Here is a 144,179-nt window from a genome sequence, read left to right on the forward strand (position 1 = left end):
CAGAGAGGGCTGAGTGATAGACCAACACTAAGTTTTTTTGTTGTTGTTTTCTATAGCTATCTAAGATATTTCGCAAAGTTAGAGCCAGAAATATAATCCAAACTTCACTAATTTCACTATCTTAGTATTATTTGTTTTTATTTAGTTAGTTATAAATATATCCTGACTGGAAAACCAAAGTTATTTATTTTCCTAACTTTTTAGTATTTTTTTTTAATTCACAAAGATTTTATTAAGTACAGAAACCCTTTACAATATGGCTCCCACGTAGCTGTGATCTACTACACATCGATCACCTTCGCATACTCTATAGATCAGACTGGATTTCTTCCTAGTCCCCATATCTAATATTCCACTTCTGCTTTCTGTGCCTTTTGATAGACTTCCTCATCTGTCTAGATTGTTCTCCTTCATCATCTTGGTCTTTTAGAAGATCTTAATGACTTCCCTGTATCATTTGACATTGTTGACCACATTTGACATTGTTGACCACCTTCTCCTTTAACCCAATAATTTCCCTTTGGCTGGGATCTGACCTTAAGGTGAGTGCCCTATTACAAAAGAATCAAACAGGGATCTGAGTGTAGCTGAGCAAAGTTAAAAAGGGGCATTGACCCTGTAATTATGTAATTTTCTAAGTCAATATACAACCTGCAGAGATCCTTATCTATGGTTTGATAGTTCCAATTTCTACCTTAGTCTGATGTCACCAGAATACTCCACCAACTCCAGTTGTTTCTAGGATAAAATACAAACTTCTCTGTTTAGTTTTTTAAAAGCCTCATGTATCTTTTCAGCATTACTGGACCTCCATCTAGTTGGGGAAGATTGGAGGGAGAGAAAATACAAAAATCAGATTAAAATCTAAGAATGATTACAAATTCATTGTGAAGAAGGATTGGTTCATTCTTTATCCTTGTATCTTCAAAGCTTAGCACGGTGCCTGGTGTATCATAGAAGCTTAATAAGTATTTGTTGATTGATTGCTTGGTTGGTACACAGTTCAGTTTTAAATAATAGCACTACGGGGTCAGCTAGGTGGTGCAGTGGATAGACACCAGCCCTGACGTCAGGAGAATCTGAGTTCAAATGTAGTCTCAGACACTTAACATTTCCTAGCTGTGTGACCCTGGGCAAGTCACTTAACCTCAATTGCCTCAGCAATAAACAAATAAGTAATGGCACTACTTTTTGCTGATTCCTTAGGGTGGAACACAAAGAAGAGTTTTCCTAAACACAGTCCCAGGAGCATTTGAAACATCATGATATTATCATCACTTTATTATTTCAAAGCACATTTTTAAAAATTAAATTTATTTTTAAATGAAGAAATAAAGTGATTCTACCATGCATTTCCAAACCACTTTCACTAGCTTCCGCCTGATTCAATGCAATTCAACGAATACATATTAACCACCCAACTATGTGCACACACTAATTTCCAGGGACAAGTAAAACCTGACTTGGTACCTACCTGTGGACTCAAATCCCTATCATTCATTAGGCTCTCTGTTATTTCTTGTAAAGCAATTGCTGCCCTGGTCATCCTGTCCTGACTGGAAGCTATGACTCTAATTGGGTACTTTGGAGCCTTCATCCTCCCCCTTAATCATCTTATCATGTTTCCTCAGTCTCATTCTTGCCACAAATCCCACCAGAAAAGGAAGTAAAAAAATTCCACCCAAAGTTGTCTGAATCAAGTTCATGAGATGCTCCAGTAGTGCTGTCTAATCAAGTTAACTGACAGCACCTAAATTACTTCTCAATTGTTCCTTCCACCCTGGCTCCTTTGCACAGCTGCCTTGGTGCTAATTTTTCTTCATGTCTGGAATTCTCTTCCCACTGCACCTGCCGATTTTGCTTTCCCTGGTTTCCAATTCCATCTAGGCAGAAGACCCTTTCTTTTCCCTCAGCTGTCTTCCTCTCTGAGATTATCTTCCATCTCTTCTGTACATATATAAGGTATACTGCCCTTCCAAGTTCCTTTTTATAATGAATAATCTAATTTCAAAAGGAACAGAAAAAGTTCTTTGTATGAAAGAAAAGACATTCTAATTGATGAAATTTCATCATCTAAATGATGAAAGGTATTGCTGAAATATCTCCTTGATAGTGATTCATATTTTAAATCACAACAAAAAGAAGTCTCCAATTTTCAGTTTGGTTTTTAAACTTCCAGAGTAATATGCTATCATACTTAATATTAACAGGAATGATGGTTGTGTTGATTGTGATCGTGGGAATAGTGATACATGTGTTCATTGTTAAAGGAACATGTTTATTAAAGGAAATTAATTTCATTTGGCTTGTCATGATCTAACATAACTATTGTGCTTCAGCAATAAGAATAATGTCACCAGGATATCTAAATGTTCTTTTTGGATTAGGGACCAGAAGATTAAAGACACCATCCAGAATCTTACTCCTTTGCTTAGCATAGTGCCTTGTACATAGCAGGTGTTTAATAAATGTTTATTGATTGACTAAACTTACCTACTTAAAAATGAAATCTACTTACTGGGGACTCAATTTCAATGGAACATTTAATAAGTTGCTTATGGTTTTATTTTTAATTTATTTTTAATTTTTAAATGCAGCCTTTTACATACTCGAGGGTTTTTTCAGATGTCTTTACAAGAAAAATAGAAATATATGTAAAAGATGTATACAAATTATTGAAAGAATCTAATTTCTTTCATCCTGCTTTTTGAAAATACTGAATCCATAATTCCTAAATTTATGAAGAACTGTCTCATTGGTATGGATCAAATAATAAAATAACTATGATTTATATAGTGTCTTGAAGTTTTTCATAGCACTTTTTATATATTATCTCATTTAATCCACACAGCAATGGTATTTAACAGGTGTTATTATTCCTGTCTGACAGATGTGGAAACTGAAGCAGACAGAAATTAAGGCACTGGATGGGGATAGACAGCTAGCAAATATCTGAGGTCTGATTTAAACTCATATTTTCTTTTCAGCACTATCCAATGAATAACCATGGGGTCAAAGGAGGAACAAATTTTGGTTCCCTCACTGAAATATCATTTCTCAGATTATTGCCTTCTATATAAAATTCTGGATCTGCTTAGATAGCTAATATCAAAATTAAAGCAATAGAAACATTTTATAAAATATATAAAATATCTAAATATCTAAATTCTGAAATCAGAGCTGGCAACTTGACATATGGGAACAATTACTAAAATTGTTCCCATATGTCAAGTTGCCAGCTCTGATTTCAGAATTATTCATCTCAGGTCAATATTATTAATTCCATATATAGAGAATACTATAAGTGATTACATTTAAATACTGTACCTTACTTTTTTTTTTAACTGGAGACATTAATTTTGTTCTTTCCTGACTAAAATGAAGATAATGAGTGAATAAATGATATTCTTTCCTCAAAGGAGTTTAAACAATCTAGGAGCTCTATTTTCCTTTTTTCTCTTTCCCTTCACCTCAACAACCAGAGGGTTCTAAATCTAACAATGTGACTAAGAGGAATGATAACTGGCTGGTCAAAGAAGGACCATTTTCTATAATCTCACCCTTATCAAGGACTGCCAGGTACAACATGCAGCAGATAGTTGCTTCTTAATATAAAAAACATATTATTGACTCAAGCAACATTATTGGTTAAGTGTGTGTGTGTGTGTGTGTGTGTGTGTGTGTGTGTGTGTGTGTGATAACATAACTTACAGTATAACTAGATGGAGACAGCTCTAGACCTGTGTTTTTATTGGTTTAGAGAATTTTCTTGGTGGAAACGTCTTTTCCATGAACTGCCTGAAACTTAAGATCTTTGTTGTCAGGAGCACTGAGAAATTAAGTGGCTTGCCAGAGTTAGGGAGCTAGTATGTATCAGATATAGAACATGAATCCAGTTCTTTCTAATTTCAAGAACAATCCTTTACCATTATGCAAAAATTCTTCATCATAGCTATAATGTAGAAAAATGGCAATGTAAAGATGAGCATAAATGAAAGAGCTTACACAAGACAGCCTAAATCTCTTCACCAAGAGCTTAGGAAACTTGATCTGCTGAAAACTAACATGGGGATAAAAGGACTGAAAAAAAGTATAATGATAACCTTTTAAACTGAAGTTTAAGAACTAGCTAATTTCACAGAATACATCTAATTAAAGATTTGTGTGTATTTAAATAAGAATCCTATTCTTGCTATGTGCATACACATATCTTTATGTATACATGTATATCAAGGAAGATATTATATTTTTCTTACAAATTTTTTTAAAGAAAAAACAAATTTCATAAGTTTTAGGGATTTTTAGGCCCTAAACTCAATGTTTCTTATGCTTATGAGATGATATTGACCTGGAAGAAGTTTAAAAATTCCTTTAATTATATATGTGTGTGTGTGTACATGTGTGTATATATATATATATATATGTACATATATATATATATATATATATATATATTCAATGACTCTAATATATCTGTACAGAGCAATTAAATAATGTGCACACACCATGACTCAAAAGTCTTAGTATAGTTTTAAGCTTTAATACAGGACTATAAAATCTATAAACTTACCCCCCAAAAGCATGATTTGAAAGTTGAATTATTTAAACTTTCACACAGTTTTATGAATTTTATCAAAACTTTATTATTTTCAGTTCCTCTGATTGAGGATGACAAACACAGAAGAAAGTCTGCCATGCCCTTTGATAAGTTGAAATCAAGGCTATAACATTAGCTTTTCAAAAAATGTCAATTATGCATTAAAACCTCATTCTCTGGATGTTCTTAAGGGTAGGATTATAAATGCTATCTTTTCAATCATTGAGCAGCTGCTGATCAAAGTTTTTACAAAGTTTGAAAACTAGAATAATATATAGCACAAGATGAAATAAACTTAATATGTGTATATACATACTTAAATAAAAATGTATAGTGTAGCAAAAGTATTAGTGCAGTTCCAAGTTTAAAAACTTCAAAAACTTGAAAGCTATAAACTTCCACAAAACATTTACAAAATAATTATGTGAAATTTGAAAATAGTTATATATTTTATTAAATTTCAAAATAATCAAAATTATTTCTTTTTACAATGTTATAGTATAACTTTCTCTTATTCTGATCACTTCTCTCTATCAGTTCATTCAAATCATACTTCCTCTAAAACTGTCCCTTTCATCATTTATTATGGCACAAAAATAATTCTTATTGGACCTTTTGCACTGACCTCATTCAGATAGAGAAAAAAATTCCATAGCACATGCCTCTGTGTGTATATATAAATTTATTTTTAAAGCAAAGATGTTTGGCTTATTTTACTTTTTTTTTTTTGGATTATTTGCTACCTTTACAAAGGCAATAAATGCAACAATCTATGAAAATAGATAATTTCTTTACACTGTTGACATTCACTTGAGATCCATGACTTTAAGCCAAAATCTCAAAGACAGAAACTTTATAGAGAAAGCATAATCAATACATATAGGTAGCTTGGGGTGAATATGTCCCAAATATAACTCTGCATTTCATGTTACAGGTCACTTTTCTCTTAGACACCAGTTTTGGCTTCAATCCAATCACGAAAAGCAGTCACTCGAGTATAAACACCTGGCTTATTTGGTTCTGCACATTCATCACCCCAGCTCACTATGCCATAAAGATACCAGATGTCTCTAGAATTTAAGCTGACCAAAGGTCCACCAGAGTCACCCTAGGGAAAAAGTGGGAGAACCAGAATTAGTAACTTAGTTTACAGAAAGGGAATTTGTCAGGAAATTTCTATCACAATTCAATTTCAAAATCATTTAGTGTGTCTCATCTCATCACAAGATACCTTAACTTTGACACTTATTGACGAAGGTTGGAGGAGGAATTTGTTTCTTCTTTTAAAAAGTTATTATAAGAGATGGGTTGGAAAATGATGTGGGAAATTATATATATAAATGAAATGCTTTGAAATGCTTTAAAAGAATATCATTGGGGGCAGCTAGGTGGCGCAGTGGATAGAGCACCAGTCCTGAAGTCAGGAGGACCTGAGTTCAAATGTAGCCTCAGACATTTAACACTTCCTAGCTGTGTGATCCTGGGTAAGTCATTTGACTCTGATTGCCTCAGGGAAAAAAAAATCTTTGCATGATTGGAAAGGGAAGAACCTATCTTTCTCTAAGATTTGTGCCAAGGCAGAAAGTGCAAATGCAGAAAAATGGCAATATGAAGATGAACATAAATGAAAGAGCTTACACAAGACAGCCTAAATCTCTTCACCAAGAGCTTAGGAAACTTGATCTGCTGAAAACTAACATGGGGATAAAAGGACTGAAAAAAGTAAAGAATTTTGGAAACAGCTTGCAGGAGAAAAAAATTCTTGCAGTGCTCAAGATTAATCAAAGTATTGCCAAGTAGAGATGAAGGCCAAATAAAATCAGTTTGAATTCATTGCAAGTCAGTATAGTATTTTCTCCCTCTAACAGCACTCAATAACCCAAAAAATTGGAGCAGAGAAAGCAACAAGATGGTGAGAGTGGTCTACCATTGGGTGTTTGCACAGTGAGCTTGACAGCATTAAGATAGATTTTGGAGCTTTACACCAATAGAAAGGGCAGCCACAGTGGCAGACTCTGGGGTCAAGGTCTGAAAGGAATTTTCTGAAGCCAGAATTGGCTCTAGTAAAGTGAGAGAGTTTGAGAAATAGTAGTTCTAGGTAAAGAAAGTTGTGATCAGAGGAAGACAACATGGAATTTTAAATCTTCAAAGTTGTCTTATTCCATAATAATGATTAAAGGTCCAGACCTAAGAGAATATTTAGGTTTCCAAATGAGTTTTAAGAGAGTATAGAATATCTTTCTGGTTCCAATTCAATATATGGAGACTTGGTGAGCTTGCTCCATTTACATATAATGAAATGCTCCTTCCCTCTCTTCCCCAAAATTATTTTTATATTATTTTTTGTACAGACACTGATATGCAATAGATTAATGAGAGATTTTCAAATAATTATGCAAACTCAAGAGTGCACTAGATATCTACTCCTGCCAGTTAGAAAATATCTATGGTCTCTAATGGTAGCAAATAAAAATACTTTAGTTTACCTGGCAAGCATCTTTTCCTCCTTGCAAAAAACCAGCACATATCATTCCAGAAGTAATAGCATTGTTGTAAATTTGTGGCTCATTGCATGTCTTAGTGTCTATGATATCCACTTGTACTTGCTGAAGGATGTTTACACTTCTACCTAAAGTCAAGGGAAGGGTAAAATGATATTAATATTTAAAGGTACACTTATCAAAAAACATATATTTAGATGCATGTCCTGTATAATTATAGATCAGTGATTCTTAGGTTCCATATACATATTTTCCAGAATAAGACAATGTATAAAAGAAGACAAAGCCATAAATTTCCAATTTAATCTAAATTAAATAACTGGATGCCTAAGAAAATACTCTCTTTTTAAGTAAGCCCATCAGGACAATGCAATTGCAAAAGAATATGTGTTGGTCATATTGTGTTGCCACATGATATCATAAGAAAATACAGTTATAATACTATTTTCTCCCATTTTAAACTTAATCACTGGTAAAAAGTTTATAATTTGCAAAATAAAGTTGAAATAGGCTCATGATTTAGACATAAAGGGTGATACTATAAGCAAATTAAGAAAGCAAGGCATTATTTATCTGTCAGGTCTTTGGTAAAGGGAGGAATTTATGAGCAAACAAAAAAGGAGAACATTGAGAAATGCAAATTGGATAATTTTGATTATAAACAATTTAACTGGTTTTGCACAAACAAAACAATGCAACCAAGATTAGAAGAGAAGAAAAAAGCTAGAAAACAATTTTTAAAACCAGTGTTTCTGATAAAGGCATCCAGTTAAGTATCTGACTTCAGGAAGTCACCCAGTTAAGAATCTGAGACGAAATTTGAACTGGCAGTTTTCCTGTCACCATGAGCAGTAAGTACTCTATGCACTGTGTCACATAAATAAACATATCAGAGTTTTTTTTAATTAATATTTTGATGCCCTCTGATAAGAAATTATTTTGTATGTTTTTCATAAATAATTTCCTGTGCACATGTTGTCCCTTTTCTCTTCCCAAAGAATATGAGCTTTTTGTGTCTCCTTCCATCTCTTCCTACTTTGTCCTGTCTATTATTAAGAGGTTGCTCTTCTTTTGGCCAAATTTACACTTTACTAAGGGGAAAAAGTCAAGTTTAAGTTCAAAGGAAGTATGTAAGCAACGTGTGATAACAAATATGAGTAGAAGGTATCAATTTCATTTAGCTGAATGCTAGAAGACTTTGAAGAAGACATGGAGCCTAAGCCACAGAACTGCAGTGAAGTTGATCTTTTTCTTAGCAAGAGTTCCCTTGATCCCTTAATAGTGATCACTCAGTCTTTGCTTGAAAGATTTTAGTGAAGAGAACCTGATCTCCAGAGAGAACCCAACCTCTAGATAGCTTTTAATTGTTAGGAAGTTTTTCCTAAACTTCAGTTTCTGTACCATCTACCCATTGCTCCTAGTTCTTTCCTCTGAGATCAAGCAGAATATCTAAACCTCTCTTATTACCTGAGTACCTGAAGATACCTGCCAAATACTTCCTAAGTCTCTTCTATAATAAAATTCTCAATTCTCCAACTAAGAAAAAAAGAGAACTCCATCAAGTAGAAATATGAAGGTCAGTCCATGAGAAACTTTTTCTGCAATGTAGAGTGCTTAAAAGGAAATAGAAAATCAAAAAAACTAGAAAGATTGGTTAAAGTCAGACTGAACAAGATCTTAAAGATCAGTCTGAAGAGTCTACATTACATCCCCTGAACCTTTTTGAGCAAGGAAATGGCATTGTGAGACTTATCTATTTAGATTGTTTAAATCAACAGTGTAGAGAGCTAGGTGACACAGGGAATGGAGTTCTGGGCCTGGATTCAGGAAAAGCCGAGTTTAGATCTAACCTCAGACACTTGCTAGTTGTGTGATTTGTGAGTACACAAATACATGATAGCTGGATGATTTCAATATCAAGGGTAATTCCAAGTATGGGAATTCCCCTTTCCAATGCAGATTACAGTCTATCAGGAACTTAGTAGAGATGGCCAAAGAAATTATCCAAAACACATGGAGGTAAAGTTTTTTTACCTCCATGTGTTAAAGTTTTTTTAACCAGGATTTTCTAGCTAGCTAGTGACTTCCTAACTCCAAGCACAACATTCAATCCAACACTCAGTATGAATCAAACATAGTTTACTGCTCTTTGATAAATATCCACTGAATGAATGTTTACTACAACAACATGATAGTATAGTAATGGAAAAGTTTAGGCTATTCATTCTTAATTATCCAACTCATTACCAAGCCTGATTTTAGCCCAATCCACCAGTTGAACAGCAAAGTATGGCATCAAGTGTGATCAACAAGTCTTATTATTATTATACCAAAGTGCTATGGTACAGTATTTAAGCTAGGGATACAAATAAAGTCCCTGTCTTTAAAGAGCTTGCATTGTAACTGAGAAGACAATATGCGAACAACTTATACCCATACATGTGTATGTAAATATAAGTATATATGTATAAATATATCTCTATATCTATATGTGTGTATATAGAATAAATGGGAGGTAATCTCAGAGACAATTAAATTAGATTAAAGACCAATGAAAAGTTTTTGAGTTGGAAGATAAGAGTGTAGCATGGAAAGAACAGAGAGATGGATATTGTCATTGGATCATCAAGTACATAGAAAGGAATAAAAGATTTAAAAAAAAAACTTTAATAGAAGGAATGGGCAAGTTTGTAAAGGGCTTTGAAAGTCAAACAGAAATTTCATATTTGCTCCATTATTTTCAGCTCTTTCTGCGACTTAAACTATCAGGTCTACTATTACACATTTAGTTTCTGTTCAAGTGCTCACCATCATTTTTCAGTGCTCCAAATCCTGTGACATATGCTGGAGTACCTGGCTTGATTTTATCAGAGGCATCTGGGAGGCACACTCGATGAATAGCACTTGTGTAAGGTACAGGACTAGAAAGCTGTACAACAGCAATGTCATATTCATGGGATGGATACTTGTAGTTTTCGTGAACAATAATCCTCTTGAACTTTCGCTTCTCTTTGGAGGGATTTATTCTTATACCAAAAGAAGCAGTCCATCTTGCGGGATCCTTATAACTGAAAAAGAGAATGAAAAGCACTTTCCATGAACTGCCACTACTTTATAAAAGCACATTTCACTTCAAAGGTGTTCAAATAACTCATTCTTTTGTGCAAGTTTTTAATTTCAGCAAACAAAAACACTTTTTTTCAGCCCACATTGGTTTGGGAGAGATTGGGGAAATAGAAGATGATTATAGTCTGTAGGACGTAATTCCAACAATGTGCTTCCCAGAACTTCATTCTCTCTTTACCTGAAATAACCAGGATCCTTTCATCTCCATATAACCCAATGTGGCATCAGAAACATATGGGCAGAGTACACAATGTATATGCAAAAAGAGAGAAATTGATTGTTTCTGCCTTTAACCCTGTTTTCTAATATAAACTCCTTGCAGGCAGGGATAATTTTGCTGTTTGTAACTTCATTATTCACCTGGCATATAGTGAGCATTTAACAAATTCTCATTCATTCATTTATAAGTTAGGCAGTCTGACTATGCTCAAAAATAGTCGATCCTTGACATTTCATTGAGATATCTTTAGGAATTACATATTTCACAAAATGCATCGGGATAACCCGTTTTATGCACTGCAACACAACCAAACTGCACTTTTTTGAGTTGGAGCTTATTTAACTTTTCCTCACCATGTCAAGAATTCATGACAGCATCAATAGACATTTTATTAAAGAAAATTGATGCTATCATGAATCCTTGAAATAAGTATGGTAATTAGGTTTTTTGCATGCAGATTAAAATCCTTCCATGCCATTGGATATGGTCTTCCCATGTTGTATCCTCTTCAAATGATAAGTCTTTCTGTACTTAGCTAATTAGGCTGGTTCTTAAATAATATGCACACAGTCTATCCCTAGTTCCATAACCCAGAAAATCATCAGAATTGTAATAACAGAGCCAATGCTATGTAATAGCATAGAAGGAGGGAAGAGGAAAGGCAGAGGGAAAAGGAGAGAGAAAAAGGGAGTAGAGAGTAGGAAGGAAGGAAAAATAAAATACTATTGAAAACTAAAAAAAAAGGTCCCCAAAACTCCTAATTTCAATTAACAAGCTACTGACAAATTGTCATCCATGAATTTGTATCAAATCCATTTTTATTTCCATTCTGTATTCCCTCTTTAAATAAAGAAGTCCTTTTGAAAAATGTATCTACTGATTTTTCTTGTGATAATTGTGAAAATATATATAGAAGAATTTCACATATTTAACATATATTGGATTACTTGCCATCCAGGGGAGGGGGTGTGGGGAAGGAAAGAAGGAAAAAAAGTCTGGAACATCAGGTTTTGCAAGGGTGAATGTTGAAAACTATCTTGGTATATATTTTGAAAATAAAAAGCTTTTATTTTAAAAAAATGCATCTAACTTTAATTCATTGTCTTCAAAATGATCTCTCTCCTTTTCTCAGAATCCAAACCACACTCCTTTCTCACTCACTCCCCTTTCGAGGGGAGCCCCTGGACTTACTTTCTGAAGCAATGAGCAGCACTGACAAGCCATGTGGAGTTGATCAAGGTCGCCCCACAACGATGAACTCCATTATACTGTAAAGTGGCCTGCCAGGGCCATGCACCTTCTTCATGTACTTCTTGTCCCCCAACTATCCTGTTGCTTTCACTCATCCGTGTCCCACAGCCTGTCACAAAGAGAAGAGATTCTTAGTTTTTCTTCATTTTTGAATGTGGTCATTTTACTTCTTCATGTGCTACTACCTAGGAATTTGTTTTGGTTTTGTTCTTTTGTTGTTTTGTATTGGAGAGGCAGGAAAGGTTAAAATTTGTTTGCTTCCCACATACACTACCCCTGTAGATATAGCATTATATAGATAGTATTATAAAGCAGTCGATATACCCATCTGTTAAAAGAACTTGCCCATACTCCCCATCTCCCTGATTCTATACCTACAATGACAAAAAAGGAAGAACATCTTTTAGACAAAGTGTGTCAATGTACTATAATCTCTCATCTATTAAATACGGTTTCTCGGGCAGCTAGGTGGTGCATCAGCCCTGAAATCAGGAGCACCTGAGTTCAAATCTGGTCTCAGACACTTAACTCTTCCTAGCTATGTGACCCTGGGCAAGTCACTTAACCTCAATTGCTTCAGCCAAAAAAAAAAAAAAATACAGTTTCTGAGCACTGAACTAAAATATGTGATTATTGAAATAGGAGAGCTATAGATCTAGAATTTTAGAATAATTCAAGGATTTCTTCAAGGCTTTCAAACACTCCATTAAAAGCATTTATAAAAGCACCAGCTTTGGGAGTATGGGATTATCATAGCAGGGGACTGTGTATTTGTTGGGGCAAGGGGGACCCAGTGTTAAGGATCATGAGCAAGTGTGAAGGGGTAGGTCAATTTTCCAAAAAACCCCACAGCTATAAATCATAACACACTTAAAAGAATTGCAAATCAGCCTTTACTGACCAAGATATTGCTTGTGAATTGAAAATGAAATAAATCAGAGGGAAGAGGGAAGAGGAGAGAAGTCAGAGAATGCAACTGCCTCTCAGTCTCCATGTCTCATTATAATCCTGTCACATGAAGAGATCTATTCTGCTGCTCAGAATTAGATCCCCCGCAGCCACTCGCAGATGGCTCCCATAACAAATGGTACCCAAGTGAGGTATAAGAAACATAAGAAACAAAGAAGCAGCAGCTCTCGAGAGCTGTTCCTAAGTAGGATCCTCCCAGGAGAGTTCCTTCAGTAACCCAGAAGGAAAGAAAGGGAGAAGAGACTGGGTAAGACTTTTTCAATCAGGCTAATTAAAATGGGCCAATACATAAAAGAGCCTAACCAAGAGACTGGTGAGGGACTTATGAAAAATGCCTACTCTCACTATAATTGTACTTCTCTGTTTGTCAAAAAGTTTGCCTCCATTATGGATTGTTATGATGTTAGAGCAAATTACATCTCACAAGATTCAACACCTGCTATAGCATCTCACCCTGCAACCATGAAGAGAAATAGGATGGAAAAGACTTTGATAGTGCTGTTTGTATTAATCAGCATGAGGACTCAGATAACAGCCCCTGCACAAATTTACTGACCATGCTGTTGGGGGGAAAATAAGTGTGTTCCCAGAAAACAAAAAACGGGGAATTGTTAAAGACCACACCTAAGTGTAAATTTTCCGAAAGCCCCGACAACTGTGAATCATAACACCATGAAGAAATTACAAATCAGCTTTTACTGATGCAAATATTGCTTGTGAATTGGGAATGAAATAAATCAGAGTCAAGAGGAAAGAGGAGAGAGGTTAGAGAACGCAACTTCTTCTCAGTCTCCTTGTATCATTTATAATCCTCTCACATGAAGGGATCCATTCTGCTGGTCAGAATTAGATCCCCAGCAGCCACTAGCAGGTTGCTCCCATAACAGCCCAGCAATAGAACAAGAATATTATTTCATAGCCCCACTGTTAAATCACTTTTAGGAAATAGCTATAATAGTATATAATAGGACTTCCTGTTTAATAGTTTATTTAACTCTCCTACCTCCTAGGAATTGTAAGGCATAATGTTTGCTACTGACATAGGAGCTAAATTCTTAACTGGGAATGTGGCATAGTGGCTAGAGAGCTAGGATTTAAGTCCCACCTTGGGCACTTGCTACCTATGTAATATGGTAAAATTGTTTAATCTTTCAGTCCTTTTGGAAACTCTCTGAAAGTCTAAATTATAGAGATGGTACTATTCTGCATCTCCCACAGAAATGATAAATGGATCTCCCTCCTTTATACCAATGAAATTATAGGTCCAATCCCTATTTCTAGCAGTAATTAGACCTGATGCTATATTCTCTCCAAAGATACTCCTAAAAATAGCTCTTTAGAAGAAAAAAAAAAAAAAAATACAACCCACACAGTTGAGTGAAGATGTCAAATCCAGCATTCATTGCAAATTCTATAGACTCACAATAATCGTGGAGATAATAATTAATTGGAATGGAAATCATATCAGCTAGCCCCATCATAGTCTGAATTATTATAATAAGTAAAGTCACTCTATGATGTCAACACATTGCTTCGATGCCCTCCCACAAGGATGTAGTTCTTTCTAGTGACACTATGCTCCAAAATCAAATTGCTTCTGATAACTCACAAGAAGTACAATAAATCAGAGCAACTACCATTCTGTATCCAAGCTAACTTCCCAAAGCTAGACCTAATTCAAAAAGAGAAATATATGTCTTTACACTTTGTTTTATGTTAAGACAATTCCATTGCTTTATTTTAATAAATAACTTGAACTTACAGTTACTCAGATAGTTGTCCTTTTCTGTCTTGTTGATATCTGAAATACACAGAGACATAGAACAAGATGAGCTCAGCGCATATCAAACTTCCAGTGTACCACATTTAGTCACTCTGGGTTTACTTGGAAATTCAGACTACCTAATAGGCTTCCCATTGCAAATCAAATGCCAAGGGATAAAAATTACCTGGATTCTGTTATACAGAAAACAACTGTGTGTTTTGCATAAACTTCATTAAATTAAATTAACTGCTTCTAAAACTACTTATATAAGAATTGAAAAAATAGAATTGTATATCAACCAATCAACTAGAATATATTTACCTACTACATGCCAAACACTGTGCAACTATATAATTGCATACAAAGAATGAAACAATCTCTATCTGTAAGGACTTTACCTCCTAATGGGGGAGACAACACTTCTATATAGCACACACATATATAATAAATAATAACATAAATAATAAATATAATATAAGTAAAAAATAAATATAATCAATAAATGAAGAGCTCAAAAAATATCACACACATATATATAAAGCACACATACATATGTAAAGCACATATTTATATATGAAGCACACATATATATATATATAAAGTACACACATATATAAATATAAAGAATAAATGTAAGGTGAATAAATGCAAGTATATAAAAAGTAGACAAATCCATAGTAGTATGGGAAGAAGGGCACTAGCAGGTGTGGAAATTAAGAAAGGCTTCATGCAGAAGATGGTACCTGAGCTACATTTTAAAGGGAGAGATACTGAAGCAGAAGTGAGAAAAGAAACCAGGCACATGAAATGGCCAGTATGAAGGCATGGAGCTAAGCAGAGACTGCCTTGGGTGAAGAGCAGAAAAGGCCAGTGTGGCCGAATTCCCCAATGTGAAAGTGGGAGTAATATTTAGAGAGTCTGGAAAGGTAGGTTGGAGCCAGGTTGCATGGAGCTTTAAAAGCTAAACAAAGGAGTTTTTAGTTTATCCTAGAAGCATCAGAAGCACTAGATTTAGTTGAGCAAGAGAGTCACTTCTATAGAATTACACTTAAGGAAAAATTACTTAGGCAACAGTGTGTAGGGTAGGCTGGAGCAGACAGAGCCTTGAGACAGAGAGAGCAATTAGAAGATTGTTGCAAGAATACAAGTGAGAGATGATGAGAGCCTGAATGAAGGTGGCAGCTGTGTGAGTGGAAGGGAGTGTTTATGCAAAAACTGTTGTGAAGCTAACATATTACAGTATAATCTTATAATACTCTTCTCTACAGGGAAACTGAAATAAGAGCTCCTCAAAATGTCTTCAATGTTATTTCATAACTACTATTTTTTTTTAATAACTGCTGATTTCTTGACTGAGAAACTACAAATCAGAAAAGCTTAAAACTAAATTTCTAATAGCCACTACCAAATGTTCATACAGAAATCAAAGGGTAAAGTATACCTGGAATTATCATGTAAGTTAAGTATAAAATTGACAGGAAACAATTGGTAAAGGCATACTGCTGGCTCATGGACTAATTTACATTTTTAAGAAACCTCAGCTGGATGGAGCAGGATTCATATGTACTAGTTAAAAGCTACAACTTGACACTTTAATTCAGGAACATGGCTTCTTTCTAAAATTACTGTATCTAACCTGTAGCTGGGATGATCTAGCCACAGGGTCTAAGTATCATTTCAGAGGAAGGAATGGTAAGTAGGCATCTTGCTCCCTTATTCTTGGTCCCAGTGGATTTTCAACATTCCTAAAATATGCTGGCTCAAGGTCCCCATGGGAGGAAGGAATAAGTCCCTGCTTTAGAAAGAGAAGGTAGGGAAAATCTGTGGGAAATCTTACAAATTCTTTTAAGTTAATTACCTCTTAATCTCTGTAACTATAACACAAATTCCCCTATTCTGTTTTAGACCTTGGGGAGATCTAGAATGAAAGAACAAAGCCCATATTTCTCTAGATTCCTGGAATTTGGATTTAGGAAATCAGCCTATTATGGGCCTCCAGTCACCAGTAACATCAATAAGATAAGGACTTAGAAACTCAAGCTCCCTTCTCATGATCATAAGGAAATGATGAATAGTGACATTTTCTGAACAGGAACTCAGACTCAGGTGAAGAATACTCCTTTTTTTTGTTGCAAGATTTGATTAAAAGCACATTTTATTTTCTTGAAAATGGGCCTGTCCTACAAAACCACAACCTGAAGTCATAAAAATGTCTGATATAATAACATGAATTCTCAAGAAAAATATCCACATCTACAGGTTCCTTCTGACCAAAGGCATAAATATTGACTCAATCCTTACCAGAATTGCTATTTAAATTACTTTGCTATCTATATACTTCATCCAGTTCTAGTGAAGATCAAATGAAATAATATGGATAGAATACTTTGTAAACTGGAAGATAATCTCTCAATGTGAACTGTTATTGTGAGAGGCAGCATGACATAACATAGTACTATGGAAAAAAAGCATTAGAGAACCTGTATTCTAAATATTTATCATCTGTTTGACACTGGGCAAGTGAATGTCCCCTCGGGCTCAGTTTCCTTACCTATAAAAGAAGCAGGGGATGATTAAAGGGTCTACAAGTCTATAAGGTTCCTTCTAGACATAAATTCCATGACATTATCTAATATGAGAAACCCACATTTGTTTAGAGAATTTAATTCTCTATGACATTCATCAGAACTTTATAATGATGCTCATCTGACAAATTCAACATTTCACACAAAGGAATAAATTATTTCCCCAAACTGCACATTAATTGCAACATAAAACTACAAGCAGTTTTAGAATGTTCAGTCCAAACTTACCTGTCTTCTAGATGAAAAAACTGAGGCCCCAGAAAGTTGAAATGACTTTCCCAAGCCACATGACTACTTAATGTCAGAACTAGGTTTAGAAACATTATTTCCTGTCTTCCTGGAAGTTCTGTTTCTACTACAATGTAACCAAAAAAAAAAAAAAAAAAAAAAAAAAAGTAACTTCCTCAATTGGATCTTTCCTTAATTCAAAATCATTTCCGATCCATCACATTTAAATAAAATCAATTAAAACATTGTAAGTACCTTCAGGAAAGAGACTCTTTTTTGTTTTTATTTGTATTTCTAGTGCTTACCCAAGTACCTGATGCATAGGGATGAATGTTGACAAACTTCCAGATTAGGATCAGGGGAGCTTGACATTTTAGTACTACGTTACATATATAGACATGCAAACAAATGAGAAGGGAAAGGAAATAAGGGAGGGACAGACAGAAAGACAGAAAGACAGAGACAGACACACACCCAAGAGAGACAGAGATAGGGACATAAAGAAGAAGGAAGAGAGAAAGAAAGGGGAGGAATGTATGGAGAGCTAGCTTGGAAACCAGGAAGGCATGCATTTAAATTCTGTCTCTGAGATCCACTGGCTGTGTGTCCCTAAGTAGATCATTTAACATCTCAGAGATCTTGATAACTTTTGTTGTAAAGAATTTGAAAGAAGATAGTGACCTGCATTGTAGAGGAAACTTTCTTACCAAGGGGCTTCTATTTTAATAAAGTCATGGGTTTATTCCCTTCCCTATCCATATATGTGTATATGTATATGTGTTTATATGTGTGTGTGTGTGTATGTGTGTGTGTGTGTGTGTGTGTGTGTGTGTGTGTGTAAGAACTTACATTTGAGAATTTACTCATTTATTTGAGAAGGGAGGTGGATAGGATGAAGTACTTTTCATGCACTATAACCTCAGAAGAACCTCGAGAGAAAAGAGAATCATATTAAGGAGATTCCCTTGTTTTATTTCCAGTCATCGATGGATGATGGACAAGAAAAATCTTGCCCAGGGTCATGAGAAGGATACTCTGCTAGATGCTTTTGTCTTTGGAAGCTGAAAAACAGCACTGAGCCCAATGCTCTTTCATTTATTTATTTTAGCCCTATGCTATTTTAGAAGTATGGGGGTACTGTGCAGTCTCATTTTAGAAGCTGGTGACTCTACAAGAAGAGGACAGGAGGAAAAAGGAAAGGAGAGGACAGGAAAGGAGAAAAGAAAGAAGAGGAGGAAGCAGGAGGAAAGGAGAAGGAGGAGGGGAGAAGGGAGAGGAAAGAAGAAAACAGGGGAAAGGAAGGGAGAGGAAAATGCCCCAAACCCATATAAATACTGCTCTGTGCAAGAAAGGTAAATTGCAGAAAATGGGAAAACTTGCTTGTAAGCTCAACTGATGAAGGGTCTACTTTGGGGGGCCCAGTTGCGTGTTGGAGTTTCTCTTGTAGCACACGTTGAATTATTTTTTTTATGGATTCAGGACTCTGTGTAGAGGGGAATCTAAAAATCATCAGCATGTGGGCCACCACTCCAGGGTCCTGGGGACTATGCAATACACAAAACAAAGCAAAACAAGCATAAGACAAAAAATTCGGAAAACAAATAAAGGCTGTAATAATATGAACAGCTTATATTTATGCTGCATTCTACAGTTACACTATAGCGTATATTATTTGTTTTTTTAGCCCTCATAGCAATCCTATGAAACATACAATCCAAATGTAATTTTCAGGTAAAGAAACTGAAGCACCTGGAGGAACAAAAAGATCTTCCCAAAGTTATATGGCTAGTAAATATGAAGTTCCAGTAGAAATCCAAGTCTGCTCTCAAGGCCACTGCTCTTTCCACCCCAAGATGCTATTGGCTTTTGTTGCCTCCTCCTTTTGTTTCCTTATTTGTTTGACTAATAAGATAAGTGTTAGGTTATTATTTGAATCAATAGAAAGGCAATTTATAGGATCACAGATTTTGAGCTGGAGGAGATTAACTAACCCAACACCTTCATTTTCTTAAGGAGATACTAAAGGATTTCCAGGAAAATGAAATGATTTTCCCCAAAGTCTTCCAGGTAGTAAGCATCGGAACCAGATTTTAATCTAGCTCCTCTGACTCCAAAGTTAATGCTCTGGAGAGAATCAGGATTTAGATAGGAATTGAAGGAAGCCAAGAAGTGAAGATGAAGGAGGAGAGCTTTCCACCACATTCCATTAACTCTCATATTTCGCTTCACTCATAATAATAATAAAATAAAATAATAATAAAAAAAATCTGCCGTGACCACAGAATGTACCTCTGACAACAGCCATCCATAAAATAAATGCATGATATTGGAGTTAGAGGGTATGAAGGACATATAAAAGCACAATACCACTATTATAAAAAATATTCCAACACAAACACATGCTAATGACTATGTCAACATCAATCTTCATATGCAAAGGAAAATACTTTATATCCACATACCTGAACTTAATAACCTGGGACTTGATGAATTCTCTCCTTAAACTGGATTGATAAAATGCATTTTTAACCTGTTTCAGAAACATTCAAAATGTCAATAAGAGGGCACTGACATACATATCACATCACAGAGAATTCACTGGATCATTCCAAACAAGGTTTGCACATTTCCTTCTTCTCTGAACCTGCCTTGGGAATAATTGGATATAGAATAATGCTAGAGCAAGGATTGCTTATGTTTTGTGTTTCATATACCCCTTTGGTTGTCTGGGGAAATCAATGGATGCCTTCTTAAAATAATGTCTCAAAATGTTTGAAATTACAAAGGAAACCAATTGTATAGAAAAATATTTTGTTTGGGAAGCCCACAGACTCCAAGTGGAGAACCCCTGCTCTAAAAGAAGAAAGAGAAGGAATGGATTCATACTACCATGCTAGAGAGAGAGAGAAGGGAAAAACCACATTCAAAGATGATAGAAGTTTTGGCAGCTTCAGATATTGAAACATTGGCAGCCACAATTTCAGATGCTGCCTGATAAACAACAATTATAGCCTTGGGAATTAATTATCTTAGGGTATCTTTACACAGCCCCATCTCTTAAAATTCATTTTTATTTTTTGCTTTTCTGGGCTTTTTAAAATTTATTTTATTTTTAATTTTAGGAATAAAACAAGCATTTCCATATCATATAATAAAAAGTATAAAAAATAAAAAATAAAAAAAATCAGTATAATAAAAAGATAATTGCACATGAAAAAAATCAAATCTATTATGTATAATCTAATATTCCTTTTAAATATTTAATGCAAATTTCATTTTAAAGGGTTTTTTTTTTCCCTTCCCTCTGCCCCATCCCTTCTTAAATAAAGTCAATGCAGAGAAATATCCCAGCTCCTCAGTAACTTTAGATGTTTAGGTTTGATCATCTCATTATTCTTCCTGGACCCTCAGTGTCTGTTAAGAGAAAATATCCAACAAAGCTAATGGGAATTTAGAAAATGAGAAAGATAGATGACATAGCTGTCCGAAACTAGGAAGGTCTTCTGTCTTGTGTCCCACTGTCTTGTGTCTTGGTGAGACCAGATATGGAATACCGAGTTCAGTTCTAAGTATCACTTTTTAGAGAGAATATTGATAAATGAAAAAGCATTCAGAAACAGGCAACCAGGATGGTGAAAGGCATTGGGTTCATGTCACATGAAAACAACTGGAAAAATCTTGGGAGGAACATGGAGACTTAAAGGGAGCCTGATGGCTGTCCTTCCAGTATTTGAAGCACTGCCGTGTGGAAGAAGATCATGTTCTCCATGATCCAACTGGATAGAAGTAGATGAAGAAAAACTTCCTAACAAAGCTGTCCAAAATTAGAATAGAGTTCTGTGAAAAGTAGAGGTCTTCAAATAAAGGCTGAATAACCACTTATGAAGAATATTGTAGAGACAGTTCTCCTTTAGCTATGGGTCAAAGTCAATGGCCTCTGTGGGGACTTCCAACTCTGAAATTCTATGATTTTATGGCTGCCTATAGGACAAAGTATAAAATCCTTATCCTGACATTTAAGATTTAATTTTGTCTTTGCAGGTTAACCTTCCTTCATGCTGTCTCTATTCTGATCCAACTTGAATTTATTATTGTTCTGATTATACCCTATGTTGGCTTACCTCATATATTTCTTTAGGCCTTCTTCCCTGGCTAGAAATACATCCTTCATGTTTTTACCTATTAAAATCCTATTATTACTTTTTTTTCAAGGCTTACCTTGGGTGTAACTATAAAGCTTTTCTCACACCAAGTTATTTTTAGTCTGACCTAAATAACATTACTCTGCCTACGATCCCACTTCCACCTCTTTCTCTAAGAAATATAATCAAATCACTTCTGGAAAGAGTGTGTTAATGGAATGCTTCATTGTTTCTTTCACCACATTTGTGACTTCCAGGCCATGACTCTTCTCCAGCCCATCATTTCCTTTTGTAAAATTTCCCTCACTAAAATGTAAGCTTCTCTAAGGCTAAGACTTTTATATTTCATCCCCAGGATTAAACCAGAGCTGGACACATACTTAATAAGTGCTTAATAAATAATATTTATCCATTTATTTGTTCTCTCCAAACTTTCCCTTTGACTATATATCTTTTTTGCTCCACTGTATTCTACCTTATAGCTACTTAATTGTATATGTTTTTATCCCCTTATTAAACCACAATAAAATTTGTAATTGATCAATTAATTATATTTCCCTAATGAATTGAGGACAGAAACTGTCTTTTTTTTTTTTAACCTTTGTATCACCAACACCTCTCCCAGTCCTTTTCAGAAACTGAATAAATGTTGCTTTTTTCTAATGAATTGAAGATGAATTTATATTTGTCTTGTTCTTAAATTCTAATTATTTCATACTACTGATGAATAGTGGAAATAATTTGTTTTTTGCTAACTCTCTACCATTGGAAATTGGCTTCAAGATTTCACACTTGTTGAACTTAATTGAACCTGAAAGTTGGGTTCTATAATTATGAGAAAAAAAGCAATTTAGCAGATAGTACATCCTCCAAGAAAAGCCTTTTTGCCCCCTCCAAATTATTTTAATGGATACTAAGATATTCCTATCTCTATTTAACCTAAATTCAATTTGGATCTGATAGAATATCAAGACTTCCAACATTTTTATGATTGACATAGAAAGCAAAAACACTATCATTTCTTTTACCAATTAAGTTCCCAATCCACTGTGAACTCAGAAGCACACAGGATCGATTTTTACCTTTCTTGTTTGTTTTGTGAGGCAATGAGGTTAAGTGACTTGTTCAGGGTCATATATGTAGGAAGTATTAAGTACGTGAGGCCAGATTTGAACTCAAATCCTTCTAACTCCAGTCCATACTTTATCCACTACATCATCTAGCTGCACCATTTTTGCCTTTCTTTGTAACTCTAGTGTTTAGTCCTTCAGGTTTACAGTCTAGGTCTCATTCTTGATTCTTTGTTATCTTCTCACCTCCAACAGGGTGCTGAGGCTTGTCATTTTCATTTTTGCACTATTTCTCAAATAGGTTCCTTTCTTTTCCTTAAAACTGCCATCACTCTAGTGCAGACTCTCATCATCTCATCTGGATGATTGCCATAGCTTGCTGACCAATCTGTGTGCCTCACTTCTTTTCAGTCACTAAAATGATTTTCTAAAGCACAGGTCTGACCATACCAACATCCCACTCAATAAACGACAGTGGCTCCCTATTGCCTCCAGAATTAAATACAAAGTTTTTCATAACCTAACTCTCCTCCTACCTTTCCAATTTTCTTACATCTTAATACTCATTATGTATTCTTCCATTCAGTAGCAATAGCCTCCTGATATTCCAAAAATAAGATACTCCATTTCTCAAGTCTGAGCATTTTCTCTGTCTGTCCCCTCATGCCTAGTATGCTTTCTCTCCTCATCTCTGCCTACTGGTTCCCATTATTTTATTTTTGTTTTTAGCTTTTAGCACCTTCTATGCACTATATACTGTCAAAAGCAGCAGTTTAGTGAATAGAGGGTGCAAGCTATCGAGGAGATAAAAAGTTCTTGGCATTTCCTCAGAGCTCCTTCAGGTGTTGCATGGAGTTCATAAAAGCCATCGTGAGCACCTTTCTGCCAGGAACAAATCCTGCTTATACTTGGCTATGTGATACCTTTGCTAGAAGTTAAATATGTGAGGTTTTATTCTTTCCTCCCCCATGAAAAATTCTACTTATTCCACAGTGTATCAGTCAAGGGCAAAGCTCCCCCAGTTTAGTATGGTGATAGCCAGAAGTCATTAGACTCTGAGGTTCCATTCTGTACTCTTCAATTTCCACTTGTTTTAGAGTTCTTTATCCCTCATCCCTATGGATATGCTTCTTGCTATTGAAGGAACATCTATATCATTGCTTAGAACAGCCACTAGAAGGAGCCAGATAGCAATCAACTCACAGGAGATTTATAGTTCTATTAGGATCTATTCCAGGAAAACAAAACCTATTTTTCAACATTTCATTGTGTTAAGTCATGTCTGACTGTGATCCCATTCTGGGGTTTTCTTGGCAAAGATACTGGAGTGGTTTGCTATTTCCTTTTCCAGCTCATTTTGCAATGAGCAATTAAATTTAGCAAATAAGAAGGTTAAGTAATTTATCAATGGTCTCACAACTAGCGAGTGTCTGAGGATGGATTTGAACTCATGAAAATGAGTCTTCCTGATTCCAAGCCCAGTATTCTATTTAGCAAAATACCTATCTGCCCTTTCCTGTGGTATACTGAATAATAAGCTATGCCGTAATAGAATTACTCATAAGATACGTATAACCATAACTCTCTACAATTATTGGAAGTACTCCCATAAAATTAGGAACTGCCAATTATTATTTTAGAATATTTTGAGGATAAAGCTTTTTACCAAAAAGGGTTCACCTTAGTAACTTTGTATCCATGCTCTGGCATACCACTGCTACCAGCCTTCCTCCTGCCAGGCTTACAAAATAATGGTTCATACTTTTCAAGCAGTTAATAAAGTATGTTCCTCCCAACAACTCTGGGAGATGGAAACATTCTCCTCCTCATGTTTCCAATTAAGAAAACTTGAGTAATTTGCTTTGGTCCTAAAAGCAATAAATGTCAACACTACAACTCAAAAACACACTATGCAGCCATGATTGCCTCTGTCCCTAACGATTCTACTGTAGAAAGAAAAAGTTGGCAGAGCAACATGGAAAGAATGTCAGCTGACTTGTGTTTGCATCTTTGTTCTGCTACTTATTGGCTATCCTTGCACAAGTCACATAAACTCTTACAGTCCCCAGTTCTCCTCCAGAAAAATGAGAGGGTTAAGCTATCCTGTTGCAAAGGCCCTTTTTAACTCTAAATCTCTGATTTTATGAAAGTCATTCTGAAAGTAAAATGGAAATGTAGAACTCAAAGGATTGGACCATACTTATGCTTTAAAGCTTGCAAAGTATTTTACAAAATCTGATTTATTTTCACACCAACTTTGGGAATTATGATCCTACTCTACAGATGAAAATAATGGAGACAGATAGCAGGTAAGATTTATTCAGGGTCATACAGCTAGCAAGTACCTGATTTTAATGCAGTTCTTCCTGATTCCAGGTCCAGCACTCTATCCACTGGACTATTTAGCTGTCCTATAGAAGTAATTTCTATAGGTCTTCTATTCTGCTACTGTTTTCTAGAATCTGTTATTCTCTTCAAAACTCTGCTTAAGGGGCCACTAGGTGGCGCAGTGGATAGAGCACCAGCCTTGAAGTCAGGAGGACCCGAGTTCAAATCTGCTCTCAGACACTTAACACTCCCTAGCTGTGTGACCCTGGGCAAGTCACTTAACCCCAGCCTCAGGAAAAAAAAAAAAAAAAAAAAAAAAAAAACTCTGCTTAAGTATTGACACTTTCTTAAGCATTTCTTGGCTTCCCACCCTGACCTCACCCTGTTAATGATCTCAACAAATCCCACACCCAAAAAATTTACCTTGTGTGATTTGTACTGTGTGTGCCCATGTATGTATTTATAATTATATAGCTTTATTTACATTTTATTTAAATAAAAATTTAAAATTTTAAATAAAAATATAAATAAAGATATGCATATATATGTATGTATGTATATATATATATTTTTGGGGGGGGGCTGAGGCAATTGGGGTCAAGTGACTTGCTCAGGATCATACAGCTAGGAAGTGTTAAGTGTTAACTCAGGTCCTCCTGACTTCGGGGCTGGTGCTCTATCCACTGCGCCACCTAGCTGCCATATTCAGATATTTTCATTTATATGTGTGCTGTGTCTTCTCCCCTTTCCCACAATAGAATGTAAGCTCTTTGTGAGAAGAAACCATTCCATTTTGCCATTAGATCAATATTGCCTCTGTATAGTACCAAGCACATAGCAATTTAATAAATGCACGCTGATTGGGTGACTGAACTTAAGTTGACATCAACTTAGAACTAAAAGAGATCAGAGTGGTCATTTCGAGAGCCAGAACTCTGGAGAAGCATACTAGAAACAAGGTGTTAACTCAGAGGAATTGATAAGACAATCGTTATCTAATTTCACAAGGTGATTAATAGTTCCCTAGTTCAGTACATGTACTTAGTACTTAATGTAGTTCTACAAGATTCACACCTACGATGATGTAATTATAAGAGAGTATGTAAGAGCCAACAAGAACTGGAGGAGAGACATTCACTTCATCTCCCACCACTGTGGTGGCTGGCCTGTCCTCCGGCTTCCCCCACTGAGAGCAAGGCCTGTCTGAAGGGCCTCCAGAAAGCTAGCCCAGCTCCAGGGGAAGGAGACAGTGAAGAATTTGAACTTTATCCCTGGCCATTCTCATGGTGATTACTCTGCTGAAACAAAGGCTGGTCCAAAGACCTCCAGAAAGCTAAACCAGAACATTACAATCTAGTGTAACACCCCAATTTACAGATCAAGAAACTGAAACCCAGAGATTTTAAGTGACCTGCTCAAAATCACATGGTTAGTAAACATTAGAGTTAGGATTCAAGTCCAGGCTTTCTGCCTCCATATATATTCTTGAATCTTGAATTTTAATCAACTGTTTGCCTGAACATTCTGAAACTTGAGAGTTCTGTCTCAATATGGGAGAGACATTCAGAAAGTTCGGAATGAAGAAATAAATTTTACTGTCAAAATCACATTTTAATATCCCTTAGCTATGCAGCCCAGTTGGGCATTATCCCCCATTAATGGCAAAGAAAGGAAGAGAATAGTGAAATGGCCAATCATTTCAGCCTTGCCAGAGAGAACTCAGTCCAGATGGCTTATCGGTATTAATTGTATTACTATAAATCAAAGTGAATCAAAGCAACACAGGGAGAAGAAGATTCTGACTTACCATTGATTCTATCCTCTGACTCATTTCTGTGAAGTTTGTGGTAGCTTCTTTATCAAACTCATGGTAGTATTTGTCACTGGTGAATGACAAGGTACTATAGTAATTGTAGGGCTTTCGGGTATCTGCAAGGAGGAAAGAGATTGTTATGAGATTCAGTAATATAAAGACATAGAAAATGCCACTGGATTCTTAAGGTGAGTCTGTAAACACACTGATGTAACTGTTTACAAGTTACTCAATTCATTTCTGAAGAGGCTACATCAAAGCCAAGCTGAGACCACAGACAACAAACAATGGCTTCCCAATGGTCGCTACACCTTTATGTTTCATGGGTCGATTGCCTCAATATACCAGTAAAGAACAAATTTTCTTTCCTTCCTCAAAGTATTTGCATACACCCAATTTTATTATTTTAACTCCCTCTCCCTGATTGCCTGTCTGTCTCATTAGATCATAAATTTAGAGCTGAAAAGGGCCCTAGATATTATTAAGTCCCTCATTTTACAGAGGAGAAAACTGATATGCTTATCCTGAATTATATGGCTAGTAAGTTCTTGAAGCAGGATGCTAATCCAGGTCTTAGTGATTCCAATTCCTGCATTTTTATTATTATGCTATGTTACCTCTTTCCTACCTTCTGGGCAAAACATGGAACAGGTCAGAGACTATTCTTAGATCTGCGATTTTTTTTTGGTTGTCACAAGATGATGTATGTCATAAGCCCTTTTCTCCATCCCCTTGTAAAAAGGAAGGGCAACTAGATGGTGCAGTGTTTAGAATGCTGGCCCTGAAGTCAGGAGGACCTGAATTTAAATCTGCCCTCAGACACTTAATATTTCCTAACTGTGTGACCCTGGGCAAGTCACTTAACTCCAATTATCTCAACAAAAGGTGAAAAGGGAGAAAAGTAGGAAGAATATGAGGGGATCAGAGCCTTCCATGTCAGCCATATCAGCACTTATTTCTTCCCAATGATCTCTCTGGCATAGAAAGTCTTAAGATTGATCTTTTGATAATCATCCAGACTTATCCATCGACCTGATCTAGCAAGAACAGAGTAAGGAAAAGTTTTTTAAAAGGCCTTTGAGCACCCAAAATTTATCCACCACAATTCATGAACTTTCCAGAGATCCCTTCAAGCCTTCACTTAGAATTTTTGCTCTTGCAAAATTCTAACCAGTAGGTTTCTAAGTCCGTACACAGAAGGGCAATGAAGATGTTGCATATGGCTTGCCCAATGATGGGGAGAAATAACATTTAACAATACAGAAGACACAGCATTAACAAAAACAAAACAAATATGGGGGGGGGAACTAGATGGTGTAGATGATAGAGCACAGGACCTGAGTTCAAATGCATCTTCAGACACTGAACATTTAACACTTAACACTTATTAGCTGTGTGAACCTGGGCAAATCATTTAGCCCCCACTTGTCTCAAAACAAAACAAAAAAAAACAGGCACAAAAAACCTTGAGTCACAGCCATCTGAAACATTTAGTGTAGCCCCAAGTAGTCATAAATCATCTCAACAAGATATCATGGTACAATTAATATTGATGAGAATGAACTTAAGTTATCAAGGAGTAAGTGATGTTATATATTTTAAAAACACAATAACATATGATATACTTTAGAAAGATTTTCACATAAAATTCTTTATTACTATAGTTTCCAGCTCAAAGAAAGACAGACAACACTTACCTAGAAAGCTGTTCCTCAAATAAATCATTCTTTCAGAGTTGCTGGCAATACAGATTTTTGTCCAAATTAGTGTTAACACCTTCAAGATAGTCATAAAACTAAGGGTGCACTGATTTTAAAAATATTATTATCACTGCTCAGACCATTTTTGGTATTTCCTTTTATAACTGTCTTGAAAGTCTGAATGATATTGTTTTGAGTGAAAGAAATCTTTCTCTTGGGGATAGATTTAAAAGGGACTAGATCTGTGATTTCATTGGTAAGGAGAAATCCTAATGAGAGAATTCTCATTCCCAGCCACTCAAAGCTGGAGGATTGTCATTGGACAACCATTCCATGGAATTGTTCAATGTATTGACTATTTTGTTGATGATGTTCATGTTGCCATAGGACAGTTGACTCATAGAGGTGACAGAAACAGCCACACCAAGAAACCAAGCATATATACATTATGCCAGAATTTCACAGGGTCACTGGGCCAGAGTGTGGGAGACAACATGTCCCATACTATATCAGCACTTGGTCTGCCAATTAAAATCTTAAAGAATTACGGAGAGCACTGAGGTTAGTTATTCTCCCAGGAACACATAGCCAATATCTATCAAAGACACAACTTGACTGAAGTCTTTCTGACTCAGACATCAGCTTTGTCCATTATACAAGATTGACTCTTCCAATGCCTCAGCTGCTTAAAGCAAAGATTTGTTTTTATTCAGTGTCAAATGAAAAGTGATGAGATTAATTTCTAATGATCAATCAGTAAATATTTATCAACTGCTTATTCTAGGCCTTGTACTAAGTGCTAGGGACACACAAAAAAATGGCAAAAGGCAGTCCTTGCTCTCAAGGAGCTTACAATCTAATGGGAGACACAACATGCAGAGAAATACTTAAGAAACAAACTATAAACAGGTTTAATAAGAAATAATTAACAGAGGGAAGGCACTGAAATTAAGAGGGGTTGGAAAATGCTTCCTGTAAAGGGTGGGATTATTTGAGACTTAACTGAAGTCAGAAAGGTAAGTAGTCAGAGGGAGAAAGAGCATTCTAGGCATAGGTTTATCCAACCAGAAAAAGTTTAGAATGGAAAATTGTGCCTGATTTTTTAGTCTGTCTCAGTACCATGCCATCTGTGGCTCCTATTCTGTATTTAAAAAAATAATAATAATAATAATATTTTGCTTAGAAAAAATAACAACAAACTAATATTTTATAAGAGGACATAGCTTTTAAAATCTTCAAAGAAAAAATTTAGATTATAACCATAATTCTCTTAAGCTTTCAAGTTTTCTTCCTGAATCCTGATTAGTTGAATTTACAATTATGTAAAAATGGTAATTGTTCCAACCCAATGGAAATGTGCATATATGCAGCACATAAGTATATAATTCAACTATTTTATGGGATTTATTTGTACTTATCAGGACCTAGTCATAAATGTTAATTTATTAATTTTTAAAAGAACACATAAATCCAGAGGGAAAATCAAATTTTGCTTCTAAATCATAATTTTCATCCTATGGAAGGGAGAGGGGAACTGTTCCCTTTAAGATTATCACTCTGACATTGTGTCCCCTTTTCTGATCTCAGAGATCAGGATCTCCCAGCCTCCAAGGAGTAGATACAGAACCCATCCTTTCAGAGTAAGAGAGCAAATCAACTCCCAAAGAAATTCTAAATTCTCATTCAATTGAGGAATCCTGGTCTGATCAGTTCTGGCTGTCTTAGCCCCCACCAAGATACCCAATATAACAGCTTCCCCCAACTAAGCTCTTTGCAGATGGCCCTAGGTAGCATGCATAGCCGCCAAGACCCTTCTGCCAGCTGAGAAAGCATTCTCAACACCAAAACTCCATTTCCCAAAAGGTATTTGCCACTATACAAGTCGGTCCCTTGGCAAACTGATTTCTATCCAACAATAAACTTTCATTTTGCAACTAATAATTCGGGAATGAATTAATTCTTTCACTTTTAAACCTGTGGCCGACAAAAGGGAATCTTTAATAGCTTTCTTATTGCCATTAACCTTTTGACCACCAGGAATTGAGAGCATTCAAACCAGATCAATATGTACAGCATTATAGTTTTAAACTTTCAACTCTTGTTCTTTGATAAGTTCTTTGTTCTAAGAAATTTGGGGGTTTGCCCCTTTGGGTTAGTTAAAGTTTTTATCCCTTTCTCTCTATTTATTATAGAATATACAGTTGCTCTCTGTGTTATCTTATTTAAGTTGCATTTTCCCTTTTTACTGTGGAAAGAAAAGTGAATCCATTGGCATTCCAGATTTCTAACACCCAGAAAGAAAATTACAGACTAGACCCAGTGATCTCTGTCTTACCTTGGAAATGGATTAGGGAAATTAGTGAGCAGGAAAATGGGCCCAGTCAGGGTTACCTACACCTGAATTGCAGAACTTCCAATTAAATGGCTTAAAGTATTAACAGAAGTGGATTGCTAATTGTTACATCATCAGGTGGGTAGCAGTATTTCTTCACAAGGGCTAGGAAGCATATAATTTGTAAAAATCTCTTACTTAGTCACTTTTATAAATAACACATTTCATTACTCCATGAATAATCATCCATTGTTCTCCAGCACAAAATACTTCCTTAAACCACCCCCAACACATGCAGCTGTCATTTTTATTAAACATACATGTGTGCCTTCGTTCCCCATTGACAACCATTCCATGGAATTGTTCAATGTATTGACTATTTTGTTGATGATGTTCATGTTGCCACAGGACAGTTGACTCATAGAGGTGACAGAAACAGCCACACCAAGAAATCAAGCATATACACATTATGCCAGAATTTCACAGGGTCACTGGGCCAGAGTGTGGGAGACAACATGTCACATTACCTGCCTACATGTCTCTTTTCTCTCTCTAGAACTCATCAAACATGCCATTTATTGGAAATAGATTAGCCCCTGCCAGAGCTGAGAACAGTAGGTTACCTTGTCCCTTATTCTTTAGAAAGAAAAGCAGATTCTCAGTCTGATCCTCAGTCAAATAAAGGGGGGGCTAGGAGGGTAGGGTGTTGTTAGGTATGTGTATGTTCCTACAGGCTGTTGTGTTTCTCTCTCTGTATCCTGACTTACTAAATGTCAGCTGTTAAAGGGCTGAGCTTGAATCTGTCCTATGTTTATCTCCTGAAACACAGAAGATAGATAACAAATGTGACAGCGATCAAAATCATAACAACCATTGTTTATTCAGGTGTTCAGTAGGATGTTGTTCACCTTTGTTGAGGGAAATGCTTCAGTGGAAGTTCCCTACTGCACCAAATCAGCTGAACAGTAAAATATAGCCTACATCGGAAGTCAAAAATTGGATTAGCTACTTCCTGGATGGCTTAGAATTTTTAGTTTAGTTGGGAGGCAAAATAGTCTCTGGATTGGATTTGGAAGAGATAAATGATAGCCATGTCTCAGCTACTGAAGTGTTTAGACAAATGTGAACACACAGGCTCCCAAGCACGTTCTCAATTTGAATCTCACAAGTGCCATGGATGAATCTAGAGCTGGAAGAGACCCAAACAAATCTAGTTCAATAAATTGATAAGTATCGGTCATTTAAGAACCAAACATAAAAATAAAAACTTATTATAAAAAATAAGGGGAGGGGCAGTTAGATGGCAACAGGGGATAGAGCATCACCCCTGAAGTCAGGAGCTCCCAGTCCAAATCTGAGCTCAGACACTTCACATTTACTTAGCTGTGTGACCCTGCATATGTATGCAAGTGTGTGTATGTATGTATATATATGAATGTACTGTATATGCCTATATGTATGTATTGAGTTTTCTATATGTATATGTGAGCATATGTGTATGTGTGATTGTGTGTACATATATGTGTGTTTGTATATATGTGTGTGTGTATGTTTATATAGAGAGAAGAAAAAAGAGAGACAGAGACAGACACAGAGAAAAGAGAGAGAGAGAGAGAGAGAGAGAGAGAGAGAGAGAGAGAGAGAGAGAGAGAGAGAGAGAGAGAGAGAGAGAGAGAGAGAGAGAGAGAGAGAGAGAGAGAGAGAGAGAGAGAAAACCTGAGCATTCTTCAGCCCAGGTCTCAGCCGTCAAAAAACCAAAGCAGAGATCTTATAACTAACCTTTATATAGGGCTTACTACATGCCAAGCACTATTATTCCCATTTTACAGATAAGAAACAGGTAAACAAAACTTTAAGTGGCTTTCCTGAGGTCACAAAGTAGCAAGCTTCAGAGGTTGGAATTAAACTTAGATCTTTTTGATTCCAAGCTTGAGCCTCAGGGTGCAGACAAAAAAAAAAAAAAAAAAAGTTAAATAATAATAATGAAATAATAGAACCCTGGATTCACTTAGGATTTTGTTCAAATTATATAAACACTAAATGTCTCTTTAGAAAGTAGGAATGGAAAGCATAGTCATCGGGAATCTGTCTGATAACAGAATTGCGATGACCTAAGCATATCACTATGAGAAACATTTCAACCTCTGCTTTTGCTGTCAAGTCGGACTCTTCCTGACTACATTAGGGGCTCTCTTGGCAAAGATATTAAAGGGGTTTATCATTTCCTTCTCCAGCTCATTTTATAGATGAAGAAACTGAGGCAAGCAGGGACTAGTGATTTCCCCAGGGTCACACAATAAATTTTAGAGATACTCAGGTCTTCCCAATGATAGAGTCAGAGTAGCAATTCCTGATTCAAAAAAGGAGGCTCAAGAGGCAAGGCACATGTGAAGAATTCACAACAGCGTTCTCTTGTGTCTTTATTAACAAGAAGAATTGAAGGACAAAATAGATACCAGGAGTAGTAAATATGAAACAGATTTTGAAATATGAAATATAGAAAGACAGGGTCAGCAAGGAAAGAGTTTTTAATAATTAACAATGGAAAAGGCAAGCTTCTTAGTGAAACTCATAATTAACCAAGAGAAAAGGAATCTATCATGAAGGGGGAATACTCCATTGACTGAGGAGTTTAGCAGACTAACCCCCAAAGGAATTTAGTACCCTAAAAGAATTAGCTATAACAAGGAGAAACACAATGTATGAGGGAAGGAATGAGAAGAATGACACCAGGAGAAAGAGCTTGACAGGTTAACCCCTAAAAGGGATTTAGCAAAGACAGCAGATTTAAAGGGGAAATTTAACCTCAGGGGTTTGACATCACAACTCAGCTTTTTGATTGGATATAGTAAGGGCAGAGCTGATCCCATCACTGCCCTTCCCTTCCTGCCTTAGGGAGCATTACAGTCCTATCAGCGCTTCAGACTTTCCCTGCCAACCCCCCCCCCCCCAAGTTAACCCAGGATCTCATCACTGACTTCAGGCTCCTTGATCTATCTCCTGGGCCACTTAGCTGCCCTAGCTTTTGCTTTAGTGGAAAATAACAGGTTTCAAGGATGTTTCTTTTGTTGAAAAGAAATCAGCTTCTCCACATAGCCAACTGTAATAAGACTATTATCTCACAGTGTTTCCCCACAACGTGGTAACCCGAGCCTCTTCCTTACTCCCTGAAGCACGGATTCATTTTCCCTAAGTATTTGGCCTCTACCACCCTGGTCGCAGCTTCATGGTCCTATAAAGGCAAAAACAGTTTTTCTTGGGGGAAGTTGGGACTCTTTCAACTTGATCCATTTCTGAAGCTAACAAAAGTCACTGTGCCCTCTTGGTTAGGGGATCATACACAAAGAAGCTAAGGGCCACTGAATCCTTCTTAAACCTCTTTGCTAAGTTAGGGCAAAATAAACCTCATTTTGTTTAATTATTCAATAATTTGTGAGTGCTTTATTCCATTTTGATATCAAATCTAAACTAAGACAATGGCAGCATTAAGATTGCCTCTAATTCCAACAAAAGGAACACACTAAAATTTAACCAGAATCAGCATCAGATCATGCTACTGAACCACTTGCTTCAGGAGAATAATTCCTTTTCATTCATTGAAATCAAGCAGAACCTTGTTTTTTACATCTATGAAATAAAGTAAGAGATGTGGGGGGACTCATTAGATGAGAAGTATGGCTCTGTCCAGTTCAAACATTCTATGTATCTATTAATTTCTGAAGTTATTCCACCTTAAGAGAATATGTGTGAAGGTTCACTCAGAACCATCCTAATATCATGGGAAACCTTTACTCTTTTCTGTGAAGCCCCTGACCATAATATAGTCAACCTTCATATACTTCATAATACATTTCATCCTCTTTAATCTCCTGTAGTGACATCTAGGACAAGATAAGAGTTTATAATGAATAGTGATAGAAAAATCATTTAGCTAGAGAAACAGAAAAGTGCCTGTCCTAAAATGTTCATCAATTCCTGGGGTCTTCTCATCAGAATATTGCTCTGCCATGCTGCTCCCTTTTTCACACTGATGAATTCTTCCAATAATCTGCATTGGAAGAAAGTCCTAGGTTTTGTTTGTTCCTCTAGGCTCCACTGCTTCAAACTAACCAGATATTCAATTCTCATAACCTCTTTCTGGTTGCAGTTCCTTTTTGTTCAGTCTTATGCATTAGAATATAAATTATCACTATATGATGACCAATTCTGATGGACGTGGCCTTCTCCAACAATGAGATGAACCAAATCAGTTCCAACAGAGCAGTAATGAACTGAACCAGCTACACCCAGAGAAAGAACTCTGGGAGATGACTATGAACCACTACATAGAATTCCCACTCCCTCTAATTTTGTCCACCTGCATTTTGGATTTCCTTCACAGACTAAATGTACACTATTTCAAAGTCCAATTCTTTTTGTACAGCAAAACAACTGTTTGGACTTGTATGCATATATTTTATTTAATGTATACTCTAACATTTAACATGTATTGGTCAACCTGCCATCTGGGGGGGGGGAGGAGGGGAAAAATTAGAACAAAAGGTTTGGCAATTGTCAATGTTGTAAAATTACCCATGCATATATCTAGTAAGTAAAAAGTATTAAAATATAAAAAAAAAGAATATAAATTATCTGAGGGTAATAATGATCTTTTTGCTGATTTTTGTATCCCTACTGCATGACACTGTGTGTCCCATAGTAGGGGGTTAATAAATTCTTATTACTTACCTGCCTATCTGCTTATGCCTTCTTTGTAATGTCGAGGAGAGAGGGGGATATCATTAAGTTCCTTAATGCCAGAATTTTTCATATATTTGAGGTTTTTAAATAGCAGGTTTTCCTAACTTTTAGAGTACAAGGTATTAGACCTCAGATTCATGTCTGTTTTCACTCTTCCAATTTGAACCTTTCTCTGGGGAGGGAGGCAATTTTAGGCTTAGCTTTAAAGCTTTAGGCTTTAGGCTTTTTGATGTCACTGATATTGAAAACCTTGTGTGCAGGAACTCCCTCCATCAAGGCAAACCATCAATGGTTCAGCATCTTTTAGTCATATAAAGTTATGTGGCCACATCATTTTCAAGTGGCTCATGTAGAAATACACAACCAGTAGATGTCAGAAGTGGATCTTCAACCCAGATCTTCCTGAGTCTAAGGCCAGGTCCAGTATATCACATTGCCTTTCAAGTTTTAATTGATGTCTATTAATGACAAAAAGAGGAAGACATGAGCTGGTCTTTAATTGATGTCTGTTAATGATAATAACTGGCTACTATGGTTTTTAGTAGCCTTCCAGGAAGTTTTGATCTATAAACAATGCATGAAGTGATAAAAATTTGAGGAAGGCTCATTCATAAACAGTTTGAATTATGGAGCTAAAAAAGCAAATCTAAAATCAATGAAAATGTGAAATTCATTTAGACAACTTGGTAAAACCTATTGATACTTACTGTATCTCACATAATGAACGATGAGTCCAATGCACACTGCCAGGACAATCAGGGATATAAAGGTGATTAAGCCAATAACCCACGGTTCTAAACAGATTCTTTTTCTAGCAGGTACACGAACAGGTCTGAAAAAGAGAGGGAAATGTACCACATTACACTGTATGATAAATCCTCAACATAAGTGAATCAGATATTTTGATTGACTACAATGCTGCCCTGTCAGAGATTTATTCATTCAACAGATATGTATTCACAGAATAACAAGTTCTCAGGGTATACAGGACCTATAGTCTAACCTATCCCTGAATATGAATGTTCTTTTCACAAGAAACCAGCCAGGCTTTTGTTACAGATTTCTACTTCCCAAGGCATCCCATTTCACTTTTGGAGAGCTCTAGTTATTACGAAGTATTGCCTGACATCAAACTTAAATGTGCTTCTTTGAAATTTCCACAGCTTGCTCTTATTTCTATAGTGTTATAGTATACTTCCATAGAATTATAGTAATTATAACTGTGAGAAATGGATGGGCATTTGGTATGAAAATTAAATTGAAGAAACAAATTAGAAAATGAAAATTAAATTAGAGAAATGAAACTTAAATTAGAAAATTGAAACGCATAAGGATATCACAGCTGGAGGTTTTAGGTTTGAACAGGAAGCTCTTTGGACTTTGCTCTTCCCTTCCTAGGATTATCTTCCCCCAAAGAATGTAAGAATGTAGACTTCTTGGGGGAAGGGACTGGCCATGTGAAAAAGAGGGGAAGTTTGCCTCTTGATCAAGAAAGGAGGACCTCACAAACATCATGATCTCAAAAAACTAAAGGAAAAACTGCTCTGGTCACGTTTTTCTTAAAATTGGGTATATTACATACCTTATAAAAGAGAAGATAACTTGGAAAAAAAGGATCCTGGCCAAATAAATAACTAAAAATAATACTCCTATTGTGGCTTGATGAAGACAGAAAATGGTAAGACTATCACTTCTTTGGTTCCAAACACCACACTTCTATTGAAAATTGCACTTTCTTTCTAGGTTGTCATATTATGCTATAGTTTTACTAAAATGTTTAAATCTTTTTTTCAAATGACTTTCTGTCTAACCATGGCTCTACCATCCAGCATTTGTACAACAAAATATTATGCAAAACAATATTTTAAACCCTTGTATAGCTAGTGTCTCTGATTTATACTGTATATATATCTTGTTTCAATATAGATATTTTCATATCATCTCCACTCATTACAGTGTGAACTCAATATCAAGGATTGTCTTTAGCTTTTCTTTGTATCCCCAGCATTTATTTCAGTGCCTGGCATGTAATTGGTGCTAAATAAATGCTGGCTGGCTGATTAACTGATTTGTCCCCATTAAATTTCATCTTTTAGATTTAGCTCAATGTTCTAGTTTGTTTGTTTTTTAACTCTAACTTTTGTCACCGAGTTAGTCATCCCTAGCGACTTTGAGTTGCCTATGAATGTAAAGCATGCAGTCTGGTCCTTTATCCAACTCTTTGATAAAATAGCAGAGGATCAAGCCCAGATCTCTAGAGAACTCCAATAGAATCTCTTTAAAAGTTAACATCAAACCATAAATGTCTTTTAGATCAGAATTATTCTAACTGAATTCTCATTTAACTCACATTTCTCCATCTTTTCTACAAAAATAGCGTGTGGGTTTGTCAAATGTCTTGCTAATATCTAAGTAAATATTATGCCATTCTCCTGACCTACCAGTCTAGGAACCCCAGTTCAAAAAATAAATAAATAATCTTAATTGTCGTGATTTGTTTTTGATGAAGCCATACTGGATCTTTGAGATCATCATTTGTTTTATTGTTGTTGTTTGTTTGTTTGTTTGTTTGGGTTTTTTTTTTTTTTTCAGATTTACTATGGTTCACTCCTTATATTTTTAAATAGGTGTTCTAGAATTTTGCTAAGCATCAAAGTCAAATTCAATGGATTATAGTTTATAGACTCTATCCTCTTCCTTTTTTGCAAGATTATACAGAGAGCTAGATGATGTAATGTATAGTGTACTGACCCTGGAGTCAAGAGGATCTAAGTTCAAATCTGATCTCAGACACTTAATACTTATTATTTGTGTAATCTGGGCAAGTCACTTAGCCCCAGTTGCCTCACACACACAAAAAGGAAGATTGTGATACTTGCCTTTCTCTACCCTTTTAGTTTTATTATTGTTGTTAAGTAGTTTCAGTCAGATCTGATTTTTTATAACCCGATATGGGATTTTCTTAACTAAGATACTGGAATAGTTTACCATTTCTTTCTCTGTCTCATTTTATAGATGAGGAAACTAAGGCAAACAGAGTTAAGTGACTTGCCCAAACTCACACAGCTAGGAACTCTCTAAGGCCAGATTTGAACTCACAAAGCCTTTGAGCCTTCTTGACTTCAGTTGAGCACTCTATTCACTGTACCATCTAGCTGTCCAGTTTTTCTCATTTTCCATGAGCTTTCTTTTTTTAACTTATTTTTATTTCATTTTCCTCAATTACATGTAAGCAAAAAAATTTCTTTTTAAAAAAATTTTGAGTTCCCAATTCTCTCCCTTCCTTTCTCTTCCTTCTCTGAGAAGGCAAGCAATTTGATATAGATTATACATGTGTAACCCTGAAAAACATTTCCATGATCTTTCAGATCATGTCACTGTCAATGACTCCATAATTATCTCCTGTAGTGAGTTCAATACTAGAGCATGTAGCTGGCCTAATGTGGCTGGTGACCTGAATTTCTCAAAGACAGCTAACTATATCCCTATTTATCCTGGATATTCACAAACCATTAGCCATCTTTTTTCAGTCTTTTCCAAATACTATGTTATCCAAATACTATCATTCTTGCTAAAAAAAAAAAAAGAGAACCAATTTAAGAAATAAGCGTCTCTGCCTCATGCCTGCTGTTGATACCTTCTTTGATCCTACTTTTTCCCCTAAAATAATGAAGCCAGGGACCAAGAGATTGTTTTTTTTTTTTTTTTTCATGATTGTGCTTAGTTTTGCTTAGTAGCCTTCAGCTTATACTTTGAGGTTTAGCATTCTTTAACTTACTCTTACAGAATCATGCTATTCTGTCAGAGCCTACTAAGTGCAGAACACCATATGGGGAGCTAAGGAGAGTCAAAGCTAAAGACATGGTCTTTGTCCTCAAGGAATAACCTTGTTTAAAAACTGTCAGGGATTTCTCTTTGCCTTCCCTATAAATTATCTTCCCTATAAAATCTAGTGCCAACCCAATTCTCTAGACTAATTTTCCACTACTGCTCTTCACAAACCTACACTCACTCTAACCAAACTCCAGGAAATTACTGTTCCCCCAAATGTGGCTTGTTTTGTTTTGTTTTGTTTTGTTGTTCTTTTCCATCTTTGTACATTTCTTCACACTCTTTTCTTCACACTCTTTCCAAGTTGGGAAAATAAGCTCTCTGAGAACAGAGACCAAGTCTTTTTTTTTTTTTTTTTTTTTTTTGTAACCTTCATGCTATCTTATATTGAGGATTCAATCCACAAATAAGTCCTGAAATATTTGAGTGACTACTAAAAAATCTACTCATCCTCTAAGGCTTTGCTCAAATGTCACTTTTTCCATGAAGACTTCCCTAAATCTCAGCAGTAGTTCTATTCTTCCTACCTTCAATGATTCTTCCCTCTTCTGAAATTCATAGCTCAAATGTATACCTCCTATCATTGTACTTAGTTATTTTTGTTTCCATGATTTATCTAGGTTCCTTATTAATCAATCAACACACATTTATTACTTACTATCAAGTATATTGCTAGAGATGGAACATACAAAGAAAAAATGTGAATCAAGCCCTGTGCTGGAGGAATTTTTTATTGACTTTTATTGTTTGGGACAATTCCTCTTATATATTTTGATTAATATAAACCCCACCTGACCAAAACTTGCTTTAAAGGATGTAATTTATATAAGGACCTTAAACATTCCTCAATTAAAAAGCCAGAGGAAAAATTTCTATTAACCTTAACTTCTTGATGATATGTAAATCCTCATCTTCAATCAGTCTATTTGCAAATCCTCTAGGTATAATCTGTAAAACAATTTAGGTTACCTACGGAGATTTTTTGACAAAGAAGTTTGTTTTCTAAAGGACTATATGAGATTATAACTTTGTTTAACTAAGCTTGCTCAATTTTTATGACATTGAAGGATATATGGAATTACGGATCTGTCTTGTCTTTAACTTTTATAGCCTAAGAAGAAGGTACAAGATTGCATTATGTAATTGAACTATTTCTCTGTCACTCTGAAATAATTTTGCCTCTAAGAAACTTTTTAGAATCCTCATGGGTGTTCAAATTTTTCTGGGGTCTGAATCCATACTTGAACATAATAATCAAACCTGTATTTTTACCTCCATATTTTTGGCATTGTATTCATCTATATTTGACAATAGTTATCAACCACATAAATTTATGTGATATTTCTGTCTTACACCTGCCCTCAAAGAGTTTATAATCTAATACATGACTCTTGTTAACTTATAAAAGCCTTACAAGGCAGAAAATTTGATCCTATTCACCTTTGTATTTATGCTTGTCAACTAAATATCTGTTGAGCAGCAGCAACAAGAAAGCAACAACTTGAACCAAACAAGACAGCAAACACAGTTTTGTTTGTTTGCTATTTTTTCTACGTGAGTACTTCCCTTCCAATCACAGTTAACATCAAAGTAGCAAGTATGGAGAATCAACTATTCATAACTATTATTTTCATTCTTGCAGCATAATGGGTAGATTGCAACTTTTGGCACAAGGAACAGCTAAGTTCAAATATTGCTGCTGCTATTTGTTCGAATTTCCTTCTACATCTTTTCCTCTTGCACACAACTTGCTATATCTCTCCTAACATTCTCAAACATCATAATAAGTGGGGGAAAAACTAGATTTGGAATCAGAGCGATGGAGTACAGCTTATAGGAGAAATATAGCAGTAATCCTGAAGCCCCCTAGACTTTAGAAGTGCTGTTGTTCTAACAATCTATTTGTCAATGATCCTAAAGTCTCCTGGCCTTAGGAATGCTCTAATATAGTCCTAAAAACATTGCTGACTGTCAGATAACAATCTGTTGGTCTCTGATAATAGGGTTTCTGAGACAAATGGTGAGGTGCATACCAGACTACTCCTCAGTTCTACCTCTAAGCCATAAAATTAGCATATCAGTGACATGAAGAACTGCATCTTTCTGCCCTTTCCTATAAATTTATCTTCTTGCTCCTGGTTCTTTGCTAAATCTTTTTGGAACTTAGTCTGCTTCAATTGGCATTATAATTATTATAAACTTTTCCCCTGAAATTGAAGATGGGTTCAAGCCTGCAAATTCCTTTGAGATATCTCATGACACTGGTCTACACCCCAACCTTTTGGGGTCTCCTTTGAACTTCAACATTTGGTGGCCTGTACAAGGAGAGTCTGACCTCCCCTGATTTCATTCCCTCCTTGTCAAGGTAAGCTCCCCATTCTTTTCTCCCTTCGTCCTGTACCTGGGACACCCCAAGCAACTCGGAGAAGACTCATCTAGACGCTATTCAAGTTTTCCTTGACATCCAGACTTGGAAATTCTTGCAAATTTTGGCAGAGTTTCTAGGGAACTTTTTCACTCTCTCTGGGACACTGGAGGAGGAGGAGAAAGAAGAGGAGGAGGCTATGTGCTGTAGGATGGCTTTTGGCAAAAACTAACCTTTGCCACTTTTTTCATGCCAGAGGAGACATTTTATGGCATTTGGCAAAGATAGGATGGTCCTCTTCCATGTCATTTTGTCTGTCTGTGTCTTTGTGCAGAATGTGTCATGTTTGTTCTGTGAGCTGGATTTTATGCTAGTAAAGATTTCTTAACATCCTTGATTCCCATTTTTGAAGGGGAAAAAGCCTAACTTTTTCCTGTGGACCCCAGCTCTGGGCTAGCTGGGGGGGGTCATAGAAATGAAGTTAACTAATTAAAATAATAGAGCTGCTAAAATAACATCTCAGCAGCTTTTGAGAGCAATGATTAAGGAGTGAGGCAATTAGTCATTTTACGACTGCAAGAAAACTTCCTGAGACATTGAAGCTCATTCCAGGAATTTACCTCAATCTGAAAGAAGGGAGTGAAAAAGGGAAAAAAGGGGGTAAAAAAGAATTTGTGTCTAGGGTCCCCTTCAAAGCTCCCTAGAAGGTATTAAGGGACCCTCTTCACAACCTGATCACTCAACATGCTCCACTCCCCTGAGTCTTGAGTATATCTCAGTTTTGGGGTTTGCTAACAAGATTGATATAGCCCATGTCCCTCTCTTAGCCCTTCTCATCTCAGATCAGATTAAGAAAAGAGAATGCTAAAGAATTGTAGGGAAACTCAAATTCTGCCTCACCTGTAGAAATGGGGGAAGCAGAAACAGCTGTGGGGACCCCACACACCGTGCCTAAGCACCTCCCCAATCCAGCTTGGGGGAAGGTGAAGTGGGGAAGGGTGGTCAGGACCCATAGTTAAGCATTCTGACACCTGAAACTACCATCAAAAGGAAATCCTGGCACCAGCCACCCAGCCTTCAGCAGTTCTATCCAGCAACTGCCTGGGAAGAATCAGGTGCCCCTGGCAGCACTCAGCATGGCAATGTGAGGTGAGAAAGCCAGTCAGCCTCTGCATTTGGTAAGCCCACCATTCTCTATTTCAGTTATAAATGTGAATTAGCTAGGTAATTTATAGCAAATTATTCTATCTCTGCCCAGTTTTCTGATTTGTAAAGAGAAATAATAATGATTGTTGTTGTGAAGATCACAGGATAGCAAAAGTGCAACAAATGCTGTATGGATATAATTGTTTCATATTTGATAACTTTATAGGGGTTTTTAGATGTGACCAACATGTACCGCCAATGTTGAGATGAATGATTGTTTGTGTGTATAAAGTAAATTGGAAGTAAATTCAACAAAATTAAGGTTATCACTCCTGGCCTCCCTGGGACTAGAAGGATAGTGCATAGAGGAAACAGAATCTCTTTCCCTTTCTTCCTCCTTTCCTCCTTCTCTACCTATAGCAGGGATACGGACAAAGGGGTGAGAGGAAGAGAAAGAATATATATTTAATACAATAAAATTTGTCATTTAAGATACGATAGTAAAAGCAGTTTTAGAGGAGCTTTCATCAAAGCCCACTAAAGTGATGTGTAAGTTGTAATTTATTTGTACTTACAGTATTAACAGAAGACTTAAGAGTATGAGAACTTTAGAAACAGAAAAACAGTTCACTGCTACTTTAAAAACTTTGGCAACAAACACCCTGCTTTTGCTATCAAGCTTCTGGGGGCCCTGTCAGTAAAAACTGACACTTAATCCTTTCCTGGCTCACAAAAGAGAAATGATTTTTGTGTGAATTGGAAAATAGCCAAATGGCAATTCAGTTTGGAACATTTAATTACAATTTAGAGAATCTCATAAACTAAAGTTTATGAGTCAATGACTTTTAAAGTGATATATATGTTAAAATGGAAACGGCTATAAATTATATGAGAGTGATTCATTTTGCAATAGATTCCACCCATTGCCTCAATTCCTTTGAGGAGACAAAATCAGAGATTTGGGGAAAATGTTCTTTGGTATTTATCCTAGGAAAAGCTGTCTGAATTAAGACATTCATCATACCCTCATCTACCCCCCCCAAGTCTTCCTCTGTGTGGGTTTTCTGGCTACCATCCCTAGTAACCCCCATACTAATTCCATTTTTGTTTATTCTTTTTTTTTTTTTTTCTCATTTTTGTCCCTTGCATTCTTAATCTATCAGTGAGAGTTGTTTCTTCCAGACTCCAACTCATGAAATTCCAACTACTTAGTCAACCTGATAATGCCACTCAGCATCCCCTGGATGTTGCTGCCCCCACCTTCAGGTCACGTGTCTCTCCTCCTCAGTCTGGACCCCACTAGGAAGGGCCAGTTCTATGCCTCCTATCAGCCTGAAGCAAGTTCCTGAAGTGACAGGGTACAACTTCTAGGAGAAATATAACAGTAATCCTGAGAGCCCCCAGACCTTAAGAGTCCTATTGTTGTAACAATTTGTCAATGATCCTAAAATCTCCTGGCTTTAGGAATACTATAGTATAGTCCCACAAACATTGTCAGAAAATAATCTATTGATTAGCAGTAACACAGTTTCTGAGATAAATGGTGAAGTGCATACCAGACTACTCCTCAATTCTACCTGTAAGCCACAAAATTTGCATATTGGTGACACAAAGAACTGCATCTCTCTATCTTTTCCTATAAATGTATCTTCTTGCTTCTGGTTCTTTGCTAAATCTTTTTGGAACTTAGTCCTCTTCAATTGGCATTGCAATTATAATAAACTTTGCTCCTTGAGTTGGAGATGGGTTCAAGCCTGCAAATTCTTTTGAGATATTTCACAATACTAGCCTGCAATCCCAACCTTTTGGGGTTTCCTTTGAACCCCAATAAGAGGTCCTGGGTTCATAACTCCTCTCTGTCATTTACTACTTGTAAATCATTTTATCATTTATCATTTGCACCTCAGTTTTCTTATTTGTAAATTGAGGATTGAATTCTTTAGATCTCTGTATGTTCTTTACTCTACCATTTTCCCCACCTCAACCTCAAACTACTAGAGCAAAGCAAGGGGGGATTCAGAATGCTACTTGGTTAGAATGTTCTTACTGTTCATCCTCCATTTTTTAAGAAGACCAATGATATCAGGAATGATGTCTTGATTTGCGTGTGAATTGGACCTAAGTAAGGCAGACTCACACATATCAGTCAGTTTTATTCTCTCTACTGAAGTCTTCAAAATCCAACAATAAGACAAAGTTCAGGATGACTGGCCCCAGCCAGGAATGCAGTGGTTCACCTTGGTATCTTCCATGTTCCACTGGACTAGTTTCAGACAGCTTCATGACCATTGGAACTCATCTTCCCATTCCCCAGGGAGTAGTCTTCACATGCTTGGGGATAAGCATTCCCCTAACTCACCAACAGTGTTTAAAGCCTGTGGGATGCCCATAACCCGGTTCAGCTCACCTGCCAAGAAGGTTTACTGGGTGTGGCCACTGCACATACGACAGCTTCTTGGAGTTACTGGTGAGAGCTGGGTGATAGGTGGACACCAAAGGTGGATGAGCAGCCCTGAAAAAGGCTGAGCAAGCTCTGACACTAGAGGTACTAGTCCTCCATGAACATCTCATATAACCAGTTTGAATGTATGCATCAACTCAAAACCTTGCACAGGTTCTGAATAAGTTCTGTTGTTATGTTTCTGAATTGCAAAAGGTGCTTGCTTTGTTCTTGGCAGACTCTTCCGGCTTAAAGAGCATCATCTGAGGGCAATTCAAGCACTGACAGAGAAGGTGGGAGGATTGATTGCTGACTGGAATTGGGAAAAGTGGATCCAGGAAATGATGACATCAAATTAGGTACCTGAGAGATGGACTTCCCCTTCTGGGTTCAGTGGAATGAGGTGGGAAGAACCAAGTTCTATTTATTTTCATGGCCTCAGTCTTGTGCTTGATGCTTCTCCATTTGGACCACAGCCAAGGATATTGATTTTTACTATCCCCTATGTTAGTCATTGTGTGTCTCTGTCTCTCTCTCTCCGTGTGTGTGCATGCATCTATCTCTGTATCTGTCTCTCTGCCTCTGTTTCTCTGTCTTTGTTTCTTTCTGTATATATGTGTATGTGTGGGAATCTGTATCTCTATCTCTTTGTGTCTCTTCTCTCTCTCTTTCCCCCCACAAAAAATAATTCCTGAAGACACCAGGTCCCTGAATAGATCAGAAAAATAAAAGACATGGTAATACAGCTTTGTTAGGAATCATTTCATTCTGTCTTTTTTCTCCAAGAGGGGCAGAATTGCGCTCTGGAGATAAGATTCCATTGATCATATCTGGATTCTATTATTTATCAGAATTATAAATATAGAAAAGTCAACCTAATCTCTCTGAGAGTAACAGGAGAGTAAGAAATCCTCTCTTCAATTCTTTCCTGAGATCATCAAATATCTATTTCAAAATAAAAAGCTACTGTAACTTATAAACATCTTTTTAAAATTTCCAGATAAAATTGTTCAGAAGGTGATGTTAGATGTACAAGCATGTACTTGAGAAGGCCAAAGGCTGATCAGGGTTCAGCCTTAGCTGTCTTAGCTGCTTTTGCTTTTGGTCTGTGCCTGATGAAGGGGGAGAAGAGAGGCCAGTAGGGAGAAGCTGAAATATAACAGAATTGAGGAAGCAGGGGATTGGTGTCTCTCCTAATCTTTTCATCTAATTCATTTATCCTGTCACATAACCACTGCTTCTTAAGGTCCCCATGCACTGGAGGCTTCTCCAATACAACATGACCTCCTTAACCAGCAATGTGATAAGATAAATAAAATATGAACTTGGAATCAAAGACATGAGTGCAAATCTTCCTTCTACCACTGACTTTGCTGAGTAACTTTGGGTAAGATATAACTTTTAGGTATTAAAAAAAAAAAGTAATAGCATCACCAACCTTATAGAATCAGTGAGATACATTTTGCAGTGCTATATAAATGCTAATGGTTATTACAGAGGGCAGGGACTGTTTTTACCTTTCTTTGTATCCCTAATTATTAGCACAATAACTCACACGTAGTAGGCACTCAATAATTAAATGCTTGTTAACTGAATGGCTGATTGTACAAAATAAAGATGAGCCTAGAATCCTCCCAATCAGACAGGATATGGGAAGGATAAATGCAAAAACACACATGCACTTGGAGACGGAGGAAGGGGAAGAGAGAAGGGATGAGGCACTATACAAATACCATGTGTTATGATTATCAACATCATTATTTTTATTACCATTATCACTAATGATAATAGTGATGACGGTTGCTCTCTGATCTCTTTATTGTTTTTAGCCGTAGTTCTTTGCTTCATAGTTTGCTTAACATTGCTTTGCCAGATGATCCACCTAGGCCTTTAATTGCTTCCAGATAGTGCTGTTTTCCTTGAGTCTTCACTTCAACTTCAAAAGATTTCAGATTGGGCTTTGTAATGCCAGCATTTCTCTAGTTCACTTTACAACCTCCTAGCTCTACCTCGGTTCACCTTTAATAAGCAGCCCCAGACAAGGGCAGGGATTATGTCATTTTTATTTCTGAATCTCCAGTGCCTCGAACAGAACCCAGAACCAGTGTTTTCTTCTGTAAAATGGGAAGTGAGGCTCAGAGTCAGGGAGCCCAGAGTTCAAATCTGTTCTGAAACACTTACCAGCTATGCGGGTCACTCACTTAACTTCTGTTTACCTCAGTTCCCCAAATGTAAAATAGGAATAACAGGGTTGTTGTGAGGATCAAGTGAAATAACAATTGCAAAGTGCCTTCACATAGTGGGTATTCCCTCCCTGCTTCCTCTTTGTAAAATGATGATAATATCACTTGTAGTCCTTACTTCAAAATGGTGTCACAGAACTCAAATGTAATAATGTCTCTAAAACGCTGAACAAATGTTAAATCTCTATGTAAATGTGAATTATTATCTTTTTTTGCATTTCCAACCTCACTACATTGTCTGTCAACAATTGTTAAGGGCTCACTTTCTGCCTGGCATTGTGTTAAATACTGGGGATACAAAGAAAGACAAGGGGGAGTCAACATGCAAACAAAATATATACAGTGTAAAATGGATGGTAATCTCAGAGGATGAAGGGGATGAGGAAGGCCTACTGTAGAGCATGAGTTTGAACTAACAAGAAGGATGAAGGGGATGGGAGCAAAGTCCCTGCAAATATAGAGTCCGGATATGGAGTGTAACGTGAAAAAATGCAAGTAGGTCATGTAGCTGGATAAGAAAATGGTAGCGGCAGTATAGGACTGGGAAAGGGGGAAAGGGACAGCTTGTTAAGATGTTAAACAGAAGATTTTATTATTTAAGTGATAGAAGAGTCTGGAACATGTAAACAAGTCATTTAGCTTCTCATTAGCCCCAGTGACTAAGTCTGGGGTTCTTAATCTATTTTTGTGAGTCATAAGACATTTTGGCAGTCTGGTAAAACCTATAGTTCCCTTCTCAAAATAACATTTTTAAGTAAAAAAATTAAAAAAAAAAAAAAAAAATATATATATATATATATATATATATATATATATATATATATATATATATATATATGCCTGCAAAGGAAACCAGTTATTTTTATAGTATAGTTACCAAATTATATTTAGGATTTTTTTTAGGTTCATAAATCCCAGGTTAAGAATCCATCTTTATTAGTATAAGTTACAAAGTAATGTTCAGTGGCAGATTTACATCAGCAAAGGCAAGTTTCCTTACTGAGAATTCCATGTAGTAAAGCATGGGTCCATTTAAACGTGTGTGTGTGTATACATATAAAACAATCCCATCATTCATTCATTTACTTGTCAAAACTTGTGTCAATCCAATCTCTCTCTTCATAGTACAATTGTCCTAGTCCAGATCCTCATCATTTCATTTCTAAATGCTTCAGTAGCCTCCTAAGCGGTCTCCTTATATTTAGTTTCTACTCTCGCCAATCCATCTCCCACACAGTAAATTAATAGCCCTACTTTACAAGTCTGCGAATGAGGTCCTCAAGCAGCTTCAAGGAGGCCATTAGTTTAAAGTATAAACTCTCCTGTTCAGCATTTAAAGTATATTATAATTTATTCCCAGCCCACCTTTGCAGGTTAATTACACACTACTTCCCTATATACATTCTATGTTCCAGCCAAACAATTTGGTTTTTTCTATATGTAATACTTAATTTCCCCTTTCCATGACTTTTCACAACTTGCAATGATTTCCCTTGTCATTTCTAAATCTTATAATGCTTAATTCTTTTCTAGGCTTAGCTCAAAGGCCAACTCTTTCAAAAGTCCTTTACTAATTGTCTTAGTTGTTAATGCCTCAAATTGCAAATGTATTTATTTTGTGCATGTACTATATTTAATCTCTGTTCATGTTGGCCTTTCCCAGTAGAATGTAAACTCCTTGAGGGCACAGTTATGTTACTTTCATATTTGACTTCCCAGTGCCTAGCACATATTGGGTATTTAATAAATGTTTGTTGATAATTCCCATCAATAAATAAGCATTTATTAAATACCTAATGACCCAAATGAGTTTCTGATAAAACTAAGAAAAGGAAAGGGTCTCTGTTTCTGTATCTCTCTCTATTTCTCTTTCTGTGTATGTGTCTGTTTCTCTGTCTTTCTGTCTTAGTGTCTGTCTATCTCTCTGTTTCTCTGGCTCTGGTTCTGTCTCTCTGTCTCTGTATGTGTATTTGTCTCTCCCTTTCTGTCTCTGTGGGTGTCTATTTCTGTATGTGTGTATGTATGTGTGTGTGTGTGTGTGTGTGTGTGTGTGTCTCCATTTCTGTCTCTCTATCTCTCTCTTTTTTTCTCTGTGTCGGTCTCTCTCACACGTGTTTCATATATAAGATCAAAAAGAAAACATGAGTAGAGTAATTGGAGGGAGGGGACACTATCATCTGGATAGATCAGGATAAGCTTCTAATAAGACATGACACTTGAGCTTTGCTTTCAAAGTACCTAGGGATTCTAACAATGTTTTTTTTTTTTCCTTTTTTTTTTTTAAGTGCATTCTAAGCATTTTAGAAGTAGTCTATTCAAAAGGCCCCAAAGACAAGATGAAATGCTCTTTAGCCATGGGGAACTGCTGCTAAGTATGCACTGTGTCAAGAAGAATAATTTAAATAAGCCTGGATTCTGCAGGCAGGAATCAGATTGGCGAAGACTTTAAAAGCCAAATAGAATAGTTTAAATTTTATGATACTGAAAGTCCCTGGAGTTTCTTAAATTGAGAAGCAACATGGGTAGAGCTATACTTTAGGAAAATCAATTTGGTGACATTATAGATAAGCATCTAATATTGTGGTTAATTATCACTACAGAATAAGCTCCAAAAGGATATAAACCTGTGTTATCTAAATCTGAACTTTCCTCAGAGAACTCTGTATATTAAGTATCTAACATTTGTTGAAAGAATGTGGATTGAACCAGCTTTATACAGCCATTCACCAAGCACTTTTATTCATAGGGTTCAAAGGGATTTTTTAGGGATTTTTTTATGTTTGCCTTTGATATCCTAAAATGGAGAGTCTATTCCAATCTCTTTATATAACAGATGAAAAAAATGAGACCCACAGATCTTGTGATTTGCTTAAGGTTACAGAAGTGGTAAATAGCAGAAACAGGTTTCAAACCCAGTTACTCTGAATGCTAATCCAAGGCAATAATGAATCAGGCCTCCCTTTATGAACCTATAGAAACATATTTATGTATCTGTAGAAACATAGCTCCATCAGAGTTACATTGTATTCTCCCACTGGGTCGACTCCATAATTGTTATTAACTAGTTGTGTCTAGCTCTTTGTGACCCTATTTGGGTTTTTCTTGGCAAAGATGTTGTGTGCCATTTTCTACTCCAGCTCATTTTTACAGGTGAGGAAACTGAGACAAACAGGATTAAGTAACTTGTTCAGACTCACACAAATTAGCAAGTGTCTTTCTGATTCCAGACTCGGCACTCTGTCCACTGGGCCACCTATCTGCCCCATGCCTTCATTTAGCCATCTAAAAAATAGAGGCAATGGTTTTTTATTCCACTTACTTTTAAAAGGACATTCTGAAGATGGCATATCACTACCTCTTTGAAATCAAAGAGAGAGGTGTTGTAATAATAAAGGAATGTCTGTGATCTGGGATATATGTTATCAGCAAAGCTCCTCATTAAGTTCCATGTGCACAGAAAATGTGTTGAATATACCTAGCCTCTGCCTTCTAGGACTTCAAAATCGAACAAAGAAAATTGTGGAAAAGGGTAGTAAAGGAGGTTAAGAAACAGTCTGATATGCATTTATGATCTAAAAATTAAACCTTCCTTCCATTAAGGTTTTGTCTGCAAATGACTTTGGTAATTGCATCAAAGCCTGGAACCTTGCAGAACCTCCTCAGTGACATTTATAAGAGATAAGGACCAGACCTATAATTTTATTGGTTTGGGGAATTACCAAATGAGAAAACTCTCTCTAACAATGTAGGGTGGTGCCTTCTTTGAGATTTGAGCTGCCAAAAATAATGAGAGGTTAGATGATTTCACCATTGTCATACAACGAATATCAGAAGTAAAAAAAACACACATAAATCCAGGTCTACCAGGTTCAAAGGTCTGTTTCCTCTCCACTGTGGGATGCTACCCCTTAAATGAGATGCACAATCACTCAAAAATATTTGGCCTCAGCCCATTTTGTGGTGGCAAGAAACTGGAAACTGAGTGGATGCCCATCAACGGGAGAATGGCTGAATAAATTATGGCATATGAATGTTATGGAATATTATTGTTCTCTAAGAAATGACCAGCAGGAGGATTTCAGAGGCCTGAAGAGTCTTATATGAGCTGATGCTGAGTGAAATGAACAGAACAATTGCCAGGACATTGTACATGGTAATAGCAAAATTATACAATAATCAATTCTGATGGACGTGGCTCTTTTCAACAAGGAGATGATTCAGGCCAGTTCCAATGATCTTGTAATAAAGAGAACCTTCTGGGAACTGAGGGTGGGTCACAACATAGCGTTTTCACTCTTTTTGTTGTTCTTTGTTGTTTTCTGTCTCATTTTTTCCCCTTTTTGATGTGATTTTTCTTGTGCAGCAAGATAATTGTGAAAATACAGAGAGAGGAATTGCACATGCTTAACATATACTGGATCACTTGCCAACTGGGGGAGGAGGTGAGGAGAAAGAAGGGGGAAAATAAATCATAAGGTTTTGCAGGGGTGAATGTTGAAAATTATCCAAGTATATATTTTTAAAATAAAAAGCTTTAATTTAAAAATATATATTTGGCCTCACTATCTACAGAGGAAAATTAAATGAATCATAGAACCATAGATTTGGATCCAGATGAAACTTTGGAGGCCATCTAATCTAGCTTCTTTAACATATCAGAGCTTCTTAAATTTTTTCCACTTGTGATCCCTTTTCACCCAAGAAATTTTTATGTAATCCCAGATACATAGGGACATAAAATAAGCATTCAAATCGAATATTTGCTGATAATAAATTATAATTTCACACACCTCACAATCAATTACAAGGCCTCATCTGGGGTTGCAACCCACAGTTTAAAAAGCTGGAATAAAGATGAGGCTCCTGAGGCTGAGATATTGAGCAACTTTTTCAGGATCACACAACTAGTAAATGTCTGAGACAAGATTCAAATCCAGATCTTTCTTATGTCAAGTCTACAGTCCAGCCAGAGACCAGTAAACCAGAATCCATGAGCCAAATTAAGCCATTTCCTGTTTTTTAAATTCCAAGAGCTAAGAATTTCTCCTGGTTCAGACTATGGGAGGCAGTAGACTGAACAACCCAAACAGCTCATACATCATTACACCCTAGACAGACATTGCACAAGGACAGTGAACTGCGCCAAAAATGGGAGAAAGGAGGCAGACTAGATTGTATTTGTGAAATTCTGCAGTACTCTTAATGATCTCAAACTCCTCCCTAAAATAAAAGCCTGTCAATATTCTTCTGGTGATGCTACATCGCAGTGAGTAATAATATATCATCTTGTCCGAAGAATTAAAATTCTAGGTCACCCAAAGGGCAACAGAGAATGTAGCCTATAAAACATTGCCAATGAACTACAAAGGAGAAATGGCTGAAAGGACAATGTCATTCATTGTTGTCTCCTCCCTTTTATAGACAAATTCCTAAAAATTTCTACTCATTACCTTTATATCCTTATTTTTCATTAACTTTTTAATCCATTGTAATATGGCTTCTGACTTTACTACTCAACATGTTTAAAAACGGAACTCATTTTCTTTTTTTTGTTTTTTTAATTAATTTTATAATTATAATTTTTGACAGTGCATATGCATGAGTAATTTTTTTACATTATCTCTTGTATTCACTTCTTTTCCAAATTTTCCCCTCCTTCCCTCCACCCCCTCCCCTAGATGACAGATGACATATTAAATGTGTTACAGTATATCCTAGATACAATATCTGCGTGTAAAACCAAATTTTTTGTTGCACGCTAAGAATTGGATTCCAAAGGTAAAAGTAACCTGGGTAGAAAGACAGTAGTACAAACAGTTTACCCTCATTTCCCAGTGTTCCTTTTCTGAGTGTAGTTGTTTCTGTCCATCATTGATCAACTGGAAGTGAGTTGGCTCTTCTTTATGTTGAAGATATCCACTTCCATCAGAATACATCCTCATACAGTATTGTTGTCGAAGTGTATAATGATCTCCTGTGAACTCATTTTCTTGCTCCTATAACCACCTTCCTCCAAACTTTATTTTTTCTATTAAGGGCACTACTTTCCTACCAGTTACCCAAGTTTAAAATGTCAGGACCATCCTCAGTATTCCCTCTCTCACAATTCCTACAGCCAAAAATTACTGAAAATACCTCAGGAATATATTTCACTTGTTTTTCTCAATCCATAATACACCATCTAGTTCTCACCCTTATCACCTTATCTATACTATTACAATTGTCCTAATTGGTCGCTGTTGCCAGAATAATCTTCTTAAAACATGCTACTCTCCTTTTTAAGACCCTATAATGATTATAGCATTTTGTTTTTGTTTTTTGCTAAGGCAATTGGGGTTAAATGACTTGCCCAGGGTCACATAGCTAGGAAGTGTTAAGTGTTCAAGGTCAGATTTCCACTGCACCAACTCACTGTCCTGGTTATAGCATTTTTTTTTAATTAGCTTTTGATCTTGTCTTCTGAGACCCATAACAACTAGTCTTAGCGTGTCCTTTCCAAATTTATTTCACATTATTATCCATAAGGGGTTATATATTTCATCCAAACTTGCCTACTCCCATTTCTCTGTCTTTGTATCATGTCAGTTTGTTCTCATCCACAATCCTTTAGAATCTTTAAATTCATTAAAAATTCAGATCATGTGCCAGCTCCTAACGAAATCCTTTTCTGGTTGTCCTAGTTTTTTAGTCCCTTTTTTTTGTTATTGTTGTTCTCAAATTATCATGTAGATACTTGTCCATTTACGTATTCTATCTGCTGAACTTCTATAGACAAGACATTTTTGTTTTGTCTTTTGTTTCCCCAATGCTTAGCACAATGCCTTGCATATAATATGTATTAAATGCAGCTTGATGTATTGGTTTGGGAATATAGAAAGACAAAAAGACATAGGTTATGTTGCAAGGGTGAGGAATGATGAATACATAGCTTATGTGCTCCATTGAGAACCATCCATTAGACTGTTTATGGGAGGGAATGTCCCATAATGAAAAAACCACTGGCCTTAGAATTCAAATATTTAGATTCAGGTCCTGTCCCTGAAACTAGATAGCCTTATGACTTTCAGCAAATCACTGTACTTTTTTAGGCCACAATTTTTCACCTATGGAAATGGGGATAATAATATTTGTGACATCCATGTGGAATACCACAGGGTTATTATAAAGAAAGCAGTTTATAAATTAAATTGGTATGGCACACATGGATCTTATTATATAAAAGGAATAACATTTATTTCTAAAATGATATATTATTTAGGCTGCCTCTTTAGTTAATCAATCAACACACATTTATAAAGGACCTGCTATGTGCCAGGTGTCATGAGGGCTAGAGTGCTGTATGTACATATATATACACACATGCATGTGTGTGCATATGTATATTCTGCACATATATAGGTAATTAGAGATTCAAGACTAAAGGTCAGGGAACGCCTAGATGGTACAGTAGATAGAGTACTGGCCCTGGATTCAGGAGTTCAAATTTGGTCTCAGATGCTTAACATTTCTTAACTAGGCAAGTTGCTTAACCCCAAATGTGTTGCTAATAACCATCAAAAAAAAAAAAAAAAAAAAAAAAAAAAAAGACTAGAAATCAGGAGAAAGGGTTGTTTTGAGAGTCATTTGAGAGATGATTGAAAGCCTGGGAACTGATGAGATCACCAAATGAGAGAAGAGAGCCCAGGACAGAATCTTGAGAATCCCCTCACAGTTAGAAGTCATGTCGGGGATGAAGATCCAGCAAAGGAGATGAAGCAGTGGTCAGACAAATAGGAGGAAAAGCAGAAGAGAGCAGTGTCCTGAAAAGAGATTATTGAGAAGAGGGTGCTTGCCAGTGACAAAGGCTGCAGAAAGATTAAGAAGGATGAGGATGGAGAAAGGGCAAAACTTAATTCCTATAAATCTAAATCAATGAAGTTTAAGTACACTAGCAATTTTTTCCTCTCACTGATGAGGGAGAAAATCAGACAGCCCAACATGTAAATGACCAACAAAACCTTACATCCTCTGGAGAAAAATTCCTTTCTTATACAAACTTCAAAAGACTTACAGTCTCTGAAGAAACTTCTTTGATATACAAACTTCTCCATATCCTCTGGAAGCAGAAAAGTCTTCTCAGATACAAATCCTGTTCTATTATCCTGTTTTGTATAAAATGAAGTTCTAAATTCTATTCTTTGCAATATGGCTTCTCTCTGGAAGCAGATATTGCCCATCAAGACATCTTGGTGTTCTTTCCTAATCAATAAAGTCTTTCTTGTCACAGCTTTGAGTAGGCGAATTCTTTTGCCACTGACCGTCCTTAGCACTTTGGACAGGAGAGAGGAGAAACCTATTAAGACCTATCTCTGCCTAATATTGTGCCCTCTTCATTACTAACTCAATTCAGCAGTAAATTTAGCTCAATAATCATTTATTGAGGGCTTAGTATACAAAGCTCTCATTTATTGCACTGTTTCTATTGATATATTTAAAAATAATAGCCTAAGTTTGGCCTAGTATTTAGTGGGCAAACAGAGTCAGAAAGATTTAGTTTAAGGCTTTCTTCTGGCACATACTAGCCATGTAGACAGGAGTTAGTCACTTAATCTCAGTATGCCAAGGCAATTCACTGAAAGTACAAATTATAGCTCAAATTGCAAATCTGCATAATGAAGGAAGCTTTCACACCTAAGGTTTTCCTCATTGATGAAATCAGGCTGAAGCAAAAACTTGAACACTTTGAGCACTTTGTTACATGCTTGAGGTATAAAACCAAAATAAGAGTTTCTTCTCTTAGAAGACATATTTTTCTTTTCTTTTCTTTCTTTTCTTTCTTTCTTTCTTTCTCTCCCTCTCTTTCTTTCTTTCTTTCTTTCTTTCTTTCTTTCTTTCTTTCTCTTTTTTCTTTCTTTTTCTTTCTTTCTTTCTTTCTTTCTTTCTTTCTCTCTTTCTCTCTTTCTCTCTTTCTCTCTTTCTCTCTTTCTCTCTTTCTCTCTTTCTCTCTTTCTCTCTTTCTTTCTTTCTCTTTCTTTCTTTCTTTCTTTCTTTCTTTCTTTCTTTCTTTCTTTCTTTCTTTCTTTCTTTCTTTCTTTCTTTCTTTCTTCGTTCCTTCCTTCCTTCCTTCCTTCCTTCCTTCCTTCCTTCCTTCCTTCCTTCCTTTCTTTCAGCAGGTAGGGTTAAGTGACTTGCCTAGGGTCACACACCTAGGAAGTGTTAAGTGTCTAAGGCCAAATTTGAACTCAAGTCCTCCTGACTTCAGGCTGGTACTCTAGCTGCTGAGCTACCCAGGACTTACATTTTTCTGAAGGAATAAAATAGGGAAGCAAAGAAATAGAAATTGAGAAGCAGAAAGTGAAGAGGCAATACAAACAATGAAGAAATATAGATCATGGAATTTTAGGAAATTAACAAACCATGAGACCAGGGTGTATGAGGGTACCTCAATTTTGAGATTCCCAAATATAAGGGCAGACAGTGAATTAAGTTAGTGGCTCTTAACCTTCCCTTTGGTAATCTGGTGGAACCTATGGGCCTCTTCTCAGAATAGTAGTTTTTGTGCATTAAATAAAATATATAAGATTACAGAGGAAAGCAGTTATGTATAAATTAAGATATTTTACAAATTCATGGTGTCAGGCTAAGAAATCTTGAATTACCTACTTTAGTAGTTTATAAGTAGTTTACCTAGGTACTGAGTTTTATGAGAAAGGAGAAAGAATAGCCAACGAATCACCCCACATTAGGAAGAGTGGGCAGGGATATAGAATCCTCTCAAAAGATCTAAGTTTCTAAGAGCAAAAGAAGATGGAAATAATGTGAAAAGAAAAAAAAAAATTGGGTGTGATTCAGCGGTCATTAAGGTAGAAGGCTTTTGTTAAATAATTTCCTTTGAGAAAATTACTTGAAAAGGAGATATTACATTTGCTGTAATTCTTGTGGCTTCTGAGTACCAAGTATTACCCAATCAACTTTACACCAACACTTCTTCTGAGACCTCTTTAGAAAATTAATTGTCAGCCATGAAGTATATTATGGTTTGGAGCAATAACCTAGAATGCTGTTATGTGAGACCTCAAACCCCAGCTTTCTCATTTTGCCCTGTGGAATGTGGACCAAATTACTTAATAATAGTTTAAGTATACTTTGTAATTTTTATGACATCCTCAGAGTGCTTAACATATATTTATCTACCAGTCTTAGCTATATCTATAAGAGTTATATGTAGACAAGGTTAATTATCCCCATTTTACAAGCAGGAAAACTGAGAGACCCAGAGGTTGTGACTTGCCATAACTCAAAGGGCATTGCTACACAACCACGACATATCTCCTGGTCTCTGTGCTTTTTCCACTATATTTGACCTCTCTCTCTCTCTTTTAATAGTTATGCTGATCTACCTCATGAAATTCTGGTATGCAATAATAACAAATAAAAATGACTGTGTGCTTTTATATACATGTATAGTTATTATTATTACAGTAATCATAATTAATGTCCTGGATAATTGAAATGTGCTACTTGATAAGTATAAGTTCAAAGGAAAGACAAACTAAGCCAATTCAACAAATATCTATAAAATGCTTTCTATATAAAAGGTTCTGTATTAAATAAAGAATGAAAAACAAAGATGAAAAATTTACAAGCCTCAAGGAGCTTTCAATCATATATGTCTATGTAAAGGAAAAAGAATAGAAGGGAAAGAAAAAGATAAGAGATAAGTCTCCAATAACTGCAGCCCAAATTTCAAAAGTTGGTAGAAGACATAGTCCTGTGGGAGATTGAGGCAGGAGAAAACATTTATTTAATAATATCCAGTAAGGCTTTTTTAAAGAAGCAATATTTGAATAGAACTTAAAAAGACATATATATATATATATATATATATATATATATATATATATATATGTTTTTGTCAAGGAAAGATGGACAGAGGAAGGTTATTCCAGAAAGAAGAAAAAGAGAAAGAAAAGAATGAGGAGCTTGTTTGGAAAACAATTAATGTGATGGTTTGGCTAAACTAAATAATCAGAGGACATTATAAAATTTAAGTTCTTATAAGAGGACCTAAGATGTGATAGTGGAAATTGTGGGACTGAATAAGATTACTCAGCGTAGAGAAAAAAAGAGAGAAGGTCTTAGACAAAGACTTGGAAAATTAGCATGTTCAAGATTGAACCTTGCGAGATCTTAGATATCACTGAATCTAGCTCCTTCATTTTACCAAGCAAAGTAAAGTTTAAAGAGATTAAGTTACTCACATGTAAAATGTATGGGATTGCCTGTCATCGGGGGGAGGGAGTAGAGGGAGGGGGGGATAATTTGGAAAAATGAATACAAGGGATAATATTATAAAAATATATATAATAAAAAAATTATTAAAAAAAAAAAAAGAGATTAAGTTACTGACCAAAGTCAATCAGATTACTTACTTATCTATGACTTCAACCCTTGTTTTCAAAATCCAAAGCTACAACTCTTCCTCGAAATCAAGGATTCATTCTTACAAAGGAAGCAGGAAGAAATTATGTACAGAAAGATATGGTAGAATTATGTTGTAGAGAACCTTAAATGCTGCCTTAAGGAATTTAGCAAAAAATTGGATTCTGGTAGACAAATGGCAACTTTGAAGGGTTTTGAGCCAGGGGAGTAACGAGATCAGAGATATACTCCAAATTACTCTGCTATTTATATAGAGGATAGATTGGAGAAAGGAGAGGATGCAGGCAGTGAAACACATTTATAAGAAATTTCAGTAGTCCAGACAATACTAATTGGTCCAGACCTGTGTTTCATCAATGTGGGAAGTTCTTAGTGATGAGATATGCTCCATTGAGGAAAATTGTCAAGTTTTCTGCAACTTAGAGATTTAGAGAATAATTAAGGGACCTGCCTAAGATCCCACAACTATAGGTATTAGAGGAAGGACTTCAACCGAGGTCTTTCTGACTCCAAAGACAACTTACCACTATACAACTCTGCCAAGTATTAGTTGTAGTAATAGTAGTGGTGATGGTGGTGATAGTGGTAATAGTAGTAATGATAGTAGGAGTAATAGTAGTACCAACAATAGCAGTAGTAGCAGCAGCAGCATTGAGAAATAGCATGGATAATAATAAAATATTGTTTTGTTAATGATAAAATAAGTAATAAATGACTAATTATTTTACATCCATTTATTCTTTTACAACATCCCTTTGAAGTAGATTCTACAGGTTTAACTTGCTCCATTTTACAGATGAGGAAGTGAGGTCCAAAAGGTTAAATAATATTAACAAAGTCACACAACTAAAACAGTATCATGGTAGTATGATAATAACTGGAGTTTTAAATGAAGATGACGATAGGAAAGTGAAGGAAAAAACTAACATGAGTGACACTGTGGAATTAATTAGTTCTACTAAATCTGGCAAATGCTTGAATAGAGCAAAGCAATGTCTGAGAAGAAAAAGAGACAAAAATGATATGAGATTCAAGACTGTCTGAAAACAGGGATGCAATTAATTGAAATTTTTTAAAGATCAAAATGAGCTATGTTTGGGGAATAGCTGGGGACTTTGGGGATGCATTGAATTTGAGGTACTTGTGGAATGTTCAAGTGGAGTTGAAAATGTAGGCTAGAGTCTGAGAGGGAAATTAGGGCTGTATTGGAGAAATAAGGGTAGAAATATGATAACGGAAATTGTGAGATTGAATAAGATGACTCAGTGTAGAGAAAAAAGAGAGAAGGTTTTAGACAAAGACTTGGAAAATGAGTATATTCAGGATTGAAGAAGAGCCTGTAGAGACAAAGCACAAACAACTCACATTTCTATGCCATATTACAAAATGCCTCCCTCACAGTAGTCCTGTGAAGTAGGTTGCACTAACATTATCATCTGTGGATCAGGGATAGTTGATAGTCAACATGAGAAACTTAGAAGGCTGTAAGCAGTTGTTTAATATTTTGGTTCCAACTTCTGGCTGAGGTTTTAGGTAGGCCCATTGACAAACTCATCGAAAGAATCGACCAGGGCATGCCCACTGGTAAATACTACAGGGCATGCCGCCTAAATGTGAGAATATATTCTTGAACTCCATGTTAAAAATCCCCTGTTCTAGACAATTTTCAGATGATGAAATTAAAACTATTTCCACTCATATGAAAGAGTGTTCCAAATCACTATTGATCAGAGAAATGCAAATTAAGACAACTCTGAGGTATCATTACACACCTGTCAGATTGGCTAAAATGACAGGAACAAATAACGATGAATGTTGGAGGGGCTGTGGGAAAACTGGGACACTGATGCATTGTTGGTGGAGTTGTGAAAGAATCCAACCATTCTGGAGAGCAATCTGGAATTATGCCCAAAAAGTTATCAAAATGTGCATACCCTTTGACCCAGCCATACTACTACTGGGCTTATACCCCAAGGAACTACTAGAGAAGGGAAAGGGTCCTGTATGTGCCAAAATGTTTGTGGCAGCCCTTTTCATAGTGGCTAGAAGCTGGAAGATGAATGGATGTCCATCAATTGGAGAATGGTTGGGTAAACTATGGTATATGAATGTTATGGAATATTACTGTTCTATAAGAAATGACCAACAGGAGAAATACAGAGAGGCTTGGAGAGACTTACATCAACTGATGCTGAGTGAAACGAGCAGAACCAGAAGATCATTATACACTTCAACAATGATACTGTACGAGGATGTATGCTGATGGAAGTGGATTTCTTCAACATAGAGAAGAGCTAATCCAATTCCAATTGATTAATGATGGACAGAACCAGCTACATCCAGAAAAGGACTGGGAAATGAATGTAAACTGTTATTTTTACCTTATGAATCCAATTCTTCCTGTGCAACAAAAAATTCGGTTCTACACACATATATTGTATCTAAATTATACTGTAATATATTTAACATATATAAGACTGCTTGCCATCAGGGGGAGGGGGTTGGGGGAGGAAGGGAAAAAATCTGAATAGAAGTAAGTGCAAGGGATAATGTTGTAAAAAATTACCCATGCATATGTACTGTCAAAAAATGTTATAATTATAAAATAAAATAAAAAATTAAAAAAAAAAAAAAAAAAAAAAAAAAAATTCAGGAGGACCCGAGTTCAAATCTGGTCTCAGACACTTAACACTTCCTAGCTGTGTGACCCTGGGCAAGTCACTTAACCCTAGCCTTAGGGGGGGAAAAAAAAGTATATCACTCTTCCAGTACTCCAGAATGATTGTAAGAAAGAGCTTGTAAATGTTTCTTTAATTCAAGAATAATAGAGAAGATAGTATGGTCGCACTGGAGAATAGCAAGCATCACCAAACAAGCAGTTATCCAAAGAAGCTGTTTTATGTAGCTCACACAAAGGAAAATGGATTTTACTCCCTCATTTGCTTCTTTTTCAGGTTGCTGTGTGTGAATTATAATGTATTGGTTGTTCTTACAAATTTTCTAATATATGAGTTCCTAGGATAATAAAAAAAAAAAAAAAAAAAAAAAAAAAAAAAAAAAATCCCCTGTTCTGCATCATTTTGTCCAGATCCTCTCCTTTGCCCACTTATAATGTAGTTACCTGTGCCTATATTGTATTATCCCAGTAGATTATAATCACTTCAAGGGGAGACAGTCACTTTTCACACTTGTACTCTCAAGGTATTCACATTCAGTGAAGTGCAAGATGTTCTATAGATTGACTTCTACACTGATTTCTATTGCATAACTCATCCACTCAGTCACGTAATTGAATGCAAATGACCTAATCTTTAGGTACATCATGCTCTTAGTCTATAAAATGGAAACAATAATCCCTGCTACTTGCCTTCTTCAGATGGCTGTTGTCAGGATTATCTACTCATTATAATAAGATCCTTGGGGAGTATAAATACTATAGAATTACTTAGTGACAAAATGAAGAAAAAATAATAATCGTGGGATGAAACATCCTAATAAGACAAATAGGAGAGTTTTCCTGTCAGACAACTTGACTGGGAGTCAGGGAACATAGATACCAGCCTTAGTTCTGTTACTAAATATTGTCGTTTAGATAAGGTACTTAATATCATCATGTCTTGGTTTCTACATTTCCAAAAGAGAAATAAATATCTGTCTATTTGAGATGAAATATTATACATAAAGAAGCCTAATGACCCTTTGAACTCTTTGAAGAAAGGTATTATGGAACCTAATTATTATTTATGCTTCTAAAAATCTTAGAGATTATATAAAACAGCACAGAGAATGTATGTTGTACAAACATGTAACTAGGTTTCTGAAACCTGGACAAGTTAAGTTGTTGAAGGGTTCTAGAGGTGGGTATAGTAAGGGGTAATCTGCCAGCTCATACCAACTTACCTGATCTGATTATTAATGTTTCAATTGATATTTACTCTTCACAAACTGGCAAATGCTATAAATCAGAGCTTGGCGTGTTCTGCTGACTGTCTAGACTTAAAAAAGTGATGGGGAAAACATTAATATACACTGAACTTAAAAATGTTTTGTGTAATGGTTTGTTTGTTTTTCATAGAGTTTATTGTTAAATATTTACCAACATAGTCCTGTTCCATTTACTTTATGAATGCAGTAGTTAGGCATCTATCACAAGCCAATACCATACAGCAGATGGTTCTTGACTAATAACTAAGAAATAATAAGAGGAAGACAGGCAATAAGTGAAAGGGATACCATAGTAATGTGGTAGCTGGGGAACTAATCAAAAGAATGGAGATCACATTATATAACACAGGACTGGTAAAGGACTTTCAATATTCAGGTGGAACAGAGTTCCAAATCGTGAAGAGAAAGCATGTTTCTGGATTTAGCTATCCTCAGTGACCTAGGACAAAATCCTGATTATGCACCTGTACACATGTAGACACACACACATACATACCCATCTAGTTTCTTTGCCTCTGTCTCAGAAAATTTTTAACAAATAGGGTGGATGGGGGTTGAGGTCTCTTTAAGATTCCTTTCTGATTTCTAACCCCACCTTGGCTGAAGAAGCTAGGATCTTTTGATTTACAAATCCTGATCATCTGGGCTTTCCCAGTCCCCACAGGATCTGAGTTAACTTGGGTTTTCCCAGCCCCCCATTATCTGCTCAGGTTTCCCAACCCCCACAAACAGTTTCTTCCTTATCTGAAAACCCATTAAATTCTATTCAATGCTGACCCTGGCTGAAAACCCGCTGAGCCTGGGACTCCACCCACCTTCAAGATCATAATAAGGAAAGACTGGAGTCCACTCTTTGCAGAGGTCCCAAACATGGCATCTTTACACTGGTCACGTCAAGGATTTCTGCCCATCGGAGCCACCCTGGCTCTGGTGTTTTCCTACCTTTTATTCTTACTTCCAAACCCCACAATAAACCATTTTTTATCAATCTAGGTTTTCACGCCTGTAAAGTCCTTTACAGGGAACTCTGCACCATCTCTAGACTATCCTTGCACCAACCCAAAAGGGGTTCCCCCTTTCCTAACTCTCATCATCTGACATGCTGCAATGTTACATTGACTTTATTCCTCATTGTCAGCATCTACTGTATCATTACCATCTAACTGGCCTATGTCAAATATAAAGAAGTCACACTTGAATTTCTCAGAAAACTTTTATACTTCTAAACAATTATCTTTCTAAGTGTGTGGGAAGCACTATAGTGCAATGGAAAGAGACGTAGATCAGACAGTCAGATGACCCAAATTCAAATCCTAGCCCTGACACTTCCTACCTTTGTGAACTCAAACAAACTATTTCACCTCAGAGCCTCAGGTTCCATATTTGCCAGACGGATTAAATAGCCTCTGAGATCCCTGACAGTTCTAATTCTAAGATTCTATTAATAGATGGGGAGTATAACCTGAGAAACTTCCCAAAGTTTTAACTTCAACTAAGTCAAAGCTAAGTAATACAACTATAACTGTAATTCAACCAAATTCCTTGCTTCCCTTTGGCTGAACAACAGATCCTCCAGGGGAAAGGAGAAAAGAGCAAGAAACAAGCATTTATTAAGTGCCTATTCTGTGCCAGATACTGTGCTAAGCACTTTACAAATATTATCTCATGTGATCCAGGGGCTTAGAACTATCTTTAATTAGTGTCACTGTTGAAGCATAAAACATGATTATAGGGAATGAGGAGTCCTTGTTTTAAAACAAGTGCCTACGCCTGGCATAGGCATTTGCAAGAGCTAAACAACAGTGATTGCATTGTGTTAAAGTGCCAACTTTTCCTCTCCAAGCGTAGATGCTTTCATTGAGAGGTCGATTTAGTCCTTTTGCTATTCCTCAATATTTAGAACAAAAGTGTTCCTTTAAGTATTGTAAATTTCACACCTGGCCCATTGAAATGGGATTGCAATCAATGACACATCATTAAAATACACAAATAGGAGACAAGCTTTTCTGCTTACACTTAATTATATCCATATTTCTTCCAGCTCCCTAGGGATTCTCTCTGCCAGCTGGCAATGGAATGACATTACTTCCATTAGCTCACCAACATCTTCTTCAAGCAATAATCTTAAGGATTAAAAATTCCTTTCTAAAGACATGATTAAAATATAGATTTGGAACCTAAAATAATATTCTAAGAGCAGAAACTTTTTATGAAATAGGAAATGAGAAATGCAGATTACCTTATTTGGACTTTATAGGTACATACACAAAAAAAAATAAGTGATAAAGAAACATTGAATGCATGTTTACAACAAAGATTTTTTATTTCTTTAAATTTTGGAAGTGGGGAGGAGATAAAGTAAGAAAAAATCCTGTTACTTGAAAAATAAAATAAAATTGGAATGAAAGAATTTAAAGTAAATCTCAAAGCTATAACTTGATACAGAGCTTTGAGAACTTTGTACAGAACATCAGTGAGCAGGGTTCTTGCTCCTCCCTAGAGTTTTTGTTTGTTTGTATGTTTTTAATATTTATTTTCCCCAAATACATGTAAAAACAATTTTAATTTTTAAAAACCCTTTGAAGGGGCAGCTAGGTGGCGCAGTGGATAAAGTACCAGCCTTGAATTCAGGAGGACCCAAGTTCAAATGTGGTCTCAGACACTTAACACTTCCTAGCTGTGTGACCTGGGCAAGTCACTTAACCCCAGCCTCAGGGAAAAACAAAACAAAACAAAACAACAACAACAAAAAAAAAAAAAAAACCTTTGAGTTCCAGATTCATTATCCTCTTCCTCTGCTACCCCTCATTAAGAAGGCAAGCAATTTGAGGTGAATTATGCATGTTCAGTCAAGCAAAACATATCAGTATGTTAGTCATGCTGTGAAAGACAACATAGACCAAAAAAACCCAAGAAAAATAAAGCAATGAAGACCACCATCATTTCTTTCTCTGAAGGGGATAACATTTATCACCACAAGTCCTTCTGAATTGTCTTAGCTTTTTGTATTGCTGAGAATATCTAAGATATTCACAGTTGATCATTCTGTAATAATGTTATTGCTATGTATAATGTTTTCCTGGTCTCACTCATTTCACTTTGCATCAGTTCATGTAAGTCTTCCCAGGGTTTTTCTGAAAACATCTTGTCATTTCTTCTAGTATACTAGTGTTCCCTAAGGATCATATACCACAGTTTGTTCAACCATTTCCTAATTGATCCCTTCAGTTTCCAATTCTTTGCCACCACCAAAAGAGCTATTACAAATATTTGTGTACATATATTCCTTATGCTTTTGAAAGGGGTTGATAATTTCTCCTTAAGATCATTGACCCTAGGTAGCCATAGAAGAATCTTGAGGTAGAAAGGATCACCATAGGAAAAAGGCATCTCCCTCCCCCATCCTGATACTTGTCACTGGATCCAGTAGGAATTGATTAACTTCACATTGATTCACCTTGAAATCTGCTTTGGGCTTAGGGACTAAAATCATGGTGACTTGCATTGACTTAAATCTTTGCTCTAATATGACGGATATGACAACTTCTCACCTATGCCACCTGGGCTGGGTTCAGGAATACCTGAAAATATTAGTAATAAAGGTGCCCTGAAAATCCCAGGGTTTCTGCCTTTCAATCCTTCTCATAAATTGAACTTTTTCCAGATGTTGGAATACCACTTTTCTGTTACATTGAAATTAAAACAAAATCATAGAAACCACCCCAACATCCCAGCTCTGATAACTCCTCATCCGCTCTGCAATTGTACATCATTCCATTTCATTAATTTGTTCTTATTTATAAATTTCTTCACGAATACATTTATGCCATTCTATATATGTGCGTATTTTCCCTCTCTTCTTAATTACAGCCTAAGTTTCTCAAATCTGCCCTCTTATTCTTTTTTTCAGCCCATTAAAAATGGACTCTAAAATGTGTAAGTTCTGTCTAATTACATAAGACTTAGACTCTGGTTGTCATTGTCTTTCGGACAAGGAATCACTCCTGAGGATGTCATCTTTAGCTTTGTTTCTTTCATCCAGGTTACTGTATCCAAGTTTTCCTGGCAAATAAATGTGACCTTCCAGCAGATACATCAGATTACTCCTCCCTGTTTTACTCAAACTTCCTAAATTGTTCCTATAGCCTCCCTTTAGCTTCTCATCCCTTTTAAAATTATCCTTTCCTTTATAATTAGCATTACTATAAATGCTGCTGCCTCTCACTCTGAGGGGAAGGTCATTAAGAAGAGATGGAGGAGGAGAGCAGAGGCAGTCTCCTATTAAGATTTGATTATGTCGACTTAAATAAGACAAAAGGTGGCCTCTTTAAAAACTGACCTACTTTGATTTAATAGGTTGTAAAATTCTCATCCTCCATCTACCTAGATTTCCTTTTCACTAAGCCCTATCCAGTTTGGGATGCATGCAAATATATCTATATTTAACTTTATATTCAAATCTGTTAGTACCTTTTCTTTCATTCATTTCTAGCTGGTGAATTATTGGTTAACTAGATCTTCTCAGAATAAACTTCTGCCCTTCCCAAATCCATCTTAGCAACTGTTCAAAAGATCATAAATTTAGAATTGAAAGAGACTTAGAAACTATTCCCTTACTTTATTGATGAGGTATTCAGGGAGGTAAAGGGATATGCCCAAGATTACCCATGTAGCAAAAGAAGGAGCCAGGATATGAACTTACTCTCTGACTAAATTCTGCACTTTCCATCCCTTTACTTTTTTTCCCAAAACAATTCATTTACCTTTTGCTCTCCTATCTATGTGCAGACTTTCTTTGCTTTTATGTTTAATAAAGTATTTATTAACCTTCTCATGCTTGAGAGGTGGAAAAAAGGAAGGAAAGAATGGACTAAAATAAAAGTTTAAGGGAAATGACAGAATTTATAATATTCACTTTGTCTAGATGACAGGGGTGTGAAATTATGTTCCCTTTAATCTGTAAAATTGACACTCTAAAATTGTGTACCCTTTGATCTGTGAAGAAGGGAGATTTGAGACTCAGGCCCTCCTGGGAAGCATATCTCTTCACACAAGTTAAGTGGTGTCATCTAATGGGCCATTTCTAAGGCAAATCACATCCATTGATAGCTTTCTCTATTCAAATTCAGGCTGAAAAAGCCCTTCAAAGCAATTTCATTTTGATCTGCTCAAACTTCCCCACCCGCTCCAAGATCTGCTCATACAGAATGCCCTTATCCCTTGGTATAGCCGCCTGTCAGGACCCTGCCTGCTGAGAAGACATTCTCTTCTCAGTGCCAGCCTCCATTTCCCTAATAGAACTTTGCCACTGTGAAGTCAGTCTTTTCACCCAACAATAAGCTTCCATTTTTGCCACATAAAACTCTTCAGGTTCGTGAATTCTTTCATAAAGAAACTGCGCCTCCAACCAAAAGGGGATTTCCACAACTCTCTGACTGCCACTAGAACCCCATCATCAATACCTCTTTTAACTCCACCCTCACCTCCCATCATTTTATTTACTTATTGCCTTCTATCTTGCCACAGAAACCTTGAAGTTTTTTTCTTGCATAATTTCCTGTTGGCAGTGTTACTTCATGTATCTTGAAAATTACTTTCAAGTCCTTCTCACTGAATCCCTCCCTACTATCACATTGAATTGTGAATTCATGCATACTTCTTTGCTTCAAGGCATTCCAAACCTGTATTTATTGTTTCATTTCTTTAAAGATATATTGATTTTATTCTAAAATACTATAACTCTGCATGTGGATGCTCCTCTGAGAATAGACCAATCAGGGTCTCTATTCATTCCAATCCTCACCTTCCTTCACCCACCCCATCTGAATCTTGTCAGTTTTGATAAAAAGTCAAACACTTCATTCTTCAGATTTGGTGTGGGCAAGATATGAAACTGAGAATCTTCCTCAACCTCTTCATTCCAACAATAAGATCTTTGAAGATAAGGAGGATAAAGAGGGAGGAGCACAAGAGAGTCATCGGTTGAAAAGGAACAACCTAGATTTCTAGGACAACAATGGATAGGAAGCCTTGAAAAAAAAATCTTAATAAATTTGAAATCAACTTGGAGACATCCAAGGACGTATGCTTTTTAAAGTCTTTTTTATGTCCAAATTGTTAATCTTTTTGCTATATGTTTACTAAGAATTTAGAATTGAAAGAGACCTTAGTAAATGAGCTTAATTCAATGGAAAAATCATTGGTTTAGGAACCTGAGTACCAGGGTCCAAATTCTATGTAGCTCTGACACTCCCTGTGTAACCTTAAGGACATCACTTCACTTCCCCAAGTCTTAGTTTTCTCACCTGTAAAATAAAGAGGTTGGACTAGGTGACCTCTGAAGTCTCTTACAATGCTAAATCTATGGTATGGTTCCTATGTATCAGCGAACTTATCTTGCTAGTCAAAAACAATTGACCAAACTCTCAACATAAAACTCAGGTTAAACATAAATGTTTAACTGGATTTCAGGATGTGAAATACCACACTCAAGTCTTACTGTGATTTTTAACTTGGGGAAGAGGATTGGAGGAGGAAAACAAATCACTGTCTAATCAATCTTCTAGGATTTTAAAGTCAGAAAGGACCTAAGCCATAACAGTTCATTAGACTGAGTCTATGAATCATTTCTAGTGAATTTATTTTAATTTAGTAGTGGATCTCTGATAATTCCACTCACCAAGATGAATTAACCTAATCTCCAGTCAATCACCATGCATTTAGTAAATACCTACTAAGTGCCCGGTCTGTGTTAGGCATCAGGAATACAAATACAAAAGTGATACTATCCCATTCTGATGGATTTTCTTTTAAAATTTCTAAAATTATTTATATTACAATAGTATAAACATTATGAATAAAAATGACCTCACTAATAAGCCTTATTTTATTTAATTTCTCACCTATATATTTGAAAACAAAAATCACTTCAGCTCTTTTTTTTTAGAGCAAAGAGATAAATTCCTTTTCTACTGTGAAATGAAAAAAAACACTAACCATCCTTCCCACTACAAAACTACCATTTGTAACCATTCAATTGCCTTTCCAAAGCATAATTATTCATGGTTTCTGGGGGAAAATAAGCTGACCACCTTAAAAGAAAAACTTCAGTTCAGATATTTCTTTCTTGAGATGATTTCAAGGGCAATTTCAGGAAATATTTTCTATAATACATATATTAGTGCGCCAGGTATCCCTCTAGCATCATTTGTCCTGTTTTAAACTGAAAATCATTTAAAGTTCAAGAAGCTAAAGAATTGGGATCATCTTACTTACCGGTACATCTTTAATCAGCAATGCAGAGGCCCTGCGGAGTGCCTGAGAACTACAGCCAAGCCTTTGCATCCCAGGCTATGCCAGCAGCTCTGTGAGCTAAATGAAGTTGAGGGAAGAAGTCACTAGCAATTTAAATGGAACTAGTCTGACTGGTCTTGACTAAGATAGTTGTGATTGGCTATGTGAGTGACTAGTAAGACAGAGTGAGGAATGAGAGTATATATATCATTTTGTAAGAACTCTAGAAGTGGGCAATTAGAGTAAAAAAAATAAATAAATAAAACCAACAGGAAAACCCATAATTTGGGGGGAATTATGGAAAATTCACATCATCCAATCATCATGTTGAAAATATAGAAACTGAGGCCCAAAGAAGTAAACTGCTTAAGGTTGTAGATAAAGCTGCTTCTTCAACTCATGGTGTGGATTCAGTAGTGACCCCTTTGAATGAATATTTTCTATTCCATGTTATCTTTTAAAAATGTGTTGGGGGTAATTAAAACATGAATACCCATTTCTGATTTTTCTTGTGCAGAAAAATAATTGTATAATATATATATATATATATTATAATATATATATATATATACACTTATATTGGATTTAACATATATTGGGTTACCTGCCACCTAGGGGAAAGGTGGGGGAAGGAGGTGAAAAATTAGAACACAAAGATTTTGCAAGGGTCATTGTTGAAAAACTATCATGCATATGTTTTGAAAATTAAAAAGCTTTAATTTTAAAAAAATTATGCTTCTACTTATAAACAGACTAATGGCAAACCTGACTGAAGGAAATTAAAAGTGTATACAGACATAAATCTAGTAACAAGTTTGGTTGGGTTGCAGGCCATCTGTAACTGGAACCAAACTCCAGCAGCAAGCCATAAGACCTGCAGCCTGACCATAACATTGCCCAAAAAGAATAGCCCTACCTATCTAGCAGTACTTACTTTAAAGTGTAATGTCTTCTATTTACACATGCATTTGTGCATTCCATGCACAGGTTTGGGAATATTTACTCCTCTTATATTTATGCTTATTAAAAGTCCAGCAGCCCTGATATACTTAATAAAAGAGAATAATGATGTGGAATCATCAATACTGTTTTCTTCTTGGTTTCCAAAAGCCCTAAATATGTATTGACTGTGACTTTTTAATTTGTCAAAAGCTGGCTGTACCAAAAAGGGTTTTTCTAAAAGTCAAAACAAAACAAAACCCAAACTAATTTTTAATTGTGTGGTTTATGATTCTACCATTCTGATGACAGATGGTTTACCTTTGTTGAGACTTGTTAGATGGGTTTCAAATTTATTGCCTGTGACTTTTCTTCACCAACATTTAATCTACAAATTTGGACATGTTCTTAAGTGCTATGTGACAAAGCATACATGCTTCTATAGACACAAGGAACTCTAAACATGTAGGTAGATGCAAGGAAAGAAAGCCTAGAAAGATCAGATGGGATGTAGGGAAAACTGTAAAGTAGGACAGGTGAATAGGGGCTCAGGAAATGTGGACTTGAAGAAAATACTGTATTAACTAGCTATTGACATGGCCAATAGTGACAATGAGACTGTGTTCTTTTTTTTTTTTTTTTTTAACAGACACCAAGTCTTTTGCACCCTATATTTTGTACTCTTTCATGAAGTCTTTATTGGAAGAGGAGAGATTCAGGTGAAGGGAGAAGAAAAGTAGAAATAGGAGAAAGAAAAAAGAACTGGTGGCTTATCAGATTATCTTAACTGTCATTTGTGTATGTGCATTGTGCATGTGCACACATATATCCATTTGTTCTTTCGGGTAATGCTCTGAAAAAGCTTTGAAAAATTTTTTTGGAAAAAAATTTGAAATATGTTGCTATCTGAAAGAAATACCATAGAGTGAAAATATTTGTTTCTTTCTAACTTCAAGCTGTTTTCCTACTTGTTTAGGAAATGACAAGTCTGATCCTCTAATCCTCAGGTAATAAATTCCATTGGCTCAAGATGGCTCAATGAATATTCACCATAGACTTAGAGCTGTGAGGGAAACTGTGTGGTTATGTCAATCATTCAAATAACTTGTAGAAAAAAAAAATTAAACCAGACCACAAATATTTTTTTAGCCTGAACATGTTCCCAAAGTCCTTCCCACATAAAGTCACAGCAATGATACATGCAATTGCTATGACCATGAATGACCTAGTGCATTACTAGTGCACCTGATCATGGTAAGAGAAGTTGTTTGCTTATCTATTTGTTTGTTGGGTAGTCAGATTTCTCCTTAACCTAACCTGGGATCTTAGTTTGAAAGGAAGGAAAGGAAAACCTAATATTTAACTTAATTCAGTCAAACCAACAGATATTTTTAAAGAATTAACTTTATTAGAAAGTGATTAGGCTCTTTGAATTAAAATGTGAAAATGAAGAACAATTTCTACTCTCAAGAGGAATCCAACATGGACACAGATAAGTAAATACAAAATAACTTAAGGAAGAAAAGAGGATTAACAGTTGGAGGGAAGGGAGTCAGGAAAACTTCCTGGAAGATGTGGCAGATAAACTGAACCTTGAAGAAAGTTAAGGATTTTGAGAAGCAAAAGTTCCTGGAAGTCTGTTAAATTTTAAGGACTAAAATATACACAGATTAATCCCTTAGTCTCATATTAGCAACTTTTGGTCAACCAAGAAAAATAATTAATTATTAACTTTCTAAGGACTGATAGGATCAAATAAATGACCAATAAATTTCATCGACATTTTTGAACATCTTTGTGCCGGAAGTTATGCTGGACAGTGTGTTAGATATAAGCATATAATTAGAATAAGACAAAATGAGATAGTTTCTATACTCAAGGAGCTATATGTCATTGGGGGAGTATGTATGTGTGTATACATATAAGTACATATATAAAACATATAAAATGCAAGACAATTTTAGCAGGGAAGATACTAGAAGCTGGGAGAATTGAAAAAAGGAAAGACATTTGGTGCTTGAATTGACCTTCGCTGTAAACAAGGGATTCTAAGAAGCAAAAGTATTGGGGGGGGGCATAATAGTTTAGGGCCAGCTCATGGAAAGGCACAAAAATGGTAGATAAACTATTATGTCTAAAGAATTTCAAGAAGCACAGTTTGGCGGATTTCATAGAACAGAAAATAAAGTAATCAATAAGACTGAAAAGGTGGGTTGAGACCATTTTCTGAAGGAATTTAAAAGCTCCAAAGAAAAATATATGTTTTATCCTAGAAACAAAAGGGAACATTGAATTTGAGTAGGGAAGCCATAATCAGATCTGTATTTTAGGAAACTCATTTGAAAACTTTTGTGGAAGATGGACTGGAATGGAGAGATTTCAAGGAGGAAGACCAATTAGAAAGCTACTGCAATGGTTTGTGAGAGGGTCAGCACTGGGGAAGGAGGTAGAGAGAAGAGGGTATATGTGATGGATGCTATAAAAGGAGAAAATGATATGTGAAGTGAGTGAGAGTGAGGAAGCAAAGATAATATTGATGTTGTAGACCTGAGTGTCTAGATGAACGGCGGTACCCTTGATAGAAAATAGTTTGGAAGAAGGATAAGATTTGGGGGAAAGATGGATTTGATTTTGAGATGCCTATAAGATATGGTTGAAGTTATATGAATAGGACTCAAGAGAGAGACTAGGGTTGTAAATGTGTGTACATATTTCTGTATATGTACCTTTTAAGATAACGCACACATATGCACATGCACATATTCATATACTTTCTTTTTAATTTAATTTTCCCAATTCTCTCTCTCTCTCTCTCTCTCTCTCTCTCTCTCTCTCTCTCTCTCTCTCTCTCTCTCTCTCTCTCTCTCTCTCTCTCTCTCTCTCTCCCCTCTCTCCTCCATCTATTGAGAAGGCAACAAAACCCATGGTTATTATTAGATTGTGAGCTACCTTGAAAGTTGGTATTACTTTTTACCTCTTTTTTAATCTTTAATACCCAGCACATTGCCTGGCACATAGTAGGTGCTTAATAAATGCTAGTTAACTGAAACAAATTTCCTCAATCACCACATTCTCCCCTAAAAAAAAAAAAAAAAAAAAAAAACAGAGACAAAAATAAGCTTCATTCTATAATCTAAGTCTATTGGTTCTCTAGCTGGAGGTGGATAACATATTTCAACATAAGTCATTTAGAATTTTGAGTGGTAATAATGTTGATCAGAATTACTAAGTCTTTCAGAGTTTATTTTATTTATAATATTGCTATTGCTATATAAATTGTTCTACTCACCAGTAGTTTTCCCAAAATCATTGCTATTATCACTTTTATAGTCCAATAATATTCCATAGCATCCATCATGTACTATATCTAGTTCAGCCATTCCCCAGTTGATGGAAATGAAAGAAAGAAAGAAAGAAAGAAAGAAAGAAAGAAAGAAAGAAAGAAAGAAAGAAAGAAAGAAAGAAAGAAAGAAAGAAAGAAAGAAAGAAAGAAAGAAAGAAAGAAAGAAGGAAGGAAGGAAGGAAGGAAGGAAGGAAGGAAGGAAGGAAGGAAGGAAGGAAGGAAGGAAGGAAGGAAGGAAGGAAGGAAGGAAGGAAGGAAGGAAGGAAGGAAGGAAGGAAGGAAGGAAGGAAGGAAGGAAGGAAGGAAGGAAGGAAGGAAGGAGAGAAGGAGAGAAGGAGAGAAGGAGAGAAGGAGAGAAGGAGAGAAGGAGAGAAGGAGAGAAGGAGAGAAGGAGAGAAGGAGAGAAGGAGAGAAGGAAAGAAGGAGAGAAAAGAAAGAAAGAGAGAGAGAGAGAAAGAAAGAAATAGAGATAGAGATGTATATGTGTGTGTTAGTTGTGACCAAATGACATTATTATGTTAGAGTTGAATTAAAGTGTGTCTGATAGTACTGACCAGACCAATATGAGTCCTGAATGATCTGCCATGAGTAGGACAAAAATAGTTCCTATGAACATTTGGGTTAGATTCTCTAACTTTGTGCCTCTCATGTTTATTTTGAACTAATTCAATTCTGATTTGTTCATAAAGCATAGCACCTTCTCTGATGATGTTTCCCATGCCATATAATCATTCTAAAATTCTTAAAAGAGACCTTGATAATGTCCTTGTATATGTGTGCATATATACATATATGAATGGATGTATACACATATATTTACATATACATATATATCCATACACTTTTTAAAAATAGAAATGATAAGTAAATCCATTGGAGCTAATGAAATCACCAAATAAGTTCAGAGAAGATGGCCTGAGACAAAGCTTTAGGGTATATACACAGTTAAGAAGTTGCAATAGAAAATGAACATTCAGGAGACTAAGAAGGAGTATTCAAATAGAGAGGGGGGAAATAAGAGAGAGCAGAGAAGAAGAAAAACAAAACCAGAGAATAGAGATATCCAGAGGAAGAGGATGGTCAACAATAAATGTTTCAGTTACATCAAGAAGTAAAATGATGAGGTCAGCAGATTTAACAAATAAATAAAACAATCATTGGTAACTACTTATGTCTACAGTCATAGGCAAATAGGCAGAGCCAGGTGTTGGCTTTTCTTTCCTGCTTTTTATTGCAATGGAAATACTTAATGAACTTGATTTTTTTAAGATTAAAAAACATAAAGCACTGGTCATTTAACTGTCAGTTGCCACTCCTCTGCTATATAAAAGAGTTATTGAAGAACATATTACCATTGTTTTGGTCTCCCATTCTCTTCTACTTTTATTATTAGGCTTCTTCATTACATGCCTCTACTTGAAATCTCGGAATATTTATAGTCATAATGCTGGGAATTATATCTTTATGTCACTGCCCTAAACTTTGGTTTAACCTTATAATCTTTAATGTGCTACAGAATCAAAAGAAAATTTTAAAATTTATTTTGCATAAATGTGAAGCAAGAAGATATTCCAACAACATTGAAAATCATTCTCAGAAAATCACAAGTGTTTTTCCAACTATGAGCAGTTTTACCTTCTTTACAGCCATGTGTCACACTTTTAAGCAAAACTTTCCCAAAATATATTGTACTTTTGAATTACTACTAGCATATCGATCCTTTATAATACTTTGGTAAAGTTTTAGATCAACATGTTTTTAATCTTTTGCCATTTGTGTTGAGATATAATTATGACCAGTTGGGTGTGAGGATGGGGGGGGGCATTTACACCAGTATTTCTTGTTATCAGAGAGACCAAAGCTAGTGAATAGTTCAAAGGTGAGAGTTCTGGGTTCCAGTAGAATTCAAGTCTATCTTATGTCTGCACTAAGTCCAGTACCAATATGGTAACTCTCCAGGAGCTGAGAGGCAGGGTTATCAGGTTGTTAAGGTTGTAAGAAGTTTCAGTGTTGATCATCAGTGGAGTAAAGCCTAAAAAGCCGCCTCTCTATTTTCAGAGCACAGAGTGACACAGAAAGAGAGAAATTTGTGTTCTTCATTTTCTATTAGAGTATCAGTTTCTAGAGACCATCATCTGTTCAGCGATTCAGTCGTGTTCAACTCTTTCTGACCCCATTCCAAGGGGATTTCTTAGCAAAGATACTGGAATGGTTTGCCATTTCCTTCTCCAGTGGAGCACCTGTTGTCAGAACTCTCCCCTGTGACCTGTCTGTCCCAGGTAACCCTGCACAGCATAGGTCATAGTTTCATTGAGTTACGCAAGTACCTCCACCACAATGATCCAGAAGGGGAACTGTTAGTCTCCATCAATTCTTATGACTCATTAAATAAATCAATAAACTAATCCAGAAGTCTTTCTTTTACTGCTATTATGCCCTGCCTGTGGATAGTCACTCTGGGGGAATACACAAGAAATACCATTTCTGCCTTCAAAGTATTTATAAATTAGTTCGTTGCTTTCACACTGTGGGACCAAACACACTAAAAACTAAACGTTTATCCCCTTCATTTTTACTATGTTCAAAGCAGAAGGAAGAGGAAAACAGAGAGACCTGTCTGAATGTGAAAACACTACCCAGAATCATGGGACAAGGTAATCCTTCACAATATTTATTTTAACTGAATTTTTATTTAACTAGTTGGAAGTGTTTTTTCCATCAGTGTCAGAGGTATCTACATTCAATAATATTGAAACAAAAAATTTATAAATCTGTGCTCATGTAAGTGAGGATGAGGTGGGAGGAGAGAACAAGTATTTATTAAGTGCCTATAATATGGCAGACACTGTGTTAAGCATTTGACAGATATTATCTCATTTGATTCTCATAATAATCCCATGAGACATGCAGTATTATGATTCTTATTTTACAGCTGAACAAACTGAAGAAGGCAGAGATTAAATGGTTTATCCAGATTTACGCTGTTAGTAAGTGTCAGATCAAATAAGAATTCAGATCTCTAAAATTCCAGTCCAAGTTGGAATAAGATTTTTCCAGCAGATTTGTCTTCTTTACAATAGCGTCATAGACGATAAGCCTTTTATTATGAAATAATAAAGTATTTTAGTTATAAGGGGAAAATCAGATGGCAAGTCTAGACAATTAGATAAACATTTATTAAGCACCTACATATATCAAGCACTGTGCTAAACATTGAGGATGCAAAGAAATGTAAAAGCATTCCTTGCCCTCCAAAGCTCACAATATAATGAGGAATATAATATGCAAAAAACTATGTACAGAAACTTGATAAGGAAAATAAAATGAAGATAATCACCGGGGACCACATAAGCTTTAAGGGGCGTGGGAAAGGCTTCTTTTAGAAAGTAATAAGGAGCCAGATTAACAGAGAATTTTGTACTTGATTCTGGAGGAAATAGGAATCAATGGATTTTATTGAAATGGAAGCAACATGTGCCAATGGAAGCCAAGTGAACAGTGGACCAAAATAGGGAGAGATTTGAGTCAGGGAGGTCAATTGGAATAAATAAGGCTGTGTTTTACTCATCTCTGAATATTTTACAATGCCTAGAACTGTGATTTGTGTGCTGTAAGTCCTCAATCAATATTTGTGTAATGAATGAATATTTAGCCCACAGAAAATGTTAAGTGTGGAAAAAAGAAGTCTTAGATGACTTGTTTTCAAATATGTAAAGAATTGTCATGTGGAGGACACATATTCTGCTTGACCTTAGGGGGCTGAACTAGGAACAGTGGGCAGAAGGTGAGTGAGAAAGATAGTGAGAAAGAGATAGAACCAGAGACAGAGACAGACAGACACAGAGACAGAAAACCTGGGAATAATTCATAAAGCAACAACATTGCAAGAGAAAACAACTAAGATTTAGGATTTCTGATCATGGGCAATGACCAATCATGATTCCAGAGGACTGTTTATGGTCTATGATATACAACCCACTTCCTGACAGACAAGTGATACATTCCATGTGAGGAAGGAAGTAAATATTTTGGGGTATAGGAATTTGTTTTGTTTGCTTATTTGTTACAAGGGTTTGTTTTTTCCTTTAATATGAAAAGAGTGGAAGGGAGAGAAAATAAATGCTTATTAATTTTTAAAAATGAAATGGAAATAGAATTATTTAGACTCAATATAAGGAAAAACTTCCTAAAAATTAAAGCAGATGAAATCTGGCTTCAGACACTTAATACTTCCTGCAAACATAGGGATGCACTAGCTAAAACAAAAGGCGCCTGCCTTCAAGAAGTTTATGTGTTACTGAGGAAAAACAATGTATTCACAGATGAGACAATACAATCTGTATATATGTTTATAAGGATTGTTCTTGTATACATAGTTAATCAGTTCTGAGTAAACTTCATTCTGCCTTCTTCTGTACAGTATTTTTTTTAAAAGTCTTAGATATATGTATATATGCTGCATATATATATATATATATATATATATATATATATATATATATATATATATATATATATATACATATATTATATGACATGTTAACCAAGTAAATTTGAGACGAGGGAGTTCACTAAAAATGACTGGGGTGGGGCAGGGATAAGAAAAGGACTCCAACCCTTGAAGGAGCCAAGAATCCTGGGAGGCAGAGATGAGCAAGAAGTGTTATTACTTACTTAGGGGACTGTGACAGCCTTCACAAAGGCACAGAGGGAAATCACGGGAATGTTGTGTATGCATATAATACCAAATAAGCAGCTCTGACCAGAGGTTCATTGTTATGAGACAGAGTAATGTGAACTCAGTTAAGAAAAACAGTAGAGCATTATAGAGAGGTTTTGGCTCAAACATCAATTAATGTAGATAATCACGGATGTCTTTCTCTAATTGTGAGTGAATAGTGAATAGTGTAATAGAAATATTCCTGCAAAAATTATGTGGTTCTGGATTTCCTTTAATTGGCCATCAGTTAAACTAAGTGAATACCCTTTTTTTTATAATAATGGGATATGCCTGGAAGTTACTCTAATTTCTGTCAAGGTCAATGTCTAGTTGCTATTTCATTACAACTTTCTTTATGTCCTTTGTTCTTGCTTTGTGCCTTAATGGCAGGTCCAAAATCTTTGTGGGTCATATGGGAAATAAATTTGGATCATGTGTCAAAATATAGAAACAGAAACCTAAGTCAATTGAAGCAATGTCAAAAAGTGCATGTCCATTTTATTTTCATAGAGAAAGCCATACTGTGGTCCAGAGCTAGAAAAAACAGCTGACTGAGGGTGGAGTAAGAAAGAAAGAACCAAGGCATGATGTTGTCCTGTTTTTATTGAGAGGTAGATCTGGAATTACTGCACTGCCACAGGTGGACATGACACAGCCCCAATAGAGCCCTCTCCCTAACTATTCCTCTCGTTCAACTCCACTTACTCAGAACTGATTAACTATGTATACAAGAACAATCCTTAATGTCCCTACCACAAGAAGAGCTCTCTAACTATTGGGTGTGTCCATTCCCAAAATTAAATTATGGGAGATGTTTTGTTTTTAAGTAATCATATCATACCTATGTAGGACTGCCCTATACTAATATCACAATCGCCTGATCTTCCAGTAAAAACCAGAGAATGAATCATTAGTTCCTGGTTAAAGAGACCTTAGGCAGCCTCTGGGAATAGAGTAAAAATTGAATTTGTAGATTCTAGAAATCATAGCTTTAGTGTTTAAAGGAACTTTAGGGATCATCAAGTCTACTTTCCTCAGTTTATTTCATATTTCAATTTGGTTTTTTTCTAATTTTAACAACCATCAGAAAAGGAGGGTTCCCTTGGAACATAAAAAGAAGATTGTACCTGAAACAATTATTCTCTATTTATATAGAGTAGTTTGAATTTTCTAAAACATGCATATCAAATTCCATAAATTATTTTCAAAGCTTCCCTTTTTGTTTTTTGTTTTTTAACATTTTATTTATATGTTTTGTTTTTATATTATATACATTTCAGGAGAGATCTTTTCTAATGAAATAAAACAATCTTAGTAAAAGTAATAGGGATTTCATCTGAAAATACATGTAGCATTTCATATCTGTTGTACTCCTTCCACCTCTCTCTTTTAAAAAGCTAACAAAAAGGACAGTTAAGTGGTACAGTGTATAGAAGATTTACCCTGGAGCAAGGAAAATCTGAGTTCAGATTTAGCTTCAGAAACTTGGCATGTGCTATCTATGAGACCCTGAACAACTCGCTTAATCCTAATTGCCTCACCAAAAAAATAAAATAAAAAAATTAACAGAAGTCTATTTTTTCCTTGCTCTCTATCCCCACCCAATTGGGGGAAAAAAGAAAAAAGTTTCTTTTAACAGATATGCAATAAAGCAAAACATTCCCCCAATAACTATCTACAAAAATACGTACATCTCCCACTGCACCTTAAATCTCTCACATCCTTTCTGAACTTCATTCTGCCTTCTTCTGTACAGTGTTTTTTTAAAGTCTTAAAGAACCTTATTTTAAATTCTCTTCTTTCTTTTCTTTTTTTGGCTAATTTCTTCTCTAAATCCTAACTCCCTTATTTAAAATGAAGGAAAAAACAAACTTGTAATAAATAAGCAAAGGCCAAAAAAAAAAAAAAAAAAAAAGAATCCACATGATAATCATATCTGAAAATGCATATGTCTTAGTACATCTTTTGACAATCCCCTCTCAGGAGTATGTAACATCCTTCATCAATGGTCTTTTGAAGTCATGGTTAGTCATTGCTATGATCAAAGTTCTTAAATCATTTATAGCTGTCTTTCTTTATATTTCTATTCTTATATAAATTATTCTCCTGGTTGCACTCACTTTACAATGCATCAATTCATACAGTCTTTCCAGGATTCTTTGAAAACATCTTTCATAATATCTCAAGACCCAATAATATTCCATTTTCATCATAATGTATTCATCTATTCTCCAATTGAGAAGCACCATCTTCTTTTTTTCTTTTAAACACTCTACTTAGCATCTTTCCTCTAAAAATAAAGTTCATTTTTTCTTGTAACTATTCCTTTCCTCTTTTTTCCTTTATCTTAACTCTTCTTTTCCCTATCTCTGACTTCCTGTTAAATTTAATGTATTTCTACACCAAACCCCATGTGTGTCCACATGTATGCATAATCTTTCTTTCTTTCTTTCTTTCTTTCTTTCTTTCTTTCTTTCTTTCTTTCTTTCTTTCTTTCTTTCTTTCTTTCTTTCTTTCTTTCTTTCTTTCTTTCTTTCTTTCTTTCTTTCTTTCTTTCTTTCTTTCTTTCTTTCTTTCTTTCTTTCTTTCTTTCTTCCTTTCTTCCTTTCTTCCTTCCTTCCTTCCTTCCTTCCTTCCTTCCTTCCTTCCTTCCTTCCTTCCTTCCTTCCTTCCTTCCTTCCTTCTTTTCTTTCTTTCTTCCTTCCTTCCTTCCTTCCTTCCTTCCTTCCTTCCTTCCTTCCTTCCTTCCTTCCTTCCTTCCTTCCTTCCTTCCTTGTTTGTTTATGTTTGTTGTGCATGTTTATGTGAATGTGTTTCACCTTCCTTTGTCAGATTTGTGTACATGAGGTTTATCTATCCTTATCTGACCCGGCCTGCGGGTCTCGAACTAGGGACGGCTGAAGTCACACATCAGTCTGTAAGCCAGAGGCTGGGGGAGGCGTTTGCCTGGGGGATGGGCTGAAAAGAAAGAAACGGAGGCAACTCTGGCAGAAGGTAGAATAGCTACTTTATTGAAGGAGGGTTTGCCCCACACCCCACATTCCAAGAATTAATAAAAGACCTTGGTTTGTCGAGTTCTAAGAAATATGCTCAACAAAGCATGAGAACATCCTGCCTCCGAACATCACAAGGGACACACATATCTACCACCAGATGTCCCATAATCGACAAATGTTACCTTGTTATACGACCCCTAATCATGGAATGTTTTTTCAAAAAACTGCCTACGTGACCAAGCCCCTATATAAACCCAAACCCTCCTTCAATAAAGTAGCTATTCTACCTTCTGCCAGAGAATAAGAAAATAAGAAAATAAGAAAAAAAAAAAAAAACTTGCGTTTTCCGGGATGTGGGAAAACTGGGACACTGATACATTGTTCGTGGAGTTGTGAACTAATCCAACCATTCTGGACAGCAATTTGGAGTTATGCCCAAAAGGCCATCAAACTGTGCATACTCTTTGATCCAGCAGTGTCTCTACTGGAATTATATCCCAAAGAGATCGTAAAGGAGGGAAAGGGACCTGTATGTACAAAAATGTTTGTGGCAGCCCTCTTTGTAGTTGCCAGAAACTGGAACCTGAGTGAATGCCCATTAACTGGAGAATGGCTAAATAATTTATGGTCTATGAATGCTATGGAATATTATTATTCTATAAGAAATGACCAACAAAATGATTCAGAAAGGCCTGGAAAGACTTACATGAACTGATGCTGAGTGAAATGAGCAGGACAAGGAGATCATTATATACTTCAATTACAATACTATATGATGATCAATTCTGAAGGACATGGCCCTCTCCAACAATGAGATGAACCAAATCAGTTCCAATAGAGCAGGAATGAACTGAACCAGCTACACCCAGTGAAAGAACTCTGGGAGATGACTGATCCACTACATAGAATTGCCAATCCCTCCAATTTTGTCCGCCTGCATTTTTTATTTCCTTCACAGGCTAAATGTACATTATTTCAAAGTCCGATTCTTTTTGTTCAGCAAAACAACTGTTTGGACATGTATACATATATTGTATTTAATTTATACTCTAACATATTTAACATGTATTGGTCAACCTGCCAACCGAGAGAGGCGGGGGAAGGAGGGGAAAAATTGGAACAAATGGTTTGGCAATTGTCAGTGTTGTAAAATTACCCATGCATATATCTGGTAAATAAAAACTATTTAAAAAGAAGAAGAAGAAGAAGAAGACAGTTGACTTGGTTCTTTTCTACAATGAAGTGATTCAAGGTAATTCCAATACCCTATAATGGAAAGAGAGAGAGGAAATGGAGAGAGAATTATAGAGACTGAATATGGATCAAAATATAATAGTCTCACCTTATTTATTGTTGTTCTTTGCTTGGTTTTTTTGTGTGTGTTTTTCTTTTTGATCTGATTTTTTTTGTGTGTGCAGCATGATAATTGTGGAAATATGTTTGGAAGAATTGCACATTTAACCTATATTGAACTGCTTCTGGTTTAGGGGAGGGAGATAGGGGGAGGAAGGCGAGAATAATTTGGAGCACAAGGTTTTGCAAAGGTGAATGTTGAAAACTATCTTTGCATATTTGGAAAAATAAAATGCTATTTAAAAAATAAATATTGCATTTTTATTTCAAAGTTTTTACTACACTCTAGTCTTTTCATTAGGAATATTGGAAAATCCTCTATTAAATTAAAGATCCATTTTTCTCCTTTAGGATTTCACTCAACTTTTCAGGTTGTTATTCTTGGTTTAAAACCCACTCTTGGTTTTGCCTTATCTAATTCAGCATGTCTCATTTATTCTTATGGCAATGGCAATAATGATAACTAACGCTTTAATATTTACAAATTTATCTTTACAACCTATTTTTCTCCTATTTCAGATGAGAAAATTAAGAGATAAAGGTTAAATTAATTCTCTAAGGTCATATAGCTAGTAAATATCTGAAGCTAGATTTGAACTCTTTGACTCTAAGTGCAGCACTCTGTGTACTATGCTACCAAAGAAGAGGCAAGATCTTCTGTAATCCTTTTTTGTGGTTTAATATTTAAACTCTTTCAAGTTACACATGGAATTTTTTTCTTTGATTTAAAAACTCATAATATTAGATATAACATTTCTGGATCTTTTCCTCTGAGTGTTTCGTTTAAGAAGTGATAAGTGGATTCTTTTTATTTTTACTTTGTCTTCTAGTTCCTTTAGATCTGGGCATATCATTTGTGATATCTTAAAATATGGTATCCAGGATTTTTTTTAATAATGGTTTTAGGGATTCTAATGATTCTTAAATTTTATCTCCATGACCTATTTTTCTAAACCAATTGTTTTTCTTATGTCAAATATCTGCTATTTTACTCTATTCTTTTAATCTTTTGTTTTTTATCTAATACTTTGTGCTGCCTCAGAGAGTACTGATTTCTGTTTGGTCTTTTTTATTTTTACAAAGTGCTAATGGCCAGAAGTGTCTCTAGTAAAAAAAAAAAAAAAAAGGTTTTTTTGGTTGTTTTTTTGGAAAAGCAATTGGGGTTAAGTGATTTGCTCAGGGTCACATAGTGTTAAATGTCTGAGATCCGATTTTAACTCAGATCTTGCTAACTTCAGGGCTGGTACTGTATTGCATCATCTAATTATTACATCTCTGGTTAATTTTCACCTTTTTTGCCCAATATTAAATTCACTTTTCTGACAGATGCCTTTTCCTATAGCCCATGAGCTTTGGGCTGATTTTCTATAGTTCAAGAGAGAATTAAGTCATTTACTATAGATTTTCTTTGGATTTCTTAATCATTATTCAATCTGGTGTTATTCTTAATGGAGCTTGTTTATTCATTTTTCTGGAATAGTTATATGGGAACTAGGTTCACTGACTTCATTCAAATAGCCATCTGAACTGGAAGTACCCCTTTACTTCATTTTACACATGAGGAAACCTTGACCCTAGAGAAGTTAAATAACTTACTTAAAGTCATACAAGTATATTACCTTGTTTTATGAACATTAGTCCTGTCTCCTCAATTAGAACACAAGAGTAAGAATAAGGATCAAAAAATAGAAAAAACAATAGGGCTGGAATTTTAACATGACTGTATAAATGTTTTCTGTGTATTTATATAGCAAGCTCAGGCTGAAAATGGTAACTTTTCTTATATTTCTCACCCAAACTATCAAACTTTTGACACTTATTACTCCTAACTATGCCATTGCAGCAAGTAGAACTAGGAAATGCAAACTTTATCCTAACACCATAATGGGCAGACAAACAAGCATCAGTATTCTCCCAAAGGCCCTTACTGCCAGTAAATCTTCCTTATCTTCTCCTATCCTTATATCAACATAATTGGATCACCCACATAACCCTGTGCACCTGCCCACTCTTTCTTGTCATTCTTCTGGAATTATGTATCACAGATAAGAGGAAATGTTAAGGTAAATGCTCCCTGGTCTCTAACCAGCTTGATACCTCTGAGCAGGTTTGGTATTGTACCTCACAGGTGAAGGATGTTGCTCTTACCAATGAGTTTCATGTAAGAAGGCAGAGTCAGTACTCAATTCAAATCAGTGGCCATTTGGTAAGCACCTTCTAGCTGTTAGGTTCTGTACTATTAGGTGGCGTTAATTGTATTGGGTGACAAGGACACAAAGACAAAAAGTCCAAAGTCCCTGCCTTTGAGGGGTTTATACTCTACTCCAATTTATGACCACTTCAGGCAAGATGATTGCTTTATGTCAGTCAGGTTGTACTTTCTCCGTGTCTGAAGGACCTAGATTTATAGTTAGAAGAAAACTCAAAGACCATCTCCTTAACCCTTTGGTTTTGCAGATGAAGAAACAGACCCAGAAGGTCACTGGCTCAGGGTCACACAACTATTAATAATTGACATTTATGGTGTTATGAAAGAGTTTTAAAAACATTAACTCATTGGAGTGTCATAGCAAACCTCTTAGGTAATTACCACAGATGTCATGGCATCTTCTTTTGCAAGTGAGGAAACTGAGACTCAGGAAAGCTATGTCAGTTAGGAAATACGAGGAAAATTCAAACCTAGGTTATCGAACTCCAAATTCCACGCTCACCCCTGGTGTATTCCTGTGGGCCCACTCCAGATGGTCTTTCTGCCTCACTGATTCATCTCCGGCTCACATTTCCTACTTCTAATTAGGGATGAGGGTGAAATCTTAACCATCTCTCATGAACTTTGCCACCTCATTAAAGACATTAAGTGAAGTAGTACCTCTTCGCCAACCTCTAGGCAAAGGCAGGGGCTCCTGGCTACTGAGTCTCACATTGTTTTGTCCTGCTGATTCATTCTTTTCTGTGTCACTTGTGAAAACAGGCAGGCTTCAGCAGGATCTACTCTGGTAGTCATTCAGTAGCTCATTCTGTAGTATCCCCCACATTAGCCAACTACACACTCTTATCTAAGTAATCTTCTCAAATAATTTTCTGCTTTTTTGAGTCAGCAGAATTTCTTAAGGAAGAAAAAATACATCATTTTTCTATCTTAGTCATAGCTTCCCCCTGAAAGGAGTAAAAGAGACTATGACACACCTAATTTGGAGAAAAAAATATGTGGAAAGGATCATAGAGATCTAAAGGAAGATATTTAGCCATTTTGGAGTAAAGTTCTCACTTTTCAAACACCTTGTGCTAAAAATATAGCATATGGCTGCATTCGGCTATATTGGGCAGTATCCACATTTCTCTTCTGCATGTTTTAATCATATAAAGTTCTTAAAATGGATTCATCAGAAATTACAAGACCCTTTGAGGTTAGATGGATGGATAGCTGTATTTCATTTGATTCTATTTTGCTGTCTTGATAGTACATTGAAGTTTCCCAGTCCAAATGATTAATGGGTTAAGGAACTGAAGTATAAGATTTTGTATGTACATTAATTTCTTCAACAAATAGTGTGTGTGCTTCCTAATTCAAAGCATGCTGTTGGGCCTTATAGGGAATAAAAAATATGATGAAGATATGGATCCTACCCTAAAGGAGTCACATTGATAGTTTAATAAATATGATACTTTCTGGAAACAATTGTTTGTTATCCTTTACAGAGGTATCTGTAAACTGACCTCAGAGAGCTACAACTTCATCAACTGCTCCAAGATACAAGCTGGATCTCACTTTCTGCCCTAGCCCCAACCATACCTCTGAACTCTGAATTTAAGATGCCCTCCGTATCTCCCCTCCCCTTTCTCCCCAGAATCACCCGAATTTAGCCAAACACAGCCATATACCCAGACAGATACAGGAGACCAAGAATTCATGTTCCTGTGGAAAACACAAATACATATGTCCATATATCAGAATAAATATAATGAGAATCCAAATAATGGCAGCTAAGAGGTACAATGGAATCTCTAATTCCTGTCCTAGATACTTACTATAATCCTGGGCAAGTCGTTTAACCTTGTTCAGTCTCAGTTTCCTTATCTTTGGATACCACCCACCTAATAGGGTTTTGTGAGGCTCCAATGAGATAATGCATGCAAAGCACTTTGCAAACCTTAAAGCCCTATATAAATGCTAACAGTGATTATAAATAGCAAATAGCTAAGCATAAGGTAGTTATAGCAGAAAAGTATTAGCAGTTTTGGGGATCAGGAAAGGTTTCTTGTGGAAGACAATATTCAATCATTTCTTGAAGGAAGAGGAGTGTAAGAGACAGAGGGAATACATTCCAAACATAAAGAGCCAAAGTAAAAATGTGGAGATGGAAGATGGAGTTTCATGTATTTGTATGTCTTTGCCCAGCATTTATTGTAACATAATATCTTGCACAAAGTAGGTATCTAATAAAATGCTCATTGGACTGGATTATAATGACCACATGATTATTCCTGTACTCTAGGTGAGAAACTTTAAAGCCTTAGCAATTATTGTCCTTTTCTTATTATTTATTTAATCATCACCAAATCCTGTCTTTTTCTCCAAATTATTTATAGATGTCCTCTCCTCTCCATGCTTTCTGTCACCACCTTGGCGTAAGCCTCATTCACTGTCTAAGGACCTCACTGAGAAGAAGGGAAAGAGGTAAATTGTTTGACATCCTTTACTATATTGCAATCTCATTTTAGATAAATTTTTCTATCTAAACAGTACCTATTCTTACATGTTCTCATGCTAAAAGATGCCAAAGAAATGGGAAGCTTGGAACTTAAATGTCACAAGTAAATCAATTTCACACCATCTTTGCCTTTGACACATTCTAGGTGGGAATAGTTCAAAGAAATGCAAAGGAAAAGAAAAAAGAGCCAAGCAGGGATCATATGTTTAAGTTATTTTTTTATCCTTATCATTGTCATTATTTCTGTGAAACCTGTGAACACAAAAACAAAAACAAAACAAAACAAAACAAAAAAAAATAGATTCTCATGAAGGAGGACTTAAGCCATATAAATAGTGTGAAATGTAATAGAATGAATAGAGAGAGTAAATGAGTCAAGAAAAGATGCCCACAGTTGAGTAGCTTCACAGGATGTTATTTCAACTCTACCACAGAACTGAGAGCTAAGGATTTGGTGGAAAAATCACTAAGGTTTTAAGTTTGAAAACAAAGAAGCTGGGAAATCCAATGCTAGGAATAGGATGACAAGCTAAAACAGAAGAGTAAGGAAGTCAATTCCATCCACAAAGTCAAAACAAGTCATTTCAGTTTAGTTGTTAAATTTGCTTCAAGCAAACAACCATATCAGGGAGAATGGGTAAAGTGTGAGAAAAAGAAAAAATAATTTACAGGGCTGTATTTATTGAAATCTTTGGGAAAATGAAAATAGACTGCTAAAGCTAGTGTCGGAAAAAATGAAGTCCAGGGGGTGAAATCTTTAGAAATTAAATGGAGGGTTTTTCTCAACCAGAGATTCCAGGGACCAATGATCAGTTTCCTTCAAGCTACTTCTTAGAAAACCTAGTGAAAAGGAAATGACTAAATTTCTAATAGTCTGAAAGCCCTAGAGAAATCATCTATAGTAGAAGTTGTTAAAAAGGTTCTTATACACACAAACCAGGAGTCCAGCAGTCCATGGATAGGTTTCAGGGAAATGAACTTTAATGGGGGAAAAAAAAAAAATCACATCTTTATTTTCACTAACTTTTTTTTTTTTTTTACAATAAACCTCTGATTTAATAAGAATAACCAGAGTTGCAAGATGACTCATTTGTACTAGAATGGGCACCGTATGGCATCATCAATGTTGCTAATTATACTAATAATACTAATTAATTATCTTTTTTATTTTTTTTTAAATTTTTAAATAAAGCCTTTTAATTTTTTTTTTTTTTTTTGGAGGCTGGTGTTAAGTGACTTGCCCAGGGTCACACAGCTAGGAAGTGTTAAGTGTCTGAGTGTTTAATTTGAACTCAGGTCCTCCTGACTTCAGGGCTGGTGCTCTATCCACTGCGCCACCTAGCTGTCACGGAAGTATGGTACTCAACAGAAATAGACATGAAAAAGAAGTGGGCTTAGCATTTAAAACAAATTGAATTTCCAATAAGTTGCTTTTGAAATGCTTACAGGACATCTAGTTGGAGATATTCAATAGGCTATTGATGCATAAGCAAAATAATGTTGCTTAAAATTAGGCAACACTGTATAGGTTAATCAAATAACAAAGAGATGGAATGAGTCCTAAATCAAACACAATAGAAAATAAGCTAATTATTATATTATATCAATAAAAATAGAATTGAAAGACCTGTTCTTGATAGAAGAAGTGAGAGAAGTAGGACGAAGATATCAGAAAGAAGGGAAGAGAAATAATTGAAATTATAATTTATAAAATAAGTTGTTTTATCTGATTTTTAACTTGTAAATTGAGTTTGGCTATGTATTAGTGCTGAGAGTGACACTAGACTATTAAAAAATAAAACCAACATCATTAACAAATTAATATACTGATAATTTTAAAGTAATATAATAGAATATATGGGAGAATAACTAATACTTGCACTGTCCCAATTGTTTTACAATTATCTCATTTGATCTTTGCCATAAACTTTAGCATTAGCTTTTATCATCCTCTCCATTTTATAGGTGAGGAAAATGAAGCAAACAAAAATGAAATGATTTGCCCAGGATCATACTGCTAGAAATTTCAGAGGCTAGATTTGAACTTTATTTTTTCTGACTAAAGCACTGCTCTATCCCCTCTGTCATCTAGCTGCCAAGTTAATAATTACTATCTCAAATGTAATGGTTCCAGATTTATCAATAAAAAGGAAGTACATTCCAGAATGAATTAGGAAACAATAACTAATAAATTGTGGCATATAATAAATTCTTTTTAAAATTTTTTGCATATTATAAATTCATAAAGTACATACTAATTCCTATAAATTTAAAATGAAGGGCTGGAATTAAATTCATGATGAAGTGAATGAATCAAAACAGGAGATGCAAATATTTCAGAATAAAACAAACATGGCTTCCTTTAAGAAAGAAAAGAAGGGAAACTACATTATGATTAAAAGCACCAAAAATAATGAAAGAATATCAATATTAAATATATCTATGCTAAATTATATAGCAGCAAGCCCTTAAAAGCAGTGCTTGCTATTCTTCAGTCATTTTCAATTTTGTCTAATTCTTCATGACACCTTTTGGGATTTTCTTGGCAGAAGTTCCAAAGTGATTTCCTTCTCTAGCTCATTTTACAAATGAGGAAATTGAGAGAAAAGGAGTTAAATAACTTGCCCAGGTACAGACAGATATTATCTATGATAGATCAATGAAGCAATTAACAAGCATTTATTTAGTGCTAACATGTGCCAAGCATTGTGGTAGACAATGGTTTTACAAAAGAGTAACATAACAAATTCCCAAGGAAGTTCTATTCTAATGGAGAGTGAGACAAATATTTAAATCCATATATAAACCTAAATATATAATAAATAAATATAAAATAGTTAAATACAAGCTAGTTTAGGAAAGAAAGAACTAATCATTGAGGGGATCAGTGAGGTAAAAAGATAATGTTTGCATTATCTCCAGGTATGTGGAGTCAGCAGTACGAAGAAGCAGAATTGAGAGTGGAATGTAGTATGTGAGAAAGAAGAAGAAAACAAACCAGTTTGGCTGGATTGCAGAATATAGAAGGGGAAATAATATCTGATAAGGATAAAAAAAAAAAAAAAAAAGAGGTAATGGCCAGGTTAAACTAAACAAATGAATTTATATTTTATCCTAGAGGCAATAAGAAGTCACTGCATTTTATTGAAATGAGTCAGGAAGAAAAAGGTTATTATAATAACAACAGAATATATTAAATATTTGGAAGTAAAGCTACCAATACATATAAAGAGAGCTTATATAAATACAACTACAAAAAAATATTCTTAGAAATAAAGGAAGACTTAAATACATGAAGAGATAGTCAATCGTCATGGCAAATCTGTATTCTTTTTTTTAATGATGATACTACTGTTCAAATTAAAGAACATCACACCATATCACTTAATTTAATTGATGGCATCCTTTGAATATTTTATAGAATTAGACAAATATTTATGGAATTTACATAGAGAGAACAGAATTATTTCTGTCCACAGAAATAATTTTAAAAGTAGGAGAGAAAAGAATATTACATTTTATTTCAGATTACATTTTAATATAATAATTATGAAAACAATCTAGAAATAAATTTTAAAATATTAAATTTGATCAGAATAATATGTCTAGTTGTAACTTCAGAATACTGATGGTGAAACATTACGTTCTATCTCTTCATAAAGAGTTGGTGGATAATAGGTACAGAGTGAGTCATACATTTTCATATATGTGCTAGTTCATTTTGCATGACTGTACTTATTTATTATAAGGGAGAGTTTTATTGGTGGGAAGAGATGTGATATAAATTGGGAAGTGATAGGGCTATTAAAGAGAGAATATCCGTAAAATATATAAAAGAAAAAAATGATCATTAGAATAGATTTGGTAAAATATGGAATTAATCTAGTTTTTTATAAACCCAACAAAACAAAATTTTAGAAAAAGACACTTTTATTCAAAATAATTGCTAGAAAAATTGGGTAGTCATCTAATAGAAAGTAGGTTTAGAACATAATAAATCCAAACATACAAAAGAGCTAAATATTACAAGTCACACATTGAAAAAATAGAAGTGATAGAAACAAAAATTGAAAGTATTATAAAATTGAGACAGATTGCAATAGATAATTCACTAAATATTTTTAGAGAAAAATATCAGATTCAACATCCCTAAATGCATTATTGTCAAATTCTAGAGCTTTATTAAGGGATTTTACAAATAACTAAAAATAAAAACATTTTATGAAGAAGCCTCAATTTTAAGTCATGAAAATGACCATGAAAATGCCAAAGCCCAAGCATGATTGACAGAAAGTCTAAAGAAATAAAATATCACTACTAGAAATTTCTACCTTACTAAATTAAGAACAATAATTGAAGATTTAAAAAATATTTATTTACAATTTCCCATCTCCAAAATTTTCAAATATTTCTAGAAGAAATAGGAAAATCAGCTAAAAGCTTTGAAACACAAATCCACATGATTCTAGTCTAAACATTTTCCCTTCCAAAGTTTTTTCTACAAGTAGAAAAATCTCAGGATTTAATATCCATGATCCAGAGCACTGAAATTTCTCTCCATGTTGACTATATTTGCCGCCACAATCTTTGTGGATGAAAAGGGAGATAAGGAAAAAGGTATTGTCACTTAATTAAACCAGATATGATCCAAAATAAGGACTAAAATTACCCTTACCTTGTTTTTGATAGTTATGTCCTTATGAGCTAAGTAAACTTAGATCCTTTGAGGAAAATATAGCCTAGCTTGTGTTAAGTAAGTCATTTATATCATCCTGATACCTGTATTTAAAATATCTGTCAACAGCCCTTATATGAAGCCCTCCTGAAAAGCAATATGGAATTGTACAAGAAAAATCTCTAAAACTTTTATAACTAGTGTTCCTACTATTACAGAGCTTTAATTGTTTCTACTTGTGAACCTTTTTCACCCCAGAAATTTTCACACTATCCCAGGTATGTAGGCACATAAAAATAGGTATACAAATCACACATTTAATTTTAACATATTTAACATGAATGGGACTAGCTCCCAGCTAGGGGAGGGGGTGGGGAGGACGGGGAAATTTGGAACAAAATGTTTTATAAGGGTCACTGTTGAAAAATTACTCATGCATTAATTAAAAAAAAAAAATCACACATTTACTAACAATAAATCATAAAAAAATATTTTTAAAGGATTCTTTGGTATGCATATAATTTTACTATTTATTAAGGGCAAAACCAAATTTATACATTAAAATCAGATGGATGTTCTTGTTTATTTTTATAGAAAGCATTAAATCTTATCAGAATATTCCATACTATTGCCATATTTTTCACCACCCCCACATTCAGTTACACTACTTGACATGGAGTTGTGACTCACAGTTTAAGAAGCTTTGTGCCATTGGACTTGTATCTTAAACTGGTTGATGACAGAAAGCTTCTATATATCACAAATTATCATGGCACACTTAACAGTATTAAAAATCTGAAAACAAAAAAGGAGATCCAAGAGAACAATGATGATGATGATGATGATGATGTGAATGAAGCAATTCCAAGTAGTTCATCTAGGATTAATTGCAACAAACAACTTTTATTCCATGGAACAAAGAGGATGAAACATATTTCTTCCCTTAGTACAGAGGAGCGGTGCAGGAGGTAAGGAAGAGTAAGATGGGTACATGGAAATATGTTGAATAAAGCCACCAAGAAAACTGAGATATGAAAGCAAGGAGCAACGCTTCTATCAGTCATTTAGACACTTTCACTCATGTTACAGCTGAGATTATTGAGAATGTTAATGATGAACAAGCTATGATTTGGGGGTAGAGGAACGGTAATCATGGTTAACTTTAGTAAATTTGTCTTACCCAAAAGCTATATCTAAAGGGTTATTCAGGCTATTTGGGTAGAGTAAAGAACCTATCAGATTCTATAAATCCAATATTTCCATAGACCTTTAAGATTTGCAAAAATGCTTTAATTTTTTCCAACTTTTGATGAATATAATAGGATTACCCCCAATTTACAATGGAAGAAGCTGGTGTCCAGAGAGTTTAGTTGTTTTGCTAATGTCACATTACATAGCTCAAAGGAATAAAAGGCAAGATGCACATACTATGAAAGTAGGGGCTTCCCTGAGAGACACCAGGTACCTCTTTTGTTGTTTTTATCCTGGTATTGATGAGATAATGCTTCTTATAAACTCATTCATAGTCTAGAGTCTTTACTTTAATCAACACCACCATTCAGTTATAGATTTTTATTTTATTATTATTATTTTTTTCTTTTTTGCTGAAGCAATTGGGGTTAAGTGACTTGCCCAGGGTCACACAGCCAGGAAGTGTTAAGTGTCTGAGATCACATTTGAACTCAGGTCCTCCTGACTTCAGGGCTGGTGCTCTATTCACTGCTCCACTCAGTATCATAGATTTTTAAATACTACTCCAAAAATAAATTTTAACAGCCCTGAGACATTTTCTCCCTATCACACGACTTGACAAAGGAAATTATCATTTTTGAAAATTTTGACAATAATCCATTTTCTATGGCCATATATATGTGATGCTTTCAACCGAACTTTAATATGGTATTACTCATCTTGGGAGCCCCTGTTCCAGCTCAGACATATTTCTAAATAAATAATAATCACCAACAATAAAAGTCACCAGTTGATACTTGGAAAGCCTTTCATTTGGAGACCATGAGAGGTTCATGTACAATAAGCCAAAAAAAGGGATATTCTCTTTTGTAAACCACTAGGGATTATCGGAATACCCAAATTTAGAAAGAAAACTGAGTGGGAGAGAGAGAGAGAGAGAGAGAGAGAGAGAGAGAGAGAGAGAGAGAGAGAGAGAGGAGAGAATATACCCAAAGTTTTTATAATGATCACATTCCTAAGTCAAAATGACTCTTTGAGAAACACATTTTTCTCCTATCATTCTTTTGTGTGTGTGAGGCAATTGGGATTAAGTGACTTGCCCAAGGTCACACAGCTAAGACTATTAAACGTTTGAGGCTGGATTTAAACTCAGGTCCTCCTGATTCTAGGGTCCTTGTCCTTTTCATTATCCTTCTTTAAAAACTGGCACAAAATTTATTTTATTCACTGACGTACCTCCATCTGTGTAGAGATAAGAATGCTATTGTTACGTTGTGCCCAACTTTTTGTGATCCCATTTGGGGTTTTCTTGGCAAAGATTCTGGAGGGGTTGGCCATTTTCTTCTCCAACTCATTTTACAGATGAGAAAACTGAGGCAGACAGGGTTAAGTGACTTCTCCAAGATCATACAGCTACTAAATATCAGAGGCTAGATTTGAACTCAGTTATTCCTGACTCCAAATCTAGCTCTCTAATCACTGCACAACCTGAAAATACAATGTTATATCTTCTCAGGGCAAGCTGCAGCAACAAAGTCAAGCAGGCTCTGACTTATCAGGAAAGAAATCTCTATTCCTCTAAGCCTCTGCCCCTCCTTCAAAATTCTGAGCCCTTCCTACATGTAAAGTCTTGTGTCAGGGGGTGTTTCCTGACTTGTGTTTTGGGGTGTTTTTTTAGAAAGGGAGGATAAAAAGGGGCTAGCAAGGTGAAGTGGGGGAGAGAATTGTGAAGGTGAATCATAGCTGTTATTGTAGTCCAGGTGAGTGTATAATGGATAAAGTTCTGGACCTGAAGGCAGGAACACCTGGATTCAAATGCTGCTGCTACTGCTCCCTTGCTGTGTCACCATAAGCAAGTCCCTTTAACTGTCTGTGTTTCTAGATAAAATGAAGGCAATAATAATAATAGCACCCAGCTCTTCTGCTTGCAGTGAGGCTCTAATGAGATAAGTATGTTGTTGTTCAGCCTTCATTTTCAAAAAGGACCTTGAGATAATGTATGCAAAGCTTACATAAATGCCAGTTATTATTCTGCATGACACATAGGTCCAGCCCTTAAGAAGTTTAGCCAACAATCCAGAACAAGGTGGGGGGACTGGGTTAATAAAACCTCAACTGACAGCTGGAAGACAAACAGTAGCCAGTGCTTTATTCCACCCAGATCTTCCAGGTTCAGCAGGGATAGGGCCTCAGTTTCCCAGATCTGACTATGCAGTCCTGCAGCCCAACCCTCCCATGTGTATGGCATCCCCTAATTAAAATGGAAGCATTTTTGAAAGCAAGAAATATCTGGCCTTCAATTTGTATTCTCGGTGCTTAGTAAAATGCTTGACATAGTAAACTAGGGGCACAATAGAGTTCCAGCCCTGAGTTAGGAGAACCTGAGTTCAAATCTGGCCTTAGACACTTAAGAGTTGTTTGACCTTGTTCAAGTCTCTTAGTCCTGTTTATCAGTTTCCTGATCTGTAAAATGTGCTGGAGAAGGAAATGGAAAATCCCTCCAGTATCTTTGCTAAGAAAACTCCAAACAGGGGCAGCTAGGTGATGCAGTGGATAAAGCACCAGCCCTGATTTCAAATCTATCTCAGACACTTAACACTTCCTGGCTGTGTGACCTTGGGCAAATCACTTAACCCCTATTAACTCAGCAAAAAAAAAAAAAAAAAAATCCAAATACAGCTGGATACAACTTATCAACAAAGTACTTTTAAAATGCCTTTCATTCCCCATTCCAAAGGGAGAATGAAATATGTATACAAAGTAGGAAGTGATCATTTTTCCTAGACTCTCCCCAGCCTACAGATGATAATAGGCAAAACAAACAAACAAAAAAGTCCTTTTTAATTATTATGAAATTGGGTCTTTTTGAATATGCTTATCTAATTATGCATGAAATAAAGGCTTCTCTATACAAGCAGCATAAGTCACATGAATTGGGAAAAGGAGATATTCCTCTTATCTGGGAAATGTTTTTGATCAATTTAAATTTCAATTATATTTTTAACTACACTGATTAGGGACCTTGTGACTATGAATAACTCCAAGCAACTAAATAAGCAAACAGACCTCAGTCTTTGGGATTTTATTGATGTTTTCTTGATAAAACACTAGGAGCACTGGGCCTAGAGTCGAGAAGACTGCCTTAAATATTTACTAGCTGTGTGACCCTGAGCAAGCCACCTAATCCCTCTCAAATTCAGTTTCTTCATCTTTAAAATGATGAGGATGATAATAATAATAATACTATCTTCCTCCTAGAGTAGTTGTAAGGATCAAATGAGATAACATTTGTAGAGTTCTTCCTAAAACTTAGAGAGCTATATAAACACTAAATACTATTATAAGAGTAGGAGCATCAAGTAAATATTTATTAAAGCCTCTTGGGACAATGTTCAGCAATGAGCCACTTCTTTATCATCTCACAATTGACTAAAAAGTGAAAAGAATATAAGATCTTATTACAAAAGAAAAAAAAAATGGCCTCTACCAGCTGTTGTTTTTGTCACAAGATGCCTCCTATCCAGATATTGAGATCATCCATAATTCCTTAGAAGACTTAGCAAGCGAGATAAACCTGTTCAAAACCTCTCTGATAATAAATCTCAGCTGAGGAACAAACAGAGATTTATGCTTGCCAAAGAAAAATTCACTATTGTGATAAAGGAAATCCAGCACACAATGCATGTCAAGAAAGGATCTGAGGGGTATTGAGGAGCTCCAGATACTCCTGTTTGTGGGTGATATTACAATGATTTGTTCATCATTTCACTTATGTCTGACTCTTCGTGACCCCATTTGGGGTTTTCTTAGATAGAGTACCTACAAAATACTCTTAAAAGCTTTTGTTTTTGACTCTCTGAACCTCCCAAGATATTACTAGCTAGACTTCTTTCTTAAGGACCACGAATTAAACTAAAATCGCTATGATTCTTCTCCTTGATAGACCACCAATAGGTCCCAGCCCCAGCCCCAGCCCCATTTGGTCATTGTTTGGGTCCTGATTGACTCGGATTGAATGTAAATAACAATCATCCCAAGGGCCTTCCTTTCCCAGATGTATTTATTCATTTATTTAGATTTATTTTGGGGCTAAGTGAAAGAGGAGATTCTTTCCCAATTGTTACTTAGCCTTAATTGCTGAATGGATGCGACCTCAATCAAACTGAGACCCATTGAGCCCTTAGCTTAAAAAGGCCAGATCTCCCATTTCATTCTGAGCCATCTCCACTAGTCTTGAATTATCCTGGTCACTGAACTCAGTTGGTTCCAGAGGAGAAAGTGAGGCAGGTGACCTTGCCCAGCCCTCCCTCATTAAATCCAATTCAGTTGCATGTCATAGCACATCTCCCTGATGTCATGGTCCTTTTTGAGAACGAAGAACAAGGTGGAGAGCACCAGCCCAGAAGTCAGAAAGACCAGAGTTCAAATCTAGTCTCAGACACTTAACACTTCCTGGCTGGGTGACCCTGGGCAAGTCATTTAACCCCAATTGTCTGAGGAAAAAAAAAAAAAAAAAAAAAGGAAAGAAGGAAAAGAAAGGAAAAAAAAGGCAAAAAACAAAGGAAAAAAAGAAAGAGGAGTACGAAGGACAAACAGCAGTCTAATAAGTGTCTGAGGCTGGAGTACAACTCCTGACTCCTAGCCCACTGTTTTATCCTCTGTGCCACTTAACTTCCCCATCACACTGATTATGTCTCTAGTGTAATCACTCAAAGGAATTTGGCTTGTCCATCCATGTAGGCCATCTGAAGGCCACCTTACAGAACTTATCTGACGTTAAGGGGCCCCCTGAACTTCTTTTCTCAAGTGACTGTTTTCCAGAGATGAAGCTTTAGGGACTTAACAGCGATCTTTTGTGACTGAAGTCTATTAAACTCTGTGTCCTAAGCCAAACCAGCCACAATCCTGGCTCTGGCTGGTCTAATCCAGATAAACTATGCAACTGAGAACCTTGTAGATAAGAAGACCATCATCTCTCCATAGTCCAGAGAAAAGAATTCAGCTTTTGCCATCCTCCTTTCTCATGCTCCCTCTCCCTTTCTTTCCTCTTCCTTCTCCCCTGTAAGAGGGAATTAATCCTTCCCCATCATCCCTTTCTCCTCCTGTGTCACTCCCACTTGGGAGGGAATTGATTTTAACTTCCCCCTGCTCTTACAATTCATGAAGTTTCTGCTTAGATCGTGATTTCCTTTGCACTTGGAATAAGAGTCCCACATGTATGTTCCTATCTCTTTTAATAAATATAGTTGCAATGCATGGATTTGTGATTTCTTTTTTGTTAACATCAACAAATAAGAAAAGTGGGCCTAGAGTTGGATGAGGATGATAAAATCATTGATTTAGAGCTACAGGGGACCTCAGAAACCATCTGGTCCAATTTTCTCATTTTACAGATGAGGAACAGAGACTGAGAGAAGTGAAATAATTTGTCCAATGTCACACAGGTATTAAGAATCAGAGTCAGTTTCTAAACTCAGATCATCCAAATTCTACAAACTACTTTAATGACCCTCACATACAACAGTACATATATGTCTCTGTGAATGTGTTGTGTTACAACAGCAAAGGTCCATCTTTTTAATAAATAAAAATGTTTTTTCTTTTTGCGAGACAACTGGGGTTAAGTGACTGTCCCAGGGTCACACAAGAAGTGTTAAGTGTCTGAGACCAGATTTGAACTCAAGTCTTCCTGACTTCAGAGCTGGTACTCTATCCACTGTACCACCCAGGGGCCCCTAAATAAAACCATTTTAAACTTTACAGGTATGCTGCATGAGGCCAGAATACAACTGACTCTAAAGAACTAAAGATGAACATCCATGGCAGGCAATGGAAAGACATTTGGAGCACATGTGAAGGCTGCCACATAGAATCTATGAGAAACTCTGAGGAAGACTAGGAATAAAGACTTCAGGAAGGAATCATATGACCTAAAGAGAAGATGTGTTATCACAATTGGAAGACTGAGTAATGAATAGCTAGAATGCATCACTGGTACCCTCAAAACTTCAGGAGAATTTGAGGAAAATCTACAACCTATGGAGCAAACTTCTTGTAAAGAATTCTTGAGAGGACACATAGAGGATGACAAATCAGAAAATCCCAAATTGATTAGGCCACATTTAAATATTTCATTATAGGAGTCAGGCATCCCCATTAACCCTCTCATTTGGGACTTTGATCAATCACTATTTCTTGTATTTTTATTAAATTTCCATAATAGAGAGAAAATACTGCTGTCTTCATTTCACAAAACATTAAAACCAAGAACCGAGAACTAATTGCATGAATTTTTCATTATTCATATAAGAATTAGTATTCAAGTATCCTATGTTCAACGTCTATCTATGTTCTTCCTGTCAGATTATAGTGCCACCCCTTGTTCCAGGAAAATTACCAAACCACAATGAGCTACATGTCAACTCAAGGGAAAACAAAGCAAATATCACTGGCAGAACATTTCAAGAAATTCTGGCACTGAAAATTTAGTTTTTGATTGTCCTGGACCTGACCTATTCCAGTCTAAGCCATTCTAAAGACCATCAGATTGTTAACCAATTATAGTTAGCCATCTTGAATAGGTTAGGCCCCACAGATGGATTGGTTTTTCCCCCTGAATATTCTGGTTTCATTACACTGGTCCAACTTTGTGAATGTGTTATTCCATATTTACTTTCTTTTTTTCTTTTTAATCTTTTTTCTTTTCTTTCTCCCTCCCTCCCTTTCTCTCTCTCTCTCTCTCTGTCTTTCTCTGTGTGGGTCTCTCTTTCTCTCTCTCTCTCTCTCTCTCTCTCTCTCTCTCTCTCTCTCTCTCTCTCTCTCTCTCTCTCTCTCTCTCCTCTTTTTCACCCTTTCTTGGTAATGCAGACGTGATCTAAGATTTACAAGGCACCTAAATGGCTATGGAACTCATATTGTGAAAGCTTTTAGTGCTAATGCCACCCAGTGATTCAGCAGTACATTAACTGATTGCATAAAAATTTAGGTATTTGACATAATACTCTGTGAAGGTGGATGGTTTTCTTCCCTCATGCTTCTCTTATAGCAAAGGATATTCTTTGTTATACTAGATTAATAAATTAAAAGACCATATGTGAGATTGTTTTATTTTTATCTTCACTTTTGATTTCATTGACATCAAGAACATCACATGTCCAATGAAGGAACTCCATCTGCCAATGTAGAAAGGCAACCATTGTGTAACTAAAGTCTTGCAGAATTGCCTAAGGCACTGAAAAGGGGAGTTGCCTTATGATCATATTGCCAGTCAGTGAGTCTGAGAGGGGACCCCAGTACTCATGACTCCAAAGCTGACTCTATTATATCATACTTCCTCTGTTAGACCAGATGATCATAATTCCTTATAGCCAAAGGATTTTATTCAACAATAATTTTCTGTTTTGTTTTTGCATCACATCCCAGGAGGCCAATTTCTCCTGACACAAAGGGATGCTCTAAAGAGGGTCACAGATACTGGGGGAACTCTGGGTGAGGTATAAGACCCTCCAGCCCAGCAAGGGAACCTTGTTTGGCTTCCCGGTTCCCCCCCCAAGGCATCTCAACCTTTCTGAGAAGTCAGGAGGCGTGACAACCTTTGTTGTAATTAAAGCAGTTATGCTAAGTGGCAAGGAGACATCTGCACACAATAGCAAGTTGTTTATGTAGTAAGTAGTCCCACATATACACAGTGTGCTACAGTTATGCAAGAGGAGTACACCTGAGAAGTGGTACTGAAATCCTCCAGTGAGCAGATCTGGACAATGCTCAATATAAAATCTCAGCCTGGTGCGACCATTTCTGGAGTATTATTCATTATAAATGTCACATTTTTAGATAGGACATTGAAACACTGATATATATCCAGTGGAAGCTAATTATCATGAAATTACTATTATTATGCCATATAAGAATCAGTTGCAGGAATGAAAAATGTTTAGAGAAAAGAAGATCAGAGAGGAACAAAGAGAAAGATATGAAAGTTATCTTCAAGTATATATTAGAGAAGAGAGGCTTGTTTTGCTTGGTTCAGAAAGAAGAACTAGGAACAATGTAAAGACACTAAAATTTAAGAGAAAACTTCCTAACAAATCGAACTATCCAAAAATGAAAAGAAAAAGGATTGTCCAACTTTTAGGAAGTGGTGGATTCCCCATCATTAGAAGTGTTCAAGCACTTGTCATAGAGGTCAAAAGGAATGCTGTACAGATAAAACTGGAAATTCATAGCTTCTAATGTCTTGGGAATTCTGTTAGCAAAGATGGGCAGATCAGACAAAAGAGTAAAGAAAGGCCCTATTTTTGTTTAGGGCAATTATTAGATTATAGACTACACTAATCTGGGAATAGTTTATTTCTTTGTTTTGTTCCCTTGATGTATGTAGGTTTCTTACTGTACTCTTTTTTAAAAGTCTGAGAAATAATGTTTAATTATCTAGCTTTTTTTTTTTTTCCATAAGAAGGGTCTGAATGAAAAAGCATCTGTTTGCCCACCATATGGGGAATAAATATTGTGAATCAAATTGTGGTATGTGGATCTAATAAACTATTAAATTTCTATGGTCAGGAAGGACTGTTTTTAATTTTGTTTTGCTAATTTTAAAAATTTGAGCTCTGTTCTTAAGGCATGAGGGCATCGTCCTAAGTTTCTTTTGCAGGGGGACAGGATCTCATCACTGGCTTTCTGTGCTGGGGGTGAGGTGCTGGCCTGAGGTACTGGAAATTTCCCACTCTGCTGGGTTGGACTGGCCTATTGTTCTAGGGGCTTGCAATTTGCCTTCTTAAGAAATGATGTGGGATGAAAACAGGGAAGTACAGGAAAAGCTACATGAAGTGATGCAGAATGAAGTAAGCAAAGCCAAGAAAACAATATTCACAGCAATTGCAACAAATGTAAATAAGAAAAAACAACTACACCCCCAAAAAATTAGCAAATGGAACAAATTTATAAACATCAAGAAAGATATAAATGAAGAAACATGATCACATACCTCTAACCCACTCCTTTGTGAAAGTAGGAAGTCCATAATTATTACACACTTCATGTTTTTCTAAATTTTTCTAAGATTTTATTCATTATGCTGATTTTTTTCTCTTTAAAAAATGTTATTTTTAATATAGGGTGACTTTCTAAAAGAGAGGAAGTGACATAAGAAATGGTAGACATCAATAAAAAGTTTTTTGTTTTTAATAAAAGGGAAAGCATCTATTAAGATTTACTGTTCTAAGCACTGTGCTAAATTCTGGGGGTTACAAATACAAAAGTTACAAGTGCAAAAGTATAAATAAAGAGTCAAGATGTCAGAGAGAATTTAGGAAGTTAATGTTGAGCTCTCCCCAGTTTTCCTTGAAAACAAAGATAAATCAAGCTTCTAAACAGATTCTGGGGTGACAACCCCCAAAAAAGATAGAGTGAAATAATTTTCCAGCTCAGGATAACTTAGAATGACAACAGGAAAATTCTGCCTCACTTGGGTAAAATGAGAGTGTGGCCCAGCACAGGCATGGTTCAGGGAATCTAGCAGTGAGGGTCTTAGCCACAGCACAGATCAGCAGCAAAGGCTCCTTAGTCCCTATTCAGAGTGCCAGTGGCTTAGCAAGCCAGCTGGGAGGCCTCCAGCACTGGAGTAGAAGCCAATTGCAAGCCCCTGGCACATCAGGCCAGTCCAACCCAGGAGAGTGGGAAATTTCCAGTATCTCGGTCAGCACCTTACCCAGCACCTCACCCTCAGCACAGAAAGCCAGTGATGAGGTCCTGTCCCCCTGTAAAAGAAACTTAGGACCCTGCCTCCATGCTTTAAGAACAGAGCTCAAATTTTAAAACTACCAAAAACAAAAAACAAAAAACAAAAAACAAAAAACAAAAAAACAAAACCTAAAAAGAATCCTGATTATAGAAAGCTACTATGGTGACATAGAAAATCAGGACATGAACTCAGAAGACAGAAAATGGGGGGGAAATGATTAATGAAAAAAACTCCTTAAAAAATAGATTTGGTAAAAAAGGGGAAAATACACTGAAGAAGACAACTCCTTAAAAATAGAATTGGTGAAATGGAAAAAAAAAAATCCACTGGGGGGAAAAAAAAAAACAATTCCTGGGGCAGCTAGGTGGTGCAGTGGATAGAGCACCAGCCTTGAATTCAGGAGGACCCAAGTTCAAATCTGGTTTCAGACACTTAACACTTCCTAGCTGTGTGACCCTGGGCAAGTCACTTAACCCCAGCCTCAAAACAAAACAAACAAACAAAAAAACAATTCCTTTAAAAATAGAATTGGTGATATGGAAAAGGAGATTTAAAAACTAACTGAAGACAATAATTTATTAAAAATTAAAATTCCAAAATGGAAGCTAATGACATAATGAAACTCAAGAATCAATCAAACAAAATTAAAAAATGTAAAACATTGAAAAAACAACCAATCTGGAAAATAGATTCAGAAGAATCTTCATAATATAAAATTCATAAAATATATTCAGAAGAGATAATTTAAGAATGATTGGATTATCTGAAAACCATGATCAAAAAACATCATCTTTCAAGAAATCAAGGAAAACTGCCCTGATATCTAGAACCAGAGGGCAACAGGTGATCAGTGGATCACCTTCTAAAAGAGATTCCAAAATGAAAACAACAAGGAATATTACTGCTAAATTCCAGAATTACCAGGTCAAGAAGAAAATACTGCAAGCAGGCAGAAAAAAACAATTCAAATATAGAGCCACAGTTATAACTTAGCAGCTTCCACATTAAAGGACTAGAGGGTCTGAAATATAATATTCCAGATGGCAAAGAAATTTGAACTACCACCAAGAATAAACTACACAACAAAACTGAGCATAAGCTTTCAGGGGGAAAAGATGGACACTCAACAAAATGAGGTATTTTCAATCATTTCTGATGGAAAGACCAGAACTAAACAGAAAATTTGATCTTCAAATGCAATACTCAAGAGCAGCATAAAAAGGCAAATAGGAAAAAAAGAGAAAATATGTTATTTAAAAGTTAAATTGTTTAGAACCCTATGGGTATAGATGCTACTTGTAACACTTAATAACTATATTTTTGTTAGGATACTTAGAAGGTATATACAAAGACAGAGAGTATAGGTATAAGTTGATTTTGTTGCGATTATAGAAAGTATAAGGTAGAAAAAGGATTATACTGGGAGAAGAGGAAAGGAAAGTAAAATAAGGTAAATTACATCATATTTACATCATTTTCAAAGACCTATTACAATAGAGGGAAGGAAGGAAGGTTTGAACTTTAAATCTCATTAGATTTGGCTCAAAGAGGGAATAACATACACACTTAATTGGTATCTTACCCTATAGGGAAGAAGAAAGGGAAAGAAGGAAGGAAAGGGAGAGGCTAATAGAAGGGAGGAGACAACATTTTTGGGAAAATGGTGGCCTGCAACAGATATTTTGTTTTGTGAAGTTAAAGATATTTCGGTTTCTAAAATTTGTAAAACTGTCATCTTTGTTAATTCAAAGCAAGCTTCAAACACTTTATAACTATGTGAACCCGAGCAAATCACTTAATGCCATTTGCCTTAATTTATCTAAATGGCAAATCACTCCAATATCTTTGCCAAGAAAACTCCAAATGGGATCAAAAAGAATTAGACATGACTAAAAAAAATGCTGAAAAGAATAGATATGTATATTTAGCACATACATATGTGTATATAAATATGTATGTATATAAAAATTATTTTTCTCATTTGACCAGGACAGTTTATTTGATTACAGTTTCAGAACTGAAAAAAGAAGGGAGATGATGAATTATGTATGGGTATGGAAAGAAGCCAGATAAAGAAATCATACTCTTTCTAGTGAGAATGAATTAAGCCAAATGGAAGAAATGCAGTATCACCTGGAAACTAAAAAAGGGCCATGATTGATCAGAAGTATGATAAAAAAGGAGTGAGATTATGGGTACAAGCCAGTTGGATTTTCTGTTATTACAGTTTCTTTTACCATTTTTATTCTGTAAAAGAGGGGAAATAACCTTGTTCTTTTGTTTTTATATTTGTTTGTTGTTTGTTTTGTTTTATTGAGGGTAGGGCATTCACCTCTAATTTCATCTGTCTAGTAAACTTCTCATTTCTCTACCACTGTTTCATCATCATTTCATTATTCCACAAAGCTTATCCTTGGAGGTAGAATGAAGCTTTAATCTCATATCAGAGTTCAATGAATTTCTCCCAATATGGGTATAAACACAAGCTACTTGATACAGGAAGACCTGAGTTCAAATCTCCCATAAGATATTTACAAGCTGTGTGACCTTAAGTAAGTCATTAACTGTTTGCCTTAGTTTCCTCATTGCAAAATGGGATAATAATTGTACTTATTTTCCAGGGTTGTTGGGAAGATAAAATGAGATAATATTTGTAAATTACTTAACATAATGCCTGGCCATATTTTACTTCTTAAATTTGACTTAACAGATTTTCTGATTGTCTAATTCCCAACTAATATGAGAATAAGCTAACAAGGGAAACCAGGCTAAGCAAAGCCCACCAATTTCTCAACTATTGCATTTCCCCATTTTCCATGCATGCTTAGGCCTGGGAGTTTAGAACAGCCGCACCCTCTTGCAGAGTTTGGCTCTCCTACTTTGGCCAAAAAAGGCAAGATGCTAAATGAGGTAAGGTGATTTGCAATTAACTGTAGTTGTTTTTGAAAACAGATTTGTCTTCCTTCGCCAATGAAATATTGTCAATCACTTGGTGAGCATGCAATAAATATTATTTGAATTGTTCTCCTAAACTTTTCTTCCTATGTTCAGGCTAAATGGGGATAGAATTTCCAGCTCTGTCTTTCTTTTCTAGCCTCCCTTTCTCTGAATTGCTGTTTCCAAATAGAACTACTCAGTACTCATAGTGTTATTGTTTCTGGAACAGTATGTCTTAGAATTTATCCAACCACATAACTGCTATGCTAATTTCCCAAAAGCATTATAGAACCACATTTAATGGAGCAATTGCCAAATAGTCCTGACATAATCCCTTGTATATATATACATATAAGTTCTTATTATGCATGACAAATGCTTAATGACATGTGGAAACTAACTTGGGCATACTCACTAAACAGAAAAGGTATTCCTTTATCATGCATTAGACTAGAGGCTTTGCCCCAGGAAAATGAATCCAAACATGTTCATTAAGTGACTCCACCCATTAAAAAGTAGCTTGAAAAATGGCTCTTAAAGTATAATTAAGTTTGTAAAATGTTCTTTCATGTGTGAAAAATGTTGCATTTTGGTAGTGAGTGAGACATAATAAAATAAATCACATCATAATTTCCTTTTAGGTCAAAATATACTTTATTAAAGTTTTACTATTACTTTGGGGGGGGCAGAGGAAGGGGAGGTAAACATAGGATAATAGATAAAAGTACCTCAGATTTTGATCTATCTATACTATCTGTCCCTGGAAAGAAGAGTCTGTCTTTCAGTCAACTATGCTAAGTGCTGTGTCTACAAAGGAGAGAAATACCCTTTAAGTCCTAATGTTCAAAGGTGGGAGACAAATCAAATGACTATTCAAACAAGATATACACAATATAAACTGGAGGTGATCTCTGTGAAGAAGGCACTAATAGTGTGTGTGTGTGTGTGTATTTATATGTATGTGTGTTAGAAACAGATAAACAAACCAATAGACAGATGATAATTGAGAAAGTTTAGAAACTGCTTCAGCAAACATTAAGATTTTAGATGTATATATTATCAAATAAATAACTTCAGAGGTGAAAGAGGAACAATCATCAAAGTCTTACAATGTGCTTCTATTTAAACTTCTATTTCTAAAGTTAAGACTTCAGTGTTGATTTATTTCATAGCACCTGAAAGTATGTTTATGACAAATTTCAGCAAAAATGGCTGAAATATATATATATCTGTCTTTGGGAATAGAAGGTCAATTGTTTATCAATGGTAGCTAAAGGAGATCTTTAGATAATAGGCTGAATCTGGTTTTTAGTAAACAGTGGAAACTGTTTGTTGTAGTAATAGTAGTAGTAGTAGTAGTAATAGCAGCAACAGAGCAGCAGCAGCAGTAGTAATAGTAGTAACAGTAATAATAGTAGTAGTTGTTGTAGTCATAGTAATAGTAGTAGTAGTAGTAGTAATCATAGTCATAGTAGTAGTAATAGCAGTAGCAGTAGTAGTAATAATAGCAGTAGTAGTAGTAGTAACAGTAATAGTAGTAGTAGTAGTCATAGTCATAGTAGTAGCAATAATAGTAGCAACAGCAGTAGTAGTAGTAGTAATAATAATAGTAGTTGTAGTAACAGTAATAGTAGTAGTAGTAGTACTCATAGTCATAGTAGTAGTAATAATAGTAGCAACAGCAGTAGTAGTAGAAGTAATAATAGTAGGAGTTGTAGTAACAGTAATAATAGTAGTTGTACTCATAGTCATAGTAGTAGTAATAATAGTAACAACAGCAGTAGTAGTAGTAGTAGTATTATACTATAATACTATAATAAATATATAATAATAAATTATATATATATATAATAGTAGTAACAATAACAATAGTAATAGCAGCAGCAGCAGCAGTACTTGTAGTAGCAGTAGTAGTCATAGTCATAGTAGTAGTAATAGTAGTAACAAAATAATAATTGCACCTAGTATTTATGTAGTATTTTAAGATTTGCAAAGCACCTTTCAAATATCTTTTTTTTTTTTTATTTTATCTTCACTTTGGGAGGATAAAAATGTTATCCCCATTTTACAGATGAAGAAAGATAAGCAAAGGCTCTAGGAAGAGCTGGGAAGTATCTTGAGGCTCAATTTGAATTCAGGACTTCCTAGTTCAGGTTCATTACCCTCTCCAATGTGCTATCTAGTTGTGAAATGTAAAGTTTCAGAGAAATGGAGTATTTTGGAAATGTGATAATATATTTTCTGCAACAAGTATCACTATATACGTTTATATGTATATACTTATTTGATAAACAGTTTCTGTAGAAAAGTTGACAGCTTGCTAGTTCATTGTAATAGTTTTTAGGAATCTGACTTTTGCAAAAGGGTCAGATCAGCCAATGATGCTAACAGCAATATCCATACATTTCAATTTATATAAGGGTAAACTTAAGACTTAAGGGTGATGTGCCAGATGGAAGAAGGGGACAGAGAGGCAGAAGGAATAGGAGAAACCAAGATGAGTGTAGTTCACCTATTTTTCAGGTGACTCAAATGGAATAGTCCACAAATCTTAAATATAATGGTCTCTAGTCCACAACAGAAAGGGAAAGGGATTTAAAATGGTTTTAAATTGAAACTGTTCAATTTCTTCATGCTTCTCTCCCCCATTCATTTCTCCTAATCAGTATTCGAAATAACTGAGGTCTTAATCTTCTCCTCTAAAATGACATGGTAGCTCTTCCAGTCCTATAAACAGTCTACTAGAGTATACTTAAACTTAAAGCATCTTTTATCTGCTGCCCCTATGTCTAGGTATTTTAATTGGTCTAAAGCTATATCGAATAATATTGCAGACACGATGTATAGGGTTTTTTTTTTAAATTTTAACTTTAACTTTGCCTGAGATCATGATTACTATCCCTCTTTTTTCATAATATGTTCTACTCCTGCCCTTTATTTTATCTTTGTGTGTATCTCTCATTTTTATGTTTCCTAAAAGCAACATATTCCTGAAATCAACATTTTAATCTGCTCTCTATTTTCTATATATAAATTAACCCCATTCACACTCTAAGCAATAGTTACTTGTATATTTTTTCCCTGTTTTTCTTCACTATCCTTCTCACCCTATTTTCCTTATCTCTCCTCACTCTGCTTTATTTCTACCTACTATCTTGCCCCTACTCTTTAACCTAGTCACCCTTCTAAGAGTTTCCCCATCTTCTCCCCTCACCCTATCCTCTTGCCCTTTTATTTCTTTTTGAATTTAGAACTTTTATATATGTATACACACACACACACACACACACACACACACATACATAGAGTTCCCTCCTTAGCCCATTCCCAAAGAAAATAAGATTCCAGCACTACCCTTTCTTCCCCCATCACTAGCTTCTTCTACATCATTTTTTTTTCTTTAATGGTTCATTTGTATGAGATAATTACTTCTTTTTATTTCTCCCCATACAATTTTATTTTTTTATAATCACCCTCCCATACTCGGCTCACCCAAGAATTTTCAAACTACCCCAATAATGATGATAATCATTAAATATTTTCACATATATGAAGTAACTTTATTGAGCCCCTTATACTTTGTCTTTAATGTTTACCTTATATTTCTACTAGATGTTACATGTCACACTTAACCAAAGTTCTGCAGTTTTGTCACCCAAAAAACTTATATTTAACAGTTTACTAAATATCCTTTTATTTTCATTTAGGATCATACTTAACTTTGTAAGGAAGTCTCCCTTGGTGACTAGGTAACCCATATATCAGCCTCAGCTTCTTTATCTGTTCAATGAAAGCATTTTACATAATGACCACTAAGGCTTTTTCCAGCTCTTAATCCTATGATTTTATGATTTTACATTGACCCAGAAAAATTTTAACTATTCCAATTCCAATATTGGTCAGGAGAGGGCAGCCTAAATCATGATGTAATATATAAGAGATGGGCAAATTTGCTGGTCCTTGAGAGAAAAAACAAAACAAAACAGGATGTCTAATAGTCTCAGACATGCATAAACACATCCCAGAATAGCACTGAAAGAGAATTCAGAAAGAACTTCATAAAGGTAAACAAATGGAAAATGTGTATTTCCAATTTCAATTCTTTTAACATTCAAAAGGGTATTTATTGTCTCTTATGTGCCAGGCACTGTGACTAGAATGGAGGATAGAAAGACAAGAATAAAACAATTGCCAGTGACAATACTTATGTTTATAGCTGAAGAAACTGTACAATGTTAAAGTAATTGTTTGTCTGCCAGAATTAAGATTCACCTGATAAGAAAAGGGAGACTTGGTTATTAGTTTCAGAATCTCTATTTAAATAATTATTTTCCATCTATAAAATGGAGAACTGGCCTAGATGGACCCTATTCTAGATCCTATAATCCTATGCTTTATTTCCAAGCTCAACACCTAAACAAAGTAAGACCTAGCCCTGGCAAACTAATATTTATGAAGAGTTTCTCATCTTGATTCTTTAAAAATAAAAACTATTCTAATGGAAGTAGCTCTCTTCAATGAGAGGATCCAAATCAGTTCCAATTGATCAGTAATGAACAGAACCAGTTACACCCAGCAAAAGAACTCTGGGAAATAGCATTTATCCTCTTTATGTTATTGTTTGCTTGCATTTTTGTTTTTTTTCCCCAGGTTACTTTTACCTTCTTTCTAAATCAGATTGTCTTGTGCAGCACAATAACTGTATAAATATATATACATATATTGTATTTAACATATACTTTAACATATTTAATATGGATGGGACTGCCTGCTATCTAGGGGAGAGGGTGGAGGGGAGGAGGGGAAAAGTTGGAAGGGAAGTTTTTGCAAGGGTCAGTGTTGAAAAATTACCCATGTATATGTTTTGTCAATAAAAAGCTATAATAATAATAAAAAAATAAAAACAAAACCTAAACTAAATTATCATGAAGTACAGTATTGAAGGCTATAAGTGATAATAAAACTTAATTTCTTTTTCTATTATGCACTAAAATACACTATTAAATTAGGTCACCATTAAAGGGTGCAGGCTAGTTTTCATTTCAGCCAGAGAATAGTCTTTCTTTAATGAATATCTTATTCAGCAGCAAATTGAATTAAAATCTATTTTTTGTTCAAAACCTAGCAGATAATAATTTTGTATTGAATATTTTTATCTTCCTAATTATCTGACTACCTTGCCTATGATTTTAGATTTATTTTTAACATTCTTTTCTTTTAATTTTTGAATTCCAAACTCTTCCCCATAACCACTGAGAAGACAAGCACTAGCACTTTAATTGTACATATGAAATTGTGCAAAACAACTGTCCAAATTAGTCTTTTTAAAGAAGAAAAATAAAGAAAGGGGGAAAATATAATTCAATTTGTATTCGAATTCTTCAGTTTCTCTCTAGACTTGGATATCTCTTTTTTCATCAGGAGTTCTTTGAAATTATCTTGGATCATTGTATTAATCAGAGTAATCAAGTCTTCTATGCCCAAAGGCCTATAAAACAGTGCATACTCTTTGACCCAGCAGTACCATTAGTGGGTCTGTAAGGAGAAATCATAAAGGAGGGAAAAGGACCCATGTGTGCAAAAATGTTTGTAACATCTTTTTGTGGTAGCAAAGATTTAGAAAAGGAGTGGATGCCCATCAATTGGGGGATGGATGAATAAGTTGTGGTACATGAAGGTAATGGAATGTTATTGGTCCATGAAAAATGATGAATAAGCTGATTTTTAGAAAGGCCTGGAAAGACTTACATGAACTGATGCTGAGCAAAACAAGCAGAACAAGGAATACATTGCACACAGTAACAGCAAGAATGTAAGATGATCAGCTATGAAAGGTGATTCTTCTCAGTAATTCAGTGATCTAAAGCAATCCTAATAAACTTTGGTTTTTTTTGTTGTTTGCTTTTTTTTTTTTTTTTTTTTTTTTTTTGGTACAAATAGAAAGCATTTATTTAGACCCTTCAGGGAGAGGCCCAGACACACACCTGGGGGCCATCCCAGCTCCCCCCATTTGCTCGTGGAACCTGGCCAGCTTTCTACTTGTCAGGATTTAAATAGCAAAAGACCCGAGCCTTTTCATTGGATAGACTAAAAGAACATAACCATCCTTGGCCAAGGGTCACTACTGTTATCTGCTTCCCTGTTACTTCCTATAACTTTCTGAGGGCCTGACCTTTAGAGACCATGGCACTCCCTGCAACCCAAGGTCCAAGATTGATCTTCTGGCTCTAGGAATAGAGATCATATGACTTAGTCTCAAACTGAGAAAGCTTTATCCAATCAGTCCCATTCAGTCCCCCCTCTTTTTTATCTGTTTGAAGATTTCTCACCCCAATATATATACATCTTCCACTAGGGCATCTCTGTGACCTGGGCCTTCAGACTGGTCCTCTTCAGTACCAACTGTAACTCTCCCTCTACCATTTAGAACCAACATCTGCACATAAGTGGAAGTTTTCAGGAACCACTTTAGCTACTCCTGAACTCGATAAATCTTGAACTATTCTGATGATTAAGTGCATAAGCGTGACAGGATGTTGTTGCTTAAAACAATGAGCAGAGATCAGACCCCGCTTCTATCCACTCCCACTAACTCTTGGAAACCCTGTCAGCATAGAACAGATTGACATCTTGCAGCCATAGAACTATAGCACTGTAGAGGCCTAAACCTCAGGGCCATTGTCACATCATCCCCACCTCAAGCAGTCTGGACCCAGAATCATTTGGGACAAAGGGAAGAAGGTCTCATCTTCTGGAACTGATTTAGGCTGACAAGGGGCATAGAGCTGGTCCTCCTCAGTGGGGTCCTGTCCAAAGAGGGGAGATGAGAGAGTTACATATTAATTGCTTTTGCAAATCAATCTTTCTTGTCCCTTGTCTTTAAATCACTTTTTTTTTAACTTTAAACTTTAAGATTCATAATTAAATAACTTTGGACTTATTGTATCTCAAATAACAAATTTCACTAAACTGATTAAACCGTTTCTCTCTCTCCCTCTGGCCCCACACGTCTCTGCTGTAGTCAGGGAACTCAGAAGGGGAACAAAGAGTCTCTCTTTACTCTATGCACTATCCTCCTCCAGGAGGCCCCAATTTAATTGAATTGCTTTGGAATCTTGAAATGATCAATTGACAAATTCCCCAATCATTACTCTTAATGGACTTTCCTGCAGTTCTAACTTTGACTAGAGTTGGAGTCTACAAGAAAGTCAGGCCTTTCTCTTTTTTAACAAATTCAAACTCACAGAGCAGACATGATAAAAACATTTTTTACAAAGATACAAACACAGACAAAAATTACATGGAAGAGAAACATCTCTTTGTTGGGCACATTCATAGACAGTGCATTTATTAATTCCCATGGATTACTCATGCATAAGTTATCTGGCTCCTCTTACCTGAGCTTTTTCATCTTTGAAGGCTTATGTACTTCTGTTTGTATCTCAGTGTCTCTTCTAGGCCCATTCTTCACCAAGAAGGAGGCTCAGAGTCTGATCTCAAGGAGGGTCAGAGAAAACCCAATCTGGTGCCTGCTTTGAATCCCCAGATTCCGGAGGAGCCCCCATAAACTGTGAGAGACAGGTGCTAGGTCCCCTTTCCCATTAACTAATCAGAGACATCTTCGGTTACAAAGAGAAAGCACTTATTTATCCCTGCAGAGGGAGGCCCAGACACACACCTTCGAGTCATCCCAGATTCTACCATGTGCTTGTGGAACCTCCCAATAAACTTTGGATACAAAAGCCATCTACATCCAGAAAAAGAACTAAGGAAACTGAATGTAAAACAATACCTGCTTTTTTTTGTTCACTTTTTTTTTTAATCTTTCTCATGGTTTTCCCCTTTTGCTCTGATTTTTCTCTCCCAACACTATTCGTAAAATGATATGTATTAAAAATAAATTAACTTAATATAATAAAAAAAAAAGTGGGAAAAAAGAAAAAAAAGAGTAACTGAGTATGACAATTGATCATTATTATAACATTGCTTTGATTATGCACAATGTTCTTTGAATTCTTCTCACTTCACTTTACATCAATTATATGATTCTTGCATTTTTTCCTAAAACCACCCCTTTGTCATTTCTTATAGCATAATAGTGCAACATCACAATTATATGTCATAACTTGTTTAGCCATGCCCCAAATGATGAGTAGCCCCTCAATTTGTTATTCTTTGCCACCACAAAAAGAATTTCCATGACTTTTTTTTTTACATAAACATTATTTTTCTTTTGATCTTTTTGATTCCTTTTTTATCTCTCAGATAAAAGACCAAGTAGGAAACACAGTTTTGTAGCCCTTTGGGTATAGTTCCAAATTGTTTTCCAAAATGGTTGGATCAGTTCACAACTTCGCCAACAGTATATGTTTTTATTTTTCCTTATCCCCTCCAACATTTACCTCTGATTTTTTCCAGTTTCAGAAGAAACAAACTTAAATATCTTAAGAAATAGAAAAGTTACACTCATAAAGTTATATCTTCTATTTGCACTTATACATTTCATATGATGTATATTGATGAATATGTGAGCAAAATATTTTTTAAAGAAATAAAGAGAAATATTTTCTTCCCTTATGGAGTTTTCTATGAGAAATGGTTACATAAGGGTACACTCCTGTGCTTTGAGCCCTGCATACTACAGTATGGGGAAGACTAAAGAAGGAGAAAAGAGGGTCCCTGAATTAAGGTGCTAACAATCTAATAGGAGAGATAGAAAATATTGATATATGAAAATGTCTTCAGAATGCTTAATAAACAATCTGTTAACCAGTACAAAACACATATGTGAGAAAGTATTTCTATCCTGCAGAGAGTAAACAATAGCACTGCAGCCACTAAACTTATCAGATGCCATTTGTCTTTTGTGTGATTAAGAAGTCAGATAAAAAGATTTGCCACTGACAGCGCAATCGAGATTTTATTTATAATAATACAAGTACACTGATTTGTAAAAATTAAGCATGAATGAGGGAGGAAAGCAGCATTCAACCTATTATTGTTAAGTGATTTGGTTAGGAAATAGCTATACTAGATAATAATAAATACAGAAAATCTGGGTCATGTCACTAATTAAATATATGACCTCTGGATCTTAGTTTCCTCATCTATAAAATTTGGAATTTGGATGAGATGAGTTCTTTAGATTTCATCCTAGAATAACATATTATGATTCTATGTTGTATTAAAAAACAAGTGACATGTAATTCATGCAATATCTTTCTAATTTCACTCAGACAAAAGTGACATAATTTTTACATGGAAAGAAAATTGGGAGTGGCAAGAAAGGTCAGGATTTTATCTTGGGACTTTTGTTTGTTTTTCACTTGTCTAGAGCCTCCAACCTAAAATCTGGAGGGGGGGAAAGGAGAATGTTTCTAACTGGATAACCTAAGCCATTTCCCCCCTTGCAAGCACAATGGCTATAACTTAATTTAATTCAATAAACATTTATTAAGACTCTATTATGTCTCAGGCACAGTGCTAAATGTTTCATACATATAAGAAAAAGTCAATCCCTGCCCTCAAGGAGCTTGCATGTCTGAAGACAATACACAAAAGGAAAGTAGAAAGTTAGATTAAGGAAGATAAGGATGAAATAGCTGATACAGGGAGTTGAAACCAAGCAGAGCAGCAAAAGGAAAGTAGAGAAAGTACAAAATCCAATTTCTGCTCTCTATAAAAGAAGGCTTTGACAGGAGTTGAATACTCTTTACAATAGAGGGTCAGCAAGATGATACAGTGGATAGAGTGCCAGGTCTGGACTCAGGAAGAATTTAATTCAAATTTGGACTCAGATACTAGCTGTGTGACCCTGGACAAATCAATTAACCCTTTGTCTCAGTTCCTTATCTATAGAATGAATTGGAGAAAGAAATGGAAGCCATCCCATATCTTTGCCAAGAAAAATCCCAAATGGGATCAGGAAGTGAGGGATATGACTGAAAACAACTGAATGATAAAACAACATACTTTATAAAGGACAAATTTTAAGCAAGAAAAAAGGAAAACTGCCTAACCAACTTAAAGGAACAACTTCCAAAAGATAATGGAATATAGTTTTTGTATTAAGCCCTAACCTACTGTTATCAACAACCCCAGTATTTGGAGTCTTTACCTAACCAGATATTCCTTGTGAAGTTTCTATGATGTGCTTTTTTCTGCAATGTTTTTCACTAATACTATTCTGATAGTGAACTCTGTATTATATGAGTTGTTGATTGCTGTCTTCTGTCCTCCAATAGTTCCTGCTTTTAGCCTCTCTTACCTCGTCTTCTAAGTAATTTCAAGTTATTGATTTTCCTATTCAGGTACCATAAGAGTACACCAAGAGTTACAGAGAGCAAGGTGGTTGCCCTCAAAAAGGTCTTTCTGCATTCAAAGGAATTCATTTAGGGGCAAGATCCTAGTATTATTCCCAAAGAATGACATGGATATTCTCGCCTTCCTTTGGGTTTCTCTCTCTAGTTTGCTGACTGAATCTTCCTCTCCTCTCCAATTACATATTTCAACATCATTCTCCATCCTCTCCTTCTTTGTTCTGGTCCCAAGGGATAAGCTGGCCCTTCTCCCTGACAACATCAAGACCAACTCCTTTATTTGTACTCTTAGCAGTATCTCTTACCACATCTTTCAGGAGCCTAACCTTTTGATCATCCTCTTTTTTATTTCTAGTTTATATTTTCCCACTAGCCTTTTCCCTGAAATCTTCAATAATATCCATTTTTTTCCATCCTTTAGAGAAAAAAAAAAACAACACACAAAACTTTATTTGACCTTATCATTCTCTCAAACTATTGTTCTCCATCTCTTCTTCCTTCCACAGCCAAAATCTTAGGAAAAAACTCTCTACATCCATTGATTCCATTTTTCACATACCACTCATTTCTTAGTTTTTTTAAGTGTGGTTTCCATTCTCATCAACAAGGTCCTCCAATATTCTCTTACTATTAAAATCCCAGTCCTTGAGAGGTGGAGCTAAGATGGAGGAGTAAAAGCAGGAACTCACCCAACCCCTTCCTCAAATCACTCCAAATTCCTTTAAATAATGACTCCAAAATTTGTTTTGAGTAGAACATTTTCTGGATGAAGGCAACTTAGAAGGTCAGCAGAAAAGGTTTGTGAAATCAAGTGGGAGTCCAGTGTACAGTCCTGGGGCAGGCTATACCAGTGCAACATAAGGAGGTAATCAGGAAAGTGATATTATAAAGAAAGAAATAAGGTATATCTGTTTATATTCCTACATGAGAGAATGATACTTGTTATTCATTAGAACTTTCTCATTATTATGGCAGTTTGAAGAGGGCACAGGTGTGAGTTGAATATGAAGGATTGGTATCAAAAAAAAAAATGATGAAATTAAGGGATGAGAGAGAAACACTCAATATGGGTATAGAAATCTATCTTACAGTGCAGCTAACTAGGAGGGGAATAGGATATGGGAAGGAGGGAGGGTGATAAAAGAGTGAGCATATTGGGAGAGAGTAGTCAGTACAAAACACTTTTGAGAAAGAACAGGGTGAAAGAAGAGAGAAAATAGGATAAATAGGGGAAATACAATTAGTAATAATAATTGTAAAAAGAATCTTAAAGCAAGTTTCTGTGGTAAGGCCTTATTTCTCAAACATAGAGGGAACTGAATCAAATTTATAAAAAATAAGAGTCATGTCCCAATTAATAAATTATCAAAAGATATGATTTAAGCCCAAAGGGTTATAAATTCACACATATTCTTTGACCTAACAATACCACTACTAGGCATGAATACCAAAAGAGATTTTTTAAATAGAGGAAAAGAATCTATATGTACAAAAGTATTTGTGGCAGCTCTCTCCTCATGTGAAAGAAAGAAAGAAAGAAAGAAAGAAAGAAAGAAAGAAAGAAAGAAAGAAAGAAAGAAAGAAAGAAAGAAAGAAAGAAAGAAAGAAAGAAAGAAAGAAAGAAAGAAAGAAAGAAAGAAAGAAAGAAAGAAAGAAAGAAAGAAAGAAAGAAAGAAAGAAAGAAAGAAAGAAAGAAAGAAAGAAAGAAAGAAAGAAAGAAAGAAAGAAAGAGGGAATACCAACAATTGAGGAATGGTTAAATAAATTATGTTATGTGCTTGTCATGAAATATTACTGTTCTATGGGAAATGGTAAGCAGGATGCTCTCAGAAAAAAATCCTGAAAGTCCTCCATGAAATCAAGCAAAGTAAAATGTACTATATACAAAGTAATAGCAATGGGAGGACCAGTTGTAAATGACTTTGCTATTCTCAGCAGTACAATGATCTACAAGTACTCTGAAGGATTTTATGATGAAAAATCCTATCCATATCCACAGAAGGAAGTGATGTGTCTGAATACAGATTGAAGCATTTCCTCTCTCTTTCTCTCTCTTTCTCTTTTTTTTTTGAGGGTTGACTTTTATGGAAATGTTTTGATAATTCCACATGAATATATGGATCTGAGAATCATTTACATTGCTATGATAGTTGAATTCAATCCATATCTCAGACCAGATCTGCCATCCTAGATTCTCAACTGCCTTCTTCCCTCAGGCATCTCAAACTATATTCCTAAAAATGGATCTCATTTTTCTTTGCTCCTAAATGAACCTTTTTTCTTAATTTCCTAATTTCTATAAAAGAGAACATCATCCTTGAAGTTATCCAGATTTTCAATATTCATTCTTCACTCTCATTAGCTCTTTTGAGTTTTAATGTTGCCAAATTTTGTTGTTTCCCCCTCATCAGTACATGTTGATCCTTTCCTTCTACTATACCACAATCATCCTAATCCAAGTCCTCATTACCTCCCCCTGCAACAACATCCTAATAGTTTCCTAATTGGTTCTGCATCCTTTCTCCAAATATACCCTCCATATAAATGCCAAATTAGTAATACCAGTTTTACTAATTCATTGTCCTACTGGTGCAACTTCAGTGAGTCCATATTGCCTCCGGGATAGAATGCAGTCTCAGTTTGGAATGTAAAGCCTTTCCCAATCTGGCTGCAGACTCTCTTTCCTGGATAATTATGCTTCGTGGGAGTGGTGGAAAGAGCACTTACACCTGTATCTAAAAGTGGGTAACTAAACCTGTTTCTGTGACTTACTCTCCCTGAAATGATTACACAACCTAAGTCCCTTCTAAGCTCCAGATCTATGAGGTTACATGACTCCAGCTCATGAACTCTACTCCAATCAAACTGACCTACTGGTGTCCTGTATTATAGATGTGTACAAGTATGTGTATTAAGTAGTGGCCATATCTAGTTTGGGGTGGGAGGGAAGGAGAGACACAATTCGAAGCTTAAAATATAACAAAAACGTTAAAGCAAATTAAATTTAAAAAATGATATTTCAAATGAATGGGAATGAGGATGAAGTATTTCTCAGTATTGAGTCACGTAATCCCTGTTCCCAGAGCTGGGACCCTGGGAGGGGAGGGGTAGGGTGGGGTCATATGATCTCTGAGGAATGAACTTTGAACCCTGGGATTCAGTAAGTTAGTGAAGTTGTAGGAAATGATGTGACCTGTGGGAGGCAGACAACATTGGTGACCATTGGTCAAAGATGGTTCTGTCCTTTTGGTCTATCCAATGAGAAGGCTCAGATCATGTTTAATCTGTGAGCTAGAGTTTATTAGGGAAAAAAAAAGAGAAAGAGAAAGGTCTGATTCTCCTGTGGGCTCCAGCTCTGGCCAAAGTTGGAGCTTTAGGAAAAGTCCATAGGGAATAATGGTTGGGGAATTTGGCAATTGATCATTTCAAAATTCCAAAGCAATTCAATTTAATTGGGGGAGAATCGTGCAGAGAGTGAAGAGAGTGAATATAGTTTCTTTTTCTTCCCAGACTGCAGCAGGCCATGTGGGGCCAGAGGGAAAGAAAGAAACTATGTTTAATCTCTTTAGTGAAATTCGTTATTTGAGATAAGCAGTTTTACATTATTGGGAATTTAAAGCTGTATTTGATTGGATTTTAAGTTAAAATATAGGTTATTAAAACTAAGTGCGGGTAGCTTAACTTAGGGGAGGTCGTGTTTGTATCCCCCTACTTAGATGGTATGTTGCTTTCTAGAAGTAGTGGGTAATTTGCAAATTATGAGTTATGCCTTAAAATTCTGTCACCACTGCTGGATATATGTATAAGTTCAAAGTTATTTAATTGTGAATCTTTAAAATTTTTTAAAAAATGATTTAAAAACAAGGGACAAGAAAGACTGATTTGCAAAAGCAATTAATAGTTTAAATAGAACATCTAGTTAGAAGGATTATTGGTTTGGGAGTGTTTAAAGTATGTCAGAGAAGGACATCGGGAGGAGACAGAGATGGGACAGGAGAAGAGATGGTGGGAGAAAAGGAGGAAAAGAGAGAAAAATGGCTTGCTGGAAATAGAGGACAAAAAGGTACAATCTTCTAGTCAATTTGCCATTTTCCAGGGGAAAGGAGATACCCCATGAGGTTGGGGCCTGTCTTTAGCTGGCAGGTTGGGTCCTGGGGGATTTGGAACCCTAAAAAGGTTAGCTGTGAGAGGTGGGGGGTCAGGAAGCATGATGGAGTTGGGGGAAATGCCATGTGCAGTGGGGGAAGGGCAGCCATATGGAAAGTGCCTTGTCAGGTGACAATCTAATCTCCCTCCCCCCATTAAACTGGTACAGCTGCTTTTTTTTTTTTTTTTTTTTTTTTTAACAAACTGCTATTCCTTGCTGGTTGAAGCATTAATTGCTTATACTGTTTAAAGGAACAGCCTACATTTACATGTTGTTAATAACTGAATGTTTTATTTTATTTTTCAAGTCTATAGCTGCTCTAAGAGGTTTGTTGGAAACATAAGTTTTCTGAAAGCGATTTATTTCTACTAAGGTGTCCCATCTATCTTAAGCAAATTGTTTAATGTTTATCTAAGTGCATAATGGTCTCCTTGTTTAAGATATAGAATAACAAAAATTACCTAGAGCAGAATTTTAATCCGATATGATAAATTGGCAGGATTATTTCCAAAAGTTTAATTTGTTTTTAAGAATAAAGAGATTATTGATATTAAATCTGAAGAGTTATTTTATGTGGAAATAGGATATTCTGTGAGTTTTAATTGATTGTATTGAGTCATCTTAAAGTTGTACCATTAAAGGGACTCTGAGAATAATAGCTTTTGCCTTTGTCTCTTTGAACATGATGTATTTTTGTTATGGACACTATGTAGTTTAGAATTTTTCTATGCATTGGGTATTTTAAAAGCAAAACTGGCCTTGGTCTCATTGGGGGAAGCATAGGAGGACAGGCCAGCCAACACGAGGCTGATGGAGATGGAATGAATGAATCTGGCTCTGAGTTCGAGGGCTTGTGCTTCAGCCTCCAGCCATCACAAAGGTGGATGATGGAATGAATCTGTCCCCCTCGTCCCCCAGGCCAGCCACCAGGAGCCTGACTGAAGATGGAATGGATCTCATCCAGTCCTTGCTGGCTGTTATATACTCTATTATAATTACATTATAGGTGTGAATCTTGTGGAACTATATTAAGTACTAAGTACATGTACTGAACTAGAGAACTATTAATCACCAGGCTAAGCTAGATAATTGTCTTTATCAATTCCACTGAGTTAGCACCTTGTAAGAATCCTTGTTTTAAGTACACCCTTCTGGCCCATAACCCAAATGATCTGTGTAATGTTGAACTTAGAACCATCTACTTAGATAAGAAAGACAAGCTGTGAACTTTTTAGGATGACTCTCTTGCTGTGATCCTTGAGAGCCAGACTGATTAAAGATAATTGCTGTTGGAGATAACATCTCTTAGAACTACAGCTAATATTTTTTGGAGTTTTAAATTCATCAAGTTTTAAAATCATCAAGCCAGTGATCCACCATCTGAAAGGAATATGCCACAAGCTATTCAGAAGTTGTTACAGGTAGAAATTAGTATCTGGGAAGGAATTAGAAGGAAGATCTTGACCTCTGCTGAAGGTAGGGTCCTTCTGACTCAATTTCCCAGTGTTGTTCCTGTGAATGAGAACCCACCTGATTATTCCTAAGTCCTAAGGCTGATGTATTCCTTAATATGGAATTGTTAAAAGTTAGGACAGTTACCTGAAGTAAAACTACTTTATCATGTCCCTGATTTTTTCTCTTATAGAAAATGTCCGTAATCAGAGCAAGTGGTCAGCGGAAGATATAAAATACAATACAAATATATAGATATTTTAATTTGCAGCCCAGTCCTGGAGGACTTTCTGGTTGGTGCTATAACATCTTTAAACTCTTTTGCTTCCTGGAGCTAGAGTTTCTTTATTTAAAATATTTAAATATTAAAAAAATAAATATTTATTTAAATATTCTTTATTCTTTATTAAAAGTTTAAAAAATTAAAAATTCTTTATTTAATTTAAAAATATTTATTTACTTACTTCAATCAAGTATTTGGGGCTACTTCCATTTTCCCTTTTGTTCATTGAGAGAAAACAATCATCACACCCAAATTAGGCGGGGCTAAGTCCTAGGGGGTCTCTGGAACCCGATCTTACACCTGTGACTTACTTATCAAAGACCTATACTGACTTCAAATGCATTTTTCATGTTTTGCATGATCATGGGGATGATATAAAAAGAAAGGGAATTTTTGACAGCCAAACAATTCCACATTAAGCATGCAGAGAAAACGATTACTTGGCAACTGTCCATGGACCTAGAGAGGTTTCTGTTTCTTAAAGGAATGGGAATTTAAGCTTATATATCAGCTGCCCATGTTGCTGATTGTTTGACCCTAATCATGGCAACTTTAATTCCCCAACCCCTTGACTCCTACATTCCTTCATATAGCTCCCAGGCAAGTAAATTCTGAAAGGACCACTAAAAGGGCCTGCACATGTGTCCCTTACAGAGGCTTCAAACTGCTTTTGGTTTTGTCAACATTGGTACTAACTGGGTAAAAGCCTTGCCTTGTGAGACTCTAGGCTTTTTGCTGGAAGAGTTCATAGTCACTGAAGGGCACATGGTCTATCCATTGAACTGACTCTTTTGAGGAAACAAAAGCAAGAATTGTGGGAAAACATTCTTTGGTATCTATCCTAGGAAAGCTGTTTGGATGAGAGACATTTATGATAGCCTCATCTCCCCCCAGCCTTCCTCTGGATGGGGTTCCTGGTTACTGTTCTTAGTAACCTCCATATTGTCTCTACTTTTACTTATTCTTTCTCTTTTGCTCATATTTAGTCCTTGTATTTTTATTTATTTTTATTTTTTTATTTTTTTAGTCCTTGTATTTTTAATATACTTATAAGAGTTCTTTCAGACTCCAAGCCATGAAATTCCAACTGCTTGGTCAACCTGAAATCACCCGAGACCCAATTCTGATACTCAGCACCGGACGCTGCTACTGCTGCTGCCTACAACTCACTCATCTCCCCTTTTCAGTCCAGATCCCATTGGCTAGGGCCCACTCTTCGCCCCTTCTCAGCCTGAAGCAGCTCCAAAAGATGAGATCTTTATCCCTTTCTCCCATGGCCTGGGTCTGGACTGCTTGTGGTGGGAATAATATGACAATGGCCCTGAGGCCCCCAGGCCTCACAGTGCTGGAGTTCTATGGCTAATGATAATTTTAGCTATAGATAGCAAGAAAATATATATAACTAGAAAAATAGTTATTTCATACCCTCCAAATTATTTCATTCTAAGCAAGAAAGAGCCAAGTAGCAGTGCTTCTGAAGCTCTTAGCAAACAGCATGAAAGTGATGGAATATTTCTGACTGAATAAGTCTTTAGCCTGATCATGACACCATCTAAATGTCCTAACACTAAATGCCTTAATAAATTGTCATTTGTATTTCTCATCTGGAAATTTTCCTAGAAGTTTTGCAATTTCCAAAAAAAGTTGTGTAAGTGCTGGTGTGTATGTGACTATTAAAAAAAAACAAAACAAAAAGACATGAGATGGTAACTTCAGTGCTAATATAGGAGGATAGATATAATTTGGGATTAAAATTCATAGATCCTTATCTAAGTTCTTCCTAACAATGACACTTTGGCAGAGGTAAGAATGCTTATGTATAGAGAAAGTTACTAAGGGAAATCCCAAATGCTGAAGCAAATAGGGAGCAGGGTGGAGTTATATTACAAAAAGGTTGGGTGGCAATCCTATGACAAGGCTTGGAGCTAATGCAGACATTTGTCTACCTGTCATTAGGGCTATCCCACAAAAGGAAGTAGAATAGTGTTAAATTTGAAGTCAGGAGACCTAGGTTCAAATCCTACTTCTCACAATTCTAAGCTAAGTGATCTTTACCTCTTTCAGACTAAATTTCTTCATTTGTAGATAAAGATATATCTAAAGTGACAACTCTCAGAGTTGTCAGAATGAAATAAAAGAACATACATAAAACATTTCCAACCTTAAAGTGTTGCATAAATGTGTGTTCTTATTGTTGTCTTCTAAATATCACATAAATTCATTCATTGTAAAAGATTAACACATGAGAGTCCTTGAAAATCAAGTGAATTAAATGTCTCAAAAATGTCTGAGCTAACTTTAGATAAATTGATGGAACCCTTTTAGAGCTTCTCTGGCTGATGAGGTTCTGAATGGTTGTTGTGTTGGACAGAGAGAACCGAGAAATAGATAAAATTGGTCTCTGGGGCAGGAAGGAGAAGACACAGAGATCAATTTAGCTCCTTGGTCCCACTCTCTGGGAAGTTCATCCAGTCAGAAATCCAAGGAATGTTAAACCCCCAAGGCCTACCCTCTGTAGGGTCTTGAGAAGCTTCATCTTGCTGTATCCTGTCAGAAATCCCAATCATGTCCCTGAGGTTAAATTTACCCTATAAAATTTCCTTATGGCCCATGACAAACTCACTGTCCTCCTTTGGATCAGTCTGCCTTGGTACTCTGCCTTGTGGTGTCTTTCCTCCATCTTTTCCCATACCACATGGTATCTCTCCTAACTCTATTTCTACTCCTTATAGCAAAGCCTTTTGGGGTGCTAAGTCCCTTTTGATATTTAGTCTATCAGCTAAGGGCATCCTCTGACCTCAAAGGCTATTTTCTTTCTCCTGGTAAATGGCCAGTAGTGAACTTGCCCTTTCCATCGTTAATTATTAAAACCCCTTTCTGTATTCTCCCACCTCATATTTTCCATTCCTGATGTGTCTTGTATCTCATCATTTTGCCTGTAAATTCATCCCCCTACCTTTCACCAAAAAGAATGGACATTATATGAATTCTTTAGATGACAGAACCCTAACAATTGGTACCTAGCATCATCTGGTGTCTACATCAGCCACATCAGGCTAATTTAATTTCTTGTATTAAATTGATTAACATCCAGAGGACCACCTCTCATTAATGATAGGGTTGGAGTAGCAACTTCTGGTTTGAAATAAATATATGACAAATTCATAATTCACAAATTCCCCAGGGAACTCACAATTAACCAGGAGAAAGAAGATACTCTGTGAGGTGGGAGTAAATCATTGACTGGCAGCTTAGATCCATAGAAGAATTTAACAGACTAACCAGAGTTAGCTAGAGTAAGGCAAAAAATAGAGGGAAGGCACTCTGACAAGGAAGACAGAGAGTAACCTCATAATGGGCTTAGTCCTGAAAAGAACTTAGCAAAAATCTTAATCATAACCAGATTTTTTTAATAGGGGAAATATAGCAATGAGGTTTCCCAGGCAGAAAAGTGAACTCAAGAGGGAGGGGGAATCAAGGGGGAGAGGAAGTGCCAGGAAGCTCAAAACTGAAAATCAAAGAGGAGCCAGATGTAATGTCTAATGTAATGCCAGGTCCCAGGCCTGTCTAAAAATATGCTAATCAATATCTCAAAAGGTTGTTTTAAGATACCCAGAGATTGGGGGATGGACAACAGAGTTAATAAAAAACTTCATTCTCACAGTCACTATACAAACAGGAAAGACTAGGAATTTGATTATATCTGGTAATAGCTGGTTAGGCATTTTCCTGACAGGAGACAAGAATAAAGTCACATCAGTTTAGACATCTGTAATTCAAACTGAATTTGGAACCACTAATTTTGTTTTTCTACTTAAAAAAAAAATTACGAGCTTAACAAATACTTAACAAAAGGAACATTTTAATATTCAAGGAACAGAAATAAAAGATTATGTTAAATGGTGAATTTCTGCTTCATACTGATTTTAAGTGTCTTTATTAAGTGTCTCCTATCAGGCACTGTGCTAAACCATGGGGATGCGAAAATGAAAAAAGAAAGGCAGTTCTTGTTTTCAAGGTGCTTACAATCTACAATGTACAAAAGAAAATTGAGAGGTAGTGAGGGGAGGCTGTGCTCATAGTCCAGTGGAAGAGTCAATGAAGCCCCAAATGGGTATAGCCAGGTGGGAAATGAGACCCCTGAAGAATAGACATTCTTTTCCTCTCTCTGTAAGACTGCTTCTCCAATATATATATAAAACATTGAAGTTAGGAAGGGACCCCAAAAAGTTGAGGGTTGCAGACTAATGTCACAAAGTATCTCAAAAGAATTTGCAGGCTTGAATCCATATACAAGTCAAGGGACAAAGTTTATTGTAATTGTAATACCAATTGAAGAGAACTAAAGTCCAAGAGTTCAACAAGGAACCTGAAGCAAGGAGACACACTTATCTAGTTCTTCATGTTATTGATATGCTAATTTTATGGCCTAGAGGTAGAAGTGAAGAATGATCTCAAGAATTTGGTTATCACTGACTAGCAGATCTAGAACTATCCTAAAGCCAGAAGCCTTCTGAATCTTTGACAGATAAGACTGTCAGAGCAATAGTTAGAAAGTCTCAGGATCACTAATGAATCTTTCCTGAAGTTTAAGGGAAGAAATAGTATATTCCTAGGCCAGAAGACTTTTACAATCATTGACAGAACAATGGTATTCTGAGATCAGATGACCTCAGGATCACAAATTCCAAAATCAGAAGATATAGAATCATTGATAGATTGTTAGAACAGAAGCACCGCCAAGGTCAGGGGATCTTAAAATTATTGCTATCTCCCCTAGAAGCTCCATCATTTCCCCTCTCAAGCAATTTACACCCCAAATTCATTTGGGATAAAGGGACAGAGATCTCATCTTCTGAAGTTGCTTCATGCTTATGAGGGATATGGAGCTGTCCTTGCTTAGTGGAGTTCTCTTGCCTGACTAAAGACTAAGGAGTTATCTCCCCACTGGAGGGGGCCCATAGAGTGACACTAAGAGAGGTGAAGAGAAAATAGTAGGAGCAAAGTTCTCATCCTGGGAGTGTTGATAAAGTTACCCCTGGAAAAAGTGGAAAATAACAAGAAAGCTAGAGTGAGAGAGAGAAAGGCACAGACAGTTTCACCTTTCTCTATCCAATGTGTTTCCAGTGTTTCCAGGAGTCCTATGGAAGAGTAGTTTGAAGCCCTCCATGGGTTCACAGGCACATTCAGGAATGTTTGAGGGGAAAAAAGTAACAGGAATATCACTGCTAATTCTAGAAACATAAGTCCAGCTGGGGAACTTTTCAAGGTTGAAGTTGGAGTAGTCAGAATTCTTCACCCAATCTCTGGAGTATCCAGGCATAGTTTAGTAAGGATTCAATTGAAGGTGTGATTCATTTTCTCTACCTTCCCAGAAGACTAGGGCCATCAGGCAAAGTGGAGATGATAAATAACCTTAAATACCTCAGCCACTTTTTGAGTTATTTAGGAAGTGATGGCTAGGCCATTGTCACTCTGCAAAGAGCTGGGCAGGCCAAAGCCAGGTATGATTTCTGTTAGCAAACACTTTGATACCTCCTGAGTCTTCTCAGTCTTGCAAGGAAGAGTTTCTACCCAATTAGTAAAGGTGTCAAAAAAGACCAGAAGCAACTTGAAGCCTCTGCAAGGGGGCATATGCATAAAATCTATTTGCCAATCTTCCGCTGGGTATGTGCTCCTTTTCTGAACAAGCTTCAGAAGGAGGGGAGGTTTTAGGGAGGTGGGGAATTAAAGGTGCCAGGGTCAAGGGCAAAAGGGCAGCAGCACGGGCAACTGAATCTGCAAACCTGTTTCCCTTGCCCTGAAGTGAATCTCCTTTTTGGTGTCCTTTACAAAACATAAGAGAAACCTCTCTAGGTTCATGGACAGCTTGCAATAGTTGTAGAATTTTTTGCTGTCAAAAGTCCCTTCTCTTTCCATATAGCCTCATGAACATGCAAAATATGAAAAGTGTATTTGGAGTCTAGATGTTCACTCTCATTTCTTTCCCCAGTTCCAAATCCTTAGTAAGGGTAATGAATTCAGCTTTCTAGGCAGAAGTTGTGCAGGTGGGGTAGGGAAGAAGGGAGAGTGGCTTACCCTCCAAGGTGCTATTGAGGGTCACCACAGAATAAATTGCCTTTCTTTCCCCATTTTCAAGAAAATGGATCTATCTCATTCACTATCTGGGTTGTCAAAAGGAATATCCCTCAGTCAGGTTGAGTGGAGTAGACAGAATCTAAAGCTTTCTCACAATTATGAATAAAGTCACCTGACTGAGTTGACTGACAATTGAAATAGTTGTCAAGGAGCAGAGTGGCAGGAGAGGCAAGTCAGGGTGTCTAGCAAGAGAGCCTGATATCTAGTAAGCCTCCCACTAGCAACCCCTGATGACCTTTGGCTTCCAAAATGCTCTGAACTCAATAGGGAGTTAGAACCTCAATGGTTGGCGTAGGGTGAGCTTGGAGGTTTCCTCAATTAGAAGGCCACTACTCTAGGGCAAGAGGACCATCCTAATGACACTGAGTCAAATTTCTTTGAGAAATAAGCAAGGGATCTGGCATAGGGTTTCAGAGACTGAGTCTAAACCCTCAGCACCTGGTACCATCTTCCATCAATGTATAATGTAAAAGGCTTTAGGTAGGGCTTAGGCTGGGGCAAGAGATTAGTTTAGCTTTCTGGGTCTTAACAGACTAATAGACTATGTGGGCCTTTAGGCGAAGAAATTTCATAGCTCTGGGTGGGGAGGGGGCCTGGAAGTTAGGGTTTATATGGCTGCAGCCAGAAAAGTCTCATGAGTGGGGCTGCAGATCAAAATATCATCTACATACTGAATAGCCAGGGCCTGTCCAAATATGTGGGGATTCTCACGAGACCCTGAACTATCTCCATGGTGTGGACATGACTGCCCATGTTAATTGATGGCGGTGTTATGTTTCCCTGGATTGGCCCTTCAAGGACAAAAAGAAATTGTGAATCTTTACACAATGGTATGCAAAGGAAAGCATCTTTAAGATCTAAGGTAAAAAATCATTTTGTCCCCTGGGCTCATGGCTTCTACTGACCATTTGCTCTGATTACAGAAATTTGCTGTAAGAGGAAAGCAAGGACATGATTATAATACCATCAAAACAGGTCCTTCAGATTTTAGCCTGAGAACACATATATGACAGGATAAAGCATCCTTAGCTCTACTGAACAACCAATCATGCAGTAACAATTCCTTTTTATAGTCAGTCACAAGAATAATCAGGTGGGAAACAAAGAAATAGAAATGGGAAACTGAGTCAGAAGGATCCTGTAGAAGGCCACGAACAGTGGGGGGAACTCTGGGTGAGGTAGAAGACGCTTCAGCCCAGAGGGAAATTGCTGACAATGTCTAGTTTGGCTTCCCATCTCCCCTTAGGATGTCTCAGCCTTCCTAAGAAGTCGGGGAGCATGGCAATCTGTGTTCTACTTGTAGCAGAGATACTTGCAATAAAGATGCATTTACATAATAATAGCAAAGTACTTATATGCTCATGTTCAGTGTGCTATAGTGATATAATTGTACTAAGGAATTTAAGGCTGAGGGAACTGGAAATAAACGATTCCATATTTGACCATCCACTTAGGTTCCTGCCTAATCACTTCTCTTCTAAGACTAAGGACTTGGGCTGGTACCAAGATCCTCCAGAGAGCTAGTCTGGATGGTACATTTAGCATCCAAATGTGGGGCCCTAGAAAGTACATTACAGGATCCCACCTTAAGCAGACTCTGAGGCAGTCCTCCTAACTGTTGCCCAGATAAGACATCCACCTATGACAATTCAGGAAGGCATTCCTTTGAATAACTTATGGCATTTCTCTGGAATGATAAGTTACTGACTTAATGATCAGACAATCAATTCAAAGCTCAAAAGATTATCAGTTACAGTCTCAAGAGATTTTATCTCTAATAGCAAACTCTACTAATAGGAGTTTAGAGATAGATACCTTATTTTAAAAGTTTTATCAGGACTTACACACATGAGATTTTTGTTTATCATGTTTTATATATTTATCCTGGTGCAAAGGATTAATCATTACACAAGCATATAGATTCTTAGTAAACATATTCCTTGTTTAAAAACTATAAATCCTAAATAGGCTCATTTCTCAGGGCTGATGACCTTACTTACTTTGATAGTTTCAAGAAAACTAGCAAGCTTACTAATTAAGTGGCATTGACAGAGACCCCTGGGAAGGGGCTGAGTTTGCTGTTGCCCACCCAAACTATTTTCTGTGTTTTCATGGGCTGTGCTATTTGATATCTCTCTCCACTCTAAGATAAGGGGAAATACTTGGAGGTGAATTGATAAGGCTTTTGACTCATCCCTCTTGTTCCATGAACAGTAATTACCAATTTTAGGTTTAATATGATGACAATAACTCCAAATAACTTAGTTAACAATTTTAGAATTTTCCCAAGTAATAGCCACATAGTCTTAGCTGTAATTTCTATTCTCTTAAATAACTTTCCCTTTTGTTTTAGGGAGAAAACAAAACAATTCTTAAAATTGTGATAGAACAGATTTTAAAATTGACTTAATTTTAGTTAATGAAATTCCCTAAATTTTGATGAAATATTCTAGACATACTGAATTGCCATTTGGTTAATTTTCCAATTTACACAAAATATTTCTCTTGTGAGTCAGGAAAAGGGTTAAAGTACCAGTTTTACTGATGGGGCCCTCAGAAGGCTGACTCCAGATAACTTAAAAGCAGTCTGTACCCCAAGTAGCAAATAGCTTTTTTGTTTTCCTAAAGTTCCCAAACATTTCTGTTAACACTATCAGTGCAAATATATTACAATTTTATATATTCCTTTAATTAGAGCTCCTTTAAAATCGCTCTTACTATCATATCTCAAAAAATGTCTAAATTATATGGACAGGTAAGGGAGAATGTGAGTTTCCCTATAGCACTTTAGCATTCTCTTTTCTTTGATACAAGATGAGCAAAGTTAGCAAACAGAGGGACATGATCTATATTGATCTTGTTAGCAATCTGGACAACTGAGATATACTCAGGACCTCTCCAGGTAGTGGAGTAGAGAAGGTCCCTTAATACCTTCTGGAGGGCTTTCCCAAAGGAGCTGAAGGGGATTCTGGATAAGATAGGAGTCAAGGAAAGGTTAGCAAAAAGTTATTATTTATGTAATGTGTGTTTTTTCTTTTTCTTTTCTTTCAGAATGGGGTAAATTCCTAGTTATCCCCAGTGTTTCAGGAATTTTTCTTGAAATCCTAAAATGACTAAACTTCTTAATCATTGCTATCAAAACTTTGAGAATCAGCCAAAATGTTATTTTAATTTTAATTAGCTAACTTTTTTGTGTAGCCCCCAGATTGACCAGAGCTGAAGTCCACAGGAAAAGGTCAGGCTTTTAAGAAATCTTCCCAGCACTCTAACTACAGCATAGATGTTTTTTCCTAACTGGTTACATTTTGAATCTTTTCAGGTAGCAAAATCTAGCTCACAGAACAAACATGACACAGACTTTCTGCACAGAGACACAGATACAGACAAAAATGACATGAAAGATGACTATCCCATCTGTCAAAAGCAATCCTGTAGTATTTCATCTCCTCTGGCATCCCAGAGAAGGTGAAAAGGTGGCAAAGGTTCCCTAGGAACTTTGCCAAAAATTGCAAGAATTTCCAAGTCTGAGCATCCCCAGTCAAAGAAAATTTGCTGAGTGTGGAGCTCATGAGGAGCCAGACAAACCTTCTCCCAGAGGCTTGGGGTTTCTTAGTTATAGGATTGAGGAAGAAAAAAAATGGGGGGCTTAACTTGACAAGGAGGGAATCAAGACAAAAAAGGCTAGACTCTCCCATACTGGACTACCAAATAATGAATTTGGGAAGGGACCCCAAAAGTTGGGGGTTGCAGACTGGTGTCACAAAGTATCTCAAAAGAATTTGCAGGCTTGAATCCATATACAAGTCAAGGGGCAGTTTATTGTAATTGTACCAATTGAAGAGAGCTAAAGTCCAAGAGTTTAGCCAGGAACCTGAAGCAAGGAGACACATTTATCTAATTCTTCATGTTACTGATATGCTAATTCTATGGCCTAGAGGTAGAACTGAGGAGTGGTCTCAGGAATTTGGTTATCACTGACCAGCAGATCTAGAACTATCCTAAAACCAGAAGACTTTATAATCTTTGACAGATAAGACTGTCAGAACAATAGTTAGAAAGTCTCAGGATCACTCTTTCCTAAAGTTTAAGGGAAGAAATAGTATATTCCTAGGCCAGAAGACTTTTACAATCATTGACAGAACAATAATAGCATTCTAAGATCAGAGGGCCTCAGGATCACAGATTCCAAAACCAGAAGATTTAGAATCATTGACAGACTGTTAGAACAGAAGCACCCCCAAGGCCAGGAGACCTTTAAATTATTACTACCTCCTCTAGAAGCTATTCTCCATCAATAAGAATTATAACTGGAAAAAGTCTTAGGGATTATTTCCTCCAACTCCAACCATGGACGTTATGGTATTGTCCAACATCTCACGGGTCACACAGCTAAATAAATATCTGAGACTGGATTTAACTTGCCTATTCCTGATGCTAGGCTTGGTACTTTATGCACTGAGCACTTAGATGTTATTATTATATTCAAGCACAGGTTCAGATCTCAGAGAAAATCTGAATAATCATTAGAATTCCAACTAGGTTGCTTAGGGAAAAATATGTCAATGACAGAGAAATAACTTATTTCTTATTGCTATCTTATATCTTCTTCTTAGACCATAAAGTTAAAGTGAAGATAGATCCATAACCCTATACTTCCTTTAGGGTCCTAAATGTTGAATAAACTTACTTAAATAGTCAAAATCTCACGTATCCTCAAAAGAAGAAAATTTTGTCAAACAATAGGTAAACTAAACCAGGTTACCATAAGTAAAGGATTAGGCAGATATAACCAATCCCCAGACTATCTTGTTTGTATAGAGCGACTTGTGAGGAAGAAACTCTCCTCCATTGTCTATTTTTCATCCTCTCTTCATCTTCAAATAACCTTTGGAAATATTAATTAACATATCTTTAGAAAAGTTTGGGACCTGGTCTGCCAGGTGAATTCCATCAGGCTCTTTGATCCCTCCCTCTTAATTCCCACCTTTTCTTTAGTTTCCCTAAGAAAACTCCAAGGCTCTATTTTCCCTATAAAAGATTTGTTTACGTTGAAGATCTCTGCTTAAGTTCATTCCCAGACTAAGCTCTTTATGAAGCATTCTTTCTCTCTCCCTCTTACAGTCTTCTCTCTAATGACATCTTTCTCCTTGCTCTAGCTAACTTTGGTTAATCTGCTAAACTCTTCTATTTTACCTCTTATTTACCTCTTATTACCTCCTATTTTGTCGGTGATTTCTTCTCCTAAATAAATCTTCCTTTTGCCAAAAAGAATGGCCATTGTGAATTTATCACATGTTTATTTTGAACTAGATATTGCTACCCTGATCCCATCAAAGTGGTTTGGATTAATTAATTTGAACATGTCTTAATTAATTAATTGTCTTAAATTAAATATCTTAAATCTGAGTTATCCTCTTATCAAAATATATACATGTGAAGAGCACATACTTCTGGGAAGCTGAAGATGAAGCAGTCCAGGCAACATTGACTGATAATCATTATATTGTGTGAGCCATATTGAAAGTAATTCATGGGGCACATGGGAAAGATTGCCTATTCATCCTGAGAGATGGGAAGCCAGCTAGTTGCCTAAGTTGGCAGACATTCAAAGAACCACTCCTCCACCAGGCATAATATTCTGATAGTTTTCTATTTGATAAAAAGTGAATTTCCCTGAATTATCTTTTGACCATATTCTTACTGAATGAGCAGTATTAGATCCATGAACTCTGATGGAGAATTACATCTTTATTGACACATAATTAACTTACTATGTATTTTTAGTATTCCTATGTATTTGATTTTATACAATTAAAGAAATGTTTCTCTGAGGCGTCCATTAGGGCTCAGCAGTTTCCCAAAGCGGTCTGTGATCAAAATGGTTAGGCACCTAAGTTCTTCACATCTTCAATTATTTAACAGACTCAACTGTTCAGGATGGCTTATTTGTTACATTTTTCCTTATTTCTTTAGACTTATTGGAGCTTCAAAGACAGAATCTATCTCTTATTTCTTACTGTTATCCTGGAACACAGCTCAAACTGAGCTGCTTGTGGAGTTTGCCCCAGGGAGTAGATTACCTGAGAACCTTTTCCCCACAGACTCATTTGCATAGATTAACTGGAGAGAGTTTGAATATTTTTTTTAATGGCAATCCTGTAACTCAGAGCTACTTAATAATTACTGGAGAAATGGTTATGGCCTAGTTACGATCTAGCCTGAAGAAGTAAAGATTTAAATATTTGGCAAACAGTGGAGGATCACCATAAATTAGGGTAGGGTCTCTATCTCTTAAATTTGATCCTTCTTCCTAATTTGGGGCTGGGCCTTTAGGGAGAGAGTTCACAAAAACTTATAATGAGTAAGTGGGAAAAGGTACAAAGTAATCTATGCCCTGGAGGAAAGTACATTTGTCTTTGATATCTTTCCCGACCTTTTCACATGCAAATGATATAATCAAGACTTGATTTAAATGTTTCCACTCAAAGTTTTAGGTAATAAAGTTTTAGGTTCATTCAAATCTAAAAGTTCACCTTAAAGTGTTAAACCCAGTACGAGAGATACATCTTTACATCTACTTCATTGTCTGTCAATTGCACCTTAAACCTGTTCTAGAGTATGAAATGAATACACCTTTATATTTCCATTCACATCTCCTTTCCACCCTCTGAAAAGATCATAATTTTCCTATCAGTTACAGTATTTCCACAAATGAAAAACTCATCAGCATTCAATGTGCACAGTATATAAATCTTTATTAATCTTTTTTATATCATCTCAGCCATAGTTATACGAGTACATATATTAATATATATTGAGATACAGAATCCTTTTTGTGAAAGACTCTTTGATTGGGGTTTATATATATAATGTAACAACTCTTTTTCTTAATTATTTTTTTAATAGTAAGTCTTTCCCGACCTGTTGCATAAGGGAAAGGGAAGGTATTATATTCCTTGAAGAGAGGCAGAATAGATATCTCTAGTCTCTTCTCTCCATAATTCTTCATAGAGAGGGACCTTATTTCTTGCCAGAAGAGAATACAGAAGATTGGGATCCTCATCATCTCCCTTGTCATTTCTTACTGCACAATAGAGGGTACAGAGATAGAATTATATCCTTACATTTTATTAATTAAAATTGTATTAGTCTAGGAGATGTGGAGATTTTTTAAAATTAAATTTATTGTTTATTTTTAAAAATCTTTGAGTTTTAGATTCTACATGATAAGATCCTGGGTAACAAGATGGGGTTGACCATTTTGAGTTAGCCTGCCACTGTATTCTGCCTCATGGTGTCCTTCTCCTTACTCTATCCCTCCTTCATGCCTCAAAGTGTCTTTTCATTTTAGCTAATTCTTTTAAGTTGCTAAACTCTTCAATGGCACACTCCTATCTTGTGGTATATTCTCTTTCTCCTGGTTACTTGTAAGTTCCACTAGGGAACTTGTCTTTTCCATTGTTAATTGTTAATGTTTCAGTCATGTCCAACTCTTCAGTAGTCCCTTTGGGTTGTTCTATTGTTGTTGTTTGGCAAAGATACTGGTGTGATTTATCATTTCCTTCTCCAGCTCATTTTTACAGATTAAGAAATTGAGGCAAATAGAGTTAAATTGCCCATGGTCACAAAGGTAGTGTCTGAACATGGATTTCAACTCAGGAAGAAGGAGTCTTCCTGACTCACAGCTCAGTACTCTATGCACTGCACCATCTAGCTGCCCCTTCTATTTCCGTAAATATCCACTTTTTACCCTTGAAGGATTAAACTCAGTTTTTTTCTGGCTAGATTATTCTTGGTTACCATCTTAGATCATTTATGTTATCAAAAGATCTTGTAGATATCAGCAGGGTTGGGGATTAAGCTCAAGATGAGTTGCTTCTGTCTACTGTTTCCCTAGTTACAAACTAGTCCAGGAGTAGTGTTACAAGCAATGTTCTTTTATTACAGTGAGAGAAATATCCTTTATTCAGCAATTCTCATGAGAAAGGAGTGAGTTCATGAGTGAGACACACCAGATGCAGAATCAAATGCAAGCTTTATGCTTTTAGTTCTGTTCCTTATTCCTCTCTTCAAAGTTCAGATTCGTCAGATTTACAATCAGAGTTAGTTCCAACCAATTGGAATCATTAGTCAGAGTTACAATTGGTTATATTTACATTCAGATTTACAGTCCTCTTTATTCACCCATTCCATATGTCATAAAGCTTGCACCCCTGTCATTGATTGACCCTAGCTGGTTTGGGCAGGTTTAGGCCTAAGCCCCTTTGTCAGTAACTTGTTGTTTAACCAGTTCACTGATTCTCATGGTAATTGGTTGGAGATATCTTAACAAGATATTTCACTCCTGCCTTCATCATGTTTTGGCAATATTTGTGAAAATCTAATTTTTCATCCTCCTCATATTTACTTTCCAGAAAAATCTTATTCTAAGCCCTCTGTACCTCTAATGTGGAAACTGCTAAATTTTGTGTGATCCTAACTGTGGTTCCAGGACATTTGGATTGTTCATTTTTGGTTGCTTGCTATATTTTCTCCTAGACTTAGGGGTTCTGGAATTTGTTCACAACATTCCTCAGAGTTTTCATTTTGGGATCTTTTTCAGGAAGTGATAGGTGAACTCTTTCAAATTCTATTTTGCCCTCTGGATCTACAATATTTGGTCAACTATCCTCTAAAATCTATATCTATCTATCTATATCTATATCTATCTATCTATCTATCTATCTATCTATATCTATATATATGATAGTTAAATAGGGGAGGGGGTGGATCATGACTTTCAGGTAGTTCAATAATTCTTACATTATCTTTCCTTTATTTATTTTCCAGGTCATTTATTTTTCCAATGATACATTTTACCATTTTCTTCTATTTCCCTCCATTTTTGGATTTTGTTTTATTGTGCTTTCTTGTTTCTACGAGCTTTTGATTTTTTTTTTTTTTTCATTTGGCTAATTCTGCTTTTCAAGGAGTTCTTTTCTTCAGTGATTTTTATGCCTCTTTTGCCATTAGGCTAATTCTGTTATTTTAAGGTGTCATTTTCCTCAGCATTCCCCCCACCACCACCATAGGTTTCTTGAATCACTCATTTCTTTCCTCAATTTTCCCTCTGTCATTTTTATTTTTCTTTAACTCTTCTAGGAATTTTTGTTGGGTTTGTATTCAATTAGCATTTTTCTCTGAGGCTTTGCTTAGAGCTGCTTTCACATTGTTGTCTTCTTCTGAGTTTTGGTCTTATTCTTCCCTATCAGCATAGTAGAGGAAGAAAAATCTGTAAATGTTTTTACAGGATTTTTTCTTTCTCAGTGAGGATGGGAGGTAGAGAGGGAAATGGGAAAAAGAGAAGGTAAATTTTTATTCATTGAAAAGAATGTAACTCAAGTCTCATAGTCCATTTGACATGGGATTCTCTTTTCATCTGGGAAATTATTTCCCTATCCCCCAGTGAGTTGGCAAGATGATGAGAGGGAAATGCTCCAAGCTCTTGAGTTTGTATAGTTTGTTGGGATTCTTCATTCTCTTCAGATTCTGTAGGGGAAAAAAAAAAACTCTATTAAAAATATACAGTCAAGCAAAATAAATTCCATATTGATCATGTTATCTATGTAAACATATATGCATTTTATGTGTGTATATGTATATATGCATATTTATGTATATGTGATTAAGTATGTATAATATATGTAAATTAGCACTCTGAGTTCATCATTTCTAAGTCAGAAGACTTTCTTCATAAGTCATCTATAATCATGGGAAAATAATTGTTTATTATTATTGTTTTAACCTACTTTATGCAGTTAAAAATTATCTAACCTAAAACCACAGTTCATGCCAAAGACCTTCCAGAGAAGCTTGAATGCTTGTTTTGAGTTCACTCAGGTCTTAGATCTACACCAGAAGGGGTTTTGATTCTCCAGTAGTTTGCCCTATTTTTATTGACTATCTACAGTTACCTGCTGGAATACATCTCAAGTCACATTATCTAAAAAGTACCCTATTCTGGAAAATAGTCCAACTGCTACATGCCACTCAGCCATCTGTTTGGTCTTGTGATCTTGTTTGAATGCTACATAATAATGAGACTTAACAAAGATTAGAAAGGAATCCATACCTTTTTTCTGGCTATCTCTTCTGCTGAACCAACTTAATAAAATTCTTTTAGATTGAGGGTTTGTTTTTGACCAATAGTCATTGTTTTAATCAGAGTTCCTAACTCAAATTATTTTTAGAAAATTCTTATTATATAAATTATGTTCTTTGATCTGCTAATTTCACCTCATATCAGTTCACTCAAGTCTAACTGGGTTTCTCTGAAACCAGTTTCTTTTTCATTTTTTTTCAGAATAATAGTATTTCATCACATTCACAGATCATAATTCATTTAGCCATCCTCTAGTTGATGGGAAATCCCTCTGTTTCTAATTCTTTGTCATTTCAAAGTATTAATTCAACAAATACTCTAAGGAAAATGATTTTCTATACTTTTAAAAAATGATACAAAGGTGGTCCTGAACCGAGAAGAACATTCTGTGTCTACTTGTTAACTGAAACACTTGATATTTTGGTTTGTCAAGAAAATAAAAAAAAAAAAAAAAAACATGAGAGAAAAGCTCCTTAACTTTTGTTTATTGTGAAATAAACTATTGTGTAGCTTAAAAATATTTATGACTACAGAGAGAGAGGAAAAAACAACCACATTTAAACTGTGGTAACATGAACCATCAGTTCTGAATAATTTTGAATACCTTTTTTTCTATAAGTACTTACCTTATGTTAAGGAGTTTAGCTTGGGACAAAAGTTTTTGCTATTGGATCAGAGTTAGTGGCAGCAGCTACTAACTTTAACTCCTTTTAAAATTTGATGTTTTTCATACTTTCTTTTTATGCACCTCAGGGAGAACTTGAGGAAGAAAATTAAATGAAAAGCAATTTTTCGTCTAAGAACCATAGGATCTTAGATGTAGGAAACTTTTCCAAACTGAGGCTCAGAAGGCAGAAGTAACTTGTCCAGAATCAAAAGTATGAAGTAGTTACAGCCAGAATACTAAAAATCAGTGCTCTTGTTATTGTACCTTCCTAATTCCAAATAATTTATGGATCAAATAAGGTTGCATTGCCTGAGTTATGAAACAAAAAAGAAAGAACAGAATTCAATTTTCCTAACTCATTTTCTTAAGTCACAATGAGTCACAATGATCTCACATGGCCATTTTCCATGCTAGGGCTGTAGGACTTAACTAAGTGGATTAGAAATGTATCTACTATTTCCAGAGGGATGACCCTGGCTATGTTGTGTACTGAGGTTGTACCACATGGAGTACTGTACAAAAGAGAACCTAAGAGTGAACTCACTAAGTATGTTTTGGAGCTTCTCTGGAAATTTCTGAGAATACGTAGCTCAGTGCTTTGACATGAAGGAGAAATTCCTATATTGACCACTAAGTAGGAAGAGCCACAGACTAAATTGTTTGTAATAAAGGAGCAACTTTGGCCTTTAGCTCTCTTTCTTCCTTTGACTCTTGAAGTAACTAATTCATGTTAACTCTGGGACTTCACATGAAGGATGAGAAAGAGATGATCTTTGACATAATGGCAGCATGGCAAATAAATCCCATCCTCATGCTAGCTAAAGCAGAAGTTCAGATAGGCAAGCTTGAGTTTGGATCTCTGGATGCTTCTTACAGCAGAGATATTTCAACAAACAGAGATATTGAGCTGGATTTTATTTAGCCATGGTAGCAGTGACTCTTCATGAATTAGGAAAAAATTTGGAAGGAAAGGTGCCTGAAGGTGGAGGAATATGAAGCAAGTAGCTTCCAGATGGTAGAAATCCAAAGGATAGAAAGCTGGTTGGACAAAAAAAAAAAAGATGGGGCAGATATCAAAAAGCCTTTTCAAGAAAGTACAGTTTGGGAAGTCAGCTTAATTGAAATCAGTCAGATAGTACTGAATTGTGTTTTAATGGTGTTAGCACTCACTGTACAAAGACAATGGACCACTGGAAAGAATGAGCTACATAAACCCCAGAGAGAAGAAAGCTTATGTATTTCTTCTGAAATTATTAGGATCTCAAACAAAAAGTTACTACATTATTTCTGAGCCACAGAGATAGCTTTGTATGGTGGAAAGATCAATGAATTAGGAATAATAAGATGTGTAATCAACTTTGGGTATTGCTCATGATTAGTTATGTTACCTTAGGTCATTTCAACTTTCTCAGCTTCAATTTTCTCATCTGCAAAATGAAAATATTGATATTTTTACTACCTACTTATCAGGATTGTTGTGAAGGGAATCCTTTGTAAATTGTTAAATAGTCTATAAATGAATTATTGCTATTCTGAGTTTCTTAGAATCTTTTAACTCAAATCTGAAGCTATTTAAGGTTGCTTCCATCATACGTGCTATATATATATATTTATCTTGCTGCATGTTAAAGATATATGTGTAAAATTATTCCCCAATTAAACAATGTTCAAAGGATATGAGCAGGTAGTTTCCAGATGAAGGAAATCAATGGTATCTATAGTTATATGAATAAATGATCTAAATCACTTTTGTTTAGAGAAATGCAAATTAAAACAATGCGGAGGTACCACCTCACAAATATCAGATTAGATAATATGACAGAAAAGGAATGTAAATGTTGGCAAGGATGTGTGAAAACTGGGACACTAAATGCACTTTTGGTGGAGTTGTGAACAGATCCAACCAGTCTAGAGAGCAATTTGAAACCTTGCTTAGAGAAGTCATTCTGTTTATATCTATTGCTCTAGCAATACCACCACTAGTTCTTTATCCCATGGAGATTATAAAATGGGGAACATAACAACTGCACACATGTTTTATAGCAATTCTTTTTGTGATGTCAAAAAAAATCGGAATTGAAGGGATGCTCATCAATTGGGGAATGGCTTAATAAGCTGTGGTATGTGAATACTATTGTGCTATAAGAAATGGTGAATTGGCAGACTTGTATGAACTGATGTAAAATGAAATGAACAGAACCAGAAGAATACCGTGCACAGTAACAGCGATGCTGTGTGAAGATCAACTTAAATGATTTAGTCCTCTCAGCAGTATTATGATCCAAGACAGTTCCAAAGGACTCATGATGAAAAATGCTATCCATATCCAAAAGAACTGGTGGAGTTTGAATGCAGATCAAGGCATACTATTTTCAGTTTATTTTTTATTTTTTGGCCTTTTGGTCTGTTTTTTCTTTCACAACATGACTAATATGGAGATATGTTTTATATAATTACCCATAACATCAAATTGTTTTCCATTTTAGGAAGAGGGAACAGAAGGAGGGAGAGAAATGACATATAATTGGAAAAATAATATACTATTTAAAAAAGAAAGATATGTGTGTGGGAAACAGATCCTTGGAGATGAGGCCAAAAGTCAGTTTACATAGAAGTTTACATAGAGGAGCTTACAGACAAAAGACACTATCACTAAGAATTCTGGGTATAGAGGCTTAAAAGTTCTTTTGAAAGAACATATATAAGGGCAATTACCCTTGTTGCCTTTGAAAAAAACATATATAGTCATTATTATTATTCTGTTTCACCACCTAATGCATTTGGTTACTAGTATTCCTCATGAGGGAATGAAGGGAATATGAAAGTTTTAAGCAACCATTAAAGAAATAAATTGGTCATGCTTGTTCATCACCAATATCTGTTTCAGCTAACATTCCATAGAAGATTGCTACCTAATCATTATTTAGCAATTCTATAGTGTTTTCTATTTGTTTCATAAATCTTTTAAAATAGTTTTTCAGATATACTTTGAAATAGGTTATTCTTAGTTGTCTTCCTCATAAAATAGGAGTAATGAACTAGGGAATTTGTGACTTAGAATGACCCAAGAGAATATCAATAGGGTTAGAAATAATAATTTCAAGGATTCTGTTTCTTTGGGAGACAAACAATTGGTCACAGATAACAAGTCTTTACAAATGATAGGAAAGCAACAGGTCTTTTATGTGAAACCTAATTGTGCCTACATAAGAATCTGACCCAAAGAGCCACCATGTGTTTATCTGTGTTTAGAAGTTAAAAGGGCATAGTGTGGCATCGAATGTAGACAACCTTGGGGCCAAGAAGATCTGGATTAAAGGCCTAATTCTAACACGTGGCTCTTTGACACTAGGCAAATCTCATATTTATTTAGGGCCCCTGTCAATTCTCTAAGCCTATCCTGTAAATTGCAGAGAAGACAGAGGAAGTTGCTTCATTGGAAATTCCATAGGTCCACATCCAATATATTCCTTTATGAATATATAATTTTTAAAATTTGCTTTGTTCTCTTCTCATATGTTACTAAGGACCTCCTAAATATATAGATTTAAAAAAAATTTTTATTATTATTTTTTTCTATTTTTCCTTCTCTGCCACTTCCTTTCCCAGCTATATAATCAGTACTGAAAAAAACAAAAAACAAAAGTCAACTTTCTTAATATGTATAATAAGGCCAAGGACAACTGGGTGGCATAGTAGATAGAGTACCAGATCTGGTGTAAAGAAGTCCTCTTTCTGAGTTCAAATCTGCCTTAGACATTTACTGTATGACTCCATGCAAATTGTTTAACCCTTTTTGCTTCAGTTTCTGAAAAATGATCTGAAGAAAGAAATGGCAAACCACTCCAATATCTTTGCCAAGAAAACCCTAAATGGGGTCATGAAGAATCAGACACAACTAAAACAACTGGATGTAAATTACTTTAGTTCTACTTATTTTACTCAGTACTGACAGGAGTACAAGAAAATAGCAAATTCTAATTTCTGGAATGTACAATATAAACAACTCTGAAGTTTCACAATCTTAGATGAAGCTATGAAAGCAAAAATAAAATAAATATTCCTTACCCCTTACTCAGGCCCCTATCAACTCATTTATTCAGTTAAAACTGTTTTCTTTTCTTATTCTTAAGGAAGTCACAATAGTTCTGAGAAAACTGTAACCTCCTTCCTAATCTCCTTTTCACTGGTAATGATGGGGTGAATGAGATCCCAGGAAAAGGCCATGGCCCTGCTAGCAATCCAGTATCTAGGTGGGCCATAAGGAGGGCATTGATAGAAAAGACTTTTGTTGAAGTGGACTTTGTAGCAGTGGACCTTGGGCTTAGTGAAATACCCAAGCTACTGGAAAGGCAAGCAAGACAGGCATTATT

The 144,179-nt window shown here is 35.8% G+C and overlaps 1 protein-coding gene and 1 long non-coding RNA gene across 2 annotated transcripts; one reads left to right on the plus strand and one right to left on the minus strand.

Annotated features, from left to right (window-relative positions):
* Positions 1 to 4,622: 4,622 nt before the first annotated feature.
* LOC141545756 (transmembrane protease serine 11E-like) lies at positions 4,623 to 70,131 on the minus strand. Its single transcript, XM_074273005.1, has 10 exons — positions 70,034 to 70,131; positions 36,075 to 36,199; positions 26,590 to 26,711; positions 19,705 to 19,772; positions 18,623 to 18,786; positions 14,427 to 14,465; positions 11,636 to 11,804; positions 9,907 to 10,166; positions 7,084 to 7,226; positions 4,623 to 5,705 (listed from the first exon to the last, which is right to left on the minus strand). The coding sequence occupies exons 1-10, from the start codon at positions 70,039 to 70,041 to the stop codon at positions 5,544 to 5,546; spliced, it is 1,260 nt and encodes a 419-aa protein (XP_074129106.1). The 5' UTR covers positions 70,042 to 70,131; the 3' UTR covers positions 4,623 to 5,543.
* On the plus strand, positions 41,326 to 91,923 carry LOC141545757 (uncharacterized). Its single transcript, XR_012483132.1, has 5 exons — positions 41,326 to 41,563; positions 45,388 to 45,552; positions 76,924 to 76,987; positions 87,993 to 88,080; positions 91,037 to 91,923. It is a non-coding gene; the product is annotated as an uncharacterized LOC141545757 (long non-coding RNA).
* The last annotated feature ends 52,256 nt before the right edge of the window (positions 91,924 to 144,179 follow it).

The sequence above is a fragment of the Sminthopsis crassicaudata genome, chromosome 6 (genome assembly GCF_048593235.1).
Source record: "Sminthopsis crassicaudata isolate SCR6 chromosome 6, ASM4859323v1, whole genome shotgun sequence".
NCBI classification, from domain to species: Eukaryota; Metazoa; Chordata; class Mammalia; order Dasyuromorphia; family Dasyuridae; genus Sminthopsis; species Sminthopsis crassicaudata.

What these genes read in the sequence shown, in the direction of transcription:
- LOC141545756 (XM_074273005.1), bottom strand. An exon ending in GTCAGAGGATAGAATCAATG is followed by an intron (nt 19,773 to 26,589) that starts GTAAGTCAGAAT and finishes TTTCTGAAACAG; the next exon opens with GTTAAAAATGCATTTTATCA. An exon ending in GAGGAAAAGATGCTTGCCAG is followed by an intron (nt 5,706 to 7,083) that starts GTAAACTAAAGT and finishes CTTTTTCCCTAG; the next exon opens with GGTGACTCTGGTGGACCTTT.